Genomic DNA, 144179 nt, shown 5'->3' with positions numbered 1-144179 from the left:
CAAGATCCCATTTAACAAAGTTAATAACAGCATAATACTGGCCAAGAAGATCCTCAGGAAATACAAATGTGCCTTTGGTCATAATCACTCGATAAACACATGCATAACAAACTACCCTAAATTGAAAATACTCTTTTGCACCAGCCAATCCTACAAAATGAATTGCTTCGTTTCATATCTTATCAGTTGATGATTCCCTCATAAGTCCTGCGCCGATGTCATTCTTCTTAATAATTGCTACAAAAACCTTTCAATAATTCCACCTAAAACCTTAATAAAAATATTCCCCCCCCCCCCCACCAAGATGATTGTCTCCTTAAAAATCCTTCTTAATACTTAGTGGCTCGTTACAGCTCTGCAATAGGCGTACACCAAACTCATGTTGACTTATCCAGTCTTTCTTACATTACATTAGATTTAAACATGATGGGTTTCTTGAGACTTGTGTTTCAAAAAGTCTCTAGGCAAAAAAAGCAAGTTTAGCCAGGCATCCAGTTTCCCAGGTTAGATAGGAACTGACCATACAGTCTTATACCAAGGGCGGATCCAGGGGGTGGGGGGGGGGGGGGGCAAAAAAGAAACCATTTTTTTTTTATGTGACATCGCAATAAAGGCAGGCAATGAGTACACCACCATCTTTTCCTCAGAAAAAAATTGGTTAAAGTGGTCAGAAATTGCCTCAGATCGCACCACAGAGCATCTAGAATTTAACATTTTCTCGAGGCCCTTAAGCGGGTCCCGAACCCCACGCCGTAATTTTTTTGACCCACTTTTTTGGGGAACCAAATTTTTTTTGGCCCTCCAAAAAATTGTGTTCTGGATCCGCCCTTGTCTTATACAAATTGAGAGATGGCGGCACTAGTTGGCACGATGGGCGTTTCTCTACAATACTTTCTAAACAAGTCCTTCGTACAAATATAAATGTCTTCTCTGTAATTCATTGAAATAAATATTCCCCAATCCAGACTGGTTGTCTTCTCTATAATTTCCTCTTCAAACTATCCTCCCAGCTATACCTGTTAATTTTCCAAAATTTCCTTCTCCTCTAACACTTATTGCTTGCTGCTTGCGTTGTTCTTTTTATCATTCCTATAAACATCCTCTAAATCCAATTGATCGTAATACGAGGACTAATCATTCGACTTAACACCATCTCAATGTAAGAATCAAAAATCCCTTTATATCTACTTAGATAGCATCGTCAGATATGCTAAACAAAAACAATTCAAACGAAGTACAGTGATGCGTGACGAGTAAGGTTGTGTACTATCCGCTCTCCCTCTTTTTACATAAATTTTGCGTCATTTTGAAAGAAATATTGCCACTACTGCTTACAGTCATTTTAGATAGACACATCTTACCATGACTGACAAGGATCCAGCAACTAAAGCACCTCGGAGTCGCCGAAAACCCAGCTCAAAAAAAGATCTCCCGAGCTTGAATGACAGCGACCAAGATGGCGGCTATGTTGCGTCATGCGTATGCAGTGACAAGCTATCGATCATTGACGACAAGCTTGACAAAGTTCTGGCGTCAATCACTAACATCGAATCTCGACTGACCTCCCTAGAGCTTAAGCACCAACAGACCCACCAGCAGGTGTCTTCAAATGCCACAGACATCGCTGAACTCAAAACATCTGTAACGTTTGTCCAGGAAAGTCATGACGCCATCAAAAAGCTGATCAACACAAAAACCGAGTACAACCTGCGGATCATCAGGAACCTCGAAGACAAGATTGATGACATCCACAATCGAAGTCGCCGTAACAACGTTGTCATCCAAGGCATTCCTGAGAGATCTGAGGCCGGATCGGAATCGTGCGAGGGCTTCGTCCATGAGCTCTTGGCCAATCATCTAAAGCTCCAGGGTGCCGACGAGATCGAGATCGACCGGGCACATCGTACGGGTCCACCACCCGGTACAGGCTCAGCTGCAGCACTCGGCTCACCACGCCCAAGACCAATTCACTGCCGGCTTCTTCGATACAGCGATCGTCAATTCATCCTAAAGAATGCAGCAAAACATCTGAAGAACAACAAGTTCAAGGGCAACAACATCTTCATAACGGACGACGTCACACCCAAAGTCAGGGCCCAACGCAAGCAGCTGAGGGAAATGCACCTGCGACGCATTCAAAGAGAGGAGCGGGTCCACTTTGCGTACATTCCTTGGTCAGTACCAGCCATGATCAGGTACAAGATCCAAGATGGCCCGTTCAGATCATTCCGTCTTGAGGAAGACGCCTGAAGTCAACAATGCATCACAATGTTCACTTACATTTAATCTTCACTGCTCTATTCATGTCCTTTGTTTATGTGTGTGTATTTGTGCCTCAGTGTGAGACAAGCCGACATCACAAGTTTATCCTGCTTATTCTGGTGAGTTATATTTCGTGCTTGATATGTTTTGATTTTGTTTTTATTAATTAACCAATAAACATACCCTATTGAATGACTTCTGATATAGATCCAGATACAAATTTTGATATTCCCGACAAAAATTGCTATTACTACGACCAGGATGAATTCAGTGATCATTTCATTACGAACACCGATATTAAATTATTACATTTCAATGCTCGTAGCTTACGAAAAAACGTATCAAGCATTAATCAGTATATTAACTTACTACGGAAGGATTTTGCAGTTATTGGAATATCGGAAACCTGGTTAAATGATATTCATGACCCTCTAATACAAATCCCAAACTATGTCATTGAGGGAACCTGTAGACAAGACAAGAGGGGTGGTGGGGTTGCACTTTATATACAAGAGGATTTGGTATATAAAGTTCGCAACGACTTATCAATTAACAATTCCGATATTGAATCATGTTTTATTGAAGTTATAAATATAGGTAAAGCGAATGTTATTATTGGAACTGTCTATAAACCCCCCTGTGTTTTAACCAACAACTTTACAGAATGCTTTAGTACTGTTTTGTCACTTATATCTAGTGAAAATAAAAAATGTTATATAATGGGTGACTATAATATCAACTTACTTGAGTATGATATTGACAATAGTGTGCAGACCTTTATGAATACTGTTCTATCTCAATCATTTTATCCAACTATTGACAAACCAACAAGGATCACTGCTGATAGTGCAACTCTAATTGATAACATTATAACCAATGACCTTTCGAATCTTTCCTCTGGTGTTTTGATGACTGATGTCACAGACCATCTCCCCGTATTCTTAGTAACCAACAGTGTCAAAGAAAGTCCCCGAACCAGCAACAAATTCCAAAAACGTACTTTTAATGCCAGTAATGTTGAAAACTTCATTTATGATCTAAATATGATTGATTGGGATTCTGTAATATCAATTAACGATATACATCGTATGTATAATAATTTCCTATCAAATGTCCAACAACTTTATAATAAAAACTTTCCTTTACAAGATGTTAAATGCCGATACAATAAATGTAAATCCCCATGGTTATCTGATGGTATTTACATTTCTATCAGACGAAAAAATCATTTGTACCGAAAATTTACGAGGAACCCGACTGCGACTAATAAATCTGTTTATACTCTGTATAAAAACAAATTGAATTCTTTAATCAAATTAGCCAAAAAAGAATATTTATACACAAAATTTAGCGAAGTGCAAGGTAATATCAAGGGTACTTGGAAAGTTATTAATTCCTTACTCAACAAGCGCAAGCAAAACGTAAACACATCTTACTTCTTTCAGGATGGTAACGAAATTAACAATGACAAGGAAATTGCAGAAGCATTTAACGACTACTTTGTTAACATCGGCAGTAGCCTATCCAGTGAACTCCCGTTATGTAACACTTCCTTTGATTCATTTCTAAGCAACAAATGTCCAAATTCACTGTTTCTTACACCTATTACCAAGGAAGAGGTTGTTGATTATCTTAACAAAATACCTTCTGGGAAGGCCCCTGGATTTGATGGTTTAAGTTCTTCTGTCATCAAACAAGCACGGTATTCTTTAGCTAAGCCTTTGTCTGACATCTTTAACAAGTGTTTGACAGCTGGAGTTTTTCCCGATGATCTAAAAATAGCCCAAGTAACACCGATATATAAAAAAGGTTGTAAGCATAACATTACCAACTATAGACCCATATCAGTCCTATCTACATTTTCAAAACTATTTGAAAAGCTTATTTACAAACGATTAGTATCTTTTATCACTAAAAATAATATTCTTTCCGAGTCTCAATTTGGATTTAGACAAAATCGTTCAACTGAATTAGCGATATCATATGTAGTTAATAAATTATGTAATGCAATTGATCAAAATAATTTCTCCATAGGCATTTTCTTAGACTTATCAAAAGCATTTGATACTGTAAATCACGATATTCTTATAAGTAAATTAGATCATTATGGAGTGCGGGGAACAGCTTTGGACCTTCTGAAAAGTTATCTGTGTAACAGAAACCAGTATGTATCGTTTCAATCTGTAACTTCAACTAGCCGATTCATTACGTGCGGGGTACCTCAGGGTTCCGTATTGGGTCCTCTACTATTTCTTCTTTATATTAATGATATATGTAATACTTCAGACACTGTAACATTTTGTTTATTTGCAGATGATACAAGTTTGTTGTACACTCACGATAATGTAGATGAAGCAATTAGTAACCTAAATATGGAACTTGAAAAGATCAGTACATGGCTTCTCGCAAATAAATTATCTATTAATGTCGTCAAGTCAAATTATATGATTTGTTGTGCCAATCAGTACAAGTACACACAATCTGTTCCTCTGAATTTAAATAACTCAAGGCTTAATCAGGTTAAGATAACTAAATTCCTGGGTGTAACTATTGATGAAAATCTCACTTGGAAACATCATATTGATGAAGTAGCGACAAAAATATCAAAGAACGTTGGAATAATGAATCGTTTGAAATATTATCTTCCGAGTAAGATTTTATTAACATTGTATAATTCATTTGTTTTACCATACTTAAATTACTCAATCTTGACCTGGGGCAGTTTGCCATCTAAGTGTAACAAATTACTTACTTTACAGAAGCGAGCAGTTCGTTTAATTTCAAATGCTGGCTATCGTGATCATTCTGCTCCGTTATTTGCTAAATTAAATATATTACAATGTAATGACTTATATTACCTTAATTTAGGAAAATTAATGTTTAAATTTAAGCATAATCTACTCCCGTCCTGTTTGGATTCTTGTTTTACCTTAGCATCTAATGTTCATGTATATAACACCCGAAGTAGTGCTAAGGGAAATCTGTTTGTCCAATTTAACAGGACGTCAATGTCAAAAAACAGTGTGATTCATCAAGGCACCTTGTACTGGAATAGTTTAGATGATTCTCTTAAACTGTTACCCTCACTATCTGTCTTTGTCAAAAAATTAAAAACTCATTTTATCGAATCATATTCATAAATTGAAATGTTATATGTGCATTACTATTTAGGCCTTGTCTCACACACTTGTCCTGTCTGTCTACCGTTGTGTTTTGTTTGTCCCTTGTTACAGTACTTTGGTTGTATGTCTGTCCATAGGTAAGGGCACAAAAGCGTCTGCTTAACCTTATACCTAACTGTTGTCATTTAATATTACACTTATTAGTAATCACTGTGTACATAACTGTCATATATATTACTACTGACCTTTCTTAATTTATACATGATTGTACATAATTGTAATGAATGACATCATTGAAATAAATGTTTCCAAACTGTAAAACTGTAAGTCTAGTTTAAAAGTGATTAAATTTTTCAACAACTATTTAGCTGTATAGTATTAATCAGTTCTAAATTAAGTATAATTATGTCGGTGTTTTCGATATCTTTTCAACAAACGTCTTTCAGTTTAACATTCGGTTTATTCAGGTTACCAATACGCCAGAAGAACCGTTAAAAACTTGTAAAAATACTAAGGGTGATAATTGTTGTATACTACAAATGTGACACGACTATATATCAACTTTTCAAATATATAAGTTACGACACCCTCTCTATTGTTCGAAAAAAATCAAAGGCCGTTAGATAAATGGCTTGATGGCTTTTGATGTAGAAAGAGAACTAGACAGAATGGATACAGAGAAAACCCAAAAGTTTGGAATCGCAGAAAATAACAAAAGGAAGTGAAGCTGGAAGAAACAGAGACGAGGAAAGCAGCAGAGAATAAGGAAAGGGCGGAGAAAGGAGAAGGTAGCACCGAAGTGGAGAGTAGTACTACGGAACAGAAAATGGTGAAGGGGGTAGCGGGAAGGAAGAAGAGCATACGACAAACAGATGTAGGTGGTGCGACTTGCCGTGGAAGAATATGATGAAGGGAGTAAGCACATCAGGACCACATACAGCAGGAATGAAAAACTCAAGAAGACAGCGATGACTAGGCGAGTGTATGAGGTTAATAAGAACGACAAGAATAAAGGTGAAACTGGTTCAGTTAGAAGCGTTGTAAATTTGTAATTCCGAATTGATTTGGAAAAACTATAACGATTCCAATCTTGAGATTTTAGTGTCAGAAATCCAATCTTGAGATTTCAGAGTCAGAAAACTGGACAGGGTATGAGTTAAGGATATTAATGAAAGTACGGCAAGTAATATGGTTGATTTTTTTAATGACGTGACTTTCAAAAAGAAGCTTGCGTAAATAAGAGAGGATTAATTCTTTACAGTTCTAGTTTCTCCGCATGCAATAAATGTAAATGTTCGATATGGATTCCAGAGGGTCTTTACATTAATAAATTATTTAAATTCAGAAGTTTTAGTCTTATTCGTGTTCCAGCATCGGTGTTATTTTTGGACAGGCCCATTTGAAAATAAGTATTTAAAGTTTGCATTTTCTTACTAGTTGTAGAAGTTCAAGTTTAGTTAGTTTGTCAGCCTTATTCCATGGTACTCTTTACCATAGTTACAGAATTATTATTTGTTTGAACTAAAGCTTGGTGTTGCGAGAGGGCGCTGTTGAGCGTGATGCCGCTTGTGCGCCAATTTCAACCTGCTTCCATGTTTGAGGTATTTCCAAATTACTGTCCTCAAAATCATTCCATTTTGTGTGTTCCTTATGGGGCCATCGTTGCCTGACTGATCGAGTCCCTTGTTTCTGATAATAATTAAGATAAATAATAGTAACTGTTGGACACAGAACAGATCCAGGTAACTCATACTTACGGGATATCAACTGCATGTTTATCTATCGATGAGCCACATTATGTTCCATTTAACATTAAATTTCGTACAAGTATTTGGGGGTGCTATAATGATGGATTTATCATGTGTTTTTTATGTTTAAGTACCGGATTGTGCTATAATATTGCACATGATACTTCAATCAAAAAAGTAGTGTTTTAGGGTGATTTTCCTTGGCTTAATATGTGCTTATAATATCACAGTCAAGGGTGCATTTTATGGTTAAAATTGGTCACGTCTCTAGTGTAACCATAATCATTTATCGGGTTGAAATTATAATATGTTGTTATTGTTTACTTTGTTAACAGCACAAGTATCAGTCAGAGTTGTAATGACTTGAGCAATGACTCGACTCGAGTCCGACGTGAGTCACAAAATTTGGTGACTCGACTCGAGTCCCTAAGGGCAAATGACTCGAATCAAGTCACTACAACCAAAAGACTCGACTCGAATCGAGTCCCTCATCAGAATGAAAAACTTTGCGAAAGATAAATGCAATGACTCACGCCACGTTAGAATGTTCGCGAATGTTGTACACATACATACGTGGTTTGATCAGTGTCCCCATTAGTTGAATAACGATCAGCTTGCACCCCCTTTTATATTTTCAAAATATATTTCAAAATATTCAAAATTTTCAAATGTGGTGCCGCCACATGTAGTAGCCCGAATGCAACATTTAAAAAGCCCAAAAAATGACTACACACTGACTCGACTCGACCTTCTTGACCTAATGACTCAACTCGTGCCACTTCTTTAAAATTACTCGACTCGAATTACAAAAATCGGTGACTCATTACAACTCTGGTTTCAGTTGACGTACACACCGAGCAGTAGCACAAGGAAAAGGACTTAAAAAAAAGGTAACATGGTACAACCAGCCGTACAACAAGAACGTACGTACCAAAATTGGAAAGAAATTTCTCCAAATAATGGACAAATGCTTCCGTAAGTAACATAAGCTTCACAAAGTGCTCAACGAGAACACAATAAAGTTATCGTACAGCTGCATGCCGAACATGAAGGCATCGATCCAGTCCATCAACAAACGGAAGGTAAAACAAGAGGACGACGTCGTTGGTAGAACATGCAGTTGCCCCCCACAATGCCGAATGCCCGCTGAACGGGGAGTGCCTCAGCAAGAACATCGTGTACCAAGCCGCCGTCACGAGCGACGACAGGAAGGAGGCATACGTCGGGCTAACATCCACAACCTTCAAGGCGAGTCTAGCGAACCACAAGCAGTCATTCAGATCCGAGAACAAGAGGGCGCAAAAGTAAACATATATGGGATTTAAAGCTATAGTCCATCATTTGCAGCTATCCGAAAGGTAACTGGCGTAATTATTGTTGAAAACATACTTAAGTTGAAAGATAGTGAAGGGACTAAACTCCCCGTTAAATTATTCTTTCTTGCAAGCTGTCATTTTGAAGTAATCAACGAAAGATGGCCTTTCCGATGGTGCTTCTTAAGACGCACCGTTTGAAATTTAAATTATTAGTTCGTGTTGTTATTCGGCAAGGCGCGCGCAAGCATTGGTACGACGCACGCGTCGTCGGATCAGTGCGCGACATCGCGTAACTGCAATCGGCTCAGTAAGATCGTGTTTTGGACGCTGAATTCAGGCCCAATTCATAATAGGACTCGGCAACTTTTGATTTGAAATTCAGATCATAGAATGCTGTTTTTCTCGAAATATACAGCTGAAGCTGAGCTGAAACTTCATCAGGTTAGTTGTTCAGTACCCTTCTTTAGATTTTGAGCACTTTTGTGGGGAAAAACTGAAATCAAACGGGACATTGCTCTAAAAGCCCTGCCATACTCTAACGTAAAAAAGATTGGCAATTTGTGTATAGCAGAGAAGTACGTAATCATATGTAGGCCAGATCTAGGTACACTAAATAAGAGAAGCCAAATTCTCTCCAAGTGAAGGCATCGAGACAGGTGTGTTCTTACTTCAGTGACGTAAATGCATACTAACTTCAAGGACGTAACGCAAGTAACTCGTGTGCGCGCTGGATGAAAGAAAATAAGGTAAGATGATACTTGTATTATATATTTTGTCATTCTGCTGAGAGCCACATGGTACAAAACAGTCTGTCCAGAAGAGAAATATGCCAAAGTTCGATCAGATCATATTTTAAATTTATTGCATAACAAAAAAAACATATATACATTTAATTCCCTTCTCTTTTGCTTTTGTTTCGTTAACCAATCATTTTTAAACGTTTTTTTTTTCATTAAAAGATCTACGGTTCGAATTTTGTCTTTATTTTTTTATGTTACAAGAAAGATTCTTAATTGGCAGGTCATGAAGAATCGAGCATTAATCTCGAGTTCGAAACCTGCCTCATCTTTCACCGGCTGCATCTGATGAAAACAGTGAATTGGATCATAATCCAATGTAAACTACAAGTTAAGAATCTTTCAGCCGGCATATCTTTTCGATAATAAACAAGGTTTTTTGGGGTTTTTTTATGTTTAGTCTACAAATTAAACGTGGTTTTGTCATGTATGTTCTTTTCTTCTTATTTTTTTCACACTGATACTCAGAGTGTACATACTGGAAGAAATAATTAGAGGTGTCTTTGGGATCGACAGAGACTACACTCTAACTACCCGGCACCGAACTGAACAGGCTTCTTGCATACTTGGGTCAGATCCATACAATCAATGAGACCATCTGGTCCAGAATCCTCGACTGTGCAACATTTTGCCAGGGAAAGTGTTTTTCGTGCGAGTGTGATGTAAACAACTCTTTTATGGAGATTGACGCGCGCGTAGCATGTTCTGCGCGATGTCGCGAAGAACAAACCTGGGGCGTTGCGTTTTGAATTTAGAACTATACAATTCTGACTTGCTGGTAGTGTTGCGCATGCCTTCGTGAGGATTGTGAACGTTCAACCAATGAAACGTTAAGAGTCCACATTTTATTGTGCATGACACTGGAAAAGTGTTGAAGACCAGCTAGCCATGTCTTTCTCATCCGTTTAAGACCGGCCACGTGACGGGCTCTCGACCAATAGGAATATCTTATATAACTGTCTGAGGTATTAATGATTAATAATTAAACGCATAACTGCATTACCTGACTTCGAAAATTCAATCACTTTTATATAAACTTATGACCTACACATTTAATAGTTTTTTTTATCAATGTTTAAGATGGGTCGGATCAGAATAGTAATTCCGACCTTACCCTCACTTAATACCTATAGAATCAACCCCCTTCTCACACTACTCAACTTCAGTATGCCACGCAACACTTGTACCGGTAAGAACATATTCGCCAAAGTAAAATCTTGTAATACATCTACTCATGGCGTGAAATCTCCAAAACCAAACACAAACAACTCATTCCAGAACTTCATTAACATCACCAACAAACATTGCTCATCCCTAGAAAAAAATTCAAAATAACACAGTATTCAATGCCAATTTAACCAAGAGTTTAAAGTCACCGACAATATTGCCACAAACGTCACACATAGCAACCTACCCACCGGTTTCCAAAATTTGCACAAACTTGTCAACACTACAAAAAGCAACCTATATACATAATCAATACGTCACCCGCAAATTAACCTCAATTAGGAACAAGGAAATAGATCATGCACTGGCCTAGGAAATCAGCAACCACTCCCCGAATTGTCATAATTAAGGCGCCTCCTTCATCCAAACCAATCCTTCCAAAGACGAACATGCAATAAAAGACGAAATAAACCATTCCATCATCCTATCCACAAATAATCTCATGAAGAAAAACACGCTACCATCTTCAGGAAAGCCAAAATCATGCTTCCACAAGACCAAAAACTTAAAAAGAAACAAATCAAGCCCAAACAATTTATAGAATTAATCATTAACCACATTACCCCCACGGACACATTTAATTATGTTCAGGCAACACTCGAAGAAAGAGTTTACATCCCCTATAATGACATTTTCAAACTCAACCCAACCTCCTTGACAACATCACATCAGATAATTTCCTAAACATAAAAAAAAAAATCGCAAAAAATAAGAACATCATCATCAGAATTTCAGACAAAAATATGGGAATATGCATAAACAACACCACCAGGTACATTAATGAATAAAAAAGGCAACTGAATTGCAAAACATACACATGCCTGGGTAATTTTGACACATAGCTCTACAAATCTCTTCCAATCCGCTCAAACAGATCTTGATGCACTTTTTAGCCACAACCACCTTCCCCAATGCTGCAAATCAGATTATCAAGAAATCAAACATCCTTAGACAACACATCACGCCAAATACCATCCATGGATCTTCTTCCCAAAGTTCACAAACTATCTAATCTAATCCCCCTAATCCGGATAATGAAAAAGTAATGAAAGGCAGACCTATCATCACGGCCCACAGTTGGGCTTCTTCCCGTCTCTATAAAATCTTAGGCAACTACCTGAATAGATTACTCAGTTTTTTTTTTTTGACGAAAAGTTTTTGAATCAAACTACCCATGGCCCATTCTCAAGAGTTCTCAATCCCTAATTAACCCTAAATGGGCCGGGGGCGGAATCCGTGATAGTCTCTTAAAACAATTTTTTTCGCGACCTGAGCTGTTATGACTTTTTAGCCGCGAGCTTTGCGCATCTTTTGATACCAAAAACATAAAAATCAGACCACGGGTTGCCGCGTTGAGAAACTTTTTATCGCATATACGGCGTGTACACAGAGCAGAATTGCCATTTGTCCATATGAATAATTAATTAGCCATAATTCCACAACCCTTTGACCTATAGTCATGAAATTTCTTGGGTATGTTTAGGAAGAGTTGCTCTATCCATGTGCTGAGTTTCATAATGTTTCGTCACTCGATTGGTGAGATCTTTAGGGGGGGGGGGGCTGAGAGATTCTGTCAACATTAATTACAATGATAATTACTCCCTTATCTTGTTTGATTCTGAGAGTTTATTCACAAAGATCACACCCCAAGACATTGTTGACACCTCGTTTGAAATGTTCACTGCATATGAAATTACCAATATTGGTTAAAATTATACTAATTTAAATGTAAATATAGTAATTTGTCTGTTGGTAAATGGTGGTTTATCCAAAACGACGGAGTCCCCATGGGCAGCTATCGCCAATTTCGTTTTAGTTAACAGAGTACTTATTTTTAAAAAAAAACCACCAAAATCAACACATACTGCTTTTTGTCCGATACATTGATGATGGGTTAATCATTCACCACCATAACTGCCAATCAAACCACACATTAATAATCCAACAATTAGCTTCCCTGTACCCTAAATCGATACCCATTCAATTTTTAGTGAACAAGAAAACAGTTAATTTCTTGGGCCTACAACTCCTTATCAACATCACACACTACTGCACCATACAATTCACTTCAGAATTCCAAAAATTCTCCTACATAAATTACACGTCCACTCAAAATCGAAATTATTTTTTCCAGTGCGATCAAGGGTGAATGCAACCGTTATCGAACCCACTCAGCAGATGTACAAGAATATAATCATATGAGTAAGTTGTTTACCTCAAGATTAATTAAATGTGTTTTTTTTTTCAAATCATGCACAAACATAAGACCAAGTTTTCCTACATAAAGGCAACCAAATAACATGCCTTCCAAATTCCCCCTAATCATGTCTTTTAAAGTTAAGTTTAATGAATCCAATAATAATGTAGTACTCTCTCGTAACATTATCCACAAGAACGAAGCTTTGATTAATCGTAAATTCAAGATTCACATTTCAATTACCATTAAAAAAAGTCTGAAGCAACTGTTCTGTACAAGCCGTAAACTCCACCGCAAGATTTCGCATTTTGTTCCCTGAATTTTTGTTGTACATTGATTGTTACATTATTCCTGTTGATTTAAATTACTCGCCCACATTGGTCTGAGTAATGTTTTTCTAATCACCCAAGTCAGTCTTAGTAATGTTATTCTAATCCTAACTCTATTTGTTTAAATTCAATACCATAAACCCGATATGCTTAGGAGATCCAAGAAAGAACCTACCTTGCCCATCCGAGGCCTACCATCCGTCTAAACAATGACGAGGGAAAAATACAAGAGAAGCTACAGCGAAATAAAAATTTTGAGTTATTTATCCCGTACAAATAAACGGCAGAACAATTTTCCAGTAATTATATCCTGAATTTACATCTATGCTCAGCTCATCAATGGCATTATCCTATATTGGTTAAAATAAGATTAGTATTCTTCGTCACTTTGTTCGAAAATTGCACATGGTAATTGTTCTCGAAAAAGTAGCAATATTTTTGCATTTGTACAAAACGGGCGCATGGACAACTTTCACCGTCCAAAACCGACGTCTTGCAATCTGACATGTTCATATATTTGGAATTGTTTTCTATAACATTGTACAGTTTGTAATAAAAAAAAAAGGAGCAATACTGATGCAATACGGTCAATTGTTCGTATGTGGAGTTGCACGCAGGCGATGTCGAGTTTTAATGTGGCCTCCATAGATCGACTTACGTTTGGACAAAGAGATGCGTCTGCGCGCTCTACAATGTATACATTTTATGTACGAGCTCGCGTGATGGATCGCGCAAATAAAATGTATACATTGTAGTCCGGTGAAGCCACAAATTTAAAACCAATTGGAAAGAATTTGTCAAATGGCGCTGAGCGGATGCTGGCGTGATGATGGCTTATGTACAGGGGTGTGAAATCTCAGCTTTTTAGCTTATTTCAGCTTTCTTTATTTTGGATTTCAGCTTTTTCTCCTCACTTGCTGTGTACAAAAGTGTCGGAGATATCCACAATTTAACTTAATACACCTTTGTTTAGCTGTTTTCAGATATTTTTATCAGTGGTCACCCACACCCCTTTATGTACCTCGTCTTGCTGATTTGGCCTCTGTTCCATCGATACGACCCAAAACATCAGGCCGTCTCGTCATCTAACAGTAGGCCAGTTCTTAGTCCAGAGAGGTACACACAGGTGTTTCTCAAAGGAGTGGTTGCCCGATCAGCTATGAGGATTTTCCGTCTTAGCACAGAGCCTGAAATAAAATGACTTTTGTTTTTGGATTTTCATCTTGCATTGTATTTTTTCGTACAAGGGGGTGGGGGACAACGGGGGTCAAAACAAACCCATTTTGTTGTTGGTTGGCCAACGTTGCAAGGCCTTTACGTACACCGCACCCACAAAGTTCGGCAAAGGGAATACCTTTGCACTCCTAATATTGTTAATTTGGGGCTAAGCATTTTGACCCCTAGAGCAATTTTGTTTTGGAACCGGATTTGTACCCAATATCTCGTAATGACCTACCCTTTCCAAAATTTGCCTTGTTATTGATCTTGCCAAACGAGGAAGCTATTTTGTACAAATAAATTGAAAGTATATCCTAAAATATCTTACTTAAAAGTCAATTTCCATTCTGAAGTGCCGATTATTATCGGCACTGTCTGTCTACAGTGGAATTTATGTCGGCGAAAACAGTAATTTGTACATTGTTGCATCCCACTTCCAGATTTTTTTTTCGATTCAAAATGATCTAACAATCTTCACTCTTAAATTTGGCGTACAAATCGGGAGTATAACACTGGTCAATTATAAACTCTTCCAAAATTCTAGCACTACTAAGAAAACGCTGTCGTAAGCCATTCCTGTTTAAAGAACTGCTGCAGTGGAGTGAACGTACGTCCACATTTGGAAAACGGTGCGTTCCGGTCTCCACTGGTTAGCAAGTTGACCAGCCATTATGAAAAATGGCATTATCGGAGTTGTAACAGCTTCACTACTCCTATCAAAGCAGAATGGAGATAAGTTATACTTTCACTTATGCTTCGATGGTTTAAGTTCGTATGTTCATCTCATACGGGCCCGTTTGTGCTGTAGTCGTACCAATTTCAAAAAAAAATGAAAGGGAAAAGAGTTATTTACTTATATCTATTACTGTAAATCAATTAACATTAAAATACTTACGTTTGATGAGTATTTCATATGAGGAAGATCTTAAAAGCAAAAATAATGTAAGATATAATTTATCTGGCTTTAAAGCACAGTTGCTTGTTAAAGCTACTAAATGTGTGTGCAGAATAAACATGTAGGTCCTATATATTCAAGCATACGCTGTATCGATGTAGCAAAATCAAAACCAAAAAGCTAAGCAACTATAATATAAGCCAGGAGTCCTGGGGGAGTTGATCAACAAATTATTGCACAAACTTATTTATCCATGATTTCCGTTGCAAATATATTTAGCATTTAATTATTGATCTGTTATTTGTAAAAAGGAATTTGTAAATGATCAAGATGATGCGTTCTCTTGAAATCACATTGAAAGTCTACCCTTGGCTACTGACGCACATCATCATTCCACTCCATGATATATTTGGAAAACGCTAGGCCTGTAACAAGAAGCACATTTTGCTAATCGAGACCATTTTGATTGGATTTTCAATAAAGTTTATAAACTGACATTGCCATTTAATTATTTTTTTTTTACTACATGGGCCTAAAACAAATTGTGTGCTTACGGCAAACAATTAGCCCTGGTAAAAAGGCTTGAATGCGATTTTGATAAAACATGTTTGTTCTATAATAATAATAATATAGCGCAATGCATGATACACATTTTCTCTTTTTTTGAGATGATTAACTTCAAGTTTAATTGTAAAGAAAAGAAAAAACAGTCCTCGAATTTTAACTGGCATTAAGTTTGATCTTCAGCATTCAGGATTCACTTGAAATGAAATGGAAAACGTAGCGTGGTTCGCCAGTATCATCACACGAACGAGCTTGTGGTGAGCTCCCTCCTGTTGCCGTAATTGATTAATCTTATGACGGAGTGTTTAAAAAAATGGGTGATGTTATCCAGCTGTGTGCGGTAATTTTTGGTCGTCTTTTTAGTAGCGATTCATTGGATGTGCTTGGCGTACGTTGAGTTTGTGAACTTAAGGGAGGAGATCCTTGGAGGGGATTTAAATTGGTTTGGAATTCAGGTATTTGTGTATACCTATGTAGTTAGATTTGGCTGCTGATGGTAGGGACGTATGGTTGATGCAATGTTCCATGTTTTTGTCTGCGAATCTGATAATTATGTTGTAAGATCTTTCGTACCGATTCATGAACGTCGAGTTCTTACACATTCTGACGCCTTCCGCAATAAAATTGAAGACGGACTCCAAGCTGTTGATTACCCCATAATTTGTTGATCCAAACAGCAAAACAGAAGAAAAACTGTTTCCTTGCGTACACTGTAAAACCCTGCGCTTAACTTCTAAGCACAAATATAAACGCATATCTGTAACACTTTATAAACGTTTTGATGCGTTTATAAACATTTAACACATTTATTTTTAACTTCTAAAAACAAATATAAACACACTCTGTAACACCGTATAAACACTTTAACGAATCAACACTGAACACTCATGTTTATATTTGAACACTAAACGTTTATGTCCTTAAACACTATGTGTTTACACATAAACATATCAACATGTTTAATTTACTGTTTACTTAAGAATGGATGCGCATATGACGCTCCCAAACACCACCGAAATTTGACTTGCAAACGGATTGAAGTTCCATTTGAAGCTGGGCTTCGTTGCAAAGTAAGCTAACTCTTCTTGATTCCATTCTTGCAGAGCCTTCTTTATCTCCGTTTTGCACCAACGAAGTTAGTTCCATTGTCCGACAGTACTTCTTTAATATAGCCTCTTCTAGCTATGAACAGAGGTGGCAGCAAGTCATTGTTTGCAAGTCCAAGTCAAGTCACAAGTCATTGTTTGCAAGTCCAAGTCAAGTCACAAGTCATTAGGTCCAGTCACAAGTCAAGTCACAAGTCATTAGGTCCAGTCACAAGTCATTTGGTCTAAACACAAGTCAAGTCACAAGTATCTTTGTCCAAGAACACGTCAAGTTGCACAATATTTTGTCCAGCTGTAATGAGCTAAAAGAACCTGGCGTCAACTTACGAGTTATTTTGAACATGCCTCCTTAATTCCCCTTTTTCAAAGTGTTGCAATTACTATTCTTGTAGTTTATCACATATCTGTCGGATATTAGCCCTTTGTATACTTTAATAAATGTCGAGATGACATGAAAAAAGACTTCACTCACTCGATTACATGCAGTATATTAACACTTTATTATTCAATTTTCATGTGTACTAAACGCCGACCAATGGGTTAGGCTATCCGATATTTTACATGCAATTGACAAAGGCCTGCTTTCTTTTTATGAAAGGTTCTTTTCAAAGTTTGTTCAACCATTACATTAAGCAAGAGACTTGGTCATTGAAAACTGTAGTTTGTTGTGACAGTCTTATTGAAAACTTTTGAAACTAGTGGGAACTATTCATTTTTCTGGATTCAGTCACTGAGTTCTATTTTCTGGAATGAAACTTTCTCGCTGCAACTATAAACTGCATTTATAAACACCTCGAGTGGCCTTTTTGGGTCTTATGTTGGCGACTTAAATTGAAAAAAATCAATTTTTTTTCACGTACAGACTGTTACACTTCAAATAAACAAGATTTGGTAGCATAGTATCACTCAACTTTGCTCTGTGTGGCCTCATAATTATTCTTCCATGACTGAATACATGTTCGATGGGGGAGCTAGTAGCAGGAACAGACAGCACCCTCATAGCAAGAGGAAAGAGTCTGGGGAGGCTGTTCTTATTTACCAACCAGAAGTGCAGGCAGGCATTACGCAACGTAACAGCTCAGCTGACTGATTTGATCTACAGCTGCAGCTGGGCGAAGTAGAAACCGCGCAAGCCAAAGTCCATTTTTAATGCACGTAAGGCGTAAACCGAATAGCTAATTAAAAGTATAGTAGCTTAATTAAAGTGTATTGGGTCGCTCGAGTAGCGTCTGACTTGGGTTGGTAACAAGTCATTTTTTGCAATCCCAAGTCAAGTCACAAGTCATTGTTTGCAAGTCCAAGTCAAGTCAAAGCTGGTATTTACAAGTCAAGTCACAAGTCACAAAAATAGCGACTCGAGTCCGACTCGATTCCAAGTCACATGACTCGAGTCAGCAACTCTGGCTATGAACCGTCTGAAGGCATTGATGCAGGAACTTTTATTTATGCTTTCAGCCACTTCTATGTGCACTTCTCTTGCTGTGCAAACAGGTGAACACCACACCATACCGCTTCCTCCAGGTGTAGCCTTGCTCAACATTGTATGCGTATTTGTTGTTTGATATATCATTGTTTATGACTATGATTTCTTGGTTGACTGTTATAGTTGGTAAGCTTTGGAATGTATTTGTCTTAAATGATACCGTGTTTGTCGTAATGTTTGACAAAGATCTTAAATCCGATTGATGATGAATGCAGTAGATTTGACCATTGAACGAGGGATTTTTTCTCTATCTTATTGAAAATGGCTTTCTTTGAGAACGCGATCGACAATCTGATGGTTGCAATCAGTTTACAGGGTAGATTATTTAAGAATGTATCTATAAAGAGCGGCGCCAATTGCAAATAGGTAGTGACAACCTGTCGGCCTAAATATTAAGGTAAAATAATCGAAGGGCTTCAGTAAATTTCAATTATCTAAATTCTGTATAACCTTATTGAAATGGCGTAAATTGAAAAGTTATGCGAACTGTAGGTACATTGTTTGTATTATTTATGAACTTTTTTTATAATACTATGTGAAAAATATAAACAGCGGGAAATTAGTTTTTGAATGATGCTGAAAAATTGGTCTGATTTCTTTTATTTTTTTAAATAAATTTATTATTATATTAACTGATCGTGTAGCAAACGTAGTTGTGGATTAAAGTTGATTTATAATGGCTGTAAGAATGAGGACTGTTGAAGACCATGTAGTTGGAGAACTTGGCTGTTGGAAGTGTTGCTTTAATATTATGAGTACATATCCGATGTACGTAGAAGTTTGATGAAGTTGATTTCCCAGTGTTTTTTCTGAAGGATTATTTTGGAGTAAAATAAGTTGCATTTATTTCACTGATAGATTTTAAATCAGAGATTTTGTAAAATGATAATACAGGTAATGTAAAAATTGTATATTGTAATGCTTGCAATTTTTCTGTATAAAACGCTCGAGTAACAACAATGGAACATAATGAGTGAAATATTAATCAACTAGTGTTGGTCATTAGAAGATTGTATTGATGAAACATTTGCTGGCGAAATAATGTTCAAACAGTCTCTTGTGTTTTGGATAAACGAAAAAAAGGATAAATCGTCACATGCTGAGATGCCAGAGACGGGTTTCGTCCTTAAAAAAATAAAACAAAAGTATGATCCTCTTGAGGAAATCACACGTATAACCTCATGAAAGCAGCGAGCGCTATACTTGTTTCGAAAAAAAAAATGAATTTGTAGTGTATTTGTGGGTGAAGCGAAGGGAATGGTGGTGGGTGAAAATTGAACAAAAAATATGTGTCTATTCACGCTTCGGATGGCTGTGACAGAGTAGTCGTGTAAGTAAAGCCTGCCGAGCGCCTCGAATCTGATTTGTTAAACGTTCTTCCAGCGTAATTTGCATGCCCGTGCACTTTAGCCCTTGGCGTAATTATCTCGTCTAAGGTGGGGACCCGTCCGGGCGTGTTTGTAATAAACTAAGCGCGCCACAGAAGATATATTTTTTTAGGTTTCGAATTTAATTCTTTTTAATTCAAAATGTTTAAAAAAAAGTTTCTACTCAAGTTTGACAATGTAAAACTTATGTTCAGGAGACCTTACTCCAGATTGCATCGTCAGGGTGGAAAAGACACTGTGCTCGGCCAAGATATGTGGAATAGAATTTCTGTGGAATAGAATTAGCTTTAGCTACTGACATACTAGACCAAAATAGTTTCCGTTGGGTATATACAAAGAACGGTCAGTATAATAATACATTCTTACAGCATGGACAGGTCTGTGATCAAAATGTGTGTTTGGCTCTCTTAAGTCTAAGCTCTGGTTTCTGCTTTCTGATGTTTCATAGACATAATACTGTTGGGTTGTAATCTTGCAGGAAAAATTTAGCTGAATTCTGGCAATAAGAGAAAAGAAATGAGGCAGTTTGATAAGTGTATTACCTCTAACAAATAACATAAGTGCCCCCAGATCAAAGCCGGGGGGGGGGGGGTCATGCCATTGAGATAATTGTTTTAAAGTAATAAACAACGCGAGGTCTTTCATCCAAAATCATTTCGTCGAGGCTTCAGTATGCTTTTCTTGGGTAGGCCTGGTGCATTTCACTCTTGAAAGTACAAACAGATGTCTCAATCAGTTTTCATGCATCTATCAGGATCTTCACAATTGAGGTGTTGAAATTGCCAAATGCACTGATGAAAAATGCGTGACGTACATGCAAAGCTCATGTACAAAACGACATCCGTTTCTCACCTAATTCAAGGACATGTTTTTCAGATATTTTGGATCATATTTCCGTCTACTAAAAAAATATGCTGTAAGCATCATAACCCAGGTCAAGTACTTCGTGAATGTTTTTAACTAAATCCAACAAATCAGTTTCAGGCGCTCAAATAATAATCTTTTAATAAAGATTTTTTTGCTTTTATTTCAAAATGGCTCATTCATGCACTGATCAACCGTTTTCCATCTCTGTATGATCAAACATGATTTTTAGACATCCCTTTTTGCAAATAATCGTATCTCGTCTGTGGACTTTAGGCAAAAATTGTCCACGAATTTCCGGAGTGCCCTGTATAAAATTATGACTGAGCCAAGTTACAAACGTGTACTGCTTAATATAAAACACATTGTAAAAAATGTGTAAAATTGTATGACGAATTGTGGAGGACAGAAAGAGGCAAGCACAATAGATATGAGGTTTCATTCGTTTTTTTCTACCAAAACAACATATATGTTAAAACAAGTAAATCCAAAGCACGATCTTAAATTCCAAGGGTTAAAAGAAAGTTACAATGTAAGACTCGACCATAATTATTGCAAGCAGTTTCCTAGCACGTGATTAACTTTGTGTAACGCTAAAATAATTTAGTTCAATATATTAACACTACTTTACACTAGTTTTTTATATGATGCAACTTTTGTTATGTGCCATGACCCTGGAATTTCTTTTGCCTTCGGCAAGTATTTCGCTGATTATTGACCAGCCTTGGCTCCAAGGAAATGTGCTCGGAAAGGACACACGATTAATTGTGGCACAATTGACTCATCTCTCTTCCGAGGTAAATTGAAATTTTCGGTATATGTAATGTTAGCCATGCGGTGCACGCTTCTCATTGTGCGTTTCTTCGAGCCAGGCATCCGGAATGAGATTTGGCCATATTTTGTTTTTCTGGAACTCTTCGTGGACCCTGTCCGCACCAGCCGTCACTTCTGTTGGTTTTGGGTCTTTTAAAAATACTAAATTTTATCCGACCACTCCATATTTCCACATCGTTGGCCGACATTTTGACACTTGCAGGTACCATTGATTCATGCTATGCCATGCTATGCCATTCGCCGCAAGTTTCCACCCCACTACTGCGATGCCTCTCCAAGCCTTTTAACGTGACAGCTATGCCAAGTCAATTTATCTCTAAAGAGTGTAAATACACTTTTCAAAGTAATTTCATTATACAGCCTAAAATAATATTTACAACGAACAGAAAACTGGTTTTTATAATAACATTCGCTTGAATGAGATTGCATGAAGTGTTTTTTCAATAAAACAGCCAAAAATTAAAAAAAATTCAGAAAAAAAAGATTGTCCAGAAATTTTCTTTAAAAATAATCTGTGCTTTTCTAATCATTACAAATTTACACAACAATTGCCCCCTTTTAATCACAGAACAACATGGACGCCATTTGATATTACAGGGTGCAGACCAGTAAATAAACCGCCGTAGACACCAATGGTAAATTCCCCAGCATCAAAAATTCAGAAAAATTACTCGCAACTTCTCAGGTGTTCGAGAGACACATCAAATTGAACTGACTTCGTCATACCTCATTTTCTTTTCAATTTTCGGAGTGGAAACCAAATGACTTTTGGGAGAAAATTACATCCGAAGATGATCACGCCTTAAAATAGTACTGAAGCCCATAGTCCTTATATGTGTTAGGCTGTTCTCCACAAGCTTCAGTTTATATGAACAGCCCCACACTGTCCCCCTTGCATATTTTTAACATGTGGAGACATATTGCTTCTAAGAAATGATCAGTGAACATACAAGACAACGCACATGTGCACGTGTATGTACATGTATATAATGCAGAATAAAAACATATCGTGTTTTTGTACATCTATGCATGTTTTTCTGTTAGTACAGGTATTATGTGAAAAAATAAGGGGTAACCTCAAACAAATTGCCACAGAAACCATTTAAAAAGGTTATTACTCAGAAACATCTCCTCTATAACAAATAAAAGTCTTAAGAAATCCGAGTGGTGGAAAGTATTTTTCTAATGCGTTTCTTAACCACACCCAGTACCACTTGTTTGCTACTTTGTAATGGAATATTTAGTGATGCTGCAACAATATATTTAATACTAAACACACAGAGTTGATCTTGTTTTATTAATGAGATGCCCATTGACTTCAGAAAAGATCTGTAGATGATTTATATTCATTTATTATGCTGTAATATGTATATACTATTTGCAATATGAATCTATATATATGTATATTATTAGTTATCTTGCGAGCGCTCGTGGAACACGGAATAATGTAGTGCGTCTGTGTCCCACATACCACTCGGCCTTCGGCCTCGTGGTATATGGGACACAGACGCACTACATTTTCCGTGTTCCACGAGCGCGAGCGCGATAACGAATTTATCTTCAAGCAAACTTGACACACAGTAAAGTTGGAACACGCATGCTGTGTAACTTACGCGCAACTTTTGAATTCACAGTGAATTGTGCAGCACTAATCGCGTCACGTAGGCTTAGAATAGCGCAATACGCGGGGTGCGGTATGGTTATATGTAGCACGGCTTGTTGCCATGGATCGACCAATCAGGATCGAGGATTCAAGTTTGCTTGAAGATAAAGTTAAATATCAAAATAGCGCGTTAACATCACTTTAAAAAATTACATGGCAAGTTTCGTGACTATCTAATTAGCACTAATAGATGTTTGCACTGATGAACATCAACTTAGACATAATCAAATTACTTAACATATATATGTCACTTCCAATTATTACAAGTGAAATGTTACTTTAACAGTGACAAAGACAGTAAATTAAAAAAAGTACACTGATGTTACTTTTAAGAAGCTTTCTTGTGAAACCCTTACACAGCTGCTGAAACAACTTGAAGAAAAAAAAAATGAAAATCACATAATTATAAACAAACAACTGGTAATTAATAAGTTTCATAATGCATAACCCAATTTATTGAAAATAGCAATGTTCGGTGGTTTGCTATACTACTTAGGTGGGAGGTAGTACAGACAACATTTTTTTTTTGAGTGAACTTCAAACAAATTGCAACATAATTTTTTTTCACTACACTGCATTTCTGTAAGGTCCCTAAATTGACATACTAAAAGTATTTAAAAATCATATTTCATATACTAGGTAGCTTTTTGAGGTATTTTAAACAATAATTTTAGTCCTTTTACATTGATTTACTTATTATTCTAGACCTTGGTAAGTTTCAACATCCCTATGTTTCCCAAATTTGCGATATGCCGATAATAATTTGCATAAATGCCATTTAAAAAATTGCATAGATTAAAGTTAAAATTATGGCTGTCATGTGTGGACATGTCACTATTAAATTTTCCCTGATAATCTAAGTCCAGTTATGTACATAAATTTATTTCACACCATGGTGCATTGCTATAAGCTTCCTTAAAAAAGGAAAGAAATCCAAGTGGTGGAAATATGCCTTATTTGCATAAATTCAAAATGGCCACTAATTACATGATTTTTGATTTGGCCATAACTCTTGTCCTGCATTGCTTTTTGGAGTACTTTGAACAACAATTTGTCCTTTGACATTGATTTTATCATCATTCCAGTTCTGGGTACCTTTTCAGATCCTTTGTTTCATATGGGGTAAAATATTTTTACATACTGAATACTCGCCTTGAATAAAATGGAACGGCCCTCAAGTTGGATTTCCCCATCCTCAGTAATCACAGCCCATGCTTACTGCAATTCGGTTTTCCCCTGACAAGAGTAACAAATGTTGGCGCATAAAGCAAAGCAATCTAAAAGACGGGCCAGTCTCGCTTCCTCTATCGTGTTACACGACTTAACTTTTGCGCCCTTTCTTCGTTAGTTTATACTTGGCACTGATCTGATTTACTCTGTTGATAATTTTGTCCCACACAGTCATTCTATTGAGATTAGTCAAATATTCATACTAAACATTTAAGATTCTTCACTAAGTTTTGAGAGTTCTGAATGTTTAAATATAAGTCGAAGTCTATAATGTTTTGGGGTTCCGCTCGTAAGTCCGACGCCGCATAGGTCCGACGCCTTATTAGTACGACGCCGTATGAGGCGTCGGACTTCTGAGGCGTCAGACTTATGAGGCGTCGGACCTATGAGGCTGAATAAATAAAGGTTATGCCTCATAAGCCCGACACCTCATATGTCCTAAATATAGGTACGTCTCACAATTCCCGAACGAAAACATAAAATGAACCTAAGGCTACGTTCAGCGCTGTAAGTTTTGATCTGATTGGTTATGCCGGAGAATGCTACCATGGGCAGCACTGATCTAGGGCACCAGTGAACCTAACGCTTTGCGGCCTCCCTGTGATTGGCTGTCACCAAACTATTAACATGATTACGGCCTCCCATTTTACTGAGCGACTAGTGATTGACGTGCGTCCCTTTTGACTGAGAAAATGAGGGTATGGTTGGGGCCGTATCATAAGTCCGACGCCTCATAGGTCCGACGCCTCATAAGTCCGAAATTTCGGACTTATGAGGCATAACATTTATTTATTCCGCCTCATTGGTCCGACGCCTCATAAGTCCGACAACGGAAAAACGAGGCATTAATTTGTCGGACTTACGAAGCGTCGGAGCTATGAGGCGTCGGACTTATGAGGCGTTGGACCTATGAGGCGTCGGACTTATGAGCCTTTATTTGGTTATGGGATGCAATTCTGTCGGACCTATGAGGCGTCGGATGAATGAGCGGACCCCTTATGGTTGACCAGACATCGCGTCTTCTCCCATTGAAAAATGTGTTCCAAGATTTTCATGCTTCTCCGATCCGTGGTGTACTGTAGAATTAATCAAGAGCCGTTACAACCTTTCACGTGGCAGCACTCACAATGGGTCGTACTGATTCGTATAAAACTAGCAAATGCCTTCTTTTTTTTTTACATACGACCCAATGTACTAGATTGTGTATTAAAATGTAAGTGTGGCCACTTGTAAAATTTGCAACGGCTCCTGAACGATTTTACAATAGTAAATCGTGCTGTCATACTGTGCTTTATATACCAGTATTGTCTTTTATTAATGGAAGTTCGTTGAAGAATGTTGTTGTCATTGTAATGGCCACGGTCATTTATTGTGACCATCGATTCTAGACAGACGGGATTATCAACTAGAGGTATTTTGTGAAGCAAAGCCGGTTTGGCTTCAGTACAATGGGCAGATAGTGTCCAGCGCTGCCATTAAGAAGTGAGACATGAGATGTCGTAAATGTAAACTTAACCTACTTCATGCAGGTATATTACTGAGACAAGGAATACGATTACGCTGGTTTTACGCATGTTAATGTTGTACACGCTGGGTTTTTGCATTTTAATGTTGTATGAACTATAGATATTTGCATTTATTCGTCAATCATGGACAAAAGTTTGGAATGTGCCTCTGAAAAGGCACCAAATATTAAAATGTATATTTGTCGATGAAACTTTTGATGTCTTGGTGTAAGGCTCGATATATGCATAATTAAGCATTACAACACACGGAATCCAACCCCCACCCTAAAGCCCTAAAAGAGGGGGATTTTTGTTTTTAAACAAAAATCGTGATTTTAATGTCAAATTTGAAATGAAAACGCTTGATCAGGGTCCTGTCGGAATTCCAAGTATGGAATACTTAGTTTCATTATATATATATATATATATAAACAGGCCATGTCATGTCAGTGTCATGCTTGGTTGAGATATACCATGACATAAACAAACTGCCCTAAATTCCCCCATGAGTAAGAGTTAAGCTAGACAGCAGTCCACTTAATAAGCACCAGCTCCAGAAAGATTTTATCAGTTTCTACTAAATCAGCATCCCCAACGCCCTTCAAAAGTAGGTTGTCCCTCCCAAATGATCAGCCCAATTGACAACTTTTAAGACACTTGCTTGGTGCCAGCAACATACTTGTCCTTTTCAATTATTTAAGCCAGGTTTAAACAATGGGAAAAAAAACAATTTAGTTGTTTCCACCCAGCAATAAAGGGAATGTACAACATTTGCAATCGTAGGGGGGGTCAGTGTGTGTGTGCACTTTCTCTTGCGCCGACATATAGCCATGGAGTGCCCTTCTCCAGCTCGCTTCAGACAAACAATGGAAAAGAACGAATATATTTGCTTCCACCCAGTAATAAAGAGAATGTACAATATTTGCATTCGTTGGGGGTCAGTGTGTGCACTTTTTCTTGCACCGACATATAGCAATGGAGTGCCCTTCTCCAGCTCGCTTTAGACAGGAAAAGCAGACACGCTTCTCTTTCACCACTCTCACACGCTCTTCGGGGATTAGCTTTAAGACTGCAGGATACTGATCAGGCCCATGCTCCTCGGTTTCACGAACCCAGCATTTTGTCCACTTCGGGTTGACTCTTGCATCCTTTTGCAGCATACGATGACCACTGTTTGCATCAGTAATCTTTGCCATCCTTGGAGCACTCGCCTCAGTGCCAAACACAGGGTCGCCGATCTAACAGGCAGATGACTTCACAAACTTCAGGTTGGGTACCTGGTTCTTCTGCCGTATAGCTTGAACACCTCTCTCGTCCATATCTGCTGCAGAAACCTAGGCAACTTCTCGATGATCTTCTTCAAGCTTCCCTGATTGTTTAGCTCATGCAGAAAACCGAGGGTGTCTAAAACCCGGTAGCAGTTATCCAGATCATCCACATAACCTTCAAACTTTTTTACAAATCGAGGCCTGAACATTCACTGCACTGTTCCCAAACCTCCGTCTCAGTTTTGTGAGAGCAGCATGAAGTCCCTCAGTTGTTGGCTTCAGTACACAGTACTCGATGGCTTCCAAGGCACGACCACAACACAGAGATCTAACCACGTTCAGCTTTATGCTTGGATCAAGAATATAGGACACACTAATTTTATAGGAAGCAATGAGTGAGTGGTAGAACGAGGGGTCTCCATCAAAGTTCCTAACCTGTGCCTTAGGTAAGGCCATAGCCTGGACCATACTTTGTGGCTGTGGACAATCCTGGAACGAAATTTACCTCGTTATGGTTAAACATGTAATCTCAACATTGTCATTTGAAACTGAATCACAATTACCAGTAGGAATATAATTAGTGAGACAATCTACATTAGGCAAAAGAACATTCACTAGTGGGAGTCTCCAGCACACCATTTTTGGCGTCTAGCTTGACTGGAGTCTTACCCACATCACTTTGTGTCTTTCTTGCTTGACGGGCAACTTTGTTGAAGTCTTTCAACACGCCGTCAAGCCATTCTTCCTCTTGGGCTAACCCTTCATCGTCGGTGATGACGTCCACCAACAAGTCGTGTGCATCCTACACGGTGTCCAGTCTTATCTTGGCCTTGTCAGTAGCTAACGGACTTGGTTTGGTTGTTTTATTATGTAACAAGTTATTGCTTACAGGAAGGTTTCCATTGGAGATGGTTCTTGAAGAATTATTTTTTTTTAGGAAAGGGTTTCTTAAGGAAGAAAGTAATTGGTGAAGCTCACAAAATATTTTGTTGTTCTATATTAGGTGTATTATTGATACTCAATGGTTTCGCAGAACGCTGAGCATTCAAGCAGCCTTGCCATTATAGCTTTCTTTACCGTGCTACAAGAAGTAATGTACTTCATCAGTCTACGCCTCTCGGCTCTTTCAAGTTTGTACTCAATGCTGATATCAAAAACCGTCTTTAGTAGTTCATCGCAAAGATACATTATATGGAATAAATGGGATGTTAATACTAAACAATTTTCTTTTTATTACATAATATTAACAGTTATTGAAGATACTTAAAAGGTTAAGGTTGATTATTGGAGTCACAAAGCTGGAGAATTGATAGGCGCATAAAGTGTACGTTTGTGAATTTTTGGAATGATTTCTGGTAAACGTGATATGTAATTTATTGTGTTGTAATGTAGGTTGGTTGATGGAAATACACGTCTAAGAAGTTAACTGTGTTTTTTTGGTAGATGTTGAATGGGATAGGTATTGATTTTGGATAGATGTGTCCGAGTACATTGTATTTTGATGAGATGTGTATGGTTGACTTCCTTGGTGTTTCGCATTATATTTAGATTATGAAAAATTAAAATGTTTGGATGCTTTTGATGGTTGTGGAAGTTATATTCTCTGTGAGCTAATATAAGGTTTGCTATTTGTGCTGAGTGGTATTATCCCATTTGTATGCCTAGATTCTGTTTGAAGATGTTATTACCTTTTTTGAAGTTGCTGTAATTGCTGGTGAATGTATGTTGCTGTTTTAAATATGTGTAGAATTCTGGGGGTATTGTAGTAAGATTGTAATTTGGAGAAGTGTGTCATCAATATCTTGTGGTGCAATGTTGGTGTATAAGCTTCCAAATTCAAATGTGATCAAGGAGATGTCGTCGTGGTAGCGTATGTCTAAGGTTTGAAGGGCTTTAATTAATTGTAATGAATTTGTGATGATTGGCCATGGGAAATCATTTTCAAGAAAATTGTTTTCGAATCTACTGATTAAATGTTGAGATAAGGTCCGAGTGTTATAGAAGTGGGTGATGTTATCCAACTGTGTGCCGGTAATTATTGGTCGTACAATTTGTTTCAGTTGTTTTATACTTTGAAGTGTTGTGTTGTGTAAGGTGTTTGAATTTTTATTAAGTGTATTGTGTGAAAGTGTTATTGATTCTTTTAATGTGGATCGTACGTATTCGAAGGTGTTTTTGTAGACGTTAGGATTGCTTAACATGTAGTTGAGTTTTTTGTTCGGGCTTGTATTGTTTTTATTGAGTATTTCGTTTGTAGTTTGTGTTGTGTTTGAGTGTGTTGTTGATGTCTTTTTGAATCGGTGTTTTAAGAGTGGTGACTATTGTTTTGTGGAGTTTTGATGTTTGTAACTAGTTACGTTTTCGTGAGGGTTTGTGGGAATGAATGAGGTTCTTTGTTGAGAAGCTGTTCAATGCTTAGCGAGATTTATTTTTGGTGAAGTTGTGGAAGTTGATGCTGTCCTTGTTCATTTCCTGGATGTCGGTTTGATACATTGTTTTGTGCCTATGTGGAGTTAACTGTTTTCTGATGTAGTTGTTGTGTATGTCTTTGCGTTTGTTGATGAGAGCAACTGTTATGCAATAATTTGTTGAGGATCTAGATCCTCCTCCTCAAACAGGACCTGATTTACATTACAAAAAAAACAGGCTCATTAAGGAGGAAGAGGGAGTTGTAGATCTGTGAGAAGGATTCGTTTGAGGAGGGAGTTTGTAGATTGAGTTGTTTCGGAGGAACTCTTCTTTTTTGGTCAGACGAACTGTAAGAATCACATAGATATAGAGAGAGACAATTAAATTAAGGAAATAAAGAGGCTGGTAGGGAGAAAAACAGACATGAAATATCTTTTTTGACAATGTGGTGGCTCTAAAAATGGCCGTATTTTTATGGTGGAGATTTCCAGTACAAAAAAAACGTCTGTATCAGCTGCTGGATTGTAGGCGGCACAGGCAGCTGCTTATCAGCCGGAACTGGTGGAACGAAGAACGAAAAACGTATAGGCGGGGACATCGATGCCTTGCGGACAGCGGGGACATACAGATTTTGGAGGGACAAGCTGAAACCCTCGTACTGTGTGTGGTCTTTCGCCTTGGCCACACGCCACGCGTCATATGATCAAATCGGCACGGCCGATTTTTTTAAAATATATTTTTCCCCCGACAGGACGGGTCCCACCCCATCCAGAACTCGAACTGATAAGGGACGTCCCGGTCGAAGGTATCCCGAAGCTCCCCAAGCTCTGCCACTGTCTTGTTTTTTATTTCTACTGATTTGTACTTCCCAAGTCTTGGTGTCAATGGTCCTCGATGGCTGCGGTGTCGTCTCCGTCAGTTCGGCCACGCACAAGGCGAGGTTCTCTGCCTCTAGAACCCCGAAGTCGAGCGCATCTTCTCCCTCACTCTCGTCGGTGTTGATACTTTCTTCATCGTCGGAAGACTCGATGGGTAATACATTATCACTACTGGGTGTAATGATGTATTAGGTTTTTTTTTTTTTTTTTTTTTGCGGTGGGCTATTTTCTTGGTGCCATTGTGAATCGATGATCAGATGCCAGAGTGGAGAGAGGGATTTATAGAGCATATGAATTTGTTTAGTACTGAAAAGTTAAATAAAGTTGCAATGAAAAAAAGTTTACAGTAATCTGGGGTTCGATTAAATAAAACATGAGACCCAAACAGGGAAAAAGTTTGCTTCTGTGGCACATCTTCAGTAAAAGTAAGATTCGCGCGCGACTGCAACTGGAGCCTTTTTCAGTCAAACAGAAAACTCAACACAAATCTCTCGGGAGTGGGATGAACCTCAACAGTTGAACGTTCAATTGTGATTGTTTGATAACAGCCGAGTTCTGATCGAGTTTGATAACAGTCGAGGTTCGAAAAATTACATTCCGGTCAGTTTCGGGGCAGAAGGGCTACAGATCAGGGGACGACACTTGGGGCTATTTCATTCCAAAATATCTGTTCTGTTTTGTTGGGTTTCATGCAGTCACACTCAATACAAAAAAAATACAATTTAATCTCTTTAAGTTTCTTTTATGAGTTACCGTTCCAATCAGGATACGGTAAATATGGTACATTTTAAAAAGTCATTTTAATTTCAATACAAAAATTCATTGAGACGAAATTATTGCCGAACTTTTCATACAATAAAGCAATTTATTTAAACTAAGAGGGAATACAAAGTTTCTACAATTTTTCATGATATGTTTTAACCATTTGAATTCAGAAATACACGACGGTAATTACACAGTTATTTACACCCATGTACTGAGACGTGTTTCGAAGAAACATGCTTGCCAGTGACATCCATTTTCATTCTGATGCTTCGTTTTCAAGGCTATATTGCTGAGATCATGGATACCGGCGACTTTCTTGAAAACACTGCCCAACCATGAGTTGACTTGTCCACTTTTATTAAGGGTTTTGGGTTCGACCACCCAGTACTGTTCATATTTTGAAGCCATTGCTTCTCATTGAAACTAGATTCTCATGCCCGCCAATTAATTTGAAGGGGCATTTTGTGCTCAAATTTGAATCCGTGCATTAAAAGACCAGGGTATAATAGGGGACAAAAAAAGAACATGTTTCGTATAGCTGTGGACTAATAGGTCTCCACAAGGATGTCTCCATAAAGACAGATGTATGTTACTCAAAACAAAACATTTTCAAGGAATAGTTAAAAAGTCGCAAATTTGATTATTATTTAATGCACGGACCGTATGGTCGAAATTTCAGCCAAACACATTGTTTTGTAGTTTCCGTAACCGTAATGTCCTTTCACATCAGTAAGTCACTCCAGCTTGTCAGTGCTGTAGATTGTAACACTTTAATATCAACTTCAAACTTTCTTTGTGGATTGCTCTTGGTAATCCTGAATCCAATGCATTACGGCTGAATGTTCAAGTAACATAGGCTACAGCAATAGAATTACCGTATCCGCCATGGCTTGAGAAATACAGCAAAAACTTTTCTTTAAAAAGAACCGCTAATGTCATTCACGATTCTACCACCGCGAGTGATTTTGATTGCTGAACACATATTAAATGACTTTTGTTTCCTTTGCAGAAATAAAATAAAAAAGCGGAAGTCATTCCCAAGGTGAAACAGATTATTACACAGAGTTCTACTGCAGCACAGGATAGACGGCGGGATGACATCTGTCACTCTTACGGAATAAAATTCAATCAAAATTAATGCAGTGCAGAGAGATTTCAAAGTAACAATGTCAAAACAGAGGGTTATGGGGCTATGGGTCAAAGGGTTACGTCAATGAAAGACTCAAAAATTGCAAAATAACACCCACATTTTTGTTACACGTGTGTTTAGGTCAACTACGTCAATGAAGGTGGACTTTTTGAGGACGAGGTAGTTGCTTTATACTTGGATGATGACTAAAGTTGATACTGGCACAGCAGCAGTAAGTCGATACTGCAGTGATCAAAGATTTGTTGAGACCTCCGATCTTCCTGATCACGATTTTCCATTGAGACATTCCAAGCTGACACCACAAGGCTGTCTTGTACAACAGAAATCAGCAAATGACAGGCGGTCAAGAAGTGTGTCTCCTACTATAGACCAGATAAATACTAGGAGAAGCATATCAGCTTCACCTCCTAGTCAGTGGCCAGTAACTTTCCATAAAGACGCACACAGAAGGCAACATTTTGTCGCCTCGAAATGGGGACCTAAATGTGTTTCTCCATTCTGATAGATTTCTCCAGAGCACAAGTCAGATGCACTGTAACCAGCTACAACTTGTTTTGCACTCTGTGATGAAGAAAACGAACTAGTCTGAATTAACAATTATATGTGATGGAGGGCCAGACTGGAGGGCTGGCAGTCCGGCAAATGTCATAAACTATGGTAGTGTGGAGAGAATCCTGCAGTTAGATGCCGTGATTCTGAGGTAGTACGCCCCCTATCATAGTAGGTATAACCCCAGTGAACGGGTTTGGTTTCCCCTCACTAAATGGCTTGCCGAGACTACAACCCTACCTGGGGAGAGTGTACCTCCACAAAATCAAAAAAAAATCACAAGAAAAAAACAAGAAGTAGAAAGCAGTCTATGGCATTGCAGCGAAGAGGTTTGCCAACATATGGAGCAATCGTAACTTGGGTGGCTTCCCAGTTAAAACGTGAGACACTTCGAAAACTGACTGATTGCCCCCTGTATGCCATCCATACCGAACTTCATGATGAGGTCAAAGAAAACATGTTTTTTTTGTGAAACACCTCGTGAGGAAAACCTACCAGCTCGAGCATTGTAAATGCCATGCCAAATCATGCATACACAAAAATATGCTTAGCACAAAAACAGTCTGGCTTATAAAAGCTGGTTACCAGCCAAAAGTCAATGTGATTTTCGTGCTAAGCAAACAAAAGCTGAGAACCAATCATGAGCAATATATACATCACATGGAGTTTTAGCTGGTTACCTGGTTTTTATGCCAGACTTTTTGTGCCGAGTAAATTTTTGTGCCTAGCAGCACCGTGAAATTGGCCCCTGAGGCGTTGCGTTTTGAATTTAGAACTATAAAATTCTGATTTGCTGGTAAGAGGCACTGGATTTTTAGGAGTCCACATTTTATTGCGACACTGGAAAAGTGTCTAAGACCAGCTAGCCATGTCTTTATCATCCGTTTTAGACCGCGGCCACGTGACGACTGGGCTCTCGATCAATACACTGTAAAACGCGAGAACATGTGACACGTTTAAAAAAAAACCGCAGTGTTTTAGATTTAAACACTATGACAAAATTAAACACATCATGTGTTTTTAAACAAAACAGTTAGCGTTTAATGTCAACAGTGCTATAGGGTGTTTATTATGAGATCGGTTTTGGAAAATTGTTTAACTGTTAGTTAGCATTTTGTTAATTCCCAACGAATAACACTTTGTTTCAAAGGGCTTATTAACTAATTAGGACACTAATAATATAACTCAAGTTATTAATTTAGCTGTTTGTGTTCAACACCTAATAAACACGGTACACGTCAAGATGTTTAAATATGCCCACGTGATGTTAGGTCTTAACCAATAGGATTAAATCTGATTGCGTGCTGGCGTAATCGGGCCAGTTAATTACGCGGCACAAAGACAACCGCCATTTTTCTGACAATAATCTGGGCACACTTATGGAATAATGTAATTGCGAGAATTAGTATCGTCATTCGTGGTAAAAAAATTGGCATCGGGTAATGAAACTATATACATGTATGATGTAGTCTCACAGAAGGTACTAACAGTTGGTCATGACCTAGGCTAGAGGTCAAGTTTGGTATGCATATTGCCAAGTCAGCAAGAGTACTCAGATGCAACGTATTCTGTGCATGCAGTACGACGGTTGTAGTTTGAACCAGTTCTGGAAGCTTCCACACAGGTGGTAAGTTTTGTCTTTTGTGTTGTTTGATTTAATTAATCCCGATATACAATATGATAGATTTAGAAATATGAGATGAAATGAGATGAATTAGTGGGAGCAATTACTGGCCAAAGGATCGTGTGATAAAACATGAATATGAAGGGGAAAAACAAAAACCCTGATTTTGATTTCCTCATATTATTTTTCTTGGATGACGATGCTGTTACACAGTATAACTGCTGTGCAGCTCACAATATTATGAAGGAAGTTCTGTATTTGAGCCACATTAAGGGGATGGTCTATGTTGAGTGTATACTTAATATGAGGCTATAAGCCTATGGGGCGAATTACAATTGCAAACACGCAGTGTCAAAATGTTTGTAATCTTGGAAAATAAGTGGATTTTTTTTTGAAATCGTGATTTAACTATTCAAAAAAAGCATGCTAGTGTTATCACCACTGCCTAAGTTATGTTAGCTGAAAGGGACCAGCATGAATGATTTTGAAAAGAAAATTCTAGTATTTGTAATGTCAGGTACAAACTGTTTAACCATAATTTCCATTTCACATGATGTTATGGTGTATTTCTTATGTAAAGTCTATAAACTGACTCATTTGTAACCTACCAACTGTACAAAAATAGTCATAAAGTTGTAAATTTTGAAGACCCCAACTGATTGTCAGTAGATTCTGATAGAGGAAGACATGCTCTATCAAGTTATTTTTATTTCGTTGATTTTTGGAATGATACATTATTACAAAAATTGGGTCAAAGGTCACGACAGCATATTAAAGATTACGTTACCTACTTTTCACAAAATTTAATTTTGACAAAAGAAGTGATTTGAGCATGCAATCCTCATTATTTTAATACCAAATTCACATATATTCGATGAAAATTGCCATAGTTTTGACATATTTATACCAAAAAAGGTGGTATTTCATTCTAAAAATGTCATTTTTTTGTGGCTTCTGCCCTGACCACATGGTAGATCGGATCGGGCTAAAAATTGGTGTGTATTCATTGCTCATTAGGACCTACAAGCACAGCAATTTTTATCAAAATCGGAAGACATAAGGTAAAAAAGTGCGTTGGTCTGACATGGAATGACCCATAAACCCGAAGAGCGATCGCACGGCAACTTAGAAACAAATGTTAACTGTTGCGTGACAGCTGCGCAGATCGATGACTGCCATTTCATGAATGGTCCCTTCAATTTATTTGCTGATTTAAATTGCAAAAGCCATATATATGTCTTCTTCGTAGAAACATGGCACGATGGAGTTAATCCAATCTGGCTTAACATCGGAGGTGACAAAGGAGGCAACTCTTCAAGCTCGCCATCCAAGTAGCAAACACCAAGCACCACAACTCCCCCCCCCAAAAAAAAAAACACTGCTTCTAATTGTTCACATTTAGTTATTCTGATAAATTCTCTGACCTCATAATTCATCAAAGTATTTTAATTGCTCCGTTTCATCTTAAGTGGGATCATGGAACCAGACTACAAGAGTATGGTTGGTTTTTCTTAGATTTCCCAGCATCTCTGAACCCAAATCGTTAAGCAAGTCAGTTAAATAATATTTGCTATAACATATTAATCCTCCAAATCCATTTCTGAAAATTGCAGCAAAAGCAGATGTTGTACATTCCTTGTCGTTTGTGTTATGTGACGTCATAATGTCATCATGATGTAGTTACGAGTTATGTGTCAAGATGTGTCATCACGAGTCTTGTGACGTCGTCATGATGTCATCTGTCATGATCTTTAATGTGCATTTTCTAAGGACCTTTATAAACTGTATGTACATAGACAGGAATCTGATATGTTAACTTGAGGTGATTTCATTATGTCATGCGTTATTTTTAATCATGTTAATCCTCTCTGATGGTTGATGATTGCAAGAAAAATTTAGTGGCGTACGAATATGGAATTCTTTCCACTGGCCATTGTATCGACATAATGGTTTTCCTCAAATCTGTGTTATTTTCATTCGATATTGAACTTCTCCTTTGAGTACTAGTTTGAATTTACAACTCATTATGTTGCAGCTTTAGGTTCACATGTAAATGTTGTGTTCTCCAAGCTGAGCAAACACACTGCAAATGCTGCCATGAGGTTCCTGAAATAAGGCGGAAGATGGACGAGTTGCAGATGGATGCTAGGTCCTGCCTCACAACTCACGAGTGGCTTCAGGCATCATGTGTCCATCCTGCCACACTACTGATTGCTCATCGCCAGTACCAATCGCAGTATGGACGATCAGCGATTGAGTGAACCATTGACCAGTGAGTAAAATATTTTATACGCACTGTTTCATTTTATCTTTGCAGTTTTCCTTGGCCATTTTTATATTTTTTTCAGCAACAAATCATATCTGCTGTGGATAAAATAAGTGGCGAGGACTTGATCAACAGGCGGAATTTATCACATCTGGAAACAGCAATTGAAGAGCTGACAAAAAAGTAAAATGACCAGATAAAATGTAGATTAAAGCTCAGCATCTGGTTTCTGTTCAAAACAGCAGCAAAAGTGTGGAAAGTTCACTGCATAATCGAACACCGTCTGACAGACGCTGAAGAGGTTGACCGTTCCCTGTCCTTGATCTTAACTTGGGGTTTGTATTTTGGAGATTTTTTACCAATCTGGAATGGGATCAAAGAAGTTAGTTCCTTGTCTGACGCCAAAGGATATTCTCGTTGCAATTCGGGCCCTAGTTGAAGTTCGCGATGATGCATGGTGTTTACCCGAAAAATGAATTCCTTTTTCCATATACACAGAAGTCCACAAATCATGTTCATGTCTGGTTCTGTATCAAAAAAAAGACACGGGCAATGGAAGCTTAAGTACAGAAGCTACATCTTCTCACAGCAACAAGGTTCCGTCATCAAGCTCCCACATTGTATGCTTTACTCGATATCGAGTCTCTGAAAAGTGTTTTTTACAAACATGGATCATAGTGCGGACATTAACCAGAATATCTATTACTGCCCGTTAGTCGTCAAGGAGATCAAGTCTGTTGCCCGTTACTTAACATCAAACGACCCATCTACCTGCACCGGTAATTTGTGTATTTGAATTTTGTGTTTGTCTATATTTAAGCATTGTAAAGCTTTCATTCTGCTTTTGTCATGCTGTAGCATTTTGCATCCACCTTGAACCCACAAAGTCTTCAGTCTACTGTCATGCTTGTGACACAGTTACCTCTTAAAATTTGAGGTTTGCTCAGGGTGCAGGAACTTGGAATTATAAACGACCCCCCCCCCCCCCTGAATGTGATATTATGTGATTAATTTTACTAAACGCCCTTCGTATGTGGGTTTTTTTTAACAAGAAGTGACTCGGCAACTTGAAAGATTAAAGAAGGGGGCAACAGAGCGGTTAATCAACCTTAGATGGAACATTTTGTTCATAATTTTCTTTTGTTTCCTTTTTTTTGTAGCTCAGTTTAACAGACTAAGTTTTGAGACTCTAACCTGTGTAACATGATTAAAATCCTGCTCGTTCTGGAAGACACAGGTCATGCGACGGTGACAAGCCCCCCACGAAGCGGACGAAAGGTCAATGCAAGTTTAATAATAAACTTATTAGATTTATGTACACCCGACTGTCTTTAATGCAAAATCAGATGTACATACCCAAGGAGTTAAATCAGAATTGTGTATAACTAAATGGAATGCCAATCCTATTCATTGTGCACATTAAAGCAAAATCGGGATGATGGCTTTGTGTTTGCTAAAACCAGAATTTGTATAAAATACGCTAACTCTTAGGGGCCGCGACAATAATTTTGGATGTTGTCAAACACTTTGTTGAGAGAAGGGTTTACAGCTGAGAAAATAACAAAGAAGAAACAGTACTTGATGGCAAAATTCAGGTCATAATTAGTTGGAAAGGTGATAGGCAAGCACCTCCTCGTCATAGTGTTTTTTCGGCAAGATGGGGAGATAGCTACCGGGTAAAGAATCTATACAGACCTATAAAGTGGAACACCGTAACCATTGGACCACAGCGCCCCAAGTGGCAAAAGATCCATTTTCCATCGAGAACAAGTCCGAACAAGTCCGATCTAGAAGTACTGATGGGGATCATGGAATAAGAAACTTCAAGATCTCAACAAAATCCCCAGTGACAGACGAATCTTTGAATTTGAGGTTTGCGGCCTTTGCTTTGGCAAGAGATTCAATTATGACCAACACAAATCCACACATCTCGAGTACCAAGAACGGTTCCAACGCAGGTGTCCCCTCAGTTATGGTTGAAGGAACGTGAAAAGGCATTATAAAGCTACCAATGTGAGATGCACTGCTGACGTTAGCAGAGTAAATGCAAGAATCGAGCAAATTAAGCCGTGGATGACTAGGAGGCCAATAGAGAATCACAGAGGAAAAGAGAGCAGAAACGAGTCAAGAAAGCGGGATCAGGAGTTCAAAATGAAAGAAACCAAGGAAGATCGGGCACAGAAAGAGTATGAGAAAAGGAGAGGAAAGGAGGGAAACAAAAGGAGCAGAAATGACGGGAAAACATTTCCCGAACATTTAGTCAAGTTATATAAAACAAGCTGTAAAGACCTAGACAGAGATCAGCAAAATCAACTTGCATGTATGCTCAAAATCTATTGCAGTGAAACGTCTTTAACGAGGCACCATACAATTGGCACACAGCCCAGAAAAATGTATACAATCGCGCACTCAGTGCCGTGAACGCGCGAATATCGGCCCTTTTTTACCTGCACACTAAAGTGTGAATATCGTGTGCATAGATTTGTGCTTGAAAACCACCATTTTAGTTTCAAATGAGTGAAATGTGTATTTTCTTTACACTCTAATGTCACAATGGACGTTCTCTGCTACCGCTGGGCTAGGTGTTAGTTTATTTCAAGTTGACGAAAGGAGTGATTTTTGGATGAATTAGTCTTCGTAGTCTCAAAGTTTGTGGATTTATTACAATACGACTGTTTCATGTCAGGTGCAATTAGAGGCTTAGTTCACTACACAGCCGTACACTTTCCAGGCGTTCGGGGAACTTTAGGGAACCTGATTAAAAAATTAGAACCAAGAATATTAAGAACCTGGGAATCTTAGGAACCGGGGCAACTTTAAAATTATAAACTTTGTGATTACAATTTATCATTGGCAACGTTATTACAATTTATAGAGCTGGACCTTGAATCCAAGTTATATGATTTTTGTAACACTTGTTTTGTGAGTTAGATTGAGATTCAGATCCAGAACTATTGTAATTGATTTTGTAAACAAGTAATCTGTAACAAGTTAATGAGACCAAACATAATTTGACTCCTCCTAGTGTTTTTATTTTGTCTGTTAGCCTTGATTTGTCCTTTGCGTCCTTAAATCTAATCATTTAAGCGGACGTTCTTAGTGGCGTACCGCTACAAAAGTGGCGCCATAGACAGGATTCCTCACAACTTATTTACCTACTAGTAGGGCTTAAAGTATTTTTTCTCCATGTCTACTCTTCCCGCTACACTATCGATTTGTTGTTGCAATGGATGCATATGATCTGCTGGCAGGAGATGGCAGGACGTCTGCTGTTCAACATGGATTTGACACAGGATCGACACAGCGAATTCGACAACGGCCAAGAAGACTACCAATTCATTAGCGACAAGTCGCAATTCATCAGCGACAAGCGAAGGGGGGGAGGGGTGTCATAGAACTTTCGTATAGCCCCTGGGCTGCGCCGTATGTGTTAGTAAAGAAAACGGATGGATCTACCAGATTCTGTTTAGATTATCGGAAAATTAACGCGGCTGCGATCTAGGTTTAATTCCCACCGCTGCCACTAAAATGTAACGATTCCGTCAATGCCTTTGATTAATCTAGACAAAAACTAAAGATGGTCCCAGTTGTCTGCCAGTAGCTTGAGTTGAGTTTTCGATGAGTGAGATTAAATGCAGGAAGAACAAAAGAAAAATTTTTTAGTTTAGTTCTTAAGTAAACTGTCCAATCTTTAAAAGAATGACCTCTATAATGTCCACAAAATGGTTCTCTTTTGCCAATCAACTCTTACAAAGAACTTTTATTCTGGGTCACAAGTAAACTGTACAATCTTTAAAAGAACGCTCTCTATCTGTTAAGTTGAGATTTCAATAAAATATGAGCGATTCGGTGGTAGCATTGGTAGCGTACGATAACCTCACTTCTGGTATTCTTTTATACTGCATTAAAAACTGGTAAGAAAAACAAGTATATTTGCTATGACTGATTCTACTCAAATAAGGTGTCGTTTCTCCGTCCAATAGCCTGAAAACGCAAAACAATGCACGCTTGCCTGTGCATGCAAGCGTTGGGCTATAACTGAGAGGTCTTGAGCTGTCTGCTCCAAGAGAAAACAGAACCCAAATATTTGAAAATCAGCTTTAATGCAAAGTGCCGACGCGCTCTGCGTTAGCGCCTGTGCGTGTGCTAACGCACCTCATTCAACAGCAATGATTGGCTAAAATAATAACAACACTCCTACGGTAGCTTGTTACAATACATCAGTGCGTATGAACTGGGCTCAAAGTCGTGCCGTGCGCGTAATTTTTATTCCTAGGAGGGTTAGGGGCGATGTCATGAATAATTCATGTTTATCCATGAGAACGGACAATGACATCAACAGCATTGTTGTTAGTTACTCAACTAGTTACAATACATTAAAGCATTTTAAAGAACGGTTGTCGTCGAGCTACCACACAGTAGCCTAGTGGATAGCGAGACGGGCTATGGATACAAAGATCCCTGGTTCGAATCCACGTCGTCGCTGCTCATTTTCATCAGCTATTTTTCTTCTCCAAATTTATCACTGGGATAATTTTAAATTAAGGGGAAAATAGAACGAGAACCTAAGTCTTGCAATGATTCAAAGGAAAAACTGAATTATTCAAAACATTGCCCCTAACCCTCCTAGGAAAAAAATTACGCGTGCCGTGCATGGGCGGTGAACGTACAGGAATACGTTAGTGAAACTGCACAGCATAACATGGAGTCAACGTAGGCACAGCTGAGAGTAATATTAATTGAACAAGTATCATTAATTGAACAAATATCTTATGTAAAAACTAAGTTCTCGGCTATTAAAAAGGGTCAGTGGTTCTAAGTTATTCAGCGAGTTCTATCCTTAATTTAATTAGGAACTTCGGTAAGCATTGGATTTGGAAAAGTAAATAAGCATCTCGGCGATTTTCGCCGCACTACCCCCAGCTTAAAATACAAATGCGTCCTCGCATCTACTCACTTTAAAATAAAAACAATATTGAGAAATTGTATGCATCAACAATTCATCTTTTGCAATTTACAAACAAAATTAAATGCTAAATCCTGGCAAAAAGTTTGCTTTCCCAACGATATAATTAAACAGTTTTGTCCTAGCAGTTTTGTCCTCAACAGAAAGTACAAAGATGGTGCTAACATTATGAAGCAATATAAATCAATCATGCCGACTAATCAAAATCTTCCTATGGCTAAGCAATTATGTGTTCAGAGCAAATCTTGCCTTGTCATTGCATGTAGGCTAGCACGTCACAGCACAGTCGTACACAAGTACCATCATGGACGATTAACTCAAAACTTACTTTTATTTAACTTTAAGTCTCCCAGTCCCAACTCTTGTTAAAACTTTGGAGCCAACTTGGTCTCTAGAACAATAACAGATTCTCCTCCCCTAGTATTAAACTCACCATGATTGGTCGGAAGTCTGCACAAATTATTAATGAAATAATGGAAATACAGAGCACACAGTGTTGACAGCAAGCTGACAATCTCGTGTTGGTAAACAAAAATAGCACGTCTGGTGCCTGGGGGTATTAGATTTCTGAAGACTGTAAGGACTCCGACTATAGGCTTGACGCAATGAATAGAGGGTAAAGATCAACCAATCACAAGCTAAAAATTCCTGAGGTACCATGACGTATTCCCAGGTCCGTCATAAGCATGGAAAACTCGGAAAGGCGGCAATTTGGAACTGCTTACAGTTTGTAAATAATGTAGTAAGAATACACGCTAATTTTAACTCAAAACTCAAACACAATACATTTCCAAAATAAAAACCATAGCTATTGAGTATAGAGTAAATAACCGCCTACCGGATTGAGTGAATCGACATGAATTATCTGCGTCAATCAGGTTATTTTTTTGGCCCTTAGCTAGTGCTCATTGTTCGAAATCTCGGGTGCTGTCGACTTTGCATCATAGCCAACCTGCCACTGTGGTCGTCCGAAGGCTGCGTTGGCTGAAAGCAGGTACTCGTTAAACCTGACGGAGTAGATCCGTCCGTCTGGGAAATAAGCTGCCTTCATCACCTGTCGGTAAATCAGTCCGTGATTTAGTTGATGAATTATTGTTCTGTTGTCTGACGAGGCCTTCAGAGAAGGCCTCTCTTCGAAGATTGCTGACTTTGGCCCCTGCCGAACCTCAGGTAACGAGGCGTAGTAACGTTCGGGCTAGTCACGGGAGGCTGGACGGCAACGGTGGCTCCGGTGTTGGCTTGGGCTCGGTGGGGCAAGTTGCTGGGCCCACTGCCATGACTGCGGGAGTTTCTGCACATTCTTCTTGGTCCTGGAAAAGTTCCCTGTCTGGAATCGCCGGAGGAAATGGGTCTCGGGGAGAAGTGCCTGGAGATGAGAAGGCAACACCAACACTGGGTAAAGTCGGCGGCGATTGTGTAGCAAGAGGGATGGAAAGAGACGGGGAAGAGATATCGTTGCAATCTCCTCCAAGATTAGCCCCATAAATGTGGCCAATCTACTGGACTTCCTCCGTAAATAAAGGCCACACTTCACCATGTACAAAAACATGTCGAACTTTGTAAAATTTTGATTTTCACATTTAGGCTTCGTTTGCATTGTATTTTTGCTTTAGAATCATACTCAGCCTCTTTATAGGCTAATGAGAAAGTATTGCCTTTTTCAGATGTCTATTTTTCGTGAAATTTCCAGATTCGTTTCCATACGTTTGCGCAAAATTTCAACATAAAATTTCACGAAAATTTGACATCTGGAAAAGGCAGCACTTTCTGAATATCCTATAAAGAAGGTGAGTATGTTTCCAAAGAAAAAATAAACTACAAACTAAGCTTTATAGTGAACATCAAAATTTGACAAAGTTCGACATGTGTTTGTATATGGTGGAAGTGTGGCCTTTATTTACGGATGTAAAATTGGCAACATTTATGGGGCTACTCCAAGATCTGCCCTACAACCTCGTTAAGCCTGCCAGATTTCTTGCCTTCTTGAGCTCTTGCACTTGGTGAATCCCTCTCTGTTTTCAGCCCATCAGGTATTGAAACTATCTTGGACTTCTATCTTGGACTTGATGGTCGAAGTCCGCTCTGTCGGTGTTGACTGCCATTGCGGCGTAGGCCTATTGGTCACTTGTGTTTTCCGGCAATCCCGGGGCGTATCTTGTGCTCCCAGGGCATATGCTGCTGGTAATATGTAAATTGATCGAACGTCTTGTCAATAACTTGCAAGTTTCTCCTTCGACAGCCTGTCGTTTTCCCCAGCCTGTGCCTTGACGTTGACTTATCTTCCTCTGTCGACTGTCTTGCATCTTGCAACATGCATCATGATCTTAACTCAGCCTGGCCTATACTGACAAACAATGAATGAATGATGAAAATAAACCCAATCAAGCAGTGCGCATGTGATACGCCCCAGGATGTTACGTCATCGTGGTTATAGCCACTTTTTCACAGGAGTTTGAACTTGTAGTGACGTCATTGACTTTTGACAGATTCTCGTCTGCAAGTCTTTTGTGTCACTGTTTCACAGCTTGGGGGCAGTTTCCTGTACTTTCTTGATTACTAAGTCCCAATAATTGCATTTGACTCAAATTATATTGCCTTCCCCAACCCAGCCTTCCCTTTTCTATGACAGCACCCTCAACACTGGTCCCGGTCAAGCACTAGCTCGGCAAACATCTCCGGTATCTCCTAATTAATCTCGACGGGTTTTTAAAGATTCACTGTACCCCTGGTTAGATCGAACCCCGGATTCCCCCTTAACATTTTGGTGGCAGCGGTGGGATATCTCTGTGGAGACTACGCTACGAAGAGAAAGAGGAACAATGAAAATTTCAGACCCCGAGATCAAATTTGAACCCATTCAAGAGGGATTACCGAAAAGTGATGAGGCGAGCCTTAGTACGGACCAAGGAGAATCCATTACAGAATCACCGATGAAGGTAGGAGGCTATACATCAACCTTATTGTTGATTAACTTGGATGACGAACAGGAAGAAGTAGCGAGAATGAGGCGGGAAAACGATAATTAAAGAAGACAACTGGAGGTGATGAAGAAACATTTCAGTTTGAACTACTAGCGGAGTTGAATGGCTGGGGAAGATCAGCAAAGGCAACCTACCTTGCTGCGAGTTTGCGAGGACCAGCACAATCCGTACTAGGCGATTTGGAAGGCGAACGAAGACGTTGTTACCGTCCTTTAACCGCTGCTTTAGGACGGACACTCGGCCCAGAAAATCAGACTGAATTTATTTAGAGTTCAGCTAAAGAATAGAATCAGAGGACGAAACGAAACACTACCAGAATTGGCCCAAGCAATCAGACATTTGACGAGACGGGCGTATTCTATCGCAAATTATGAACGGCAAGAGACATTGACAAAGTAACACTTCATTGATGCGTTGATTGACGCTAATTTATAAGATGGCGAGTATTTCAGTCACGACCCTCAAGTCTTGAAGACGTGGAATTGGAGGCATTCCAGGCTGCAGATAGGCAACATACATGGCCGAGAAACCTTCGCGAAGAATCATAAATGCAGATGTCGAAAGACAAGGTCACAGAAGTCCCAAAAGGGAAAAGCAAAGTTTGCAGGAACAGTTGACGTCATTGACAACAAGTATTGAAAGAGCACTGGTGGAAGGATTCAAAAATGTGTAGAAACAGCTGAACGTTGGTAATGATAGGAGGAATTCAAATTCACCTGGTGAAATCTCAACTATGAGTGTTGGAATTGCAACGAGTTGGGCCACGTTAGACGTGATTGTCCGAGACCGGAGCGAAGGGCGAGGCAACCAAGCTATTCGAATCGTTATGACGGCAGACAGCAGTATCAGCAGGGAAACGGACAGCAGTCGAACAACCGGGCCCATGTTCGGCTAAGCAACCAGGGTCCAACCATGACAGTTGACAGTTGAAACAGGTGCAGATGGGCTATAGGTGAGAGGGTGTGTTGAAGACATAAACGTGACTTTTCTAGTTGATACGGGGCAAATGTAACCATTGTACGGCCTGATATCTACTACAAGACACCTGAGAGTAAACGGCCGCCGCTGGAGAAAAAGAAGTTTGAGATGGTGATGGTAGACGGAAAACCACTTTCTTTCAAGGGGCAAGGAATTTTCAAGATAAACATTGGTGGAGATGTTTGCAAGGAAGCACATCACATTGAGTGGATTGCTGATATCAAACTTGAAGGTATCTTTGGGTATGACTTTCTTCACCAGTACAACTGCGAGCTTGATGTTGGGAAAGGTGTGATGAAATTCGGAGATGAATCTGTAAGGTAACAGGGAGTCCAAAACCGTCATGTGTCAGAGTTATTGCCGATATGAATTTGTCTATACCGCTGATGGGGTCCGCTCGTAAGTCCGACGCCTCATAGGTCCGACGCCTCATAAGTCCGACAAAATTGCATTCCCTAACCAAATAAAGGCCCAAAATCCGACGCCACAAAGGTCCGACGATTCATAAATTCGACGCCTTATAAGTCCGACAACGGAAAAAACAAGGCGTTTAATTTTTCGGACTTATGAGGCGTCGGACCTATGAGGCGGCATAAATAAATTTTATGCTTCATAAGTCCGACGCCTCATAAGTCCGAAGTTTCGGACTTATGAGGCTTCGGACTTATGATACGGCTCCCCGCTGATGGCAGACGTTTTAGTACCAGGTCGAGTGGTGAATCCAAATAACATTGGCTTTGCTGTGATGGAGCTGACTGAGAAGTTAACCTCATGCCAAGGTTCTAATTGAAGCAAGTTCAGAACAAGTTCCAGTGCGTCTTCTTAATTGGAGTGATCAGCCTTCAAGATTGTATAAGGGAACGAACAAAGCAACAACATGCGAGCCGATTAAAAAAGTAGTCTCGACCAAAGAAAATAATGAGAAGATGCATACAGCGGTTGTCCAAACCAAGGGGTGTGAGTGGAGTTTAAAAAAAATAGCTGAAAATAGCTGAACCTGTAAATAACTGAACCTGCGAGCGCGAAGCCCTTACGGCGTGGGGTCCGGGGCCCGCCCAAGGGCCCCGGGAAAATTTTGAAATGTAGATGCTCTGTGGTGCATTTTACAGCCTCCTGGGCCAACTATTGGTCAAAAATATTTGCAATTTATGCATGTTTTTAAATTAACTTTTTATTCAGATTGGCTTGAAACTGCCTAAATGGCCAACTTGTATATGGAAATTGTGTTGAAATTGAGGTTTGGAGTGCGAGTCTGCCAAAGCCCCGCCCTGCAAAAAATAAACTTCCTTTAAATCTAGCTCTTTCATGCTGTCTGGCCGTTGCAAACCTCACAAGGGACTCTCCTTACCTTATAAGGCCCTTTTCTGTTTTTTTACACGGTGTTCTTCAAGATCCTCTTGTGCCCTTTTGAATTGTTCAAGTTTAGTTTGGGTTTTTGATGACACTGTGACTGTCTTGACCGGTTTCTCGAAACCCATCTTGTTCTTCTTTTCTTCTTCTTTCTTCCTTGCACTATCTTTGTGATCTGCATACGTGCGGTATGCAGTCAGCATATTTTTGCACAAGGTGGTATTTACAGGAGTGTAGGATGGGTCTGCCCTGTCAAAGTACTGCAAGGCTGTCTTGTTGTTTGACATTAGCTCGTACTTGACAGTCTGGATTGCGGAGAAGCTGCCGACTTGTAAGGCGGACAGGCTAAATACCCCCTGTTCACTTACCGGGAGCCGCTTTCAATTGAGCCCCTCTTTTATCGGCTCCCGCTTGAAAAGAAAGCGGGTGACCTGTTTCTACAAACCGTCCCACGGTTGGCACTCCCGGCTGCGGTTTCATACCCATCATCGGCGGCTTCTACTCACCGACCGCAAAGACCTGGTACATTGCTAATCCTCTGATCTTTTGTCTGCCCTAAACATACAAGCCCCACTGCAAACCGTCACCATGCACGGCTGTACCGTGTGCGTTCATGCGTGGACCGTCTCCCGCTTTGGCTTGAAGGGTCCCACATTTCCTCAATAACAATACCGTCCCACGGTAAATGAACAGGGGGTATTTAGCCCGCCCGCCTAAGCTTGACTTCTTCTTGTTCAAGACATCCTTCGTGATGCTGAAGGATGACTCAACAGCTGGGCCATGGAAGCAGCTTAGCAGGGCAAACACCATTTTGGTCAGGTTTGGGTATGTGCTGGCACATCCGCTCCAGAAACTGACAATGTCCATGTTTCCTTCTGTTGACTTAGGGGTACTTCCTAATTGATATTGACGTGCTTCAATATCAAATTGTTCCTTGCTACAATCGTCCGTAAATACATTAGAGACCAACTGGGGTAACCTAAGGAGGTATCTCAGTGTGGTGGTGTGCCCCCTGCAGATTGGATCAATGGCTGAAATGCTCCTTAACAGCTGGTTGTTCACTGGCATTTTTCTTTGCAGACATTCAGCACATTTGACATAGGCATTTACAAGTGTCCTGGTCACTTCCTGGGCCATTGTCTTTGGCAGATTACTCTGAATGTGCTTCACCAGAAATATTGCATTATCTGGGAGGCGGTTTGTCTTGTCATCTACCTGAAGCTGAACTAATCCTCTTGGTGTGATTTCACGGAGCTTCTCTGGTCTGATGAAACAACACAAGAAATTCTTCAACAGTTCGGTCTGTTTGTCATTCAGAAGGTGCACCAGACTTGTCTCCATTTGGAACAGCATCACGTATTTCTTCAGAAGTGGAAGTACTGAAATAAATACATGCAGTAGGACTTTGGTTTTTGGAGCTGTGAAGAACAACTTTTGCACAATTCTGTTTGTTCTTTCCACACCCTCTTTGGTCATTGTCTTCATCTTTGGTCGCATTTGGTTTTGCAGTTCTTTTATTGCTTGTTGATTCTTCTTGCCAACATTGTACTTCTTGTATATGTCAAGAACACATGAGTGGTAGGTGACACGGTCATCGTCGGATAGGAATGCGGAGTAAAAGACAATGTATGCATCCCACATACGTACTGTATCCACACTTACGTCATATACTGATAACCATCTATGGCTCACATAGTTTTCAGGTGATGTACCTTTGATACCAAGTGTGTCACATACCATAGTTAGCACTTCCTTCTTATACGCAGACCATTTAAAGTCATTGAACAAACTTGTCAACAATCCTTCCACATATTTCTCGAATGGCGCACAGAAATATTTTGCGGCATTGTGTGCATGGTGACATGAGTCACCATCCACATCGAGCATGTTTTTTCTTTCTGATCAATGTTTCTAGTCCCCCTTTGGATCCACGCATCACATTACAACTATCCATCAGTATGGAAACCAGGTTCTTCCAAGGCAGTCTTAGTTCTTCAAACAATCTCACAAGTTCTTGATACAGAGTCTTGCTGTCAACCTTTGTTACTGCAAATGACGACAGGTGTTTGATTACAACTTTCTGATCTTTATCGGAATAGTAACAAACTAATACCGACACAACGCGAAGGTTTGTTTCACTTGTGCATTCATCGATGTTCAAGGAAAAGAATGAAGTCTGTAGATCTTCAACACATTCTTCTTGGAAGGTTTTGCCCAGTCCGTAAGTCATTTTATATGAGGCTGACGTACGGTCCATTGAGATTCCATCTAAAGCCTGCTTATCCTTGGCCAGAGACTTACTTAGGGAAACGAGATCAGGAACAACTGCATACGGCAATGATTTCTCAGCAGCAAAGGCTAGGACAGTTGCTTCTGCAGTGGATACTCTGTCTATCAGTGACACTCGTGGTTCAGGTATGCTACTTTTGGGATTTTCTGCTGCCTTTTTTAACATTGGATGAATGCCATAAGTAGTGTCTGTGCTTGATTCTGGCTGTTTCTGACCTGTAATAATTAATAAATAAAAGGACCAAAAAATGAGCAACAAATAACAAATGGCTAACATAAGTTCAGGATGGAAAAAAATATTAGTTGAAAATGGCTTCAGACCAATTGAAACTCCATGCACCTGCACTAACTAAATTCAGGGGTGAGGTTGGGGAAAAATGAAAGATCCACAACATAGACTTTGTTGTACACAACCGCTGAAGTGGCGTCAGGTTGCAACATTTTTTCCCCTATCATTGTCTATGGGAGTATGGGATATATTTGTATTTGCCTAAAGACACCCCTTAAAATACCCAATCATATTGTTTTACAGACTTGTAAAGGTTAATAATCATGAAATCATGAAAAATCTGACAAATCTCACCCCTGACTAAAAAGTCCTGCAGCATGTCTAAAAGCATGTAAATTATGTGTAGGGGCCTACTGAGAACTGGTGTTTTAAATGTCAAATAAATCATGAAGATTCTGGTTTATACACATAGGCCTACAAGTACAATGTACATGTATGTTACCTGGAAGTACAGTGTTGCTCTTCCTCATGTTCACGATGGATAGATGGGAAGGGTTTTGCACATGCTGTACGAGGGAAAATCGACCACGTTTTCCATATTTTAACTCCTTACTGCAGATGATACACATCGCGTGTCCTGGCTTCTGGATTTTTCTAATCGAGTCGCCTAATTTCTGCCCATTTACCACGTGTTCCATCCAAATCCATTTCCACGGATTCGTAACCTGAGGATCGGTCTTGTCGATGTCCGTGTCAAACTCCGAACCTCTTTGGATAATAACACATTTGTGTTGCACCGACATCTTGCGGAATTAATGTCGTCAAAACACGTTCGAATCATCCGAAACGACACACTAACGTATGTACATGTATCAGCATGCAGGATGCATGCATGCAATGAAATGCACACATGAACTTTGCCCCGCATGGTGCCCTCTACCGGCACGGCGACAAGTTACTAGTCTTATTTCAAGGCTTTATATTTGCAACAAGACGAAGTTTACAGCGAGTTATTGTGGAGATCATTGCGTGTCACTACATGCATAGACACCTGAACGGCCGCAAAGAGTCCCAACGTGCTTCATGGCGCATGTGTGAATATTCATATTTATCTGCAGCCAATCACAGCGCAATGACTGTTGGTTCCCCGGATGCTGTTTACATGTTGTGTACAATACATTGTACACACGCGGCTTAGTACCGGCGGCTTCGAGCTGAAAAATGCGTGCACATCGCATAGTAAAGTACACACGTACGTGTACTGTACATTGTACATGTACATTGAATACTCGCTTGCACGCACCACAGAGCTACGTGATAGAGAGCTGATCGCGTGCGTTCGGCGACGCGTCGGCGGCGGAAAATAAAATAAACGGAAATAAAATCAATGCTTACGCGCGGGGGGAAAAGCGGAGGAAAATCTGGACCATCGGAAGAAAAAAAGCGGAAAACAAAATGTGGCACGCTGAACAAAAAAGCGGAAATCCGCTAAATAGCGGAGATTTCACAATGTTTCTAGCCTGTTCACTGCTTAGTAAGCAGTGAACAGGCTAGAAACATTGTACCGGAAGTTTCAAGCAGGCGCTCGAAAGATTAGTAGAAGTGCTGGTTCGATTAACGACAGCTGGGCTGAAGCTGAGCCCCAAGGAGTGTTGTTTCTTCAGCGAAAAGTGTCAATTTTTGGGTCATAAAGTTTCTTCAAGGAATCGCCACTGACAAGACGAAAATAGACGCGGTTCGAAAATGGCGGACACCGAGGAATGTAACTGAAGTTAAGAATTTTCTTGGCCTGTGTTCCTACTGTAGACGATTCGTGACAAACGAATTAGAGGCCGACGGAGCAACGTTGCAACAAGTGCACTGTGTTGTCCAAAGACACCCCACAACGAGGAGAAAAGAGAGAAAAAAACAGTCGAGCATGTCGAGCATAATTATGCAGTAGCGGGTGATGCTTAAACTTCACCCATCCCCAATAGCGATGCGACCAGTGACACCCAAGATTTTGGCGAAGTAGTTGGAAATTACAGAAGTGGACCAGCTGCTCGAGACACTGAACACACCAAAGGTGAGCCCGCCGATGGCTACTTCGCCAGCAATGGAAGATTTTCGGCCCCCTCCAACTCCACTTAGCCCGTCCAAGTCCATGGAGGAATGGATTATTGTAGTGACCGAGATGGACTTCACCAGTCCCAGCCAACACGCAGCCGCCTCTACAATCGGCTTCGATCATTAGCTTCACCCGTCCCCGCATCGGAAGCAGGCGCAGGCCCCGTCCCCGAAGGTACCACCGAAGACGACCACGCAAATGAAGAGGATCCCCAGCACGGCCGGAGAAACCCCCGTTCCCACCCCTAAGTTCTCAAGAGAGCTCGAGCACTGATCGCCGCCTCTTTAACCATGCGGGGGAAGGCGTCCCCAAGTCTGCATCCGGCGCAGAAGTTTCATGGATGAGACAGCAAGCTCGCACTGATAACACGGCAAGAAAGACAATGGGTGATTTTCTTCATCACCTTGACTTCGGAATAACAGTGCGCCAGGTCCAGGAGACGGCAAGATTTTCGATATATGTTTGACATCACTGCATTTTCTTCAATAAACTTGGGGTTTGTTTACATTCATTCACACCGTGTGAAGTGAGCATGTTGGGGATAATGTATAATTTGTTCACATTTTTAGAGCAGATTTACTGTAAGGAATGTCTTTAAGATTGATTTCAGCAATTTTGTGTGATATGTTGCTGTATAATTTTGGAGAAATTTATGAGAAGTTATCGCTTTTTGAATTATTTTACTGTAACTTTTTACAAATATGGGCGTTGCCTATTTACTAGCGCGTACTTTTGACTTCGCGCTGGGCGCGTAGCCCGTAGGGTACAAAAAGGGCAGAATTGTTGCTAATTAAGTTATTTGGTTTTGAATTTGGTTGATGTTGGTGTTGCAAATATATTGTGCTGCTGAATTCCGACGCAATTAATTGTGCTTTGGGGAGCTAGCTAGTCTGAGCTATTTGATGTAAGTGAACCAAATACTAGGGAGCCAAGCCAAATTGATTGACTTCATCACTTATGTAGTGTAGAGCCAGGATAAATAATTTACTAGATTTATCTGGACCACTGCATCATCATTTGTGTAGTGGGGAGCAAGGATAAAATACTTCAGATTTATCCGGTCCACCGCATTATTGACTTGTGCACTGGGGAGCTTTGCATCCCTTGTGTTTTAAGGAGCCAGGATAAAGAGAATTTAGGATTGATCTGCATTGCTGCCTCATTCATTTGTGTATTGTGGAGCAAGGCTAATCTATATATTTCTTAGAGCCCTACATTGACTGTGCGCTGGGGAGCTACTGGTGCATTGACTGTGTACTGGGGAGCCGCATTGAGTTAGACGCAGACAGTAGAGTCAAAGTAATTTTTTATTAAGTTATTTTAAAGAACTTCTGAGTTTTTGAGTGGTGATTTTGTTGGAATTAAGCTGACATTTATTTTTTCCCGGGCGTATTTTGAGAAAGGCCTGAGGCCTATTTAGTATTTTGAGAAAGGCCTTGGGCCTTAGTAAATTTTTCTTGAAGGAAGACAGGTTTAAACGATACCTGGTCTTTGCTTCGCAAGATAAGTGGAAAGGTTTAGACGATACCTTGCTCCAGAATTGTATATTTTACAATTATGTAAAATAGAATGCACTGTTAATGAACAGAGATTTTTTTTAACAGTGTAGAACCTTATAGAAAAAACGGATTGCCTTGTGCAATGTTAGCTTATCGTAGTTCAGTGCAGGAGTCGGACACGGAATGTAGAATTACCATTAGATTCGCCAGAGGAAGAAATCACTCCTGAGGGTAGTAATTATGCTGAGGAATTACAAGACCGTTTGGGTATAGCCCACTATAGGGCAAGGACATGGTTGAGACAGGCTGCAGAGCATCAGAAGAAGAATTATAATAGGACAACCAAGGATGGTAGGATTACTGTAGGGTCATATGTATGGCTCCAAAATCCATAGGGAAAGAAAGGAAAAGCCCCAAATTAGTCCTCCCTTGGGAAGGACCATACAAGGTGGTAGCTCCGCTCACTGACGTAGTGTTTTACTATTCGCAAGGGAAGACATGGCAAGTTTGTTGTTATCCATGCAGACAGACTTAAGCCATATCAAGGGCCACCTGTTAGAGCAAACACTAAAAGAAACAAAGGAAAATCAGTGGAACTTAAGAGGAGAAACCCAAAGAAAGAAAGAAACCAATGCGATATGGGGAATTTGACATGTAATATTAGCATGTGAAAACTAAACAAAATTGTTGGTGTTTTTTTTTATTCAATCAGAAAAATGGATCTTGCAGATCTTTAGGAGGTAATTGAGAACAGGAGTATTGTCCGCTGTGAGACATGTGGTCTGAAGTTTTGGCAACGCTCAAATTTCAATAGACTCGCATCACCACCCACCTGACCTACCGGGAGAAATCTAAATGTTGCCAGTTCCCTCAGTGGTATTAGCAACGATACCACCTCCGGCGGCATTACCAGACGGCCCACCCTAGCAGAGCCCGTGAAGCGGGATCCGTCAACTCCTTGGTGGAGAAGATTGACAGCAACCACCATGCCCCAACACCATCCTGCACCCTGCCTGCTGCCAACACCCCAGTAGCCGGTCAGCACCCCAATGAGCCAGCCCCCCCCCCCCTGCAATAATCGAGGACACAGCCATCGATGTGGTAACTCCCACGGAGGAGCAGGCAATGGGGGCCACCATTTCAGTGATGCCTCCGATGTAGAGGAGACCCTTGAGAAACTGGAGTCATCCCCTCCTAGACGTAGACGGCCCTCAACACGGGGAAAGCCAAAAGATTTAAGAGAAATCTTTCAGAGCCATGAGAGTTCTACCTCCGGCCTGGCATCCTCCGATGACATGACTGACGAGGATGAGCCGCAGGAAATTAAGCAGAAGTTTGTAATAGCTAAATTCTTAGATAAAAATGCCATTAACAGGGTAAGTATGAATAGCAGTGGTCAAGCCTGTAGGTTAACGAAGTTAGCCGAAGTACCTTGAATACTAGAATGTACTAGTTGAAGTACTACTGTATTCTAGAGATTTCAATTTTCCATGTAATCTTAGCATTGCCCAAAAATTTAAATTTGCTAGCGACAGCAAACGCTTAAGGAGACGCTGTGTGACGAAAATGCCCCTTAATCTCACATTTCTGAACTTTTTATCGCTGTAAAACTTACATTTATTCTTCTAAAGACACGACATTTTCGTCTAATAAATTCCTTTTGTCTTTTAGGCCTTATTGCCAAGTTATTTCAAGCATTTTCCTGCCGAAATTGTGTGTGTGCACTCACGTGTTTTTTTTTACGCATGTCAACTGTGCTATAAAAAACGTGGTGGTAAAATCCAACATGGGTGCCATTTGAGCGGCGGTTAAACCTTTTGTGATTGGCTTAAAGTTCTAAACAATATTTCTGGAAGACTGAGACTTCTAAAAAGTTATTCATATTTGTAGAAGGTTGAGATAAATATTTATCTAGCTTCTGTAGATGTAAAGTTGTCTGGTTTGAAGCAACTGTGGAAGTTAGGAAAGTTGTGATGACTTTTCTGAACGATTTAGTCTTGCAAGTTAGTGACTGGCTAATGAATATTCATATATGTGACATCACTACATTTTCTTCAATGAACTTAGGGTTTGTTTACATTCATTCACATCGTGTGAAAGTGAGCAATTTTGGGATTCTGTATAATTTATGCACGTTTCGTCACTGACACCACGAAGTAACACTCTACCATGTTAAACCATAATTTTGTTTTTCGATTTTCAGTTTTGTTTTATTTTTAAACAGTATTCATCAAGGCCTGCCATTGCACGAAATTTCAAAGCTTCAAGAGCTTTACTTTAATAATTACGGTAGGTATCCATGGCAACTTTTGCACAAAAGTGACAATTTTCTTTTTCACGAAGTAACACTCAAGTTCCATTTACTATTGCAATGCATGGCACGCACTCTGCTCATAAGTGAGCAAACGACCTAAATGCAATAGACTTACAACGAAGCATTAGCAACGAAACGGTCGTGCTGCTTCCGGAATCCACAATACGTCGCACCCCGAAGAAACTTTTGTGGGTTTGAAAAATTTTGTAAGCGGGCTTGCGAACTAACTAATTCGTTCGGAACTTTGCCTGCAGTGCATGCAAATACGTAAATGAAACGTTTGACGACGTTACCTCCATTGAAATCCAGCGGCGCTTTAGGGAAAAAGATTGACCGGCGGAGTCAAAAGGGAAGCCAAACGACCCCTTAAGGTCCACGTTCGCGGGGGGGGGGGGAATATTACCAAGAAAGGTCCAACTGGCATTGCCTTTTTGAAGGTTATCATGGACACTAAGCCTAAGGTTTCAGCAGGACAACTGCCCTATACATACTGGTGGGTTCCTAAAACAGCTCATGCGCGAAATCAACATTCATTGGTTTCGCACGCCCGCCGAATCAACCGACATGAATCCGATCGAATGTCTTTGGGCGGAACTAAAAGGTCATCTCAGGAAGAAGGAAAAACCATTAACAAAAAATAGACCAGCTCACGAGTGGCATACGAGAATTCTGGATTAACTTGGTCACTGAGGAGAAGTGCCGCAATTACATCGAACATCTTCAAAAAGTTCTCCATTGTTTCGAAGAAAGACAGAGAAAGACATAAAGCTTCTAAAGATATGACCTACGTAATTATAAAACCAAAAGGCTGCCCTAAAACAATGACCTACTAAACAAACCGCCTAAAACTCCCGTCAAACTGTAAGTTTCAAAATTTTGACTGTAAAAAAAGCAAACAAAATGCATCAAATACCTGATTAAAAACTTTCTGTAACAAGTTGTTTATAAACGGTTTTTTTGCTTGGATATGTGGCATAATGTTATAGCCGGGGAGCTTCTACACACCTGTCACTTTCCATCACATTTGGCAACTCAAGCATCTGGCCCTGTGTCAGTTTAACAAATCCCCAGGAAGTTTCATGCTGGGAATACGACTGAGGATAGAGTTGCATCATGAAGTTCACTTAAATGTATTTTGCAATGTGATTTTCAACAAATGGTAAACCCTTATTTCACTGCATTAACAATTACAACCACGTGAGTAATTGTATCATTTAAATTCAGACCTTATTGTACATTCGCACTTCTGACAATACTTTTCGTATACGAAATAATATTAACCCGTTTCAAAGTCAGTTAAGGCGGCGATGGTAAGCAGACCACTGTTTTACGTTCAAATGCAGGACGGTCACAATTTCTTTGGCCCTGCCGTCGACGCAAGTTTGGATTGCCAACATGCAAATGCGTTTCTGTAGTGCGAAGTACCATTGATCCGACGGCCCATTGGTCCGTAGGGTTAGGGTTAGTCAACCTGAACCAGTGGAACTACACAGTATTGTGTTTTATCGGACCAATGGGACTTGGGACTAATGGGACTTCGTGCCAATTGTACTTCGGACTATCGAGACTCAACCGCTGATCAGACCGCAATGCACATTGTCATCGAGTACCCAGTCAAAAAAACTGGACGGTGGCATCGTTCGTCTAGCCAGCTGTGACCTGATTGCGACACGGTGGCCGTCAGACATGGAATTTGCCATTTGGACTTTGAGGTTGAGTGACAAAACGTTGCCCGAAATGTACGTGCAAGTGCAAGTTCTTCTCAAATACCCGATGGAGTTCGGTAATGATACGTTTAGACAATGTTTCCGAAGGTACAAAGAGAATAAATACTTTTTGGTGAAGTAAAAACGTGAGCATTTTAGGAGAAATCAGTGGGGATTCCCTTCCTTATTGAAGGACGTGTTTCAGAACATTTTGCGCAAGTTTGAAACGAGCAGGCACAAATCTAAACTTGCGTTGCGCGAGATATCCAAATTGTGCTCGACAAATGTTATTACTTCAGTCTTGGCTTAAAATTTGGTTTCTGATATGAGAAGTACCCTCATGGGAAGCGACACTGCAGGACATCTACGCCAGCAGTTGATGGGGCATTAGGCACTCTGAGTGATGTGGCATCCTGCATCATCAATCGGCATATTAACAAGATTAGAATTATAATAATTTTCAAGTGGAAGTTATGTAGTATCCAAGAGTGAACTAGTGTTTGTTCAATATGATCCAAGCTTGATGTATGATCCCGCCCAATGGAGCGAGTGAGACAATTTGAACAAAAAAAGCAGAATATAAGAACTGGAAGTATAAATTTGTAAAGGACACCTCTGATACCTAAATTAAGGCATTTGTCAATATTACCACTGTGTTTGTAAACTTTCATATTCAACTTCTGGATTTATAGAAAAAACGCTGCTTCCTAAAAAGAATTGTAGGCCTTTGGTCTGCTTTCGATTACATCTAAGAAGACGTCACGTTACCTATGGCGACGTCATGATGACGATTTGGGCTTTTTAATACTTGTACAAACTGATCAATGATTGGAATTTGTTGAAATTGTTATCTTTTTACTCCCTTCAGTATTTGAACATTATTGGAATCCTTTGTGCACACAAAGAGAGTACGGGTACTTGCTTAACTTAAGAAATGTGAAAGCAATGTTTAGTCTAATCATAAATTGATTTTTGAGTGTTTGTGTTCAACGGGCCACATCTCTGGTTTGGCAAAAGCAAAATTTGGAATGGTTTGGGAATGGTTTGGAGTCCGGGCACATGACGTAGAACGTAATTCGAGCTCTTTTTCTTTAGGTTGGTAAATATCATGCTAATATACAAGTCCGTAAAGCACCATAGTACAGGTAGGCCCTATGGCGCGAGTTTCAAAACCCCCGCGCACCATGTTACATAAAAGAAACCTAGTTTGGCAGTTGATGTGATTACCAGTGATGGGGCTGGAGAGCCAAAATATCGGAGTACAAAAATGTCAGGAACACACGAGTCCACTGACTAGTGAGGAGAGTTTCGCTAGCTTTACACCCCGTAACCTTGGACGAATTGTATCCTTCCCTCAAAAAAAAGGAAGTCTCCAAAATCATAGAGATGGTTTTTGCAACGTCGCTGGTTTCCCAAATGTGGTCGGTGCCGTCGATCGGACGCACGTCAGGATTTAAGCTCCACATGATCAATATTTGTGTATGTAGCGGTACGCCATTAAGGAGGTCCGCTCAAATGATTAGATTTATTGACGCCAAGGTCAAGGCAAATAGACAGAATCAAAACACAAAGAGATGTCAAACAATGTTTTGTCTCATGAACTTGTTCACAAAATCAATTACAATAGTTCTGGATCTGAATCTAAACTCACAAAACAAGCGTTACAAAAATCAGAGTGTTACAAAAAACATAGAACTTATACAACTTCCAGCTCTATAAATTGTAATAACATTGCCAATGATAAATTATAATCACAAAGTTTGTATTTCTAATAGTTGCCCCGGTTCCTAACATTCCCGGGTTCATATTATTCTTGGTATTAATATTTTAATCAGGTTCCCCGAAGTTCCCCGAAGTTCCCCGAAGTGTACAGCTGTGTTGTGAACTAGGCCTAATTCACCCCAAAAATCACTCCTTTCGTAAACATGAAATATACTAACACAAAGCCCAGCAGTAGCAGAGAACGTGCATTGTGACATTACAATGTAAAGAAAATACAAATTTCGCTCATGTGAAACTGAAATGTTGGTTTTTAAGCACAAATCTATGCACACGACACTCGCACTTTGGTGTGCAGGCAGAAATGGGCTGATACTCGCGCGTTCACGGCACTGAGTGCGCGTTTGTATACATTTTTCTTGGCTGTGTGCCAATTGTACGGTGCCTCGTATAGACGTCTCCCTACATGTATGTGACCAGGAAAGGGTCGCAGTCCGAACATTAAATGATTTGTGACTGTCATATGAAGTTTACAAATTGTCATTTGCCGGCGTGGTTCGACACTCCACTCGTATATTTTCAACAAAAGTGCTGTACAGACATCATTTGAACATAGGCATGTGGACTGCTACCTCCTTGGTGACGATGGCTTTGATGTCCTTGACGTCCTGTAGCAGCAAAGGGACGGGTAGTACGTAAAATGGTTTGCCAAACACTGTGAACTACTTTCTTTAATAGAAGGGGCCCAGCTGGGTAATTGTCTGCAAAATGTTATACATTTTTCTTTGGGGGGGGGGGCATGCGTTTAACAAAATACAAAAGGAAAAAATTACATTTCAAAAGTCAAAATCTAAACTACAACCAGAAAATGTTGAGTTGTTTGGCATCATTGTATTTTGCCTTAGCTGCTGACAACTTGACAAGTACTTAGCACCGTTTTAAAAACTTGCAACTAACTACTGCACTGTGTTGGGGCTTCAAATCTTCAACATCATTGTACATGTACATACTTTGTAAGAATTTTACACTTATAAGGAACATAATTCAATTATAAATTCCAATCCGATTATTGTATACTCAGCAGTAAATAAAACTGGGTAAAAAGGCAGATTTGGGATCAGAGTAAATAATAGAAGTAAGTAAGCCCTTTCAACTAATGGGAAAATGAATCGAACTTGCTTGTAGCCAGTTTGTAGGGGCCTGTTTTGTCCCGAGGATTAATATTGCCATTCAGGATTCTTGTCTGTAAAAACAACAGAAAGACATCTTGGCTCGCTGTATAATTTAGGTTGATTGAGTAGTAAACAGCCAGCAGGCCAAGTATGCCCACCGCGCCTCAAGGGTTTCAGCATCTTGCCCGCCAATGCAATTATTAAGCTGTCACCAGCTTCAATAATCCCGTGCTGAGCCGTATTCTTGATTGCAACATCTGGATCCTCGCCACTCTGCAAAGATAAAACAATGAGGCATGAGTCAAAAGGGACAAGCGTTTCAGAAACTGCTGAGTCATGCTGAGTCAGCACTATTTTGTTACGCGATTTCTCGTGAATTATTGAGACAAACATGTTTTTCTGTCTTTTTTTCTACACGCTTGGATGGGAAACGGGCATAACCAATGAATTTTCTTTCAATTTCAATTCAATTTCAATTTCGATTTCAATTTATTGGTCCTTCCAGGAAATTTGTTTAGTCACATGCAATACATAATAGATAATTCATTAATATAATCCAGAAAATTTAAATAAGCAAATAACTAAAATAATACTTACGACTACTTATGAAAATAGATATTTAAGCATATCAGTCAAAATGACATATCCGGAAAACAGTATCAAAATGAAAACCTGACTGCATTGGAAATGAGAATAATGATAAGATACGTGTAGTTAAAGATGTTTGTTGCATCAATGCTGATCATTGAGGAGACGTATGGAAAATGGTACAAATGAATTGAGATACCGGTTTGTTCTTGCCGGCGTGGGATCCCTTACCGCCCAGTTCCCAGACGGTCTGGGCTAAGCCCCGCCCGCTCCAAAGTGGGCGAGCTCGGATTAAGAGAACGAAGTACAAGTCTGACTGGTGGGCCCTCTCCTGAACCTAACAAAAGAAGCAATTTGCAAGGCGATAATCCGCACTGCCGGGTAACAAAGACCCGGCAAATCAAAGGGCGCGCCGCCGGTAATCCGTCCCGCAGACTGCTATTGTTGGTCACCCATTGCCCTCGCAGGCCCTATTGAAAAGCTTGAATGATCAGTGAATATGGGTTTCAATTAGTTACGCGTTACGTTTTTTCCCCTTAAATGTATACAAATGTATATGGACTTGCACGGATGCATATGGACTTGCATTGATACCAATTGGGAGCTACAGAGTGGGTCATTCCCACCCGCTTCTCGAGCGTCACGCTTGAATAAAAGAGTGCCCAGTATTCATACCGATCGGGGCTACCAAGTGGGCCACTTCATACCGATCGGGGCCCAAGCCCGCCCGCTTCTATTCTCAAACAAGTAACTTGTATTCTATGAAGATAGAAAAGAATAAAATTCCACACCAACCCAACCTGAGTTGGGCGCTGTAATCCTCGAACAATAACCGCTAATCCGTTGATAGCAGCTATTGTTGTGACCCAGAGGGCCACTCCAGCAGTCAACCGAGCGTCACGTTTGAGTAACCGGGCGGGTACAGTGTTCGAAGCGGGCAGCAGCTTACTGGGCGGGCCGAGCTCGCCCGGTTCTCGAACGGTCCCATTCCGGATCTCATTCCTGACTGAAATCTCCTACCACTACTTAGCATTTTGAAATATGGGTTGAGTTAGTTCCCTCTCCCTGCAGACTTCATCTAAATTTATTCCCATTTCCAGAATCTTTGATGCTTGTTTCACAACCCTTTTCAGTTTGTCTTTGTCCTTTTTCATTGCTCCATTATACCAAACTACACAGTCGTGAATGATGACACTTTCTATGACCGAGGTGTAAAACAGACTCATAATGACCCGAAAAGAACGTAGCTTACGTAGGAAATATAGCCTCTGATTTCCCTTTGCTGTGAGAGCTCTGGAATGTTCACTCCAATCTAGCTTGCTGTCAATGATTGTTCCCAAGTATTTGTAACTTTGTACAATCTCAATGTTAACCCCTGCGATATAAACTGAATCAGGTTAAGGGATTATTTGCCTTCTTGCGCCTCAAGTCAAACACCATTTGTTTAGTTTTGTTAGGGTTAAGTTCAAGATAATTGTCAATGCACCGAAGCCCTGTATGGATTGTCTATAATCATCTTCATTTTCAATACATTATTGAAAAAAACTTAATAATGCCTGCCAGCTGATGTCAGGCCTTTACACCTGCACGACTTATACTGCACATATGTAGAATACAGATGTATGTAGACCGACACAAAGTTAGTTGGGAATTCAAGCTCTGATCCAAAAATGACGTCCTGGCAATGTTTAAAGACCCTCCACTATCATAACAGGAATAGGTCTGGCAAAAACCTTGCCACACAAATAAAAATCAACTGATTTAGTTACAAAAAATGCTGAATCTGCATTTTTTTTAATGCAATTATTCTGTTTCAAGCTTCGATGAAAAAAAACCCAAACATTTCTAAGTCATTTTTTTCTCCGTTAACCTTAGTTTCCGTATACAGGCATGCCTGTAAAATGCAGCGAAGGTGATTTCTTGTTTATTTATTATGAGGTGTCGAGGGACAAGCTGGTTAAAAGTTGGAGGGGGTGGGGCATTCTTTCGGTAAACATCTGTGTGATTTGTTTTCGTTTTTTTGAAAAAACACTCATTTTTTTGGTGTTTCACAGAACTTTAAAACGGTGGGTGTGTTAAAAATACCAAAACCTGAAAAGTGCTTAAGTGATTTGAATGATTTTAAACGAAAAGAAAGCATGTAAATTTTGCTTTTGTGTCCTAGATTTTGGAGGTGATACATGCTGAACTTTACTGAAACAATGTTCCCGACATTTGGGTTTCTTTCTTTTTTATTTACTCGCCCAGTATTTATTCAAATATGACTATGTGTCTTACTACCTGCAAACCAAAGACAACGGCACACCAATCATAACTGTTTATGCAACTATTTAATACAAAGCAAAGCAAACTAAACTAAACCAAAAACATGTGGAAAATACAATATGTTTTGGAACAGTTTTACCATGCAATGGAATCATAGTGCGAGTGAGATTGTTTTGAGCAAGATACAAATTTTGGAAATAAGGTGCAGATGGTTCCAACATGTTTTGTTAATGCTGTTGAAAACCAAGCAGTCGCAGTATATTAAGACCTGTGTTAAACTGAAAGTGAGATATTCATGTTGTCGTACATTGTTTTGTTTTAAACTATTATTTTTTTATCTCAGAAACAATGATGCAGTTTGGAAAATATTTCATTTGATAATAAATTGTCGTGTGTTCTACAATTTGTTTGAATTGCCCTTTGATCAGCCCAGACTGGAGTTTGGCACAATGAAGCAGAAGTGTCGTCGTACTTCTATGTCATCATTTAGCGACATTGCTCGCTTGAACAAATCTTCAAAACACTTTTTAATATCTGTTAAAAAATACAACCGCTGTTTTACCGAGGTGCATGACCGAGGTTGTTTAAACACGGCTGTTTCAGTGACAGGCACTGTATCAAGGTGGTTGTGTAAATAACGGGGTTGTTTAAAGACATCTGTTTAAATAAAAGGAAGAGTTTGTTTAAATGTAATCATTTAGATGACATCAATTGCTTAGTTGTGGTTGTTTAAAGGAATTTTATTGCATTTTAGGGGTACCAACATTCAAAGTTACAACAATTTATAATGTTCTTTCATATTTTTCACTGACTATTGACACTCGATAGTAAACATTTTATATCCAACATACTACGACGATTACCTCGGATTCTGTGAGCTTTGCCCTTTGACGTGCCCTACTGAGAGAGCTCCTCAAGGCCGAAACAGACAACAATCCAGGTCCTGAAAATAGAGCAAATCGCCATACTGTTCACGAAACTTTATATTGTCGCAATATAATATTTAAGGAGCAAGACAAAGTCGCTTGATACCGAGTTATGTTATGAAAACAAGAGGATCATAAAAAAAAATTAAGGTTTTAGCTTTTGCCTGGGCGGTGCTCCTGTTTAACACCTATATATTTGCGATTACCAAAAAAATCCGACTCCTATGAAAATCGGACTCCGTTTCCCTATTATTGGTAACCTTTCGCCCAGGCCATCGTGGCTTAGAGCGGCGGAGTTGCGAAGACCCGAAGCGACTGGAGCAAAGATTAAGTCAGCATCATAGTGCACGAGTGGCAAAGCCACGAGCTTTGCCACTCGCATGTGCGGTCTCCATCTCCAGTCGCTTCGCGATTTCGCTGCTTTGAATTCGGGCAAGTTAAGCCACGATGGCCTTGGTAAAAGGCTATATTATTGGTTAATCCCTCGCACGTTAAAAGGTCACTTTCCTATATATGATCCTAAAAAAATATCGTTATTGTATGCGCTACACTGGCATTGAACTAAGTACAATACTGAAAGACGTGACACCAGATAGGGACACACGACGTCTTAAAGATGTCGTTTTACGGTCGCTATCTAGTCGTGTGTACTAGCAAACAAAAAACAGATTTCTTTCTTCCTAACCGAAGACGCCGTATACCCACTGGAGTGGTGACCACAAATTGACGTCCACTTAGGTCAGATCTGCGACGCGAGACTGACGTCACAGTGATGACGAAAAAACTAGGACAGTACATCTTGAAATGTTCTATTCTATGCTTTCGAGGAAGATGTAGCGTAATAATATAATTGTGCCAAACTACATTTAGCCTGGATAAATTAAATTTTGAAAAGCCCGAGCAACCAAACAAGTCAGAAGACAAAGTGTACAAAATAATATTCTGCCGCTGGGGATAAACAGTTTATACAAACTTTTAATACGGAATTTAATGGTGAAAGTCATTCATTCCATCTATGCATCTAACTGTTGTTTGTGGTGTCTATGCCTGTGTGTTGATGCAGCGATCCCTCATGGCCTGTCCTAGTACCGTGACATACCTTTCTCCTCTGTAATGGAGTCGCCATCTGGGCCTTCTCTCCTAATATCCTCCTCGGGCATGACGTCAACTAAACACAATTTTAAAAAGTTGTCATCAGGGTTAAGGCTATTCTATTCAATGAAGAGTAATTACCTCAAAAGTATCCTTCAGTTATAAATATCAATGTTAAAAAGGGGGTTCTAAGGTCAAAGTGCTGCACTCAATTTACAAGAGATAGAGTCCTCGGCTATCAAGAAGTCCAATTCCACTCCGTTTTGATTGAATATAGAGTGTCAGGAATGAACTAAAATTCCACTGTTTAAAAATGAACAGACCAATTATTTGAAATATGACATTGGTGTTTTGGATGATTCGCAGGGTATCAAAATGTAGTGGCATTTAACACTATTTAATGTGAGGTGAGATTTGTATAATTTTTTTTTCATCTTTCATAAGTACTCTAGTATTGGAAACAGAGATTTGCGCAACACTGAATTTGACCTTATATGTAACGTCAGTTATCGTGAACACACTACTCCCTTATTTGCTGCCCTCGAGATTTTACGATTTAATGACCTTTATTACCTAACCTTAGGTAAATTCGTGTATAAATATTCAAATAGTTTACTCCAATGTTGTTTCAACATTTTCTTTACTTTCACATCGAATATTCATTCCTACAGTACTAGAAGCGTTCTAAAGCAAAACCTTTACGTTTATTCCAGTAGAACTTCAATGTTGAAAAACGGCCTTGTCCACCGGTGCATTGACCTTTGGAATAGGCTGAGTGACTCAGTTAAATCATCGTTAACTACATTCACCATAATCTACATTCACCAAAAGAATGAAAACTCAATTGCTTAACTCTTATAATGTCTAATGAATAATTATTTTACTCATGTTTGTTATGTTCCTGTTTTGTCCCTGCGTTTTTGTTTCTATTCGTAACTTGCATGGTAAGAGTAGGTATTTGTCTACAAGTTGGGGAACAACAGCTATGCTTCACCCTACACCTAACGTTGTTCCAGTATGTATATTGTTGATTTATGATAAATGCTGGTTTGAAGTCAATTTATATCCAACATAATACATGTGATTATAACATCAGTTTTGTTTATTAATGAACGACGTTGAATAAATGTCTAGCAAATTGAATTTATTTTGATTTTTTTTTCTCACACATTTTAATTTTAACATAGTGGCAATTAAAAAAGAAAACATCTATAAAATGTTTTAGGTTTTTTTTTTAATTTTAGAATATTTAATATAATTGTATTATGAGGAATATTTGTGTCTTTTAATTGACAGAACAGTTTTGTGGAAAAACTGGGTGGAATACTGCTCTTCATTATTATTTTTTTTAATATCACTACAGCGAATTGTTTTACTAGCTGATCCTCCAGAATTTTTAGTTACTCCCTGCAGTTGTAAAGAACAGAGCCTAAGACCTATTTGAGAGCACTAAATAAAACACATTTATATTGACACAGTTCCATGTTAGGCTTCAGTGCGCAGCACGTACATGGTAAATATAGCGCTAGCCGACTTAATGAGATATAAACAGTGAAGGTGACCGTCCAGGATGTTTTAAAAGACAGGTTTTTGACTTCATTAGGCCCTTTGCATTGATAAAATTGTTTTAAGTTTTTTGTAAGAATCAAATGATATTGCAAGTACCATGTTGTGTTAATGTTATAGCTTTACCCTAAATTACACCAATGACATTTTACACAATATTACTTCGATAAAACGGATGTATCAATTTGTATTTTTAGGGAAGTTCCGAAACAGATTAAGGACGTTACGTTTTCACTCCGATGACAAAAATATACTTAATCATTCAATATTCTTTTTTCTTTTTAAAACAAAATTAGCATGAAACAAAAACTCACTTATGCTGACATTTTGCATGTAAAATCAAGATTGATCACAGGACTACCAAAATCCTAGTTTTGTTTTGCTCAAAGGCATCATTTTACCCCAAAAATCATGTCACTGGAAAACGTCTCAAACAAAAACAAGTTCTTTTGGTCACCATTTTTATACCATTATGAGATTGTAGTTTTGAAGATTTCATAACAAGAATTATCCACTTTCCAGCTATGTCCACAATAGCGTAGACATGTTTGCCCGTCACTAGCATAGCGAATCTTGCAAGGAAGAGTGTACATTACATTGATGACTTGAACATATCAAATTTAAAATGTTAGCGGGATCTTGCAATAAAAATGGACCTACACCTAAAAAGTAGCTAAATTAATTTAATTTAATCCTCACACAGACTTGGTTGTTTCACAATTAAATTCAGACTTTTATAACAATAGTTATGAATGTTTTACAAGAAATTAACTAAAGTACAAGTTTATCACAGCAAAAAAAGTGTTTTGTAAAAAAAGAACATATCAATCACGATGATTAGCCGATACTAGAGCGAGCAAATTGAAAGAGCAAAATAATAATTAAAAGCTTCATAATGTGACGTCACGCCCTTAGCGTGGAGCGGTGCTCGAAAGAGGGCGCCCTCTCCACAGGCGTGGCGCGGACGGCACGTACCGGAAAGTCCCTGAGGGTTGCAGACCAGTAAATAGGCCCCAAATTGCCTACGCCAGCCAAATCACGATTTGCATGCCCTCAAAATCTTCAGTATTTGAGAGTATTGTGGGCCATGAACTTGAGGGTTTGTAAAAAATATGGGTGGAAGCCGTGCACAGGACTGGGAGCTTGCAGTTGTGTGTAATTTGGACCCTAAAAGCGCTCTATTTTGCAATGGAGTGTAGCCATCGTTTTTCAAAATGGCGATGGGCTTCAGGACTATTTTTAGGGGTGATCATCTTCGGATGGAAATTTCTCCTAAAAGTCATCAGTTGACCCCCCGAAAATTGAAAAGAAAATGAAAGGTGATAAAATAAGCTTTAATTTGATGTGTGTCTCGAACACCTTGGAGAGTTGTAAGTATTTTTCCCGAATTTCTGAAGTGGGAGCAATTACCATTGGGGTCTATGGAAGTTTATTTACTGGTCTGCTACCTATAGTTTCAAAATGGCGGCGTCCGTGTTGTGATGAAAGTGGGATTGAAAAGGGGCAATTGCTGTCTAAAATTGTTGATTACAAAATGAAATAAACACCAAAAAACTTTTAAAGACAATTTCTTGACAAATTTTTCTGAAGTTCTTATTTTTGGCTGTGTTTTATTGAAAAACAATTCATGCAACATATCATTCGTGTGGATTGTTATGTAAACACAAGAGTAAACACTGCTCCATTCACCATAGTCTTAAGGTGCTTCGAATAGTTTCTTTTCGTTGGTTAAATTTTCCTTTTCTGGCTAAAACAGGTCTCTGTAATTTCATTAATATTAATTAATTAAAGTATTTTCGCCCTTTGCTGAAAAACCGCTGGGCATTACTGTCATATTTAAAGTAAATACGAGGCTGGGAGAGGCATTGCAGTACTAGGGTAGGGATGGAAACTTACAGCCAATGGCATGAATGAATAGACCGGTAAGCAATTCTTAATGTCAAAATGGAGGCCAACGATACGAAACAATGGTATGGAAGGATAAAATATGCAATTTCTAGAAGAGTCAAAACAAACAGGAGTGGATGTTTAGTGTGGGCGGGGTCCACGAAGACTGGTTCCAGAAAAACAAAATATGGGCAAATTTCATGCCGAATGCCTGGCTCGAAGAGACGCACAATGAAAAGTGTGCATCGAGTGGCTTACATCGCACATACCGAGAATTTCAATTTGCCCCGGGAGTACGATGTAAGTCACTTGTGCCACAATTCATTGTGTGTCCTCTTCGAGCACCTTTCCCTGGAGCCAAGGCTGATCAACAACCAGCGTAAAGTTTGCCGAAGGCAAAAGAAATGTCAAGGCCATGGAACATACAAAAGTTGTGTCGTGTGAAAAAACTAGTGGACTGTAAGTATGGCACTAAATTACATTACTACTGTACTAGCCTTCCACAAAGTTAAATTAAATTAAATTACTTGCTAGGAAACTGCTTGCAATAATTATGGTAGAGTCTAACATTGTGACTTCCATTCACTCCTTGGAATTTGAAACCGTGCTTCGGATTCATTTGGCCCTTCTTATACATATTTTGGGTAGAATAATAGAAATGAAACCTCTTAGATCTACACTGTGCTCGGCTTTTTCTGTAGGCTACCCCCTTTTTTCCTTCAGCATCACTGTAAAAAATATATGTTATTTTACAGAGAAAATTTAACAGATCTGCACTGTATTTATTTTTAACAGATTGTTTGATGTTAAAATCACAATTTCCTGCACAATTTCCGTGTTTTAACGGCATTTTGCATTTTTACAGCGCAATTTGTAAAAATAGTAATAAATTGTAAACAAAAATGTTAAAATACGTGCATTGAAATTTAATTAACAGAAAATGCGTTGTTTTATTCATATATTCTTTTTACCTGTAAAAAAAAGGCCATTTCTCTTAGACATTTTAACAGATTTACACTGCAATTTATTTTAACGGTACTTTTGATGTTAAAATTACATCTTTCCGAAAACAATGATGTGTTTTGACAGAATTGTGTAAATTTACAAGTGTAATTTGTAAAATAGTAATACATACACTGTAGAAAAATATGTTTTTTTAAATAAGATTTTTCGTTGTCAATTGGTTTTACGTTGATCATGTATTTAAACGTTTTTCTGTCGATTTAATGTGATTCTACATTACTTCGTTTTTTCACCCATTTTTTTTGTAATTTAACCAACGTCACTGTATTTGTACAAGTGATGTTGCAAATTCCTTGTGCTTTTACAATAGCTGAGAGGTAAATGTACATGCATTTGTTATTTCACAACGCAAGCTGTAAAACTGCGACAGGATACATACACGTTTGTAATTTTATATCCTTTCAGCTAAAACAAGGGAATACAGATGTAATGAATAAAAAACCACCGTAATTATCGATTGTTTTTTTAATTGACGACTTGTTTTTTTCGTTTCAAAGTAGGCCTACAGGTTTGTGTTATGTCTGTAAAATCATAACAGAAACGGTGTAATAAAACTGGGCAACGATCTTTTTAAAGATAAAGGTGTTTGTACAAAATACACGTGTAGCGGCAGCACTAAATCAATTTCGAGGTGCAGTCTTTTAGGTGTTCGTAGTGCTACTACTAGGGGTTTCGCAGGGGGTCACAGGTCACATCTAGGTCACAGGTCACATCTAGGTCACAGGTCACATCTAGGTTAAAGGTCGGTAACTAAGGAGTAAACAAGGGTCTCTACAGAAGCCGTTGATTATAACATCTCGCATTTATTCCATGAAAATGATTCGCAAGTCTTCCATGAAATGGTTCGCAGTGGCTTGTGAAATAATCCGCAGTGGCTTTGTGAAAACTGTGAATATATAAACAAAGTAAATGTCCTTAAGTTCACAGAGTATTACATGAATTATAAAAGCATCGTACATAAATCATCACTTAATCCAAATTCCTAAATTCAATGGTTAAACATATACGAAAATCACACTCAATTTTGAGCTACAGAATGTCAAAACTGATCGCAGAATTATCTTATAAAATGAATCAAATATATGGTTTACACTTCTTTCTCAAGAATTATAAGAGTCTCTAAATTACCTCCTTGCATCCTTTCCCTCTTATTTCAGTTTCTTGGGTCTCAAAAGAGACAAAACCTCAAACGATTCTCAGAAAATATCTTCCAAAGATGTCTGACATGAAGGGATTTTACATGTGCTAATGTGTGTTTGTTCGTGGCTCAGTTGTGTTCTCCAAAGTCATCTGACAGAGGGCGCTATACACAAATGCAAACTTGTGAATTCATTAACATGGCTCCCCAAATTAGTGTAACTAATTTACAATCAGAAGTTATAGTAATCTAGACTCGTATTGATCAACATTGTGAACATGCACTGATTAGACTAAAATGCAAAAATTACATGGTAACTGCTCCTTTAAGTTGTCTGAGCACATTGTATAAACATACAATAAATCATCTTTGAAGCATCTCACTGGTAATCATTTACCTTCGAACAAGATAAACTATCAAATTTCTAAACTCAAGTACTTTAAACAACAATAAACTAACAGGTTATCTAAGCATACAACTACTAAACACAACATGTATGTTGAAGCTTCTCAGGGCTCCTCGTCGGGGATTCCCCTGGTCTCCAAGTCCTCCACAAGTAAGACTAGCTTCTGAATGGGACGCTCCAGGAACTTCTCAGAATGGACTCGCTTTCCCTTGTCGTCCAAGTGGGGGTCACCAATAGCGAGTTTGACCCTCCTTACATGATTGTCCTCGCCTGGGAACACCTGAGCAATCCGAGCAAGCAACCATTGATTGCGAGGAAGATTCTCGTCTTTGATGATGACAATGTCCCCAATGTGAAGGTCATCCTGTGGTCGTATCCACTTTTGACGCAGTTGGAGGTTTTGAATAAACTCCTTCCTCCATCGTGACCAAAACTCATTCGTTAAGTATTGAACTCGACGCCATCGTTTGCGGGAGTATATGTCAGTACGCTGGAACCTTCCAGGCGGTGGCAAGATGATAGTGGATTTCATCGTCAACAGGTGATTTGGGGTAAGTGGCGCAAGCGAAGTTGGGTCATTCAAGTTGTCCACTGTAAGAGGTCTACTGTTAACAATTGCAGCTGCTTCACACATCAGTGTTCTCAAAGACTCGTCATCAAGCTGAGAGCCTGCCTGATGCATCAGTGGCCCCAGAACTCTACGCACCGAACGTATCTGTCGTTCCCATGCTCCTCCTGTATGGCTGGCTGATGGAGCATTCATCTTGACTTCATAGTGGCTGTAATCGCATCCCTCCTTCAGGAGAAACTGCCTCGCAGAGCTATGGTCCATTTCAGCGACAGCTTCTTTGAGCTCGGACTCTGCCCCAATGAAGTTCGTGCCTCTATCAGATCTCAGCTGTCGTATGGGCCCACGAATGGAAATGAATCTCCGTACAGCATTGATGAAGGAGTCTGAGCTGAGACTTGCTGCTGTTTCGATGTGAATGGCACGTGTTGCCATGCACGTGAAGAGAACTCCGTATCTCTTTAATTCCTTTCTTCCTTCTTTGATGTACCAAGGACCAAAGAAGTCCACGCCACAGTTGGTAAATGGTGGTGCCGGTTCGAGACGGTCTTCCGGCAGGTCCGCCATTTTCTGCTCTTGAACTTGGCCGAAGAGCTTCCTGCATCGTACGCATTTGGATATGTAGTAGGAAACAGCCGAGCTACAGCCAATAATCCAAAAGCCATTCATTCGGATTTGATTCACGGTCATGCCCCGACCCTGATGTTGGGTTTGCTGATGGCAATGTCGAATGATCAATTCGGTGATGTGGTGCTTTCTGGGCAAGACAGCTGGGTGTTTGAAGTTAGAAGGAAACCCAGCCCTTCTAATGCGGCCTCCAACTCGCAGAATGTTGTCAGCATCCAGAAATGGGTCCAATTTGTAGAGACAACTCTTAGTCTTCATGACTTTGTTACGCTCTCGAACCTTGGATCTACTAGGGTTGTCGCTGTTGACCTTGAAAGATTGCAGGATTTTGATTTCCTCTGCAAAGGCTTCTTTCTGCACCAGTCTCAGGATTTCTAGTTCCGCTTTGCACATGTCCTCTACCATCACAGGTTTGTAAAGAGGAATCGCATCTTTTCGTAGAGCCTGGATCGAATTTGGCTGTGGTTTCTTTATGGAACGCTTCATCAGGAGAGACTTGAACTTCAGACAAGTCGCTATAGCTCTCTTGGCTTGATGCCATTCAGAGAAGCGCTCAAGACGTTCAAGCTCGAATGTCTGCTTCGCAGTCTGTGTAGCAAGGCTCTTGACCTTCTTCACCTCCGGATCCTCTGGAGAAATGGTTGGACTGCTGGCTTCGAGTGTGATAGGAACCTGCTCTTCCCACAGAAAGTTAGGTCCAACAAGCCACCTTGATTTGTTCATCAATTCCTCAACTCCAAGACCCCTTGATCCGTCATCTGCCGGATTAACATCTGTAGCAACATGTCGCCACTGGGAAGGCTTGGTGTGGTCTCTGATACGCTGTACCCGATTCGCAACAAAAACATGGAATCTCCGTGCATCATTGGCAATGTAGCCCAACACTACTCTACTGTCGGTCCAGAAGACCTCATAGACATTCTCATACTCGAGCTCCTTCTGTAACAGAGCACTGACACGGACCGACACCACCGCAGCTGTTAGCTCAAGGCGTGGCACAGAAACTGGCTTCAGAGGACAAACTCTGCATTTCCCCATGATGAGGCTGCAGTGTACTCTTCGCTGGTCATCGGTGAGTCTCAGGTATGAACATTGGGCATAGCCAGTGGTACTCGCATCAGAGAAATGATGAATCTCTACTGATTCAACACGACCAAAATTCTCCGGAAGAAAGCATCGTCGCATCTTGAAGTTCTCTAAAAGAGCCAAATCACTCCTCCACCGTTCCCAAGTTGGCCGTAAGGATTCAGGAAGTGGATCATCCCACTCTGCCTGATTTCTGCACAGCTCCTGTAATATCTGCTTACCAACCAACAGAACAGGACTCACAAATCCAAGAGGATCATATACCGAACTGATCGTGGAAAGGATTCCTCGTCTTGTGAGTGGTTGGTCCTTCAGAATGATTCGAAACTGGAATGTGTCCGACTCGATACACCAGTGGACGCCAAGTGCTCGCTCGATGGGGAGAGAGTCGTGACGCAAGTCAAGATCCTTGATTCCTTTGGCACGATCCTGTGGCGAAACTGCTTCCATCACTTCTCGTGAATTGGAGACAAACTTATGCAATCGCAAACCACCTCTGCCACAGAGATCCTTGGTCTTCGTTATCAACTCAATGGCTTCTTCGCTGGTGGAAACAGATCTCAGACCGTCATCCACATAGAAGTCATTTCGCACAAAGTTCGCAGCTGCAGAACCACATTCTTCTTCGTAGCTGTTCGCAATTTGTTTGAGACCAAAGTTCGCACACCCAGGGGATGATGCCGCACCAAACAGATGGACATTCATCTGGAACTCCTTTGGTTCAGCTTCAGGGTCTCCCTTTTCCCACCACAAGAATCGAAGGAACTTCCGGTGGTCTGGAATCACATAGAACTGGTAAAACATTTGCTCTATATCGCACATAAAGGCGATCGGTTGTTGTCGGAACCTACACAGGACACCCACAAGTGTGTTGGTCAGGTCAGGACCCTGTAGGAGATAGTCATTCAATGACTTTCCTTCAAACTTGGCACTGCAGTCAAAGACCACTCTGATTTTCTCAGGTTTTTTCGGATGGTAGACACCATGATGGGGTATGTACCATACACAGTCATCAGAGACATGAAGCTCGGAATCAGGAACCTTCTGTGCATAGCCACTCTTGATGATGTTATTCATGAAGGCATTGTACTCGCTGTGATACTGCGGGTTCTTCTTGAACCGGCCCTTTAGCTGCTTGAGACGCTGAAGAGCTTGAATCTTGTTGTTTGGAAGTTTGGGTTCTGCTTCCTTGAAGGGTAACGGCATGACAAAGTGACTGTCGCATCTTTGATGAATACCCTCTTCCATCTTGGTCAAGAACTTACGGTCGTCTTGAGACAGTGCAATCTCGTCCGACTTTCGCTCGGAGAAGTCTAGTTCCATCATTTGTGCAACTTCGTAGGGACTGACCATCTCCTTTACACGACTTCTGAAGGAGAATTGAATGTTGTCAACATTCTCTTCTGTACATCCTTTCGGGCTTTCACCAACTGTCAAAAACGATGGTACTTCATGGATCAGAATTCTGTGACTCACACCGATGGGATCACAGTCGTCGACTTCGCACTGGTTTGGGTCTACAATACCGACGATGCCCCAGCCAAGGACGGTCCTTTGACCATATGGTCCATTGTTGACAGGAGGAACGACATCACGAGGTGCCAAGGCACGCGGACAATTATAGCCGATGAGAATGCCTACTTCGCAGTCAGTCGAAGGCATCAACAAATCAGCAAGCTTCTCCAAGTGTGGCCACTTCCTGGCCATCTCTGAGGTCGGGATATGAGAACGGTTGGCTGGCATTATTTCCCTTGAGTATGCAGCTGGTAGCGAAATCTTTAGATGGCTGTCGAACCCACGCACTATCAGCCCATCTATCTTTCTGCTTGCTACCTTCTGATCCTCCGCAAACATGGTGGACAGCAGTAAATTGACCTTGGTACCCTGTAGATCCAATGCCTCGCAAGTGCTGTCCAAAATGAATGTCGTATCTGACTGAGTATCCAAGAGCGCATAGACCAGCCTCTCTTTCTCCGGTTTATCACGATGTGAGACCCATACTGGGACGATCATCGAACTTTTACAGCAGTTGCTCGTTCCACTAAGATGACTAACACCTGTGTGGGAGCTGACAGATGTTTGCTGCTTCTCAGAATTCTGCTGAGGATGTTTTCCACCTTCTGTGGGTTTCTCTGTCTTTCTTATGTCTCCATGAAGAGCTGTCGGATGAGACTTTGCACAGGTTTTGCACGTGGCTCTCCGTTTGCAGTGCTTTGACATATGCCCTTGGCTAAGACATCCGAAACAAAGCCCCTTTTTCATCGCAAAAGTCTTGCGCTCTTCCAATGGCTGTTTCAGAAATTCCCAGCAATCGCCCAAGTTGTGATTCTTGCTACAGAGAAGGCAGGACCTTGGATTCTGGATCCCCCTTCCTGTGTTGCTGTTCTTTGTTGCCTCATTCGCACTGGTTGAGAAGGAACTCCCTCCTGGGGTTCTTTTCCTTTCACCTTTGTCGTTTTGTCTGTCTTGTCCCCTGAGTCCTTGTATCGAAGTCACAGGGTCGCATGCAATCTTGGCCTCCAGTTGCATGAACTTTACAAAGTCGCTGAATGGAGGATACTTCTTCTGTTTTTCTTTGAACTCCACAGCCTTTCTAGCCCATTTGTTGATCAACCAGTCAGGGAGCTTGACAAGTACTTTTCTGTTCTCTCTTTCGTCATCGAGTACCTGGAGGCTACCAATTGTCTCCATAGCCACCTGGCACTGACCGAGGAAGTCAGCAAGATTTCGCATCCCAGTTCCATCACGAGGAGAGATCTTGGGCCATGATTCCAGCTTGTTGCGGAAAGCGTTGGCAACAACAAAGGGATCTCCAAATCTCTTCTCAAGAAGCTCCTTTGCCTTGTCAAATGCATCGTCAGTTGAGAGGAAGAAGTAGCCCTCTATGGACTCCTTCACAGTTCCACCCAGGTACTTTTGTAGGTAGTGGAGTCTCTCTGAGCGTGGGATGCCCCTCTGTTCGATGAGTATTTCGAAGGCACGCTTCCATCTTGGATACTTAAGGGGGTCGCCAGTAAATACACCAGGCTCTGGCGTCGGTAGACGACTCAGGTTTATCTGCTCTGCAAACGTCTTTGTGAGATCTTGCAGCGTAGTCTGTGGACTGGGCGTTCTCAACTCGTTTTTGATCTGCTGCTGTGATGTACTAGAGTCTTGGTCTGGCTGTGGAATTTCCGGTGTTCCTACTGGTGAGACTGACTTTACTGCAGACTCATCCGCTCCATGAGTAGCGTTCGGGGTAGGCAGGGATTTGATGTATTCTTCTACTAGTGAAGTTTTGCTGTCTGTTTCCTTAACAGCATCAATCACAATTTCAGCATATTCTTCTCGTTCTGCTTGCTCGATGGCCTTTAACCTTGCTTCGGTTTCATGCAGGTCTGTCAAAGTTTGGATTTTCTTGAGTTCAGCTTGTTGCCGTTCGACCTCTGCTCTCTGTTTTCCTTCAACATCTGCAAACTCAAGCCTCGCTTTCAAGGCAGCTGCCTCGGCAGCAAGCGTTGCCTTGACCGAAACTCCTGAAAATCTTGAAGATTGCCTTGAAGATCTGGTGGCTCTTGAACGTCCGCTGAGGCGTTCTTCTTTGCTCAAGATATGATCTCTAATTTGCTGAAGAAGCTGTGGGTTGCAGAGTATTGATGTCAGTTCACTAGAGGGGGGTTGCGCATCTGGAGTTTCCGGAATTTCTGGTGTAGGAACAAGAAAGGGTGTAGGCGAAGACTGCTGTCGTTCTTCTGTTGAGTCAGCCATGGCGTACAGAACACATGTAGACTTACATGTATATCAAGTTTCAAAACTTAATCAACAAATAGTTAATACTATCTAGTATGCAACTCTTTGCTCAAATTCAATGGGTGTAAAATCAACAAAAGGTACAATTATAAACACAAATAAGTTTGTGCAATCCACTTGTATCACCAAATCCAACTTACATGTAAAACAATTGCATATACACCATGTATGTTCAATGGTACACACCTATGTACATGTACATGTAACTAGCACTACACATGTACATGCAATACTTGTAGTAAAATACACTTCGCACGTGAACGGAAAATGGCAAACAATGTGATTGATCTCAATACCACTATAATTCAGTGTACATGTATCGCATACAGTATATTTATATTCTGGAACAAATTCTGAATTGTTATCAACAAAGCTCAAATCAAATAACAATTTGCATCAAATCACAAATGCAAATTACAATTATGCAAATCAAAATGCACAAATAGACGCAAACTCAGTTTTTACTGTCCAGTTCAAAGATCCACGATGAAGTCTCGATGATCAAGAAATCACATGTCCATGATGTCCGGTAGAACAGCTGGATCCCATGTTCATGAAGTCCATGATGTCCGAAGAACAGTCACGGTCGCAACGGACGACAGGTCGCAGGGTCGCTGGGTCGATGGTTGATGGTACCGGAACGGACACTCGTGTCGCAGCTACAAGAGTGAAGCCATCTCATCAGTACTCAACGCAGGTACAGCCTCGTCTCTAGATGTGAGGATGTGTCGCACAATCACCGATCACGCAGGGGGAGGTTCTTGTAGCAAAGACTGCTTAAGTTACGCAGGAGTTTTCACTGTAGCGGCAGCACTAAATCAATTTCGAGGTGCAGTCTTTTAGGTGTTCGTAGTGCTACTACTAGGGGTTTCGCAGGGGGTCACAGGTCACATCTAGGTCACAGGTCACATCTAGGTCACAGGTCACATCTAGGTTAAAGGTCGGTAACTAAGGAGTAAACAAGGGTCTCTACAGAAGCCGTTGATTATAACATCTCGCATTTATTCCATGAAAATGATTCGCAAGTCTTCCATGAAATGGTTCGCAGTGGCTTGTGAAATAATCCGCAGTGGCTTCGTGAAAACTGTGAATATATAAACAAAGTAAATGTCCTTAAGTTCACAGAGTATTACATGAATTATAAAAGCATCGTACATAAATCATCACTTAATCCAAATTCCTAAATTCAATGGTTAAACATATACGAAAATCACACTCAATTTTGAGCTACAGAATGTCAAAACTGATCGCAGAATTATCTTATAAAATGAATCAAATATATGGTTTACACTTCTTTCTCAAGAATTATAAGAGTCTCTAAATTACCTCCTTGCATCCTTTCCCTCTTATTTCAGTTTCTTGGGTCTCAAAAGAGACAAAACCTCAAACGATTCTCAGAAAATATCTTCCAAAGATGTCTGACATGAAGGGATTTTACATGTGCTAATGTGTGTTTGTTCGTGGCTCAGTTGTGTTCTCCAAAGTCATCTGACAGAGGGCGCTATACACAAATGCAAACTTGTGAATTCATTAACAACACGAATAAATATTTTTCTTTCTGATTGTTACAAAAATAAATGTAAATTTATTCTATTTTTTTTTGTAACGTAGGCCTAATGCCTTAATTCCGTCGATATAGGGCGCCGGGACAGTGTGCATGTGACGTATCAATGTTTATAGGCTGGCCAGCGCGGCAGGGATAAGATCAATGACAAGGAATTATTATAATCCCGGTTGTTTTGGGTTAGGAAAGATCATTGCTGACAACTAAAATGAGACCTTTGATTTTGCTTATTTCAACCGGCCTCGTTTTGGCTCATTAAAAATTTTGGCCCTAAAGCTAGAGTTGAAGGCGCCGCACCAGCGACGGAACCGAGGTTTCAATAACCACCACTGTTTGCCGAATTTTTACGCCCGCAAGAGAAAAAAAAACGTCGGAGGATTTTTGATGCGTCTTTGCTCAAGAATTGTTTATGCCCGAGCTATAACGCTGGTGAAAATGCAACCATAAAATATTTTTTTAAACAGGCTGAATCATAAGCAACTGTTTAAGCCGGACCTGCATATGAAGCCATTATTTTAAACATTGATCTCCATATGGAGATCAATGATTTTAAAAAACTCAACGTTTGCATAATCTTGCACAACACCATCAACAGTGTCAACGAATTAGCAAATGGGGCGTTTGCATAATAAAACAATTCGCGCCAACATCGTTTTGTGTCCACGTACAACCAATCACGTTTGCAAACGGCGCGTCCTATAGCCTAAAATAATGTAATACATTTTTGGCAACGCGGTGCTGCTGCTCAATTTTTTTCTGCTACGTACGTGTAGTGCATGCCGCATGTCTGTACTGTGCATGTACATGTATGTACGTGTGCGTGTTTAGGCTAGTGCTAGGCGGCGTGGCCGGACCGTACCGTACCGGTGGTGCATACACGCGCCGGGCGTGTAACGTATGTATACGGAACACACGTACGTGAGACTGACAAGTGACAGTGTTGGTGGTCGCCATCATCATCAGCGCCTCGATCAAGGCCGTCCAGAATTCTATTTCAGATTACAATTTAAAAGGTAAGATTTCACGAGGAAGGTGGTATACTGTGCGTTTTAACTAGTATTACATTATAACGTAACGTAGACATGTAGATACACGGGTCCAGCTAACGTTAGGGCTAGTCTGTACTTGGTCTATGCCTGGGCCTACTCTGATTCTGCATTAGGCCTAATCATGTTAAGTCTGCTCACGCTGTGCCGTCATGACATGACCGTACGTACGTTTTGTGCTTAGGCCTACATAATTTTGTTGGAGGCCTAGGCGTTAGGCCTACATCAGCGATGCTTTTGACATGATGTAGAATTAGTCTAGCATAGGATTTACCCAAATAGGCCCTAGGCCTATAACGTGAACGTGTAGGGGGATAGGGTAACTGATTCGGGCTTCAGTTTTGGCAGGACTAGCTTCAGGTGTAGGAAAAATGTACATTTGCCAGGTTTGCAAGCATTCCACGTCCTCTTTGAAAGCATATTCCATGCATAATCGCATTCACAGAAATGTGCACAACTTTAGATTTCCATGCGGTGTTCCTGGATGCCCCCAGTCATTTGCTTCATATGCTTCATTCAACAGCCACGTTACTCGAAGTCATAATCAATATCGGAAAGATAATCCAGCTCGACTGAAAAACACTGATGTCGTTTCTGTCAAATGTAAAATCAGAATTTGCCAGCAACAGTGCAGTGACATCAGTGCTCTGATAAAACACATGAAACAACATATTGATTCTTCTGAACAGGTCGAATGTCCCTTCCTTTCTTGCAACAAGTTGTTTCTAAACAAGTCAACTTTTGCTGCACATATTTCACGAAATCATAGAGACTGGTCAGTGCAAAATATCTCTTCTGATTACTTAGGTGAAACAGTGGATGCATCTTTGTCTGTAATCAATCAACATACAAACAATCACAGAGAAAGAACAAAGCAGGATATGTCACCGTGCTCTGAACACGAGGATGCTGGTCACATAGGCTTAAGTAATGACGATGATAGTGAAGCTGATGTGGTTTCTGCTGACACTGACAGTTTCATAAACAATGTGGCACTCTTTCTGTTGAGATTGCAAGCCCAACTTCATGTTCCTGAAAGAACAATTCAGCTTATAACAGAGGAAATGGACAATATGCATACCTTGGCAATGGAGTCATATTGTTCTGTTTTACAAAAGAGGTTGGAAGAAGAAGGTGTTGCTGAAAGTAGTATTAGAAGCATCCTTGATCAACTACATATGAGTGATTGTTGGAAAACAGCAGTAGATAATGAGTTAGGTTGCTTAAGAACTTGTCACAGAAGAAAAATGTACTACCAAAACGAGTGCAAGTATGTCAGTCCGGTGTCAGTATGCCTGGGCAAAGATAGCAAGCATAAACCCATTTGCTTTCACTATGTACCAATAAAAGAAACACTGAAAACCATGTTGGAAGACCCTTCAGTCCAGCAAAATTTGCAGTGTTTCAATGCTTCTAGTGGCACTGACACAACAGTATTATGTGACTTTAAGGATGGCAGTGTTTTCAAAAGAAATAAGTTGTTCGAAACTGCAAATAACTCATTAAAGATACTACTTTTCCAAGATGCATTTGAGGTGGTCAATCCACTGGGATCAAGTAAAAAGAAACATAAAATCCTGGCGGTGTATTTTTCTTTGGGAAACATCCACGCGCACTTGAGATCCTCAGTAAACCACATGCAACTTGTTCTTCTTTGTAAAGAAAAAGATTTCAAGAAGTTTGGTCAAGAGCAGATATTTGGACAATTGGTGAAGGACCTGAAGGATGTTGAAACAGAAGGAATATATACAGCTTTGGGCAATGTTAAGGGTTGTGTTGTAGCCATCACAGGAGACAATTTGGGTTCTCACGCTATAGGAGGTTTCACTGAAAATTTTAGCACTTCCAGGTACTTTTGTAGATACTGCTGTATAAGCCTTGAACAGTTTCACTCTGGCAGGGGTTTTGAATGTGGTGAAGCACGAACCAAGGAAAGGTATGATGATGCAGTCCAGTATCTTGATCAAATTGCAGACCCTGCAGTAAATAATCATGAGGGAATAAAGTTTGACTCGATTTTTAATTCACTGAGCCAATTCCATGTCTGCTCTCCTGGCCTTCCACCATGTTTGGGACATGACTTATTTGAAGGTGTGGTTACATATGATGTAGCACTCTACTTAAAGTATTTCATAAAAACCAAGCAATGTTTCACATATGAAGTTCTGAATGAGAGAATAAGAAAGTTTCAGTGTTTAGGCACAGATGCCAGCAACAAACCTCCTGAAGTTAATGATAAAGGAAAGTCCCTTGGAGGCCATGCAGTTCAGAATTGGTGTATGTTGCGCCTTCTGCCACTCTTTGTAGCTGACAAAATCCCAATAGATGATCATGTTTGGGGTCTTTGCTTACAACTTCGACTCATTACTGAGCTGATATGTGCTCCTCGGATTGAAGAGGGACAACTGGCTTATGTGAAAGTGATAATAGAGGAGTACCTAGAGGAAAGAAAAAAGAGATTTCCTGGGTGCAGGCTTCGACCTAAACATCATTTCTTGGCCCACTATCCTGAACTAATACATAGCTTTGGACCTCTCATGAGAATGTGGACTCTAAGGTTCGAAAGTAAGCATTCTTATTTTAAGAAATGTTTACAACACTGCCAAAACTACAAAAATGTAACTAAAACACTCAGCGAAAGGCATCAGCTCCTTCAGGCCTACCTTGGCAGTGGCTCATTGTTGTCGTCTTCAGTGAGAACAGAAAAGGCAATTGTTCTGCATCCAAATTTGTACTCAGTCGGTATTGAATCTTCCTTGGGGAAACTGGGCTTGCATTCGGGCAATTCAGTTGTCAGTGATCAGGTAACATTCAATGGAACAGACTTCAGAAAAGGGCTGTTTGTAGCAGTTGCACCAAGTGACAGTGGAATCAAGTTTGGTTGTATTCTAATGATAGCTGTAAAGGCAGGTGCATCAGTCTATGTTGTTGTTAAAGTCCATGATGGGCATTTTGATTTTCATATGGGCATGTACCAGCTGGCATCAGAGTTTCAGGTGTCTGAAGTGTTGTGCATTGAAGCTACTCAACTGCAAGATCTTTTCCCTCTCCCTGCCTACAGGAAAGGTAGAAACCTTTGGTTACCCTTTAAACATAGTTTCCTGGATGGGATATAAAAAAATCGACATGCATGACCTGAATGATAAAATGGAATACCTAATTACTTCAAATTTTCTTTGTCAGTGCTTTTTTATTATTGTTATTTTTATTTATCACCGGCATGTTTGACAATCACTAACAGTTTTGACAGTGAGTGCCTAAATAGTCAACAGATGTCATATACAGCACTTTAAAATAGTTAGGGTTAATGACATTATACCCCGGAAAAGGTCGAGACATTACTGATGCTGATGGGCATTTCTAGTAAGTGCCTGTTGGCGGGTATAGTGTCTAATTTAGTGTAACTATTTTGGTCTTTTTGTAGTTTATTTGTAAACCAGCACAGTACCGCCTCTGAATGAAATCTTACCTGAATGTGGAAATATACACAGGGTGGGTTAAACAAGGGAAACCGTTACTGTGCCCCCTGTTTTTCAAAGAAGTTCTGAATGTGGCACTTTCTAGATCTTTCCAGGTCTAAGATGTGAAAGCCCAATTAAAAGTTTTTCGTTTAATGAGAAAATCATTCAAATCACTCATGTACTTTTCCAGTAATGAAATTTTGAAGACAAAACTGTTTTTAACCTTGAACCCTGATTATACTTTAAGGTACATGATATGTCAGTAAAAATTAAACCATGTGTGGTATCCTCGAAATAATATCTGAATCCCATAAATAAGTCTCAAGGTGCAGACGATTTTTTAAATGGGTTTTCATATCCTAGATGTGGAAAGATCTAGAAAGTGTTTCATACAGAACTTCTTTAAAATATAGGGGGAGCATTATAGAGTTTCTTCTTTTGTTTACTCACCTAGTGTCCTTTTTTCTCAAAATTCTTATAAAAATAGTGCAAAGATGTCAATCTATAGTGATGATACCGATGGCCTTCACTTGCTACAAACGTACATAGAAGATACACTTCCTTCGCTAAAAAGAGAGCAAGTGTGTAGCATTCTGGATAAATGTCTTGAAGTTGGCGTGGACAAACCTACGGATTTCAAGTATGTCAGTGAAGGTGACCTTTCCGAGCTGAATCTCAAGAAGGTCCAATTGAGGAAGTTACTGAGCGCATTTGACGCTAGTGACCCGGGTAAGAATTGTTGCATTTTATTCATTTATTAAATTGTGTTTTGTTTCTGGCAAAACAATTTCACTTCTGATATACTTAGAAAAGACCCTATTATTGCAGCAACATGGGCGTCGCGAGGGAGGGGGGGGGGGGGGGGCACTTCCCCCCCCCCCCGAAAAAAAAAAAAAAGGAGGTGCGAAGCCATTTTGCTGTTAATTTGGGGGGGGGGGGGGTTAAGGCAAATGCTCCCCTGCTCACGCTAAAAAAGATAAATTGAGAATATAATGAAAACATTAAGGAATTTTGGGGAAAAATTTGCTTGGAAAAAATCCTGCCGACGCCCATGCCCAGCAATCAATATGCTCTTCCCCTTTTTAGAAGTTATTATATGGGACCAGGAAACCACTAGACAAATTGCACTATTTAAACAAACAAAAGTAACATATGCTGTAGGACCCCTTTTGAAATTTGAAAGGGCAGAGAAGTAGTTACCATTCAAGAAAATTAAGGTCAATCACAGTACATCTCTATGGTAGATTCAGTCAATTCAGAGATGATTTTTAGTCAGATCTTTTTAATCAGAGAGAAATGTGAATGACTTTGCATAGCAAGTGACACAAAACTATTTTCTTTATGAACTGAGTCAAATTTTGAGACCTTTTTCTCATTGGTATTTTTTTATTTCATTTATCCCCCTTCATTTTGTTTTTAGACGCTGCCTCGCTTGAGACCCAGCACAAGTCACCATCTGGTGTTTTGCCATCTGCATCGTCACCATCGCACACATCAAGTGGCTGGTCAACAGACTACAGCGTACCTTGGGACAAAATGCCCGCTGCTCTGCAGAAAGACCTACAAAGGAAAGAACGTCCTCTTCCATCCACGAGGAGACAAATGGTTAGGATCATTGTAGACGACATATCGGCCAAGATCACTCATAAACCAGGTAGAAAGCATCTCTGCAACATCGCCTCCAAAATTGTGTGTCATTACCCTCACTCGTTTCAAGACCAACTTGGAGGAACTGTAATTGGAAGAGGGTATGATTCACTTCTATCTCAGCTGGAGACCCGCATTGCCAATATCACAAGGGTAACCAAACCTACTCGTGCTGTCCATGACATAGACTCTGATAGTGGTGCTGAAAGGCCAGCCAAGAAAATCAAGGCCAGTACTAGTTACAGTACCCAGAACTGGCAACCGGATTTGCCACATGATGAGGATGTCGATTCCCAAAATGACAAAAAAATTGCCATGCTGACAATGCACTCCAAAGAGGTGTGGGACAAGGCAGCAGTCGCACAACTCTTGAGCGATACTTATTCCACACTAAGATCTGTGATTAACAGCGGTGCAACATCGATTCTGACCATCGAAGCAGAATGGCCCTTCCTCTTTGAGGAAATTGGCATGCTGGAACACTTTGAAAAACTTGTTGGGATACCACTCCGTGAAACATTGCATATTGCCTTTGCATCTAAAGTACCACCACTCCTGAACTTCCTACTGAGCAAGCAGCACGAGAAGCCCAAGCTGAAGAAGGCAATCCAAGATATGGAGAAGGCCAAGAGGGAAATGATGAACAACCTGCCAGAGGTCTTCGGGTTTCTCAGCGCCCTTGCAGCCTTCTTTGGAGAAGACATCAGTGTTCTGATTCGTGTTCAAGATGTAAGTTGTTATTCACTGTCTTGGTTGTCTTTGTTTCCTGGCATTTTTTTGTGAACACATATTTCCTGAAAACTGGGTACAAGTCTATACAACTGCTCACATAGACTGTGTTGTTGATATGTTGTAAAACACATGAACAGTCACATGACTATGTGTTCTTGTATGTATGTCAGGGGTGTGAAATCTCAGCTTTAAAGCTGATTTCAGCTTTTTTGTTTTGGATTTCAGCTTTTTTCCCTCACTTGCTGTGTACAAAAGTATGAACGATTTCCAAAGTTCAGTTTTTTTACACCATTTTCAGCTGTTTTCAGCTCTTTTTATCAGTGCCCACTCGCACCCCTGGTATGTGACGTTTCACTCAGCAGAGGAAAATTTGTGCATGTTTAATCCCCCCCCCCCCCCCCCCGAAATTTTTTTTTATCATTTTGTTAGGACTTACAACAAATGTTTTTGTCATATGCAGGAAACTACCCCGGAAGTAGCACAGCTTCTGCCTGTCACACCCTGCATTGTATCAAATGGTAAGTTTGCAGTTGAGCCTAGGAGGTCATTTCTGTAGAGGGAACTTACAAAGTAAAGCACATTTCTTTTATCATTGTACAAGGGAAAGGGGACATGCTTTGAGTGAGCAGCCCCCCCCCCCCTCCCCCCTAGCTGTTATGCCACTTCACTTTTCTTTAAAAAAAAGTATGTCCCTAATAAATAGTCAGGATCTAAGATGCATCAAAATATGAAAATCAACTCTGACCTATTCCATCCTGGCTCCACGAGTGTCTCACTTTAACAACAAGACGGTGCACGTTCTTTACATCTCACTGTCTTTAAATTGATTTAGTTTCTTTGAATATAACGCTGACCAAATACCATTTTATCTTCAGAAAGGGTTGCATCATTATGAGTAAACATCAGGGACATTATTAGTGGTTTAATTATGAATTAACTTACTTAACATTTATTTGTTCCTACGTATTTTGAACAGGGTCATCAATCCTTACAGCTTCTGACTTTATGTTGGTCGTTGACAAAGAGATCGTGATCACGGGAATCCAATCGCCACTGCAAGCGTTGATGTTGATGTTTGCAGCCTTCTATAACTTCAACATTGAGTATCCATCAAAGGGGCAGGCACTTCTGGAGCTTGTTCAACGGTCAGTACATGTTGCACTTATTCTCACTTTTCATTGTTACACATAGATTTGCTGCACTACTATCCTGTCACTAGAAACACGCAGTAATTAAAGGGAATATACATCATTTGCTTTTGCTGTAATTTTCAGAAATGGATGGAATTGGGGGGTTGGAAATATAAAGCAAATATAGTTACACTGACTTTTTGGAGGTTTTGGGTTCGAAAATGCTATAAAAACCAAGAAAAACGATCATTTTCCTGTAGTCTGGCTCCCTGACTCCATATAAGAAGAAACAGAGCAGTTTACATACATTGGGGAATTGTAAGGTCAGGGAACCAGTCTAGCTGGCTCGTACCCGTTCATAGGTTTGTAATCGATTGCAAACAAGTGCAATGGTCAATTGGGGCCAGTATTTAAAAAAAAGCCAGTTGTTTCCAACGCTGATCGGCCGATCAGCGTTGGAAATTGATACAAAAATACCACTTTTCTTGAAAATGACAGTATACCAGGTGCCATAATTTTACAGGATGCTTTAGACTGTCATTCACCAACATCCTATTAAGGTATTTCGCAAAAACTTGGTAGTTTTATTTTTCGATGTTTGCAAATGTTGTATATTCCCTTTAAGTGCAGTGTTTCCCGCATACCACGAGGCCGAAAGCCGAGTGGTATAAGGGGGCCGATGTAATATATGTTCAGTGTTCAATGAGCGGAGTATATTAAATTTATCTTCAAGCAAGCTTAACCCACAGTGAAGTTAGAACTAGCACGCTTCACATGAACCTTAAAGTGGTGTTTCACACGCAGCTAGAATGTCGCTCGCATCTTGGAATAGTGCAATATGAAAGGTCCGATTATATTTAGTATATCACACTGCTGTTGCCATGGAGCGACCAATTAGCATCGAGGATTCAAGTTTGCTTGAAGATAAATAGATTCGTCACAGACAGTGTACGCGAAAATTACATAATGGCATCCTCTAATCTCTGTCTGTCATATGTACATTGACCTTAAAGTGCCAGTGGACCTATTCGACTATTCGACACAAATTCAAACAACTATATGTCTGGACCTCTTTTTGGGGTTAAGGTTCACTATTTAATTCATACTCGTATAAGACATTGCAGCACGACAGCAGCTGCATCCATTCACCCACACAAATAGGTGTATACACAGAATACACCTACTTTGAATACAAGTGTTATATCGCCCCCCCCCCTAAAAAAAAACTAAAAAGAAAAGACTAAACTGAAAAAAATATATAAATGACTACAATAAAGAGGTTTTGAAAGTCAATTTTTTACCGAATTATTCCATTCCCCGAGAGCATGGTGTTGCTACTATTCAAAATTCTCGTCTTTTCCAGTAAATAAATCCCCTAAAAAAATTGCAGAAAGCAGAATTATGTTTCAGTGTACGTGTACACAGTCTTTTTTATTTCATGGACGTTGGCAAACCATCCTCTTAGTGACTCATGATATTATTTTCTTTTCTGCAGATGCCTGATTGGGATCAATCCTGAAAAGGGTTCTAAGGCCCCCAAAACATCTGGGCGAAAGGCCCACAGCATCAACTCAAAGGTACTCACCTTCATAAACATTGTGAAGGATTTTGGCACCGAGTCGGACTAGTCTGTAATTTCTGTCTTCTGGTCCCCTAATTCTTCTTTACAGCCTGGTTTTAACAGTATGAAAGGTTTGCTGTAACACCATGTGAATATTCTTGTTTTAACTCGATGTTTGGAGCAGTGTGCGTTTGTTTGTCATCAGGAGACGGTATACAAACAGCACACAACAGCTGGACACTATAGTGTACATGAACATAGCTCACTGTTTGGAACTAAAAACAGCTAGTTCGTTTAAAAACCACATAAATGAAAACAAAATTATTGACATGGTGTTACTGCAAACCATACTTTGTTCAAGTTCACCATTCAAACCTATAGGTCTCATTTAATCAGCAATTAATCAATGTGCTAACAATGTGCTTACATCAGGGACGTATTAATAATAAAAAAAAGTGACGCGCACCCAACCATATGCACAATGGCTGTAAACATGGCTTAAAAGCAGCAGCATGATTATTTTCAGCACAATTTGCCTGCTGACTGCTATAAACAGCAATATGAACTTGGGCCCAAGTTGTAAGATAATGTGTCAGGCTATGAGTAGTTTCTGCTGTCCAATTTCAGACTTTCTGGTTGATGAATAATTTCCAATTATTGTATAAGTGTGCATCATTGATCTCAGTCAATGAATTAAAACTGCCAAGTAATTAATCATTTCCATTAAATATTGAAGAGTAAGGCAGCATCCATTCGATTACAAGTCCTAACATGGGCTATGTATATATATGTTAAACTTGATACATGTATTGTATGTACTTATGTAATTCCTCAATTTGTTGGAGAATGTTGTTGAACTTTGATGTTAATAAACCATTCTGGGGGGAAAAAAATGTGTAGTTTTGTTCAATTATATCTGTCTGTTCAAATTTAATTACTGAAATGTTCAATATTTAATTAAAGCATATTGGTAAGCGCTTGGCAAAAATAAACTTGCAACAATATAATTTTTTTGGGGGGAATAGAGGAATTCACTGTTTATTTAACAAAAATGAATTAAACACAGCCCTGCACTGAAAGAAAAACAAAGTAAAAGATAAAGCACAAACACCTGTTTTTTAAAGGTTTTTTTTTTCTTTTTCTCAAAACATGTTTGTCTTATTTTAGGTTTACAGTTCTCCGTTGATAAATAACAATCACCATGTTAATTATGATAACAGGAGTCTTTTTATTTAATATTTCGTTTTGTTTTTTCAATTTACAGTTTATCTGTAAATTGAATTGACAAATGTATTTGTTATTTAAAGTTTAAGTTAATAAAATAACAATTGCCATGTTAATCCGGATAACAAGTTATTTTAAAAATACATTTTTTCGTTATCTCAATTTACAGGTAATTTGTACATTAAATTAACAAATTTATTTGTTATTTCAATGTACAAGTTCATCTGTAAATAAACAAGTAAATAAAATAACAATTGCTATGTTGATCTGGATTACAATTTATTTTAAAAATACATTTTCTCGTTATCTCAATTTACAGATAATTTGTACATTAAATTTAACAAATGTATTTGTTATTTCAATGTACAAGTTCATCTGTAAATAAACAAAAAGTTATTTCTTAAAACTACACCTCATTTTGTAAGTTAATTTTACAACTAGATATGTCATTTCAAATTACAGTTTATCCTGTAAAATTAAAAACAAATCTCTCTGTAAGTCCAAATTACAGAAAAAGTGAGGGCAACTAAGTTGCCCTCATTTTTTTTGTTTTTAAACATTGAATTTTTTTACAGTGATGATATTTCTGTGCCTTTTCTATTTCAGCGAGGGCTTTTGCAGCTGGAGAGCCTGGAGTAACTAAGCAACTAGCAGCTTTGCACTTTTTCACGATTGAATTGGCATGCCCATTATTGACCATATGGATGGCACTGTGGTCCCGACTAGAACCATTTCTAGAGAAGGTTTGTGTTCCTTTTGGGTTTGTAACCGCAAATGCATGGTTCATCGATTCAGATTTCTGGGTACTTGTTCCATATTTGTTTTTTTACAAAGCCTCATTGCCAATTCTTTTGCTGAGTAGTCTAAGAACAGTTTGTTCATCAGTTGCTGAAATGTTTAATTTACCCCGAGCATCAGCTGGCAGGTATGGAAACTTATATCTACCACCTCCACAAACTATTGACCACTTTCTACAAAGGGTATGTTTCCCCATGTAGCACTGAATGATGGCTTTTGCTGCTTTTTCAGCCATGTCAGCCATCTTGCAGGAGTCTCTTCTGAACTTGTTTACAAGTGCAGCAGCCTCGGCTTGTGCTCTGTGGCTGATATCGTCAGCAAAACGATTTTGCATTTTTTTCTTTTCCTTTTTCGTTTTTCCTGGAAACATGCCTGCACTAAATTTTGCCCGACTCATGGCTCTGCAGAGTGACCGATTCAAATGAGGAGGGTCTAGTGAATGTTCAGTTTCCATACCTGCCTGGCTTTGCATACATGATTTCATTCCTTTTGCCAAACACCCATCAGCATCAGTTGTAACCCTATTTACTACAAGAGGCTCATTACAGTTTATCAGTTTTTGTGCACATTGACGGCCACCTTCTTGTTCATCGCCCATATTGAAGGTAGCTGGACGAGTAGCTGTGCACGTCTCCTCCTGATTGCAGTTGGCATTGTCACATTTCTTGCAAAGTTTGTTTTCGTGGTGAAACATCACGACGTACTTCTTACTTGTCACGTTTTCACAAACAACGTCTCTCGTTTGTGTTGCTGGCACAAACAGTGTTTTTTTCCGAGCATTTCTGAGGGGGTTGTTGTACTGTCTGTCCATCTCAACTGCCACAGGGCTTTCCCTGTCATGACCTTGTAGTTCGTGAATGTCTTTCACAATTCTTCTTTTATCACTCATGTCCCTTTTATTTTCAGCAGTGATGATTTTTCCGCATTTGTCTGCGAGGTTTTGCAAACCAGATTTTGCAGGAACGGTTGTGTCCATCGCTGACAGGAGCCGCCGAGCACCTGCGGTTGCAATGCTGGTGCCGTAAAGGCCAACTTGCAATGCCATATTGGGAGTGGCAGTCTTTCTCCCCTTTCCAGTGTGTTGTATTTCGCTGTACAGTTTTGTGTGGTCGGTGTGAAATCCGCACTTCTGGCAGGCCAACATCTCAGACACACCCAGACCTCTGCGCACCTCGGCATCATGCACAAGTTCGGGTTGACTTTCACACTCGGGATTTGCTTGCTGATGACTAAGTGCAGCCTGCATGCCTAACTTGATGGTTGCATCAATGCTAACGAATCGGTATGTTTCTCTCTGTCCTTGCAGAACCTCCCGATGCTGAAGCTCTCCTACTGGGGTAGTTTCGTGGACTTTGGGTCGGAGCAGCATGACGGACCTGGTTGGCTCATCCACGGGAGTTTGGCAGTGGAATCCCTCCGCATCTTTGGTGACCGCCTGCTCCAGTTGCTCATGCGTTGGTCTTTTGTAGACTGTAGGTGAGCCTGTGTGCAATTGACGTTTTTGTGGATTTAGTTTTTGAGGTGACCAAGTGTTGCCCTTCTGAAATCCAGCCTTCTTCCTCTTGTACACACCACGCCCAAATCGCCCCATGTTATTACATACACAGAAGTATATGGATGGGATAAAACAAAATTCCCCCCTCTGCTTGGATGAAAAAGTGAGGAGTGCATGTAGTTACACATACACAAATTGTCAGGCTCACTTACAAGTGATGTGTACAATAATGAGTAAACCAGTAGGGATACATGCTTTAGTGCCCCTTGTTCATTTTTATTGGGGGGGGGGAGGGGTGGTGATGATGGTAGATGGGGATGCTTCTTTGAAGTAATTAATCCCCAGCCAGACTATAGTGCAGACTGTAGTGTGATATTGACACAGACAGAGGGCAATTAACTGAAGACAGTCAGTAAGTCAGTAAACTTCCATAGCCACTTCTGAATTGAATGGTGGTGAGGGGCAGCCAGTGGAATCATTGAACAGGATTAATTGCTGTTTATGAAAACAAGTGCATGCATGGAGAATCATGTCCCATATTCATTTTTTGGGTACTTTTCTTGTCCTTTTTGGCCAATAAACATTTTCCAATAACCATATCAGTGTTTTAAAACTGGTCTTTCAAATGAAATGAATATATGTAGGCATATGCATCACCCCCCCCCCCTTTCCATTCCCCCTCCCCTTCCCCCCCCCCCCCCCACCCTAACCCTAACCCTAACCCTAACTAAACCTAACCCTAACCCAAATCCTAACCCTAACTGGTAATTTCTAACCCTAATTGTGAACCAAGAAACATATTTCCAATGCAAGAGGGGTTGTTATTCATCAGCTTCAGTGGGAAAAGGGCATCACCAATCTGCAATGCACATATGGCAAGACAAGCCATAATGTGTTAAAGACAGTTTTCATATTCATGCCTGTAATTATCCGGAGAGTACTTTTTCATTCAATTTTTCAATGAAATATGATTTATGGATACTGGATACTTCTTCTTGCCTTAAATGCGGTCTGGGGATAAAATGTAAATTTTTGCTTCTTTAAAGGTTGCAGACCAGTAAATAGGCCCCAAATTGCCTACGCCAGCCAAATCACGATTTGCATGCCCTCAAAATCTTCAGTATTTGAGAGTATTGTGGGCCATGAACTTGAGGGTTTGTAAAAAATATGGGTGGAAGCCGTGCACAGGACTGGGAGCTTGCAGTTGTGTGTAATTTGGACCCTAAAAGCGCTCTATTTTGCAATGGAGTGTAGCCATCGTTTTTCAAAATGGCGATGGGCTTCAGGACTATTTTTAGGGGTGATCATCTTCGGATGGAAATTTCTCCTAAAAGTCATCAGTTGACCCCCTGAAAATTGAAAAGAAAATGAAAGGTGATAAAATAAGCTTTAATTTGATGTGTGTCTCGAACACCTTGGAGAGTTGTAAGTATTTTTCCCGAATTTCTGAAGTGAGAGCATTTACCATTGGGGTCTATGGAAGTTTATTTACTGGTCTGCTACCTGAGCGGTTAGAGACGAGTCCATTGGGATGGAAATATACCGTCCCGGTCGAAAAGCTAGTTGTTTTTATGTGACTGAGCAGCGCGCTTTAATCTGATTGGCCAAATCCTTAATGGCGTAACTGAGAGAGAAGCAATGAACAGCCTTGTGACACCAGTTTCATTAAACAAAGAAATAATGACCCCTGTTTTATTCACACTCCTTCTGGAATTACAAAGAGCCGCATCCAGGAATTGAACAGTAAAGAGATCAATAGAGGGCGCTCTGAAATGCAACACTTAAACTACAGGGGTGCAATGAACTACGGGATAGGAGCAGTGTACGATAACCCAGTGAGGGGGGAGTTCCAAGTTCCTACGCAAACGTAATATGTGTGAGACTAATGCTAGTCTGGGGCCATATATTACGCCAGATATTATAAGGGACAACTCGAACCGCACCACAATTAGGCCCCTTAACTCACCCGCTCACATCCACAGCGCGCAGTATCAGCAATGTACCTATTGTTTCCTATTAGCCTAGCGCATGCAGGTCCATATAGGCAGACCGTGCCGGAGTCAGTTATCTCGATCGAGCGCACCACCAGCCCCTACTCGCGGAGCCAAGATCACAACGAAACCACGCTCCCAAGAAGGGACATTTGATCCCGCAGCAACTCAGCACCAACTCGAGGAACCGTAACCGACTCGTTACAATACCGCCCAACAACCCTACCACCTAAGTACAGGAGGTATAATGCCTTACCACACGCCCGCAAGTGCCGGCGTTTCGAACCAGAAATCAGGTCCAACTAATATCGCTTTTCTGCACGCCTTATATAGCCTACCGGGCCGGCCGCTGGCCCATATGCTCCTCCCCCCGCATGCTGCACGTCACCGAGCAGTGACCCCACTACCCAATGGCGAACGCGCGAGGCGGAGCCTAAGCGCTGCGCGCTCCTAGCCCACTGCTATGCACTTAAAGTATATGCGCTAATTTTAGCCACAGCACTCCATGCAAAAGCGCCCTCAGTCACGTTACACAGCCTCCTGACAGGCCTAAATGCCCTAATTTAGAGAAGCCGACATTTTCATACAAAGCGTGACAGAGTGTCTTATTACAAACCTACTTTTAATTTGAAAACCTGAAAGAGAAACATTAGGAACTATAATAGAAATACACAAACACTTTAAACATTTTGTTTACCTTAACAATTGGTTATAAGATCTTACACGATTACCTTAGTAATACAATGACCTTTTAAGCCTAATTTTTGGCCCATTCATCTCAAAATAAAGTTCTTCTTGAACTGGTCGGTATAAAATATACTTAAGAAAAATAAAAGTCTTTATCTTCAAGACAAAAAAAAAGTTCATCTCCTGAGACGTCCTAAGTTTTCCTGGTTGCAGATCCATGCCCAGGGCGTGCGTGGCTGCACTGCACAAGTACGTCCCGGCAGAAGGTCCGTTATCTCTTGAGATGATTACGTTGTCCACGTATATGATCGTCTCCGTGTGCTCCACAAAGGTGGCCAGTTTGGGTATTTTCGGGCTCTGAAGCTCAAACTGCGTTTTCTCGGGGGGCTGTTCCTTGAAGAAGTTGCTGCCTTGGGTTAGGTATCTGCTGCTGGCTTGGGAGGAGCTTGGGCCTTGCCTTGCGCTTTCGGCGTCTTCTCTGGCACGTGCGTCTCTCCTTGCGGCTCCTCTGGTATCTTCTCCAGATCCTCGTTGATGTCTAACTGCAGCGGGGGGCATGGATGACAGACTGATGGCGTCATCCTTGTACTTCTTTGGCGTCTCATCTTCTGGCGGTCTGGAGTCCTCCACAGTGAGTTTAGGAGAGGGAGGAATGGGGGACAGACAGGGAGGCAGCCCTTTAAGGGCGGGAAGCCCGTCATGCGCGCCTTATATAGCCTACCGAGCCGGCCGCTGGCCCATATGCGCCTGCGCGCGCGCGCTGCATGTCACTGAGCAGTGACCCCACTACCCATTGGCAAACGCGCAAGGCAGAGCCTAAGCGCTGCGCGCGCCTAGCCCACTGCTATGCACTAAAAGTATATGCGCTAATTTTAGCCACAGCGCTCCATGCAAAAGCGCCCTCTGTCACGTTACAATAAGATGGTTTATTTTGTTTTGATTAGATCTTATTTCATTTCATTTCACTGTATTCACTGTCACTCACTGTTTGTTACCTTAATAAATGTAGTTTACTTTACCTCATTTCATGTCATTCCATTCCATTCATATTGTTGAATTTATCTTTCAACCAAACAACAAAGCAACTATTTTCCAAACCCCAACAACGCCTACAAACACAATAAACCCAACTAACCCGACAAATCAAAACAACCCCGATAAACAAGAAAAACCGATCAAACCCAGCAAACATTAAAACAACAAAAACAATCAAACAAGTAACCAACCACTAGACTACAGGCTAAGCGTGAATGACGAACGTGGAATCATCAATCATTTGCACTGTTTTGAAAGAAACCACAAAATCGTAAAAAAGTAAATAAAAAAAAAGTCGTGTTACATATTTGTACTAATCAGCTCCCCCCCCCCCCCTCAAAAAAAAAAGTTCTCTTACAGTAAAAAAAATCACCATTGCAGGGTCACACTATTGTTTGCACTTGCATAGAGCTCTGATATCTCTGATACATTCATAGTGCCAGTTGACAACATTACCGATCAGTTTACGAGGATTTATTCAGGTGCGCATTGTACAACACAAATAATGAATGTTTCGCACTCGCTGACTTATTGAACATTCACCTGTCACATGTAACCTTTCATCTGTCACCTGTGACATATCCATATCCTGTTTTAAAATGAGTTGCGGGCAACCTTGATGTTCTAGATTTGGGGGGGGGGGACACTTAGTATCTCCCGAACCACACAAAAAAATATATAAAAGTAGAGGTAATTGCTACGTTTTCGCTACCGGTACATTATATATCCTTGTATAGGTATTTGTGTATCTTTTTGTTATATGCCAAATACATGGAACTGTAAGCTGTTATTTTAAACTTAAACAGCATCCGTTAACTCTAATCAGACCGGGTTATTTTCACCATCTCTCAGCCGGGGGAGGGTGGATCCCCCCTAAGACTTGGTACATGTATAGAACGACTCATCATTAACATACCCAAGACATTTCACGACAATATGTCAAGTGGTATTGGAATTATGGCTAATTAATTATGGTAATTCTGCTCTGTGTACACGACGTATATGGGAAAATTCAGTTTTCACGCTAACATTTTTCGCTACGCAACAACCCCTGGTCCAATTTTTATGTTTTCGGTATCAAAAGATGTGCAAGGCTCGAGGCTACAAACGTCATAACAGCTCGGGTCGCAAATTGTTTTTCTAACGCTATCGCAGAAAAAAAATTGAGAGGAGGGCGGTCCTTTTAGGGTTAAGGAGGCCAGCTTAAAAGTGAGAATAATGCTTCAGGAAGTATAATGGCACACTGAAAACATGAGAAGAGTGAACATTCATACTAACTTTTTATAAAAGTAATATCTTTGATTAATTAATATTGATATACTAGTACCGGTATGTTAATCATGTTATTGTGACATACAAATGTACACATGTATTATGCATTTTACATTTACAGGATCATGACTCGGAGGCCATATTTCTTAACAATATTGACAAAGTCAAGGAGAAGGCTAGAGCTGCACGTCGTGGTGAGCGATTCACCTGCCGGCATGGTGCAAGCTGGGCTGAAGTATAACATTGCCAACAAGAGGGCTTCAAGGATGTCTACAAATGGCACTCCCGTTGAACCTACATGCATCTGTCAAGATGATGATGACATTTCTTGCAGTTAGAAAGAGTCTATGTCTGAGCCATGTTTTCCAAATGAGCAAGTTTTACCCGGTAAACTTTCACCTTGTGAAGATAGTTGTAAAACACATGAAGAAGGCATTCCTCTTGCATCAGGCCGTATCCCTAAACCAGGCTTTCTATGCCAGCAAGGTTCAGTAGGTGAACAAGGCTTACTATTGTGATTTTGTGTAGAAAAATATGGGAATAAGTAACTCGTGGTAAAATGTTCACCTTTCCATTTCGTCAGTGGATGGCTGAGATCCCCCCAAGATCTCAGCCATCGAATGACGAAAAATGTTGAAACTCTTATGTTATTGGAATGGCTTTAGCTCACGGGACAGAATTTCAACAGAAAGAAAGAACGGGCCAGTGATGGGTGTAACAGCAAAAATAAACAGATAGAAGATGGAAACGAAATATACCGTCTTGGCACTCTCTGATCTTTTAATAATTCTAGTAAAACACAATCATTCGTAAAATTTCTATTCACTCTATCGTCCGCACTATCTAGTAGTCTGGTACAGAAATTAAAACCTTGTTCTCTTGAATCCCAGATCTAAACTGCCTAAACCGCGCATTGGGTGCGCGCACCGCGCCCAAATTCAACACATTGTATATAATTTGCCCTAGAAAATTAATAGGCCGCGCGCTGTCGGACTGTTACTAGGCGCAGCGCCTCCAGTTGTCCTAGTCTATTGCAACACTATAATATATTGTGTAGTAATAGTGTGAATGTACGTGACCCACTTGGTTACGTCATTAGTGTTAGCAAATAGGGTAACAGCTTAAAGCCCGGTTCATACTCGGCGCAAAAGCGAAGCGAATTTGACGTCACCAAGCCCTCGAAATGGCTCCGCAGCGAAATTCGCGGCGAATTTTACAAAATGTTGCGATTAATAATCGCATCGCAATCAGATTCGCTCAAGTTGAAATGATTTCAACTTGAGCGAAAGTTCGCAAAGTTCCCAGCCAATCAAATGGCACCATTTTATAATCACTGGAGGGCGGCCTTTTTAGCCATAACAGAAAAGACTGGTGCCGCAAGTGAAAGGGCATTCCTCATCACATTTGTAGTCTGGGGGACTACCTGAGCAGACGACAACTTGCACAAGTAGCAGAAGTGATTGCATGCGTGCCCGGTCGCGTTTTTTTTTCTTAGGAGGGTTAGGGGGCAATGTCATGAATAATTCAGTTTTTCCTTTGAATCATTGCATGACTTAGATCCTCGTTCTATTTTCCCCTTAATTTAAAATTATCTCAGTGATAAATTTGGAGAAGAAAAATAGCTGATGAAAATGAGCAGCGACGACGTGGATTTGAACCAGGGATCTTTGTATCCATAGCTCATCTCGCTATCCACTAGGCTACTGTGTTGTAGCTCGACGACAACCGTTCTTTAAAATGCTTTCATGTATTGTAACTAGTTGAGTAACTAACAACAATGCTGTTGATGTCATTGTCTGTTTTCATGGATAAACATGAATTATTCATAACATTGCCCCTAACCCTCCTAGAAATAAAAATTACGCTGCCCGCCTAGCTGACCGGCCGAGCGCTTGCGTATACTTGACCGTACAGTACAGTTGCATGATGGAGCCGGAGGTTGCCGACGGAGATGTGTTTGCTTGCTCCAGTTTTGTCACTAAAAACACTATAAACGCAGAAAAGCTAGTAGAACTCGTGAGAGGATTCCCGCACTTGTACAACACGTCAATAGCAGACTACAAGGATCAGATAAAGAAATCCAACAGCTGGAGGAATATTGCCCAGACTGGCCTGTGCTGTGTGGAGATCCTTGCTCTTGTAAAATAGTATGGGAGATGTTGCACCCCAACTGTGGCAACCATGCCGACTATGGCTCATACATCCTATTCGGTCCCAGTCCCATAATACAGGGTGGCTAAACAAACGAAACTGAGATATTATTGCTAATTACATGTTACTGTTAGTAATAAGCATTAGTACAGAAGTAGGGCACATGTGAGTCAAAGGGAGATATCCTCTGTTAGGGTTGAATCTCCTCTTTAAACAAACAAGTGGGTCAAAAAGCCTCATGGTGCCAGCACACTGTGGTTTCTATGTAGGTCCTTTTTTCATAGGCACAAGGCATCATGCCCACTGTGCCGATTGTATAATCCAGCCTGAGTAAAATGCAGTGGTTTACAATAGCAGATGTGTGTGTGTGTGTGGGGGGGGGGGGGGTGTATATTATTTTCTTGAAGGTCATGCTGTAGGGGAATACTTCATGAATGTGTGTTTTATTTTTGGGTGGGGGGCTATAGGGTTATAATTTGCACATGATGTACATTGAGGTTATGCTCTTGGGGGAAAATTTTACGAAGGTGTATTTAATTTTATTTCGGGGATGAAGTAAACAATTTCTGTGGTTTAATATGTTGACACTCGTTTGGTGAACAGCACAATGGAGCAGATTGTGCCTGATGATGCTTTTTCAAACCAACACAATCCAGACATAGATCAACATAAAACATTGCTCGCATGATCTTGACTAAATTAGTGTGTCCACAAATAATACATGTGTAACAGAGTAATCTTTTTATTTTGAATTGCTTTATAAAATACCCTCAAGATGTATATTTTGCAACTTTTTTCCATGAAATGTGGATAGTAGATGCTGAATGAGGGGAATCTTGGCTATCTGGAGTCGTTCCAACACATCATACATTGCCCTGTACTGTTGGGGATGGACATCAAATGAATGCCCAAGCTGTTTACACACCCAGTCAATTTGGTACGTAAAGATGTTTAATGACAATGTTTAACAATTGAGCACATTTGAATCAATTCAGCACATTTGAATCAATTCATAATTGGCCTTGTAACAAATACAAACGTGTACAAAACGTCATCATTATAATTTGCTTTATTTTTTTATCTCCAAAGACGAGCATGCATTCCCCTACGTGCGGAAAAAAAAAATTTCATCTTATCGTCGAGATGATTGCTTCAGATAAACTACCCACCAGTGTGGTTGAGGGTCGTGGCTTGAGACATGCTCTGAATTATTTTTGAGCAAAGCGTTTATTGTTCCTTCTCGAAAATCTTTACTTCGGGATAATAAAAACAGGTTCTTATATAGCGCTTTTAACTAAGATCAAAGCGCTTTACATTATTATTACCCCTTATCATTGGGCAAATTAAACATTCCATATACCATCTCAGCTCCCTGGGGAGTATACAGCTCGATGCTGCCTGTTAGGCGCAAGGAAGCTAATTCAATCACAATAACCATCACTGCCCTCATAGGTACCCATTTACTCCTGGGTGGAGAGAAGCAATGAGTGACAAAGTGCCTTGCCCAAGGGCACACGCATTATGACCCCGCCAGGACTCGAACCCACGGCCTGCAGCTTTACCCACAGACAATGAATCAGTGCCCTTCCCCCCACGAGGCCACAGCACTCCATGCTAAATGGGCAGCTCTATTCCACTGACTGTTGGTCAATACGATACATGAAGAGTTACACGACTGTCACAACGTGCCACTAATATGACTCTGCAAGGTCTCAGTTGTGAAAATGGCCTCAGCTTCAGATGACCAAGCAGAAGATGGTGAGTGCATCCAACACCACACCTCAGAAGCCCACGGCCAGGTTGGTAATGTTATTAATGACTGGGATCTGCGTGGAAAGGTGACGGTAGTTGTCCACGATGCCCGTAACGCCACCAAAGTGGGAAAAGACACTGGGTCCAAAGATGTTGGATGCATGGCTCACAAGCTGCAGATAAGCATCAATAAGGATTTGACAGCATCAATAATAAGGATTTGACATTGTTGCTAAGAGAAGGGGTTTGCGCCAGTGGTTCTGACAGTGGCAGCAATATCTGCCGCAGCACGTATCAAAAAGGTGCTACATCATGGGTCTCAAATGTTCATATACTTCACTCATCTCTCTTTGGTTGAATTCTCACCCAGCGGTTTGTATCTTTGCAAAAAGCGCAATTATGAATACGGTTATAATTATGCGACCAAATGTACCATTTAGGAAAAACAGTAATGTAATTCTTAGGGTGACAATTCCATGTCTCCCTAATTGACACAACCTCCCTTTAGAGGCACAATTATATCGTCGCAATAAGGTAATATATAATTGGTAAACATACCGAAATTGGGAATATTGGGTTGGGGCATATTTAAGTTTGCACAAGTCTATGGGGACGGCTCCCAAATGTCCGACAGACTGAAGTGTCTTCTTGTGTGATGAACCCCTGTCAACAATTGGCCTGCTGCATAGCTTCCTTGCTGGCCAAGCAGTTTGGCAACTGTGCCGAGCTTTGAACAAAACAAAATTGTTAAGAGGGCTGATACTTACAAATGCCATTGCACACATTAAATGAAAAAAAAAGAGCATTCTTTGCAGTGAGCTGTGTCATTGTATCACACCGAAAAATATTACGCAATTCTAAATCTTAGTTATTTGAAATTTTGACATTACGATACGTGTGTCTTTACAGTATAAAACATGCGTAACGATGAGCAAATTTTGCAACACGAACAACGCCTTTTTATTATTTTATTGGCTGGATTGTATAAACCATTAATACACATTTACCTTGGTAAGAAACTTGTGTTATAATAAATAAAAAAACATATATTGTGTTTATCCTCAAACTCAATGGTACGCTACATCTCTGAGTGAACAATACAATTTTGAACTTACATAAAGGTGATTATAGTAGTACTACAGTGCGACGTCTTTTACGAGCCACCGAAAATTGGCACACGGCCCAGAAAAATGTATACAAACGCGCACTCAGTGCATGCAGTGTGTGTACGTGTGACCACGCCAATATTAGCCCTTTTCTGCCTGCACACCATAGTGTAAACATCGTGGGCATAAACGTGTGCTTGAACATCCAACGTTCTAGTTTCAAATGAGCGAAATTTGTATTTTCTTTACATTCTAATATACAATACAAGTTCTCTGTTACCGCTTGGTTAGGTGTTTATTTAATTCATTTTCACGAAGGAGTGATTTTGGGGTGAATTAGTCTTCGAAATCTCAAAGTTTTAATCACCGTGTTCATCGTGTAAGTCACATGTTGATTTATTGCAGTACGACTGTTCTATATCAGGTGCAATTTGGACACCTAGTTCACTACACAGCTGTACACTGGCTGGGCGTTTGGTGAACCTGATTTAAATATTAGAACCAGGAAAATTAGGAACCTGGGTATTTTAGGAACCGAGGCAACTTTATAAATACAACTTTGTGATAATAATTTATCATTGGCAACGTTATTACAATTTGTAGAGGTGGAAGTTGAATTCAAATTATAAGATTTTTGTAACACTTGTTTTGTGAGCTAGATTGAGATTCAGATCAGAACTTTTGTAATTGATTTTGTAAACAAGTAATCTGTAACTAGTTCATGAGACTAAACATAATTTGACTCCTCGTAGTGTTTTGATTCTTTCTGTTTGTCTTGATTGTCCTTGGCGTCCTTAAATTTAACTTTTGAGCGGACCTTCTTAATGGCGTACCGCTACAGTACTACTACTGAAGTCTCAATTCATAATAGTAATAATATAACGCACATTTTAAAAACATCAATACAAATGCATAACTGGTCTTCTTTACTCGTCCTTGTGGTTAGTCGCAGCCTCGTATATACGTGCTTAGTGATGTCTCTCTTCTGGATGCAGCCTTCACGGTCTTGGTGCCATACGATATATTTTTACCTGTATTTTTACCTTCCCCTTTCTAATCAGAAAAGAAATGCAATATTGTAAAGCGTCGTGGACAGGAACGGAGCCCGGAAAACTTCTGTGAAGTGGAGAAGAATTTCTAGACAATTCAGTCTGGTACAAAAACAGTCGGTCACACTTCAATATTGTTTTTACAAAAGCACTAAAGACTTGATTACAGCTCCCAATACAATGTACTTCTTTCCCTTTCATCGTAGGCTTGGTCTAACCCACGCACGTGCTCGTGCATGCGCATGCACCTACATATACGGAACTGTTCCTGTACGCAAATGTTCACGTGCCATGCGTAATTATAATTACTTTTCACATCACTACAACTCTCCCGTGTTTTGAATAGTATCTTTCCCTGTAGAAATCAATCAGAAAGAGGTATATCAAAATATTTCATTAAATAGCTGTAAAGTAAATTATCATGGATTATCATGAAAACATTAGTGTCGATGTATGCAACTGCACATGAATTCAGAAATTATATACACTTTAGTTATCGAATGGACAGGAAAACAACTATAAATGCACATCACTAAATCAACTCGGTCAAGGCGGTCTCTTCTCCCATGTTTTAAACCGAAAACTTCGTCTTCAGGATGTGGGTACTAGGCGCTTGTCGGGGGACGCTGGAGAAGAGAGGCGACTTCGGTCGTCGGCTCGGACAACGTCGCGTATGAATGATCATGAAAAACTGAAAAAGATGGACTAGTTACTTCTGGAATTTTCACTTTGTTACAAATATGCGAACTAATATCCCCCACAGTTACGCTCACCTTGCATGCTGTACACTTCAGCAGCCAAGCACTTGCAACTGAACATGTGCATGCAAGGTGTCTCCAGGGCATTGTCAAGCAGCATGGTGCAAATTTACATTCAACAGGGGCAGTACTTGACATTGGCTCAAAATGAAGGATCTTCTCCCTGGATACTTGGGGAGGCGGGGAGACTACTGAAGTGTTCCCTAATAGGAGGGGATGCTCGAAGCCGACCACCAGATTTAGCCTAATCCTTTCTTCTGCCAGGCCTGGACGATTCGGCAAAATTGATACAAAGGGGGCTGAGCAGGCACCCAGCCTGGGACGAGGTCACCAAGTGGGGGCAGTTTTGTCAACCTAAGCAAACAGTAAAAAAGAATGTCACGTGCCGGGGATGAATGTTTATATCATCTTCTGCGACATTGACGTGGAATGTTGCCATGATCTTTTCGGTGCTCGCACTACATAGCTTGGCACATTTACCACGCGTTGCTGCATAAGCTGATACACATCGCCCCCAACAGAGTCTACACAACTTGTCTAAGTTTTGCTGGTGTCGATCGATCTTGCAGAACAGTTGTTGTTGATTCAATTCTTTTTCAATTTAAATGCATTTTTGTCTGAACCCAGATTTATGCAGACACATGTAATTTGAATTTTGACAAATGCATGCTTAAAAAATGTCATGGAAATGATGTCAAATAGGCCTAAGCCTACGATATCATAATTCTTTTCAATGATTCGGCCTTGTTATTACTAGTTTAATTAGCACTGCCACAGTTTAAAGATGTTTGCAGTGAAAAGATTAATACATTTCTGTAAAAGTGTGTGATCATGTTTTTTTTCTCTAAATGAAGCTTTTGTGCAATATTATTGGGATAGTCTAGGCCGTAGCTAGGCATACTGAGACATTTTTTTTTAAATAGGCTAGATCATAAAGTGTTTTGAGACGGGCCTAGGCCTGTTAAAAATAATAGTCCCTATAATTCTAGAAATTTAAAATTAAATTTGAGCCCACAACTAGCGTCTCTAGCCCCAGCCCAGCCCAGCCTAAAAAAAAACATGTCCTGGTCTAAAGCTAGACCAAGGCCCATGCAGAAACTAGTCCAGGATAATCTTCATTTTGTATATTTTGGGCTTGCTCTTACATAAAGTACATGAACATGTGTATTTTCAACAGAATAAAAAGTCCCGATCCCACTTTCATCTTCCCGTTAGTGCACAAATATTGTGACTGCGTAATTTATTATAGCTCTATGCTGCGTACCGTGTTTTGCGCGCGATTTTAAACGCACCAGTCAATGACCGCATTTCACGTCGCGTGATCATGACCGCACACGGTACGCTGTATTAGTCCGTGAATTGTGTGCAGAGGATTGGCTTACCTCGGCCGGTCAGCTTTGCATCGATTGTCTAGGCATTGGAGTGTCGGAGGGATCATATTTAAAATACATGTGATTACAATACGTTGCTAGTTAACGAACAGATCTAGAAAATATTATTCAATGTGTGGGTTTGTGTTGATCTGTTAATATTTGTGCTATATGTTCAGTTTTTTTATTCAAATACAGAGGAGTGCATCAGGAAAAAAATAAAACACGTACATATACCTATATAAAACACGTACCTATATATGTAGTACATTTGTTCGTTGGAAAAATTTTACGGTTATGTGTGTGTTATATGTTGTGATGTTTATTGATAACGGTTCATCTAATGACAGTGACGGCTTATTTTCTTTTGGTGATTGTAATTGCTCCTATTTTGATACCAACAGCTTCAATAATTTGAACAGTAATTCTTCGTTACGTGATTTTTCAATCTACTACTTAAACGCCAGGAGTCTCTGTAAAAATTTCTTTGGCGTCCAAGATTACCTCTGCTCACTGAATCTTTCGTTCTCTGTATACAGCTTCACTGAAACTTGGTTTAATGAAACTCCTCCTCCCTATGTTCACATGAACAATTACCATCTTGTTCACTCTTCACGTAGTTACAAAACAGGAGGAGGAGTTGCCATGTTTATCAGTGATCATCTTAATTTTAACACCAGAGATGATCTCATGATTTCGTTTGTCGACTTTGAATGTGTCTTTATTGAGATCAAGCGTGACAGTGGTTATAATCTTATTGTTGGTAATATTTACAGAGCTCCTGGTACATCAACTGATAATTTCAATAGTTCCTTTGATTTCTGCCTAAACAAAATCACTTCTGAGAAAAAACTGTGCAATGGGAGACTTCAACCTTGACTTGAACAAGTGTTCCACTCATCGATCAACAGAGGATTTTGCGAATACTTGTTATTCATATGGTCTGCGTCCATTGATAGACAAACCCACTCGTAATTCTCCACATAGTGCTACTCTCATAGACAACATACTTACTAACAACGATACCAACACTTGCACTGCTGGAATACTTTACGCTGATATTTCTGATCATCTTCCTCTTTTTCAGATCACCCCCGACTGTTTCACTCGTTATAGCCCCCCTCCCAGCACATATACTACCAGAGACATCAACAGCAGCACCACACTTCAAGCCTTCAATGCAGATGTTCAGTACAACGACTGGAGTCAAGTCTATGAATGTACTGATGCGGAAAGCGCTTATAACACCTTCCTTACTAACTTCACCGATCTTTACAATCACCACTTTCCAATTGTTACAAAGAAACGAGGCAGAACAAGGAACAACCAGCCATGGATGTCTAGGGGCATATTGAAATCGTGCAATTACAAACAAAGGCTTTACCGACGATTTCTGCAAAACCCAACAAAGGCCAATGAACAAAGGTACAAAGCCTTTCGTAATCGTTTTACCAAAGTCATTCGTATGGCCAAACAGAATCACTATGCCAGCAGTTTCTCCGCTAAAAGAAACAACATCAAAAGCACTTGGCGTGAGATCAACAATATCCTTGGCAAGAACAAGAAGGATGATCTGCCAGATAATTTCATCAATGGCCAGCAGACAATTTCCAACTTACCAGATATTGCCGACTCTTTTAATGACTACTTCTCTAATATTGGTTCCAGACTTGCTAACAAAATCCCTCCTTCAAATGTACACTTTACAGACTATTTGCACATCTCTAATAATTCTTCTCTTTTCCTTACACCAACCGACTCTGATGAAATCTTTCAGATTGTTAAAGGTGATACGTGCTGTGGGTTTGATGCTATCCACCCTTCTGTTGTCAAGTCTTCTATTCCTTTAATCTCTCATCAACTGGCTCACATCTTTAATCTCTCATTTCTAACTGGATCTGTACCTTCTAATCTTAAGGTTGCTCAGGTTACCCCTGTTTTCAAAGCTGCCGATCGCCATGATTTTTGTAACTATCGTCCTATTTCTGTTCTTCCCTGTTTTTCAAAAATCTTAGAAAAGCTTGTCTATCAGCGACTTTTCAAATTCCTTTCCCAATTTCATCTTCTTTATGACCGGCAGTTCGGTTTTCGGGCCAGTTACTCTACTGATATGGCTCTGATCCAACTTGTTGATTCTCTGTCCAACTCTCTTTCTGATAAGCTATCTTCTATTGGTGTTTTTATCGATTTTTCTAAAGCCTTTGGTACCATCAACCACTCTATTCTCTCTAAACTTGAACATTACGGTATTAGAGGCATCTGTCATCAGTGGTTTTCTGATTATCTTAACAACCGCAAACAGTTCACCACTATTAAACAATCTTCTTCTCTTAAAATAATTGATCATGGCATGCCTCAAGGTTCTATTCTTGGTCCTCTTCTTTTCCTTATACATGTTAATGATCTTCACTGCTCCTCTAACACTTTGTCGTTTATTCTTTTCGCTGATGACACTACTATTCTTTCGTCTCATACAGACTTTGATTCCTTGGTTAGTAACCTCAATACCGAGCTTACTAAAGTTTCTTCCTGGTTTCAAACTAACAAACTCTCTCTCAACTCTAGCAAAACTAAATACATGGTCTTCTCCAGGTTTCAGAATTGTTGTGGTAATGGAACAGTTAAAATCAATGATACTGCCATTAGTAAAGTCTATTCCACAAAATCTTGGGTGTTACCATCGACGACAAACTTTCCTGGTCTAACCACATTACTACTGTCTCCAAAGTCATCAGCCGAAACACTGGTGTACTTTCTAAGCTCCGCTCCTTTATCCCATCTACCACTTTATTTTCTCTTCACAATACTCTCATTCTCCCCATCTGAACTACTGCAATATTGTGTGGGCACGCACAAGCACTAACAAACTTAAATCTCTTATTACCGTACAGAAAAGGGCTATTCGTATTTGCACACTGTCCCATCCTCGTGATCACACAGCACCCTTGTTTGCCAGATTAAACACACTAACAATCACCGACATTAATAAACTTCAAACTGGTATAATAATGTACAAATATACTAATAACCTTCTTCCTCGCACTTTCTCCTCATATTTCACCTCAATTAACGATATTCATCAATTCCATAATAGATCACATAAATAACTACTACATCCCTCTTGCACGCACATCATATGTAATGAACACTCTTCGTTTTCATGGACCTCGTCTATGGAGTGGACTCAGTCAGTCTATGAAATCGCAGTCCTCTGTTGGCCGATTTAAAACCACTTTCAAGATTCATCTTATCTCCCAGTATATAGCATAGTTTGCTTTGTCGTTTGTTGGTTTTTCTACAGTCATACCGTTTGCTTTAATTGTGCTTTCTTTTGCTTGCATCATCCATTTTATAAACTGTGTCGTTGTATCACAAGTATGTTTCGTATGTCCGTCTGTAAAGTTTATTACGTTTACGTCCACTCCGTTTGTTTGTCTGTTTCTGTTTCATTGTTTTGTTTTGTTGTATTTTGTCTTTTGAATTTAGTCTTCCTTTTTCAGTATTGTTTATATATATATATATATTGTTGTGTTTAAGGCATTCCGTTTATAAGCTTCGGCTTCTTGTGTAATGCCTCCACTTAGTAGTTTTCATGTAAGAATTGTTTTGTCTTCTAAAGTGCTTATTCATGTGGAAATAAATGTTTCTGAAATGAAATGAAATGAAGAAAAAATCAATCTGCCTTCACCTATTACGTATTGCGTACGTGAACAGAGTGCGAACTAATTAGAGTGACCCAAATTTATGACAAGAAGAGACCAGGTGATACTAGGGTCATTTTGCCTCCAGGGAGAGTTGGGTGTTGAGGATTAATAATCCAATCTCAAGAACTGTACAAGGTAGCCACACCAGGCGTTTGGTCAGAAGCTAACAGATATAGATGCGCATGCAGAAGTGATGATACAGTGATCTTTAACAGCGTCATCTCATTTGCCATTTGATAACAGTGGGGAATAGGTAAGTCTATCACGTGTACCTACCAGAAAACTTGATTCCACAACGACCTATAGTGTTAATACCAGCAAACTGTGTAACTCTCGGGGGGGGGAAGTGCGCAAGGCGCATTTCTATGCAAAATGTCCATGTTTCTACATGCTTTAACACTCCCACAAAGAGCCGTATCAATATTTTAAAAGTTACTGATGCAATGACTTCCGGAATTTGCCTACAAGCCACAAGCTTGTTTCTCATTGTCTGCATGGCCACGTAATAATCATTCTGCGTGGCTGGATCATGCTCCATCAGCTGAGCCACCCCGTCTGCTTGTTGTGGAGCCAGCATTTTGACAGCCTGTTGAAAACAATAATTAAAGTAGTCCTGAGTAAAACTATAGTCCTTTCCAAATAATGATCAAAATTACTTTAAAAAGTAATTGTGTGTTATCACATGAAGGGGCCCTTTATCCACAGACATACCGTACGTGTATTGAGGGAATTGAAAGTTTGATTTGTTCAGAAATATTTTGTTCTGAAATAATTTGTTCTGAAATAGTATCAGTGGGCAACACTCGTCAAGTCTTCACGCGTTTGTGACTGAATGATGATTGGTGATTATGGTTACTTAGATTTTCAACTGGTTTTCAACAATTTCATTTTCTGGACTCTGTTACCTTGGGGGTTGGCAACTAAATTCTTCAAAGTAGAACTTAACCTGCAATGCCATATTACTATTCTTTAAATTTTGCCATCACAAAAGTCTTCCAACACATCGGTTTGTGAGAAATGCTTGTTGTACAACCTCGGCAAACACATTATCTTTGATTAACAAAGCTCTTATAGTGTCTAAAATGGGAACATACTGAAATGTTTCATCTTGCCCATGTTCATCTTTCCCAAGTACATATTCAATTGGCGTAACAAAGTCAAAGTGTTCGGATATGAACTACTCAAGTACATTTTTTACGAGAATCCTGTGAGTGCCTTTTTATATTGAGATTCTTTCAATGCATCTGAAAGTCTTAATTTGTTAAGTTCATCCACATCTGCACCGCCTCTCTCCAAAGTGGCTACAATTATTTCAAATAATTCTTCTCGGTAGTTCTGCAATATGTCGCACACAGCCCCCTGGCCACATAAGTGCATGCAGCACTTGATGATGTCTTGTGATCTTCTCTTAGTCCGAGTAATATAGAGCAAATTTCATGATTCACATCACTATAATATACAGATCAACTTCATGATCACCATTCAGGATACCCTCTCCATCAAACATACTCTCTCTCTATCAAGAGCTTCTTGCTGATCACTTATTTCATCATCTCGTACATCTTGTACACCCAACATGTGTAATGTTTTGATTTGATATGACGACGATATTGTCGGCCCCAAAACATAATGTCGTGTTTCCGGCATCTCAACTGATCTCAGCCAGTAGTTGAGATATGTAATCGGAAGCCGAACCATTTAGATTTTTGTTTGCTCTTAATACCACTTCGCCGAAATGACAGACATAGGACCAAAAATATGAGCATTTTGATGCACATTTTAATATATCAAACAATTCCCAACGCAAATCTATCATGTATAAAATTCTCAGAAATTCTCTTATAGCTAATTGCTGCGACTCCATAATATTTCACAAACAATTTGAAGTAATTTCGCACACAAACCATATGACAGCACATTAATTTTTAAATATCACAAGATAATGGTGATAATAAAGTATTAATAAGCCCTAGGCCTTTCTCAGTATCTGCTGGAAGAAAAGCAATGGCAATGTGCACATACACTGCAGGCTTCAATGGTGCACCTTGTAAACATTAGTGCGCAGTTGTTTAGTTCCGTAAGGTGAAGTCTTTCAATGTTCTTCCCATCAATGACGAGGTCATGCGTCAGAGGTTCCTCTTTTTAGCTAGTGGGCAGGAACATGTGCCCGAGGGATGGTTTGCCCCCCTTCCTGTGGGTCACACTGAAACATCCGTGTCAGGACCAACAGAACTGCAAGAAGTGGCACAGGTGCCTGACTCTGTCAGTATCGACATTTCTTTAAAGGAGGATGAAACTGGCGATGTAATAAGTCATGAAAACACAAAAAGTTCTACACAGGAGTTCGGACTAGACGACTTGGAAACAGGGATGCAAACCATGGCATTCAATCTCACCCACCAAATGAGGGAAAATCCAGAGGAACTAGCACCAGCTGTAAGCACCTTCATCACACAGTTCAAGAAGTTGAAAACTCACTCTGCAACAGTTTCAGCTTTAATGTCATTCGGAAAGTACTGTGGAGTAGCCCAATCCTTAAGTCATCGGCAGCATGCCTATTTTTTTTTTAAGTACAATCATATGGAGGCATTTGCGTGTAGTCAAGGCTTACGGGTAATAATAAAACATTTGTGAACAACGGAAACAAGACTACCAAATAACAACTTCTGGAATACATGTTCTGCCATTTTCAAGAAAAGAAGGCCGATTTTTTTTTTCAAATACCGTCCCCGATTAACCAACTTCAGTTGGTTAACACTTTGTTTGCAAATTTGTGAGGTTTTAGGTCCCCTTGCCATACGGACGATAACAAACTGGTAGGCGGCCCATGTTTTTGCAGGCGTCACAGATTGGAAGCACTGTCTTGTATTGCTTCAACAAGTCTTGATCTGTGTGTGCTCTATTTTGAGCACAGAAGCAGCAGACATATATTCAGCGCCAAATCCGGTCTTGTAAAAAAAACACTTCGACTGGGTCTCCACAATGAATTTGCAATATCGCAAAAAACCTCTCCATGCAAAGAGTGACCAGGATGTGTCACAGGACTGCCGAAGCTGTAGTCAAATTCGGACAGCAACAATGCGAGGGAAGTCTGCTTTCTGACTGTCAGTGTGTGCTTACTATTTAGAAGCCTGGGCTTACTACATTCGATGCATGTAGTTGATGGATAAATTTCACTATCTGATGAGTCCTTCTGATCCAGAGAGTGCCAAAATATGGTGGACCACAGCTTATCTCTCACAGCTGGACAGCTTATCTCTCTTTGAGAAGCCGTCAAGGATAAATATATTCTGATTCAGTTGAGGTACCTAATTTGAAATTGTATTCGTTAGCTAGACAATGTCATAATTACATAAGATATGCAAGGAACAGTCGCAAAAGGTAAAAACAGTTCTCAACTTGTTGGAATTGTTCACGACGAGTCTATAACCTAACAGGCAATTCGCTTATATTCTAGCCTCAGTGCAACAATCATTTGTCGTCGATTCAAAACAGGCTAGTGGAGCTTTCGAGTTTAAATAATATTTATTGCGATTTTTTGAAATTAATCAACTGTTTGTGCTGTCTGTACTCACAAGAAGTTCTGTTGAAATTCACTATGGAATATCAGAATATCTTCAAATCTCCACAAGATTGTTTCTATCTAAAGCTACTTTGATTCGCCAGGCAATAGAATAAAACGTCATTATTAAAACAACTAAATGTGATAGGGTTTTCGGCTCGATGCTTTAATTTAAAAGTAAATAACTTTCGTAAAGAAAAATGGGGGGGGGGGGGTCATGCTCCAAATGCATATTTATTTGTATCAAAAACTAAGGATCCGAAAAATGCTACTTTATTTCAACATGAACCCATTCAGGCAAGGTTTTACAAGCTTTTGAGTCAAAGGCTTGGGGCAGAAGGGCAATGGACCAAATCAATGACTGTGCTGACCGCAGTGGAGGTTAGAATTTCACAATGTGTTCCCGTTGTGAATGTGCTGTGTAACCCAACTAGAACGGGCTTTTCCTGAATAGCAAGCTCACGCATAGGCCACTGCTTCCATATCAAATAGCGCGATGGGAACAGGCAATAGGATCTCTTATAGCCACGGTCATTAATTGCATTCCAAGCCTTGGCTGTACTCTCAGCTTTCCCACTAACCCTTCCCTTACAGGGGCTTATACAATTGTAATATGCCCTTCAATTTCGTGTGATAAGGGAATGCATGACCGATCATATATCATCCGACGATCAAGCGAAAATAAAACACTGTATTAAATTGCCAAAAATGTTTCATTTAGTAACAAGCCTTGATCCCCCTGTAATCACGGCACTGGAGTGACGAACAATTTTGAAACTCGGTTCATGCATAGAGCAACTCTTCATAAACATACCCAACAAATGTCATGACCAAAGGTCAAAAGGTTTGGGAATTATGGCTAATTAATAATTCATATGTATGAATGGCAATTCTGGTCTGTGTACACGACGTATATGGGAAAATTCAGTTTTCACGGTGCGTAGCGCCGGAAAAATTTTCGCTGCGCGACAACCCCTCATATTTATGTTTTTGGTGTCAAAAGATGCGCAAGGCTCAAGGCTAAAAAGTCATAAAAGCTCGGGTCGCGAAATTTTTTTTTAAAGGCTATCGCGGAAAATGTAGAGGGGGGGGGCGGATTCCGCCCCCTGCCCCTTTAGGGTTAAACTGGAAATAATAATATGTGTATCGTCAATGTGTCATATCTAAAATCTCAGATGAAAAATACAATCAAAATTTGACGTGCTCATCTAAGAACGATTGTGCGGGCGGTAAGGAGCCTGAGGTCAGCAAACTTTTACATAGTACATGTGCAAGATGAAGGGCGCCATCGTTTATTGTCCGGCGGAGTGAGATAATACAACTTGGAACGAATAATCAAAACGCTTCCAATTTTAACATGGAAACCTTAGCATCATTTTAGCATTAAGAACACCTCCTTACAAAAAGGTCATTGTTGAATATGTTTTACTGTTAAACTGAGGTTTTATCAATGGCAATGTGTGAAGACAGTTGTGACAAGGACTCTTGAAATCATTTTAGGGGGGCAAAGGAGGTTTTAGGGTCATTAGGCCTAGGCCTACGCTTAAATGGTGATATTCTTTGAATGGATTGAGCAATTTCAGTATTGTTTATCTAAAAGTAACTTATCAAATTATATTTCCACTCATTTTGGTGCTATATATATATGTCTTATATGAGGGGTGTTGGGGTGTTCTGGATGGATAGTACCTTTGGCGACGGGCAGCCGCCCCATGGTTATGGGGGCTCTAACCACTGGTTCCAACAGCTCACTCTAGCTCATGTATGGCTCCTCGGAACTGCTTGTGTACGACAGTGGCCACACCCCGGTATTCTGACCCCGGCTGGTCAGCTAAACTACATGAGTGAACCTGTATGGTAGACTCCTGCAGGTGAGGGACCTCTCCCCTCTAGTACATAAAGTCTGTATCGGCGGAATAGGCGGGCTTAGTCGATAGGCTAATTCAACTGGTTATGATGGCGTGCAGCACTTCCTTCTGTGGTATTCCTTAAGAATGGTTTGGGGATTGTCATTTTCCCGCTGCCTTGCGGTTTGGAGGCATTGGTTTGTCAAAGGCTAGCAGAGTCAACTGTACCAAAACCTCAGGATTCATGGCGTCACACTGAGTATTCAGCCACTAGAAAACATGAGTTCAACTTACAGCTCCAGGGTTAAAGCCCCTGCTTCAAATCTGCCTTCTCAGGGAACTATTGACACTCTGTCTTATGGCGACGGCGTCCGAAACCCTCTGGGGAGGGCATCGTCTGATAAAAATAGTCTCCGGAAGGGTCTTGCTCGACCTAGGAAAACCATCCTTTTTGGTCAGCTTAATTGTCGAAGTCTTTCTTCGCTGTCATCAAGAGAGGAACTTAATAAACACATTTGTAACTACAACCTATCTGTTACCTGCATCCAAGAGCACCGTCAAGTGCATCGACCTGAAGACCCTGATATCCGAATCTCTAGTTTAGGTTCATCAACCATCTTCACCTCTTCTGCAACTCGTAATCGACATGGTGCAGCCGTTGGTGGTGTAGCAATAACTGTTCAAACATCACTGCTCCCGCTGCTGGCTTCTATCTCTAAGATCAACGACAGAATTATGCTCGCCATCTTCAAAGGCAATCCTAAGTCATACGTTGTCTTATGTTACTCTCCCACTAACACCAGTGATGAGGCGTCTATTACTGGCTTCTACAAATGACAAATGTCTCAATGAAACCATTGCCTCCATTCCCCTACATGCCCTCCTTGTCATCGGAGGGGACTTCAACGCTCATGTTGCAAGGCAGTTCTCCTACCACTCTACTACCAACCGTAATGGTCAGTTCCTCAGTGACTTTGTCAATCGTAACAACCTTCTGATTACCAACACACTATTTCAGAAGTCCTCCATAAAGCTCTGGACTTGCCGTTCACCTAACAAGTACCTGTCACAGATTGACTTCATCCTGTGCTGTAAACGTTGGAGAAACAGCATCCAAGATTCTCAAGCGTATTCAACATCTGACCCAATTGGCTCCGACCATCGTATAGTCTGTGCTCTTCGTTCCACAAAACCTACTGCCCGTCCTAGACTGAACTGGTCTGCAATGACTTCAGATAAAGAACTTGCATCTTCTATTGAGGACCGTATTACCCATAAGTGGTCCTCATTGTGCCCTGGCGACCAATCTTATGCCACCTTCGTCAAAGTGTGTGAGAGTGTTGGGAAGTCTCTCCTTCCATCACAAACCAAACGACCACCTAGCATTGCATCATCTACACCAGTCAATGTAGCTCGAACAAAGGTACTCACCTCATTACCAACCAATCTTCCTGCTGCTCAATCCAACCTCAGTAGTGTGTATGACGAGCAAGAAGACCTCAGAGTCAACAACATCCTCAGTGCTTTTGACGAGTGGGAATCGACCATCTCCAAGCCGAGGTCAACATAGCCATTAAACAAATGAAGCTTGGCAAGGCTCCTGGTCTGGACAACATACCTTTGGAGGCTTCCTAAACTTAAGAAATACCTCACAAGGTTCTGCAATGCAACCCTTGAAGGTAACCGCCCTCCAAAATGTGGCTTGTCAGGCATCGTCCCAGTTCCAAAGAAAGGGGACCTAACCATCCCAGACAACTACCGGGGAATCAGCCTCTCTCAAACTGCTGCCAAGGTATACAATCGACTACTTCTGAATCGCATTCGTCCGGAAGTTGAGAAGATCCTCCGTCCCAATCAAAGTGGTTCTCAAATCCTTGCCCTCAGGCGCCTTATTGAGGAAATTCGTAACCACCAGAAGGAAGCTGCCATCATTTTCGTCGATTTCCGTAAAGCATTTGACTCTTGACAGACCAACAATGTTTAAGATCCTGCATGCTTACGGTATCCCGGAGGAGATAATAATGCCATCAAAATGTATGAAGATACTAGTGCTGTTGTTCTCACTCCCGAAGGTGAATCAGATTCGTTCTCCGTCCACACTGGAGTTCTACAAGGTGATCCTCTCGCCCCCTACCTATTCATCATAGTTCTGGATAATGCCCTCCGGACAGCATTAAATGTCACCGATGGTCTCACCCTTTCACGCCGTAGGAGTAGTAGACACCCTGCCCAATACCTATCCGACCTAGATTATGCAGATGACATTAGTCTGCTTGCTGACACCCTCCTTGATGCCGAATCTCTCCTCCATAAAGTAGAAGCTTGCTGCAAGTCCGTTGGTCTCTCTCCTAATGCAAAGAAGACTACGTACAAGTTCATCAACCCATCTACCTCTGATGACGTCACTGCATTGGATGGCAGTAAGCTCGATAAAGTTTATGACTTCAAGTATCTATGCTCCTACACCAACACAGCTCATGACATCGAGTGTAGAAAAGCTCAAGCTTGGTCTGCTCTGTTCTCACTGACCAAGGTATGGAAATCCTCGATCTCCAAGACCACCAAACTTAAGATCTTCAAGACCTCAGAAGAATCCATCCTCCTCTACGGTTGCGAGTCCTGGACCCTGACCAAACAGATCTCTGCATCCATTGATGGCCCCTATACACGGATGTTGCGGGCTGTTCAGAACGTTTCTTGGCAACAACATCTCCCTAACTCTGTTCTGTATGGTGCCCTTCCCCCTATCTCCACCACCATCAGACAGCGTCGCCTTCGGCTAGCCGGTCCCGTTTATCGGCATAATGAGCCAGCTAAGTTCTCCTCTGGAATCCTGAAGCCCCTCGTCGAAAAGGTCGTCTAAACATGACCCTGAAAACACCCATCGAGCTAGAAACTGTTCTGAGTGGTCCATATTTTTCCAACACTATGCTCGACAGGGATAATTGGGCCCAACTCATCAAGTCATTATGAAAATGAATGAATGAAGAAGAAGATATGTCATGTAATTTTGGGGACTTGGGTTCCGCTTTTTTTTACTCGATCTGTATTTCAAGTCTTTTCTGCTTGTGTATTATGCTTTGATGTGTACTTTCATTGGTTGATTACAAAATAATCAACCAAATATGCTTTGATGTGTACTTTCATTGGTTGATTACAAAATAATAAAACCTTTGGGCATGAACCAAAATCAGACTAAAACACATTTTGCGGATGTATCTGAACTCTGTGTGAACAAAAATTAAGCTCCCTTTCTTTAAGTGCAGCTTATTGCTATTCCTGACATCTCAGCAGTGAGATGCCTTACATTTGTGCATCTTTAAAAAAAAAAAAAAAAGCTTCACCAAAGCAATGTTCATCGTAACAAAAGCTTTTTCCTACGATGATGATATAAATCTATAATTAATACTATCAAAATTAAACAAGATGAACTTCCGTGAAACTACATGTACATGTCTCTCCATTAATCACGAAATGCTTTAAAAATTATTGTGGCGGGAACCCCCCTACCCAACCCAAGTCTGTTAGGATAAGTCTGACACGTGCACCACCAGCTAGTATCTCACCTACAACGATCACCTGAACCACAACTGTAACAATCACTCCCAAAACCTGATCTTAAACCAAACAGAGTGCTCGCCCAGCGCACAGGCACACACTTACCTGGTACGTGTTGACGCTCAGTCACGTTTACGAACCATGTGCTTGTACTATGGCCCTATGGCGCGCTAAACCTATGGGAATTATTAACCAATCACTTGCGCGCAGCAGCTCACGGAGCTCATAAGCTCCGCCCGGTCACTGCACACAAGTGATTAAGCATTAGTGCTATGGTATGACGTAGCACTAAACACTTTCCGCCACAAAGGACCGAGCATGGCAGAGAATGTCCCCATATTGCTGATATCAATCAGGCCAAAACATTCTGCTTCCGGTTTCTCTACTTACTCTATTCTGACAGCCCCTACCCTATTTTTTTATGGGGACAATGAACAAGAAATACCCAAAATCATCAACGTCTACCTTTTATCCTTGACTACACGCAGACGGCGTCAAAAGATTGTACAATATAAGAATTGCCCCCAACCAAGAAATCCCTACCTACCTACCCTATTTTAGAATGTCATGTAATCGGACGCAGAACTATTTAATTTTTTTTTGGCCTTACTTGCCCGTTTGATGGTGAACTGTATTTTTATAAGGCAATCCGTTTCAGTTGATAATATTTTTTTCATTTCAATTTACTTTTTGATGTAACTCTCAGTTTTCTTAAAAAAATCAAAATTCAAGCATTCCAAGTCCTTCAGTCAAACCATTCGCTATCTATGTATAGACTGTCAGGCCAAACAAAAGAAATGACATGTTTACGGTAATGTCCTGTAAAACAAGTCAAGGCACATGTGAGTTGGGAAATCAGTTAACTTTGCCTTTTAGCATCAATTCAATCCAAGGGTTTTATTATCAATTTGTCACAGCCCAAAGGCTAAATTGTGAATGATTTACAATACAATTTTTAAGTACATATATAACCAAACCTTTGATTACTTCATGCAAAAAAATGAAACGTCATCACAAATTACTAGCTATTAAATAACAATAACTAAATAAGATATCAAATAGAATGGCAATATAAGGACTCATATAAAGGGGTGCATACCTATGTTCGCCAATACCGATGTTCCCCGAAATCCTACCCTATAACCCTAACCCTAATCTAGCCCTAACCCTAATCCTAAGGATTTCGGGAAACATCGGTAGTGAAGAACATTGGTATTGGGGAACATCGGGTACACCAAATATAAAGGATATACATTTTAATCTTCTAAAATAAACAATAAAGCAACATTCGTACATATGAATTTATTAAGCTCAATTGAAATGGACGTTTACTCTTTTTTGGGGGTAAATTGGCAATGAAAAGTTTAAGGTCTGCAATTTGGTCACAAAATTTAAAAGTTTGTTAATCAGCTTAATGCAAACACAAACGGTTTGTTTGGCCCTGATAAGGCCAAGTTAATACCTCATGTGAAGCAAACGCAAATGAGTGACATCAGGGCAGCTTTTCGCTCTTCATATTTGCAAAAATTGGAACACATTTTCAACTTGGGCGAATTTCACAGCGAATGACTTCTTGATTTTAATTTTGCTTCACAATCGTAAGCGCAGAAAGTATGAGCCCACCAATGGCCCCACAGAACTCAAGACCAATTTCGCAGATAGCATTGAGGGCTTTGTCTGATGTGCAGTCCTGCCTTGGCTAAAATGGACTGGGTTTTTAGTCCCTGCCTGATTCTGTGTGTTTGCCCCAGATTCTTAAACAGGTTTTTCTTCCACCTCTTAAAGTGTAATTATTTCTATCTTATTGTCTCCTGCCACATCTGAAAACAACTAAAAAAGATAATCTCACTGGAAAATGAACGTTCATACTTTTCATAGCTAGAGATTACCTCAAGCGATTTTGTAAAGATGCTTCTCCATCTTGCTTTCATCTGACTGAATACCCTTTCGATGATGGTACGGGCACGGCTCAGGTGATAGTTGAATCTTTCTTCAACTGGAGTTGTATCCGCATGTCTTTTGTATGCTGGTAGGATTTCAGGGGCCGTGTCACAGATATTTATTTATTCCGCTTCATAAGTCCGACGTCGAAATAACAAGGTGACCTACGAGGCGTTGGACTCACAAGGCGTTGGACTCACGGGGCGTCGGAGCTATGAGGCGTTGGACTCACGAGGCGTCGGAGCTATGAGGCGTTGGACTCACGAGGCGACGGACTTAATGAGGCGTCGGACTTATGAGTAGACCCCGGATTTCAAGGGGTTCAGCCATGTAAGGATATACAGAATCTAATAGGAGGTAGAATCCTTGGGGAGGGTAGTTGGCATGTCCAAACGGGGGGTGGGGGGCTACATCTCAAAACTCTGGCATCATGGACTGATCCGGGATAGCCAGAGAATATATCTATGTGGTGGTAACACACGGCTTGAAGGTTGACAGAGTAGAAGAGCTTAAGATTTAATGTTATCTTCCATTTGAACAATGGGGGGGGGTGACTCTCACGTGGGTAAAGTCAATGCTGCCAACCGCTTTGTCGATTGCTTTTACAAAGCTTCCTAAATCCTTCTGCAATGACAGGTAGGGCAGCCTCTGCAGCTAGCTTGACAACTTTCTTGATGTCACTCAGCACTCTATCAAGTTGGCGATGGACCATGTCGCATATTGTAGATTTAGTTATGCCTATGGCTGCATATACTTCTCGCTGGATTCACTAGTAGATTAAGCTGGTTGAATGTTTGCAGAGTCACAAGAAAGTGGGTCTTCAATTGATGTTCGCGATGTTCACCATGCAGCACTTCCAGCAGCATATTGCACCTCGAACGGCAATATGCAGCATTGGGGGCTTTCTATGTGCATTAAAATTCAATACATTTATGATTAGTCATATATTCACAAAACTACTTGCAAGGTATGCAAGGTATAAAGACCAACATAGATAGCACTGTTACTTGTACTTCTCTGCACAAGGTGCAAATTAATTGAGGAGGGGGGAATTAAACGGACATAACATTGATGGTCATGCTCTTGTTGGGTGTGCTTAGTAGATTTAATCTGCAAGATATTTAAGAGAGATGTCTCCTGCCACCACTGATCATGCAGCCTTCAGGCGATGACCTTTTCTCTTGAGAACTGTTCTGGACGCTTGTTTTGTAAAATCAACTAAGACCGAACGTATTTAGTTTCTGTGCGAATGAGTGAGAGCGCTAGCGCAGGTCAATTTCTTCAAACAATTTTACTTTTCATTGTTATGTTTGAACAATATTTCGTCACACCTTCATACCTGCCAACATTGAAAAGTCAGAAAGAGGAACAGGGTGCCTACGCATCACACACGGTGAGCGGCGCAGGCGCTCGCGCTAATGGGTGGGGTCCAGGGGCAATCGTACAAAATTAACCGGGCCCCTACTGGTGTATAGAATGTTGACTGGTGAATAGAAATATTGGAAGGATGAAAATCACATCAACAGAAATTACAAAATATATCATACACTCTAAAAACTGTGTTTAGCAATTAAACACAATCAAACAATCTAAACATGTCCAATTCCTAAACACCATCAAATTCGTGTATAATTCCTAAACAGACAGTATTTATATCCTAAACATCAACACCCAAATTCACTTTCTAAACATTATTGCGCGATCCCGTTGTGCTGATTGGCTCCCGGTAGTCATGTGACATGTGCGGCGCAAAACGGCAAAAAGTGATGCTTCACCGACGCCATCTTGTTTGAGCGCAGCCAGCGAGGGTCATCGGTGCCTCCCCGATGTCGATCAACATGGAAACAATTCTGCAGGGGATTTTACCCCCTCAAGTACTGCAAACCTTAGAGGGTAAGTTTTAAATCATTATGTGTGCACAACAGACAATATTGTTCCGTTTTGGGGCGAGGAAGAAAGTTTTATACCACTCACTGCCGGACGGTTGAACCGGCCTGCTGCATGCATTCATGCGGTACGGTAATGACGGTAGGCCTAGCGTATGCGGTATACACCGCGGACGCGTTTTGAGTAGGCCGGCTAAGGTTACAGGCATGCATACCGGTCGGAGTTTGTGTAGTTCAGGACACCACCGGTTTTTTGTGTGTGTTATTCTTCAGAAAGTTTTGTCTCTGCCCCAAAGCATGCAAAGTCTGCAACCTCACGAAACGTTCTTCTAGTTCTAGGCTAGCCCCATTAATGTGGCCAATTTACTGGACGTACATGACTATAGTCTAGGCCTAGCCTAGTCCGAGTATCTTGGACCCAACTTATTGCCTTTTTTAACATTTGGACATGGTCTGGCGATAGTAGGGTCCAAGCTAATACCGCGAGCTGGACAACACCGTCCCAAAAACCAACATTTTCCAACAAAAAACATCAGATTTCACCTTCAAAACGGCCTTCAAATTACTAGATATGCCACCTGAAGTACAAGTAGACATCGATGATTGAGATGGTTGTAATGAAGTTTACTTACGATCCGGAAAAAAGTGAAATTTTCCGTTCATTTCGGAGAGCTCCCCTCGCGATCTTGAACACGTTAAATTTCCGATTGTGTTTAATGTTTGAACGACGCGATTTTCTTCTTCATGCCCAGCGTACATTCAATGGTCCCCGTATCCCGAGTGCGATTCCGTTACCGAGCGCGCGCGATGCATCAATTATGATAATGAGTAGACTGGATCACGTTTGTAAACACATGTGCATTTCAAACGATAATAGGGAGTCGGGAACTAGCGCAGCTTTTATCGCGGATACCAGTTCAAGCTGGTTCCTGATTCCCTTTTACAGTTCGAAATGCACATGTATGTGTTTACAAATGTGACTCATTATCATAATCGACGCACTTCATATCCTGGACTCCCTCCGTAACGTAGGGAGGAAAGGGTGTCCACCTGGGCTAAGTCTAGGCCTAGCCCTAGGCCTACCTCTGTAAATAAAGGCCACACTTCCACCAGGCACCATTTCACATTTAGGGTTAGTTTGTAGGCATAGTTTATTTTTGCATAAAGAAGCATACTCACTCACCCTCTTTCTAGGCTAATGCGCTTTCAAATGCTTCCCCCACCCTAGCCCCACTAGTGTGGCTGCGGTATGCTGCGTTGAACCTCTGGCCACACACCAGGGTATTGCACACTCCTGAGGAGGTTCTCAAAAATATTACGCAAATTTTCTTACATGGTTGTATTTTATGATGTTTCAGCTTTCACTTCTGAGATGCTTTGGTGTAATAATATCTAATTTTTCCAATATGCACGCAAAAGTCGTCTGTTAATGGCAGCCATTTTGAATGTACAAAACGATACCCCAAAGCTGTAACGTCGCGCTTATGCAAATCGATCTTGTCGGATCAGGCCATCAGGCGTGCGGGTGGCGTCAGACGGGCTAATCATGAGACCATGTGATAAACACTGCTAATTATTTGGAATTGTACATCTATCTGGACATGTGGAGTGTCCGGAGCGTCAGTGCGATACCAAATTATCCGCAGCAATTATCACGTGGCCTCGTGATGCCATCGCATCACAACTCGCGCGCCTGTTGAGCAAGAAGATGATTTGCATAAGCGCGACGTCACAGATTTGGGGTCATCGCTTCGTACATTCAAAATGGCTGCCATCAACAGACGATTTTCGCGTGCATATGGGCTCCAGAAAGATTTTTAAAAAATTCGGAAAATTGGATATTATTACACCTAAGCATCTCAGAAGTGAAAGCTAAAACATCATAAAATACATGTAAGAAAATGTGCGTAATGTTTTTGAGAACCTCCTCAGTAGTGTGCAATACCCTGGTGTGTGGCTAGAGGTTCAGCGCAGCATACCTCGGCCACACTAGTGGGGCTACCCACACCACTCCCACCCCGCGCTGCCCAAGGTCTGATGTCAGGATTTGGTCACGTTTTTCATGCCCCAGGGTGGGGATTTTGGTCACTCAAATTTCACTGTTAACGTTGGCGTATTAATGGAATTAAAGGCAGTCACTTATTGTCACTTCAATTTTGCCCGAGGGGTGGGGATTTTGTCACTTCAAAAGTGACAATCCCTACGTCTTGGGTGGGGCAGCCCGAGAGGGGAGAGGTGGGGGAAACAATTGATAGGCGCATAATCAGAAAGTGCTGCCTTTATCAGATGTCTAATTTTTGTGAAATTTCATGTTGAAAAATTGCAGCACTGAATTAAATTATTATTATTTGTGCTGGTTTTAAAATGTCAGGTTGGGTCGCGGACATTTAAAAAAAAAGAATACGAACAGTATGCACGTCTTTTTGCTGAATTGTGTATTAATTCCTTGTTTATTTTTGTAGATCTCACTGAGTTAATCTTTTCCGGTTCAATAGGTTAAAAACAAAATTCCAACTTTTTCCCAAGAGGTATGTGGAGTTCAGTCCATGAAAAATAGGTTGTTTGCAACTAGCCCGACTGCATCTGACCGTACAGTACTATCGCAAGCTCTGTAGTACAGCCAGACCGCCAACGCTCCCCTTAACGCTGAACTCTAATGTAGCGACTTTGCTACCAATTTTGATCAAAATTATATATCTTCTCATCCAGGACAAAAATTTCCAAAGTTAAGGTTCCTAGTCAGAGAGGAACTCATACCTTTTCGAAAAAACGTTCTTTGGTCTCAATATTTTCATCCATCTGGCCAAAAGACGACTTTCAGTCATCATCTTCCACAAATATCGTTCCCGAAAATGTCCTTCATGCGATTTCAAAATGGCGGCCGCGTTGTAATGTATGCATTATGCCGACGTGCTAGGGCATTGCAGTTTATGATGTTTGTCGGGCGTGTGGCGCGGCTGGCCTATGGCCATACAAACATGAGGTCATGAACTGAATAATGCATATTCATAGTACTGTACAGGAATGTACAATTTCCATTGCGTTTGTTTTGCAAATACATGTACATGTACAAGTCCAATATTTGCTATCATTGGTTCATCACGGGCTCTGTGCGCCAATGAAAGAGGGCGTGTTTTTTACCACTTTTGAGAGCCACTTGAGAAGAACTCACAACTTTCTGAATGTGCAAATTTAGTAAATAGCCACCGTGTCTCCGCATGAGCGAATACGTTCGAATCAACTTGCAATGGTACAATTGTACAGATGTACATGTACACTGAGCCTAGCACTAATGTGTACGCTAGTGTGTACGCTAGTGCAATTGGACGCAGAATGTTCATGGTGTGTGGGATATTGTTTCCGTGTAACGTTTTATTTTTATTATTGCACTTTTGTAAATGTACTTTAAAAATAAAATAGGCCACGCATGAACTTCATCATCGCACATATACGCAAAGATCCTCAGAATCACATCACTTTGTTAGTTCTCTACAAAGATTTAAAAAACTAGAAACACCCATCGACCCCTGAAATGTTAAACTTTGTTTTTGTTTTTCCTTTCATTGGTCGCAGCGAGCATGTGTCATTATCATCGGAATGGAAGTGGGCTCCGTGCACAAGTACCCCTTCAACAGCCAGAAAAGGAGAGTTGGGGGAGACCTAGATCGGTTCCTGTCCATACGGTCCATGACCACTGCATATTTTGAATGATCCAAAGTTATTTGGGGAGGGGGCCGGGGTGATTAGTCTGCGAGACCACCGAAAGTAAAATTCAAACATATTCATGTGCCGACGACGCCTGACGCTCATGCGTGAAGACGCTATGGCTTAGCTTTGTGCACATTCAGAATAAATGAGTTGTGCGTACTTCGCGCATGATGAACCAGTCCAGTAAGGTGTCCCTCAAAAGTGGTAAACACACGCCCTCTTGTGTTGGTGCACGGAGCACATGATGAACCAATGATAGCAAATAGTTGTAGCACATTGCGAAACAAATGCAATGGAAAATGTACATTCCTGTGCAATGTGCCCCTTCTTCTCTGCAAGCCTTAAGGAACTTGTTAAACATCTAGTGAAATGTCACCGAAATGCCCCGCGATTTATCGTGCACTGCAGTGTAGTAGGTTGTGGAGCATCATTTAAAAACTACGGCAGTTTTAAGTCCCATGTCAGCAGGAAGCATGACAACATTGATATTGAGGTGTGTACTACGCAAAGAGAAAATGATGTTGGAACTGAAGATTTTGAGGATCCTATGGAGAATGCAGAAGATGAGTTTGAGAGCACACATGATCATGCGGCATCCTACTATATGCTGAAATTGAAGTCGATGTGTTACATGTCTGAGAGTGGACTCAACGAAGTTCAAATGTCAACTGAATATTTGGTCAACCAGAAACTTGATGAACTAAAAGCCAAATTATGTGAGACAAATAAATTAACACAAGAAGAGATTGATGGTTTGGTTGGTTGCAAACAACCTATTTTTCATGGACTGAACTCCACATACCTCTTGAAAAAAAGTTGGAAAAAAAGATTTAACCTAATAGAACCAGAGAAGATCAAACTTGGTGAGATCTACAAAAATAAACAAGGAATACACAATTCAGCAAAAAGATCATTATATCGTGTTGAAAAGGTAGACGTATATGGTTGCTATGTACCCATTATTGGATCACTGCAGGCACTGTTGAAGTGTCCGTCTGTGAGTAAGCATATCATGACACATACAGTTACTGACTTTGGATCAGACTTAATGGAAGATGTGTTCGATGGATTGTACTTTCAATCAGATCCATACTTACAACAGAATCCACAAGCACTGGCATTTGCTCTGTACTCGGATGACTTTGAATTAGCAAACCCAATAGGAAGTCATCGAAAAACTCATAAATTGACTGCATTCTACTATGTATTGTTGAACATTCCTCCACATCTCAGAACAAAACTTGAGGCAATCCAGCTTGTTGCTATGGCAAAAACTGCAGACTTGAAAACATATGGATTTGGCAAGATCTTGGAAAATTGTAAAAAGTGTTTTCAACAACTGTATGACGGAGTAGTAATGACAACAGTTTCTCCAACGGGTGCCAACCAAAGAACACAAATCAAAGGAAAGCTAGCCTTTGTATTAGGTGATACCCCAGCAGCACAGTTGATGGGAGGATTTAAAGAGGGAGTAGGCAAAGCATACAAGCCATGTCGAACATGTGAAGTCACGCATGAAGAACTAGAGAACAACTCGATAATCATTCCATCACCACTGAGGGATGAAAATGAACATCTTGAAAGGTGCGAGAATCTAACAAGTGAAATGACAAGACAAGCCAGAAAATACTGGTCAAAGATGTACGGAGTAACTAGAAGATCAGAATTTTTGGATGTTCCAGAATTCAAGGCAACAAAGTGCATTCTGCAAGACCCTATGCATGTCCTGCTGGAGGGGATAATTCCAATGGAAACTAAACTACTACTAGTTCACTGTGTTGAAATGAAGTTCTTCACTATCGCAAAACTTAATGCTATCATTAGGAGCTTTGAATACACGCGAGAAGAGAAGAAAGATCAACCTGTTGAAATTTCACGGGATAATGTGCAGTCTGATAGCAAGTTACAGCAAACTGCTCAGTCAATGAAGAACCTTCTTGTGCTCCTTCCTTTCATGATTGGAAACTTCATACCAGAAACAGATGAGAAGTGGATCAACTACCTAAGACTGATACAAATTACGCTGCTCACATTTTCATCGGTAGCTTCAACTCGAACTGTGAACACACTGAAGCTTCTCATCGCAACCCATCATTCTGCATTTAGACGGCTCTACCCAGAAAGGCCAATCACACCAAAAATGCACTATCTCAGTCACATACCAAAGCAGATATGTGATTTTGGACCAGCAAGAAATCATTCGTGTATGCGGCTAGAAGGTAAACATGGCGAGTGCAAAGACAAGAAATATAGAAACTTCAAGGCCATCCACAAATCGGTGACTGTTCAACACCAGTACAAAATGTGCTTGCAGCAGTTCAATGCTGATGGCTCGGCCTCACATGCATACCTTTCAGAGGATGACATTGTTAAGGAAGGGCATACTTGCAGTATTGCTGACAGGGAATTCCGCCATTCTATGATTCAGAGAGAGTATGGAGATTCAGAGGATGTTTGTGCACACCAAGCATTGAAAACTACAGAGCTAATTTCTCGTGGTCATCGATACACAGCTGGCACCATACTGATAAAAGAATGTCCCCAGTGGGAGTATCCAAAGTTCATTACAATTGATGAGATCCTGATCTTCAACAAAGCCACATATTTTATTTGTGAGGAACTAGAAACAGTTGCTTTCAATTCACATCTAAATGCTTTCAGTGTTGCCAACACTGGTGAAGTGAAAACTGTGGCATTGAAGCCAGAAACTGACCTAACATATCACTGGCCCCAGCTTGTGCATACAGTGGACAGGACCAAGTATGTGATGCTTCAAAATGTTGATGATGTATGGCAGTTGTAGCAGTAGGTGAGTGAAACCTCCCTACCCCACTGCAAATGCTATGTAGGGTTAGGATAAGAGTTGAAAGAGTGTTATACATGTACATGTACTTACCCAAGCACTTAACCATACTTGTAAATTACATTTGCGCAAGAATATTGGACATTGATTCTGAAAATGATTCTTGTTAAACAGATGTGCAAGAATCAACGTCATTTTCATTAATCAAAGTTTATGCAGTAGATTTTTTTGCGAGAATTTCATGGATTCTCATGAAAACCTCACTGGAGAATAAAAATAGATTCCCAAAATCTGCAGGGTCAATCTAAACTTGACGTACAAGTAATTTTTAAAATAACAGTGGATATGTAAGGAAGCAATGGAATATCATATTGTTTTCTTTTGCAAAAGTAGTTCACTGAATGAGGTTACATGTACTTGATTTACTTACATTTAGTTGATTTCTGTTGCATATGTTGCAGAGAATGGTGTAGACTCTTCAGTTTTTCTCAGCCTTACTGAAGATGACCTTTTCAGAATGTTTCCAGGGAAGGTGGGATATGTCAGGAAGGTGATGATGGTAAGTTATAGTTATTAATTCATGTAATTAGGCAAAAATAAAATAGTTCTGCTTCTGGTTTCCTTACCAACCCTATTTCTACTTTTTACCCTTGACTACACGCAGAGGCCTCAATTTGATCGTACACAAAAAACAATGGCAAAAAACACAATTTCCCTACCTACTGGTACCTACCCTTTTTTTTTAATGTCATGTAATTGGAAGCAGAAATATGTATAATATTATTGGCCTTAAACGAGGAATGCACATTGGATGGTTCCGGATACTTCCCAGTTCTACCCGTGTCCAATGTGGGAACCGGAACCTCGAGTCCAATCTTTTCAAGAAGCAGGTACCCGCTATGCTCGCTTCTGGCTACAAAAGAATCGGTTACGGAGTAAATTACCAATTCTCTGTGCACACAGCCCAGAGCCAAGAATCTACTTATTAGGAATTCAATTGCACGAAGGCCCTGGACATTCTCTCTCGCTAGTCAAAACAACGGTGGGGAAAGACACACAGACTTACACACGTTACAAGGAGAGTTGGAGACAAAATTATCAGCTGAGTCCTTTGCCGCTTAATTTTTTGCAGCCAAGAGGCATAAAGCATTGAACCCAATTAATACTGGCCCTGTGCCATGGATACTAAACGTTTTGAATGACACAAGTGCTGGATTCCATTATGCCATGTACATTTTTTGTATTGGACACACAGTGATTGATTGATTTTGATGGACTTTGTCCAGTTCCTATTTGAAGATGATAGGGAGTTATAAGGTTGTGAAGGATTCCTACACTCTTTCCTCTATAGGTTCAAAGTGAACTTAATGCACCTCTAAGTGCAGAGGAAGCCACGGGCCCAGAAGGTGATTCTGATCTGCCTGGAGTACTCCAATCACCAGATGTGAGGTCACAGCTAACAGCAGCTCCAATGGCCCCAAGGATCTTGGACATCAGCAAGCTTTCAAGTCCGAGTATGGTGTCTGTTGGTGCAGGGGGAGACGATGTAGCAGAAGAGGCGGGTAGTCATCAGGATCTAGAGTCTTCTGATGTTGCCCTTCAAGGCCCTTCAAGTAGGCTGGAAACCCCAAAGAGTAAGTATTTTATTGAAACTGCCGTTGCATGTTGATCGGTCAATCCATTTCTAGCAAGCGCTCTATTGGCGGCTGACACTGAAGATATTGAAAGTATTCTTTTTAATACTTTCAAAGCATCGTGAAGTGGTAATGTACAGAACATGGCATCAAATGTCTTGGAAGTTGCAAGGAAAGCCTGACACCAGTGAAATTTAGTTTAGTAGGATAATCTCTCTGCACATAACTGGATTAATCTTCTGTGGATCTTAGGGGGCCTTAAGTGTACAATTTTATAATACTCTCTTGCTTTATACTGACCATCACTTCCGGTTTAAGGTAGGGTAATCATTTGTCATTTTTGCAGGTTTTCTGTTTGAAGCAACAAAAGTGCTTAAAATCTAAAGATGACGTATATTGCTTTACAATTACAATTATTGAACTGATTAAATTCTAGCTCAGTGAATCTGTATGTATTCATGTTTTGAATTACTCCTGAAATAAGTGTCTGGTACACCTTCTCATTCAACCGATTGCAGCTACACTGCACTGATCTGACGAATAAATGTAACAACCGGGCATGTGTGTGTTGTGTCAATGCGTGCGTGCACCCATTCATGGATTGACACATCTTTGAAAGCGGCTTTCTTTTATTGTTTTCTTCAAAATGACTGCTTTAAATCCCAAACTAGGTGGCCTACGGCATACAGCAATGTAATTATCTTTTTATTTTATTTTTAATTTTTGTATTAGCTCCTATGTGGAACATGTTCACCACACCGCAAACATGGCCACAATACTCGGACCGTGTCGTGAGTGCACTGAAAAGTGGGAACATCATGGCAGACTGGGATGCACTCATCGCAGAGACCGCTTACTTCATTTTGAAACATCATGACATGAAAGCACCATCAGAGTACGATGATGTAGGAAGGCTTGTCAGCGAGCGTTGGCCTTGCATACTCTTTGAGGAGCATGGCAAAAAACCATGGGTATGTATACATGTACATATTTATGTCAAAAATTGTTCGCTGATATTATTCACTTGCATCACATCCATGCTCATGAACGTCTTAACCAGTTCATGCCGGGATTATTTTGACAAAAAACGGAACAACTTGAAGACGGGGGATTTATTGTCACTCGATCTCAATGCCAGGCGGGTTGCAGCCATCACTCTCGGGTAGCACACTGATATTTCCAGCCTCGCTTGCTGCGAGCAGGTCACTGACAGATATTTCCAGCCTCGCACCCTGCGTGTTCATCTGTCATTCGTTTCAAATACCACAAACCGCTAGCGTGTATACACGCCTCCAGTGCGAACTGGTTTAATGTGGGTGTTCCAGTTTTAGGGCTGTGCCAAATATGCTGCGTATGCGATGATCAACTAAATATTCAAATAGCTTTTTGCCAGTTTGAATATTCGAGGGAAAAAAATCAACTTAAGTGATATTACTGATTGTCTTAATCATAAAGTTGCCGTTTTTTTCAGGTAGCACTTTTTTTGTTGACAGTAACTTTTTTCTTGATGGCATTCGTTGTTTTAATATCACATCATTTTAAAGCCTGTTGTGCAGATCTCATTGAGAAAATGTAAAACTGTGTCTTTTGTGCAACATCCAAATTCCATCATCTTTTACCACTTAATATAGTAAACATGTACATGATTTGAAATACCTGATTCGTAAAACATACAGATTAATATTGTTGGATGAATTCCACTAATCTATAAATGCATTACTCATCAAGTCAGTATTAGCTGTAAATGGCATGACATTTTTTCAAACATTGATTGCTCCCATTCCTATAATTCTTCCCGTTACTGTAATTTTCAGAATCACTTTGTAAAGAGACTTTCCCAGAAGATGAGGAACATAAGATGGACCAGAAAAAGGAAGATGGAACAAACCAAACAACCAGCTACAACTAAAAGGACTGCCGTGGCAGCAGCTGATTACAGTTTTGAAGGTGAGATCCCATTATTGAAGTGAGTTGAGGATGAGGCTTGTTGTAAATGCATTGTTAAATTTAGAATGTCATGCTTTGTATGTATACATGCGCTTTTTATGGTAGTTTCATGCGCTCCTCCCATAAGAATTAGGCGCACCTATAAACAAAGTGCGATGTCGTTAAGGTTCAGGTGTATGTATTTAGGTAAATATAGTAAAAAACAATTCAAGTTGAGTAAGTTATTCAAACATTTGGATATCTACATGTATCAATAAGATCATATTTATTAAACATGGCTAACATGCTCTTTCAGCATACAAAAAAAGCTGTAGAAGGAATACCCTGCAGCTTGTCTCCATTGTATTAACTGGCCAGTAGCAACCTGCCCATCTATTTTGGCAAGAAGTTTGCCAGTTTGCCAAGCAGTTGCAATGTACTAGTCAAAATTGCTTGCCAGTTGGGAACAAAATGCACATAACATATTGATACAAAATTATGTTTGGATAACAATGGATCTCATATTTGAGCTTTGAGTGGTTTAGCAGACTAAATGTGATACTTGTCAAGGTCCTTATCAAAGAAAATGGATGAAACAATAATTTCTGAAAGAGACTGCTGACATAAATGTGGCATTAATTGACAATAAACCATGCAAACCAAAACAAAAAGTCAATTAAAATACCAAAAAGAACAAATTACATGCATATTTTTGAGATCATGTGCATGTTTACGTGTATTGGGCACAGCCTTTAATGATTAGGTGCTTAATGTTAAACTGTTTTTTTTTTTTTTTTTTTGTTGACTGACTTTACACGTGTTGATATAAAACATATTTTAACACATCCCTAAAACCAAAGATACCGGGCTACTTTTTTATGAACAAATTCAGGATGTAGGCAAATTTATTCAAGTAACAGACCAGTTTTTCAATTGTTTTCATAGGCTTTAACTCTTTGTAGATTTGATTTTTCCAAATAATTCCTGTAGCTGATGGAGACAGCCCTGAAGAGCTCTTGAAAGCCGATCTGCTCTCTGAACTGCAGAAGGACAAGCCTGACAAGGCCAAAATTGGACATCTCCAAAAACTGACCTTTAACTTGCGCAAGAGGGAGAAACCGACTTTTCATGACTATCCCTTCCTCTTGGAGGAAAAGTTTGTAAGTTTACACCTTGTTTAACTTTTAACTGCAAGGGAACTGCAAGGGATTTAGAATTTCATTATAAATATAAGACTAATTAAATTATTATTTCCACATTTGATTGAATGTTGTATTTCAACAACAAAAATTTGCTTTATGCCGTAAGAGGATAATTTCAAGTATTAAAACATACATTTTGAGTTGGAAGAAAGGCACAACTTTATCCCACTTGGAAATGAAGAAAATGCTATTAAATTTCATGACTTGCTAACTGACATTTTGCTTGTTATGCATGAGTATTTATGGCCACCCATAATAACTCATTTACTACAACCTGTATTTCAAGTTGTATAATCAATCTGACATGATGTAATTTGTCATAAGCACACATTGTACAGAATGTATTGGGTTTATGTTAGTGCGTTTGTAAACATTTTCTTTTTTGTATGTATTGTATGCAGATAAAGAGGGAATTCTTCCTAAGGCAACCAGAAGTGTCAGAGGCTAGCTTACAGCAAAACTGGACCAGTCTAATCAACATGGTAACGGAGTGCACCAAGCAGGATAGATTTGAGGTAAGTCTTACATGTACTTAAAAAAAACTTACACTCAGTGGATTTGAAGACTAGATAATTCATCATCATTGAAGGTGCTACATGTACTATTGAACTTTGATAGATCTTGGGATGTGTTGTCGCAGGTTATTTTTTATTTAAAGAAATCTAGAGATGTGCTGTTGCAGGATATTTGTAATCTAAAATAAATCTTCGGATTTTTTACTAAAAAATATTGATAATTGATGGCAATATGTTGGCTTAAATACAAGCAGGCACGGTTTTCAAAGAATTTTAATGATTAATAACAAAATCAGGAAAGGCTGACTCGGATTTCAAGGGCAAATTGATTACTGAGGTGTTGCCTATATTATCGATTGTTTTGTATATAGGGGTGCAACAGTCTGCCGTTATCATTGACTTATTGTCACATCAACTCTGCAAGGCACCCGGCACTCCTCTAATGCCCAATTTTTTCTTTAATTGATAATTGAAGTAAATCTCGGAACGCTTCTTTTACTTTAAGAACACCGAGGGTGAAATCGGACTACTTAAATACGTAGACACCAAGATTGCCATAACCAAGAGGGTCAAGAAACTTCAACCAGCAATATCGGTGGAAAAAGTAAGTGCAAACTTTTCTTTTGTTGTCTTATATTTTGCCTGAGAAATTATCCAATAAATAAATACATACATGCTTTACATTAACTTGCCCCTGAGAGTGCACAAGCACATACATGATAATGGTTGCTGATAGCCCATTATGCTGTATGTCTTGTAGCACCTGCACTATATTGTATTACAGAATATTTGCGTGTCAGAAACAATGAAACCACATAGTACTGGGGTGGTTGCGGACGTGTCGGTGAGTAATAGGCAGGGGTAGTTTTGTGTGCTACAGTGTCTGGTGAAGGGTTCCCTCAGCAGTGTGTAGTAAACCTTATTTGTTTACTGTGCATAGAGAGAAATGTGTTTGTGACAGTGTTTGACTGGTCAACATTTTCAAATAGTTAATCAAATGTCTTTTGTCAGGGTAGGTATTCTCTAATATAACATTTAGACAAATGCTAGTAGTTGGCATGCGCAGAGGTCCTTATGATTATAATTTAATTCTATGGGTTACTCGATGCATGAACACACTATGATTATTGATGTCATACCATGATCTCTATGGGTGATGCCACAAAAGATCAAAAAAGTAATTTGTGTGGGTATAGGGTCCTATGAAATAATACGATTAGTTCAAGTTTGACTTGCATTACACGTTGTGCACACAATCAGTGCGCTGTATGTAAATGAGATTCCAACTGCGACATCTACAAGTCTATAATTTACCTGTGTGCAACCATCGGTCCCTAACTAGCTTACTTCTGTACACATGGTAATTGATTCTTTCGTTTATCTCCCTGTTTCTCTTTATAACCAGGCCACGTACATTCCCACGTCTGTAGCTAGCGAGGCACCCCGCCTAGTCATCATATCACATGAAGACGATCATGAGCTGTCCAATGGGTTCCTTCTACATGATGGTAATGTCGTAGAGATGAGGGACACAAAAAATGTGATGGAGATGGTCCTGTTCTTGTCCCAAGCATACTATGCCTGGGACCTTCAGTATCCAATACAGTACCAGGTTCTTGGTTTCCTGCAACTGTTTTTGCTCAAAGACAGACTGTCTCCATTTGAGCGGTCTTGCAGTTTCTTCAAATTTGAGAAAAGATTGCGGTCCCTGCAACATGTTGAATAAGCACATCAAAACAACATAAAAGTTGAATACTTCCAAAAATGTTAAATAACTTTGCTATGTTCACTTAGGATTTTTAGAATGTTAAAACTGTTGACGTCATGTTCATGTCATCAACAATTCCATTTTTAAAAACATGTATAAGGGAAGTTCCTATTGTCATGAAAATTGGTGGGAAGCTAGATTGTTGAAAAAAGTCCTGCTTTTGACCCTAAAACTCTGTTGTTTACCAATGAAATTAAACCAAATTTCAGATCATGTCAACAAGGCATGACAAATTTTATGGGGCAATTTTTATCAGCTTTGTGCAAGAGGGTGAGATTTATACGCCATGCGCCAAAAAAAATAATCACTATTATAATCTGCCAATTTCGACTTGGCGTCCTCCATTTTCGATATAGAGCTGGAGACGGTGGCAAGGAATGCCGTATTACCCCTGATGTCATTGCATACCTTCGGTTGGCGCAACATGCAATCGTAGAGTTGTGCAATGTCATCAGGAGTGATCCTGCATTCCTTCACAGAAGCTGTCAGCAGCAGCATGCCCCTTCTGCCACCGTTTCCAGCACAGTATCAATTTTCTGAAGTGAGTTTTTTTTTTCGTATGGCGTATAATTCTCACCCTCTTGCACAAAACTGATGAAACTTGCTCCATAAAATGTGTCATGCTTTTTTTACAAAATCTGAAATTTTGGTTTAATTCCATTGGCAAACAAAAAAGTTATTTAGGATGATGAGTAGCCCTTTTGACATGTAGTACGTGTATTAATATGCAAAATCCAAAGTGTAACTGAAATTATTATTTTAAAGAGCCCATGTGCAATGTAATTTTACATGCAATCCTTGAAAATGCATGTGTGCCATTTAATCTTATTTTCAATTTTCATTTGCCATTTTACCTGATATTTTGGTGCCTTTTATGTTTTTACGCCATTGAGAATATTCATGAGCAAAGGATGTCATTTGAGGCAGAAACCACTGATGTGTTACGGCTTTTCAGCACTAAAAGGCACCAGATTTTGGGACATTTTGTCGCTGTAAAATGTTCTCTTTTTTCACGGATTTGTTGTGTCAGTTCATGGCCTGTAGGAAATGACGTCATTTGAACGAGACCTATATTGGCAGGATGTTGTATTGACGGTGCTCTTATCAGGGTTCGACTGTACTTTTTTTAATGATTATAAAGGTGCACTTTTTAATAAAATCAACTCAAATGGGATGTCAAGCATTCAATGAAGAAGAGCATGGTGTCACAAGATGTGTTCCTCAGGAAAAAGAAACATTTTATGGACACTAAAAGGTTGAAATTGTGCATTGCTAAAAGCTAAATACAAAATTTGTATATTAAAAAATGAAATGAAATATGAGCTATTTGAATTAAAAGCATAAACTAATTGATTTTTTTCTAAAATTAAATTCATTTAATTTTCTTTAAATGCTAAATGAATTTCAAACAAAATTATGAAAATGTTGGACATTAAAGTTTGTTAAAGTTTGTTCAAAATGTCTTAGAATAAGTTAAAAAGTTGTAAAATAAAAAAAAAGTGTATTGAAAACGAATCAGTGAATTTTTAGTTTCCTTTTGTGAAGTGTTGTGTTTATTTTCTAAACACTATCATGTTTAATTTCTAAACACACTAATGTTTAATTTCTAAACACCATAATGTTCATTTCTAAACAACAAATGTTTAATATCTAAACACCAAGTGTTTTGGTGCTAAACACTGCAAGTGTTTAGCGATGGGACATGTTTACAAACTGATAGCAAAAAAGTGTTTAGAAAAACGTTTAGAGTCTAAACACAGTTTTTGCAGTGTACTTGAAGTGGCAGCATTTTCATAATTAATACCCATTACTGGTCTCCTGTGGAACTGGTAGATGGTTAGCAACCATGCTGGCTGAGTGCTTGATAGGTGGCTTTCTTGGCAATTCTGAGGACTGCATCACTATAGTCTGTTGAAAAGCACTTCATGTCCTTGTTCTGCAGGGCAAGTTTGTGAGTCATAAATAAGCCGAGTGTAGCTGTGGACATGCTTGATCTGTACTTTGTCTTATTTTTGGCTCTTTTCTGCCTCTACATTACTGACATGCTTTGGTGTTTTGATGTGTCTGTTGAGGTAATTTAGTCCTCCGCTTGAAATCTTTATGTCCGATCAACAAACCGTGCATAAAGCGTATGATTCTCCTCTTCGTGAAGCTTTTATGAAGTGAAATTTTTCACGATATTCCCTTCGGAATTTTTGACTCCGCTGCTTTTTCTCCTTCAGTGTATCATCCTCCTGGTCCATGTTGCAGTTGATATGCTCATACAAAAACGTTGACAAAAAAAAGTGCGACTCAGCACGGTCAAAATATCAACGAAAAACCACAGAAGACTATGAAGAAACAACGTGTGTGGAAAACAAACATGGCATCAATACGACCACCGCGCCGTGCCTGGCCCGCGCTTAATTCAGTAAGCACGCAAGAGAGGCAGTACACCAGATGGATGACGTAACGGGTCTCAGTTCGCGCCCAAATTATTGGCTGCGGCTAGGTTGTGGCCGATCGCACAAGCCTGTGCGCGCGTACGGCCGCAGCCGCAGCCTATTCGGACATGGCCTGTTCGATGACGTTTGAGTCTGGTTTACGTCCCTTTCGTCGTACATAAGAGCGAGGCGGATTTTATACCATTATGGTAGCGGCAATAGCGCCCTCAATACAATAAAACATTTTTCTCGGACAAGTGTGCGACGGGGCCGGGGCATTTTTTTATTGGCTGTTTCGGCACTTTTGCTAGAACAAGCTTGGTGCCCACTGAAGTGGAACAGTAGGGTTGCAGTGTCAGTAGAGGGAGGACCTAGGGTATAGGAGACCCATCAGTCTAAGGTGGTAGCTGAGGACCTAGGGTATAGGAGACCCATCAGTCTGGAGAAGTGGGAGCCAGATGTCGTTGAGGTGAAACCCGATGTCTTGCGGAACTGTGTTGTGCTTGCGGATCTCGATGGCTTCCCGTATGCGTCTTGGATGCCAGAACTGGATCGGTGCGATGAGTTCGGCCGCATCCAAATCAACTTTGTGGTCGTTGATGTGGGAATGTTTGACAATGGCCGATTTGTCAAAATCCCCTCGTCGTCCATGTGCTCTGTGTTCCTTGAGCCTAGTTGGAAGGTTCCGACCGGTTTCGCCGATGTAGACTTTGCCGCATTCACATGGAATGCGGTAGACTCCCGCCTTGGAAGAGGAGTCCTGCTTGTCCTTGTGAGTATTGAGGCTGCCTTGGAGCTTGTTGCCAGATGAGTGGTACACCTTGACGCCGGCTTGTCGGAGGATGCGTTGCAGATGATGAGAAGCTGGACCTATGTAAGGAAGAGTGACTGAGGGAGATACAGTGGAAGGACCTTGGGTATAGGAGACCCGTTGGTCAGGTTTGCTGATCGTGATGCGGTTGGGTTTGTAGCCGTTCCGTTGTAGTGACGCCTGGAGGTGCTTGAGTTCACGCTTGAGGTTGTCTTGGTCGCAGATCTCAAAGGCTCTTTGTACTAGGGTGCGGTTGACCAATGACTTGATGCTTGGGTGATGAAACGACCGCTGGTGGAGAAAGCGGTCGGTGTGGGTTGGTTTCCTGTAGACGCTATGTCCCAGGGTGCCACCCGGAACGTCGAGTTTATACCTCTGGTTCTTTTCAGAACCATTCTCTTAGTTGAGAAATTATTCGCACATGGTGTTTCCGCAAACCTTTCATAATTTAAAAAAGAAATTCAAAACATTATCTTCCATTAAATACTGATGATTCTCTTTATAATATTAACAAGACTATTATAAATACATTATAGTCCAGAGGCTTAAGTAATACATCTTGACACGCCGGATTTAGGCACCAAAAACTTACTGGTACACTTACTTTCAGTGTTGTAGTCGAGACCTGAAAGACCGAGACCGAGACCCTCAGGGTCCAAAGCCGAGACCGAGACCTTGGACTAATTAGCATAGGGAAATGAGAAATGTATATTTATTACAAACATACATGATGCTAAGAGTTTTTGTTCTGAATGTTGAATGAATTCAAATGTTGTAACAGTGTACCCCTTTAAATTTTAAATCTCAACCATTTGTCAGACTGTTTGAAAAGAAAATTAGAAGACGGTAATTTGTTTTCTTTGCCCGTCAGTTTTTATCTGGAAGACTGGAACATTAGCTTTACATATGTACTTCCTCGATCAAACGTCCTCAGTTGAACGCTTGATCAACTCGATGCGGTCCACACGCATAGCGCATGCGGTACAGTGCATTGTACCCAAGTACCGTAAGGGAGTTTGCTTAAACAATTGGATTGCGTTCCTCGGAATCGATAGCACCGTCTATCGAAACTGTCGCAAGTAAGTCAGATATGGTCAGATATAAATATATTTGGAATTTTTTTGTGGTTTTCTCAATTGAATAATAAGGTCTCGTTTGCTCGAGACACCACAAGATCTCGAGATCTTTGCTCCGAGATCGAGACCGAGTTTTTTTAGTCGAGACATTGAAATTGTCGAGACCTAAGAAAATCGGTCTCGAGACCGGTCTCGATACCGAGACCTGCGTCGAGACCTACATCACTGCTTACTTTATAGGTCCTTAGAAGACATTCTAAATCAGGGTGCCCGGTTGGCGATTTTTTTTTCCCCGTACCACACGCTTGCTAGTATATATAGAATTATGCTGGAGGGCCCTATATAAGCAATAGTTTAAACTACCACATCGCTGGAGTCCCTGTTTTAGTGTCATGGATACTACATTGGATTACAAACCCGATGGTAAGAGTTCAATTCCCATTGGATTTCTTTTGTAGTTCTTCTGCTTTACTTATTTTTTTTCTCAAAAAGGTTTGTTTGTCATTTGGAACATTTTACTTTTACCAATATGTGGTTTGAAAGATTTTTTTTTTCCAGGAAAAATAAAATCCGAGAACCTGACTTGCAACTCAACGTACTTCGAAATACGCCCATATGCGTGTGTAAATAAAAAAAGCGTACGGAAAAAAAATTCGCGCCCTTTTGGGGTCTAGGTCAAGGTCAGGCGAAGGTCAAAGTTCAAATGGTGTATTGTACGGTATAGAGTTGTTGATACGGTATAGAGTTGTACTTGTAGTAAATTTCCACAAAAGTCTGTATTTGGTTCGGCGTGAATCTGGAACGCCTATCTAAATCAATAATTACCCAATTATACATTTTTGCCAACGTAATTTGGGAAGCCTCACTATCAATTAGCCTCGAGGTTAACAACAGCGAAGATGTGTGTTGGGGTAAAATACTTGACAGCAAAGATCATCCAGCAGCTAGAGAGATATAACAAGTACGAAAAACTGTTGAACACTAGGCTTGAAACCATTGTGTGATGTCCTCTGAAACTGCCCAGGAATGAAAAGGATGCAGCCTTTTGTTTGTTATGTTAACAAACACGAGAGCAGGTGCCAGGGAAATCCACAGTCTTCAACATGCCCGATTCAGGTTACCCTATATCATTAATAGTGACTAATGACGAAATCACAGTTGGTTTGATTCAGATTCTTTGTGCATTCAGAGACACTCAGGGGACATTTGGAGGACAGATCAATAATAAGTAGTACAAACTCTCGGGAGACAGTTGTGGCGAAAGTGCTAGAATAATAAAGACCAGATGAAGATGGTGCGTGTGAAGAGGACGGGGTGCTATGTCCTACCGTCACCGTCATACGAAAGGAACTTAACCCCCGCAAATTGGACATGCGAAATTGACGATGTTTTGAAACGGTGATCTAAATATCGTTTTAGCCTCAAAATTCTTATTTTATTGCATTGACTGACTGAAAGCTGAGATGGTGAATGACATTTTAACCCAAAAAGGGGAGGGTTATTTTGACCATCCCTCAGCCGGGGGGCCGCCCCCCCCCCCCCCCAAAAGATCTCGGTCATCGAGTGAAAACAAATTATGAATCTCGGTACATGCAAAGACAAACTTATCATTAACATACCCAAGAAATTACACGTCTATAGGTTATTAGGTTTTGGAATTATGGCTAATTAATTATTCACTTTGACGAATGGTAATTCTGGTCTGTGTGCAATACGTATATGGGAAAATTCAGTTTTTACGGCGCGTTTTGGTTTTAAAAAATGCGCAAGGTTCGAGGCTAAAAACTCATAACAGCTCTGGTCGCAGAAAAAAATCAAGGCTATTGCAGAAAAAGTTGAGGGCCTTTAGGGTTAATACAACATAATTATTAATGAGTTATCAGCCTAATACATTTTATGAAATACACTTTGTGACAATTTAAAATCAGATGTTTTGTTCACGTTTCCATCCAGTGACGCTAACCGTGCGTATTTGCTACACATTTTGTCTCTGAGCTAGATGTACTTTTTAAACACTGCATGTGCGAGATCTGTTTATCCACGGAGGTATATGCATTCTATCCGCTTTAATACTGAGCTTATTATCGGAGATTGATTGCAAGACAAAATATTCTCACATGTGCTTCAAACAATGATTGTAACTCCTACTTTATTTCTTGAGTTAATCATGGATAAATGCATAAGCCCCATTGTGACCAGTTTTACCCTTTTTTTTCGTTCACTAGATTATGTTTTGTAATTGAACATGACAAGAGTTGATGCATCTTTACGGATTATTTTTGCAAAAACGTTGGATTTTGATTTCGGTGACTTTCATTTAAATTAGCATAATATCACTATTCTTGCGACCTTCTTAAGCTTTTTTCCACCAAGCATAGTTACGGGGCTATACTTTACTATTATGTGAAGAAACAATCGTTAAGATATCAAAGTAGGTGAATTTTGCTGTCAAAAATGGAAATTCAATTATTTCTGAGCCAACCTATGTTGTACAGCTGAACTCCTCTAAATTGTAAAAAAAAAAAAAAAAGTATATATGGGGAACCGGAAATTATCGTTTTGAAAGTCGTGTTTTTAAATGGGAGTCCCCCACTACCAAAATCCATTTGTTTCCCCCCTCGGTTTCGGGCAGTGGACCAATGAGGTCTAGGGCCACTCGCTCCATTGGGCCTCCCACACGGTATTGTTGAAGTGGTGCCCGCCTCGTCTTAAGAGTTGACTTGCGCCTCGCGCAAGAACATTGTATTCCGGCACACGGCTCTCACGTCCAAATACCGAGTTTTAGCCTTGTCGAGCGTGCGAGCAACTCCAAAGTGGCCACCCGTTTCGCCTCCGTGCAGCTGTGGGTACGCCAGTATTGACGCCTCCTGTGGGCGACTCTGGAGTTCGTGAAAAGCGGCAACGCATTCTTCATCCCAATTGAATTCCCTCGCTTTCTCCGTGAGGCAATGGAGTGGCCGAGCGATTTCGGCGAAGCCTCTTATAAACCTCCTGTAATAAGAGGCGAGCCCCAGGAAACTTCTTACTCCCTTCACGTTCGTTGGTGTTGGCCACGTTTGGACCTTCTCGATCTTATCGGGATCAGTAGACACTCCATTTTCCGATACCACATGTCCAAGGTACTTCACTGCCTTTTGGAACAGGAAGCATTTCCCCGGCTTCAGCTTTAGCCCCGCAGAGTGTAATAGCTAGAACACCTCTCGCAGGCGGCATATCGCCTCCGTCACACTTCTCCCGTACATGATCATATCAGCCAAATACACCAACAGTGTGTCCCATTGGAGTCCCGATACCATACGCTCCATAATAAGCCTCTCGAGGTCACAGGGGTGTTGCACAGGCCGAAGGGCATCACCCTCCAGTTATACAACCCCCCCACGAACCACGAAAGCATTTTAACCCCAAGTTATGTAATAGAAAAAAAATGAGATTAGATGAAATGCACTTGGAATAGAAGAAAGCATGCAATGTTTACAAGTCGGTGCAGAAATGTGTCCCTCCAATGTTGAAAATTAGTCAGGAGCAACATGCTTTTGAAACATTAAGCTTGCTCGGCCCGCAGGAAAGGCATATCAGGAATTCCCGCACTACCTTTTCCTCCCCACATAAAACTAAGCAAACTTTTCATCGAGATAAAGATAGTTCAATTCGATTCAATTCACTTATTTTCCACATAAAAAAAGACAATCAATCTTAAATGTACACAAACAAATGTGGATGGGGATTACTAAAATGCAATGCTTGTCGAGTAGAGATCCTCAGATCCCTGCTCGACTAAAAAAAAATGTTTTTTTCTGAGAGTGAGAATCCCTAGTCTTAAAAGAGTATAAAGCGAAGCTACTGTTTCTTGAGTAGGCCATACATGTAATTATGAACGATCCATGTACCTACTCCCTGTATGCAAATTATGCACTCCAGAGAAGGAAATAGTGCAACTCTCCGCAGCTACGTGTAATCCCTTCTCATGTTATCTATGGCAGTGACGAACATCACACATATATTGTATTTTAAAACCAGCTTTTAGAATCTTACCTTGACTTACATCAAATCACCTCTGTAACATATCCTTCTCAAAAACGTTTGCGGAATGTTGAAGCTATTTATTTTTTGTTGGTAAAATGTGGCTTTTTTATTAAGTTTCTTCGTCGGACACGTCTGTCTGTCGAGCAATCAGACGTAACGACGGCGCAGCATACACGCTTGCGCGCCAATGCAGCAATTTCATTTGTGTAAAGTGAAAACATCGTGACCATTGTGGACTGTTTATTTCAACTTTATTTCAGTGGCTCACAAAGTGCTGGTTTATTCTCATCAAGTTCTACTACACAAAATTATTCACAGGAGAATTGCAATTGTACATTTAAGCAGATCTGTCACCACTTGTTGACCAGTGTTATTCACCATCACAGTTGACCGATGCCAACAAAGTAATGATGATATAATGGTGACAACAGTTTAAAGGGATCCTGCGCCCTTGAATGAGCACAATTTAGATACGAACTTTGAACAAACGTTGTTCATCGAAAAAACGTTGTTCATCGGAAAGAACGTTTAAGAAAATAGGATATAAACATCCACACAACTATCCTTTAAAAACTGGATGTTTTTGTTTTATTATTGTGTTATGTGTGTGAAACGACTTTCGGGGTCAACTTTTGCGATCCCAAAAGTGGGGATGTTCATACTAGTTGCAATTGTGACAAAGATGGCGTGTATCGTACATTCACTGAAAGACGACCGGAAAACGTATGCGTACTTCGTCGTGTCAGATGTAAACAACCATTTTTTCCGTCTTTTCTCGGGAATGGTAAGACATTAGATTGGTTTCCTTTCAACCAGATATTTGAAATAAGATAAGAAAACGATCATAAACAGGTACATTTCGTGGATTTCAGGACGCAATACCCCTTCAAAATGACAGATGATTATGTGAACTAGTCAACAGATAGTGGCCCGGCAAGTAGATGGCAAGTTGTCAAACAGGTTAAATCAGGTTAAGTTAAGTAGTAAAGCACTGAACTAGGCAAGTCCCTCCTTTTGTCCCTCCCTTCGTTGTAT

General features: G+C 40.2%; 5 protein-coding genes and 2 long non-coding RNA genes across 8 annotated transcripts; 4 read left to right on the top strand and 3 right to left on the bottom strand.

Annotated features, from left to right (window-relative positions):
- Positions 1-48799: 48799 nt before the first annotated feature.
- LOC119735864 lies at positions 48800-50295 on the bottom strand. Its single transcript, XM_038209803.1, has 2 exons — positions 49953-50295; positions 48800-49437 (listed from the first exon to the last, which is right to left on the bottom strand). Exons 1-2 carry the CDS (start codon positions 50251-50253, stop codon positions 48800-48802), a joined length of 939 nt encoding a protein of 312 aa, XP_038065731.1. The 5' UTR covers positions 50254-50295.
- Positions 50296-70961: 20666 nt separating this feature from the next.
- Positions 70962-76886, bottom strand: LOC119735863. The gene has a single exon (XM_038209802.1). The coding sequence runs from the start codon at positions 76884-76886 to the stop codon at positions 70962-70964; it is 5925 nt and encodes a 1974-aa protein (XP_038065730.1).
- Positions 76887-77909: 1023 nt separating this feature from the next.
- LOC119736053 lies at positions 77910-78452 on the bottom strand. The gene is made up of 2 exons (XR_005272262.1): positions 78255-78452; positions 77910-78012 (listed from the first exon to the last, which is right to left on the bottom strand). It is a non-coding gene; the product is annotated as an uncharacterized LOC119736053 (long non-coding RNA).
- A 5032-nt stretch (positions 78453-83484) lies between these two features.
- Positions 83485-85205, top strand: LOC119735862. The gene is made up of 3 exons (XM_038209801.1): positions 83485-83728; positions 84420-85141; positions 85191-85205. The coding sequence occupies exons 1-3, from the start codon at positions 83494-83496 to the stop codon at positions 85203-85205; spliced, it is 972 nt and encodes a 323-aa protein (XP_038065729.1). The 5' UTR covers positions 83485-83493.
- An 83-nt stretch (positions 85206-85288) lies between these two features.
- On the top strand, positions 85289-86599 carry LOC119736292. The gene is made up of 3 exons (XR_005272302.1): positions 85289-85375; positions 85839-85896; positions 86355-86599. It is a non-coding gene; the product is annotated as an uncharacterized LOC119736292 (long non-coding RNA).
- Positions 86600-125166: 38567 nt separating this feature from the next.
- Positions 125167-127642, top strand: LOC119735861. Its single transcript, XM_038209800.1, has 2 exons — positions 125167-127415; positions 127625-127642. Exons 1-2 carry the CDS (start codon positions 125256-125258, stop codon positions 127640-127642), a joined length of 2178 nt encoding a protein of 725 aa, XP_038065728.1. The 5' UTR covers positions 125167-125255.
- A 42-nt stretch (positions 127643-127684) lies between these two features.
- On the top strand, positions 127685-135677 carry LOC119736107. Of its 2 annotated transcripts, XM_038210119.1 has the most exons (9): positions 127685-127772; positions 128228-128325; positions 129118-129400; positions 130133-130371; positions 131215-131347; positions 132317-132486; positions 132930-133043; positions 133549-133647; positions 134449-135677. In XM_038210119.1, exons 1-9 carry the CDS (start codon positions 127754-127756, stop codon positions 134767-134769), a joined length of 1476 nt encoding a protein of 491 aa, XP_038066047.1. In that variant the 5' UTR covers positions 127685-127753; the 3' UTR covers positions 134770-135677. The 2 variants fall into 2 exon arrangements, with proteins under 2 accessions (XP_038066047.1, XP_038066048.1); XM_038210120.1 differs by lacking the exon at positions 133549-133647.
- Positions 135678-144179: the final 8502 nt, after the last annotated feature.

This window comes from Patiria miniata, unplaced genomic scaffold, assembly GCF_015706575.1.
Source record: "Patiria miniata isolate m_02_andy unplaced genomic scaffold, ASM1570657v1 HiC_scaffold_29, whole genome shotgun sequence".
Classification (NCBI taxonomy): domain Eukaryota; kingdom Metazoa; phylum Echinodermata; class Asteroidea; order Valvatida; family Asterinidae; genus Patiria; species Patiria miniata.
The sequence above is the reverse complement of the archived record's forward strand: the minus strand, read 5'-3'. Positions and strand labels throughout refer to the sequence as shown.

Excerpts from the sequence above, each read along its gene's own strand:
- LOC119735864 (XM_038209803.1), bottom strand. The coding sequence starts at position 50,253 with ATGTCGGTGCAACACAAATGTGTTATTATCCAAAGAGGTTCGGAGTTT. Across the intron at positions 49,438-49,952 it reads GAGCAACACTGTACTTCCAG|GTCAGAAACAGCCAGAATCA; the intron begins GTAACATACATG and ends TAATTATTACAG.
- LOC119735863 (XM_038209802.1), bottom strand. The coding sequence starts at position 76,886 with ATGGCTGACTCAACAGAAGAACGACAGCAGTCTTCGCCTACACCCTTT.
- LOC119735862 (XM_038209801.1), top strand. The coding sequence starts at position 83,494 with ATGTCAATCTATAGTGATGATACCGATGGCCTTCACTTGCTACAAACG. Across the intron at positions 83,729-84,419 it reads ATTTGACGCTAGTGACCCGG|ACGCTGCCTCGCTTGAGACC; the intron begins GTAAGAATTGTT and ends TTTTGTTTTTAG.
- LOC119735861 (XM_038209800.1), top strand. The coding sequence starts at position 125,256 with ATGGAAAATGTACATTCCTGTGCAATGTGCCCCTTCTTCTCTGCAAGC.
- LOC119736107 (XM_038210119.1), top strand. Across the intron at positions 131,348-132,316 it reads AGCTGATTACAGTTTTGAAG|CTGATGGAGACAGCCCTGAA; the intron begins GTGAGATCCCAT and ends TAATTCCTGTAG. Across the intron at positions 133,648-134,448 it reads CAGCAATATCGGTGGAAAAA|GCCACGTACATTCCCACGTC; the intron begins GTAAGTGCAAAC and ends CTTTATAACCAG.